The sequence below is a fragment of the Ruditapes philippinarum genome, unplaced genomic scaffold, assembly GCF_026571515.1.
Source record: "Ruditapes philippinarum isolate M1 unplaced genomic scaffold, ASM2657151v2 ctg1946_1_1_1_1, whole genome shotgun sequence".
Lineage (NCBI taxonomy): Eukaryota > Metazoa > Mollusca > Bivalvia > Venerida > Veneridae > Ruditapes > Ruditapes philippinarum.
The window spans coordinates 2,030-139,867 of record NW_026862476.1 but is presented as its reverse complement, the minus strand read 5'-3'; the positions used below and the strand labels follow the sequence as shown (position 1 = coordinate 139,867).

General features: G+C 31.3%; 3 protein-coding genes across 9 annotated transcripts; 2 read left to right on the top strand and 1 right to left on the bottom strand.

The window, feature by feature from the left end:
* Window positions 1–1,385: 1,385 nt before the first annotated feature.
* On the top strand, window positions 1,386–11,521 carry LOC132719250 (transcription factor COE3-like). 3 transcript variants are annotated; one of them, XM_060703012.1, is made up of 8 exons: window positions 1,386–2,488; window positions 3,863–3,993; window positions 6,117–6,243; window positions 6,772–6,860; window positions 7,229–7,412; window positions 8,600–8,737; window positions 9,129–9,265; window positions 10,125–11,521. In XM_060703012.1, exons 1-8 carry the CDS (start codon window positions 2,389–2,391, stop codon window positions 10,128–10,130), a joined length of 912 nt encoding a protein of 303 aa, XP_060558995.1. In that variant the 5' UTR covers window positions 1,386–2,388; the 3' UTR covers window positions 10,131–11,521. The 3 variants fall into 3 exon arrangements, with proteins under 3 accessions (XP_060558995.1, XP_060558996.1, XP_060558997.1); XM_060703013.1 differs by lacking the exon at window positions 9,129–9,265 and having other exon boundaries at window positions 2,287–2,488; XM_060703014.1 differs by lacking the exons at window positions 1,386–2,488; window positions 3,863–3,993 and adding an exon at window positions 5,685–5,868.
* Window positions 11,522–18,644: 7,123 nt separating this feature from the next.
* Window positions 18,645–80,894, top strand: LOC132719247 (alsin-like). The gene is made up of 33 exons (XM_060703006.1): window positions 18,645–18,762; window positions 42,521–42,765; window positions 45,531–47,231; window positions 47,526–47,634; window positions 49,179–49,275; window positions 49,727–49,801; window positions 50,382–50,503; window positions 51,065–51,128; window positions 51,955–52,123; window positions 52,456–52,538; window positions 53,220–53,392; window positions 54,012–54,180; window positions 54,821–54,952; window positions 58,815–58,943; window positions 59,704–59,777; window positions 60,402–60,468; window positions 63,710–63,903; window positions 64,359–64,424; window positions 64,882–64,977; window positions 65,197–65,363; window positions 65,787–65,896; window positions 66,843–66,920; window positions 67,584–67,744; window positions 69,550–69,723; window positions 70,269–70,392; window positions 70,704–70,861; window positions 72,640–72,780; window positions 73,285–73,461; window positions 74,061–74,106; window positions 75,516–75,577; window positions 76,038–76,101; window positions 76,491–76,673; window positions 77,685–80,894. The coding sequence occupies exons 1-33, from the start codon at window positions 18,743–18,745 to the stop codon at window positions 77,727–77,729; spliced, it is 5,475 nt and encodes a 1,824-aa protein (XP_060558989.1). The 5' UTR covers window positions 18,645–18,742; the 3' UTR covers window positions 77,730–80,894.
* LOC132719248 (uncharacterized) lies at window positions 25,296–43,167 on the bottom strand. 5 transcript variants are annotated; one of them, XM_060703011.1, is made up of 2 exons: window positions 43,028–43,167; window positions 25,296–28,931 (listed from the first exon to the last, which is right to left on the bottom strand). In XM_060703011.1, the coding sequence occupies exon 2, from the start codon at window positions 28,858–28,860 to the stop codon at window positions 26,842–26,844; it is 2,019 nt and encodes a 672-aa protein (XP_060558994.1). In that variant the 5' UTR covers window positions 28,861–28,931; window positions 43,028–43,167; the 3' UTR covers window positions 25,296–26,841. The 5 variants fall into 5 exon arrangements, with proteins under 5 accessions (XP_060558994.1, XP_060558990.1, XP_060558992.1 ...); XM_060703007.1 differs by lacking the exon at window positions 43,028–43,167 and adding an exon at window positions 39,643–39,802; XM_060703009.1 differs by lacking the exon at window positions 43,028–43,167 and adding an exon at window positions 37,991–38,329.
* Window positions 80,895–137,838: the final 56,944 nt, after the last annotated feature.

Below are 137,838 nucleotides of genomic sequence, written 5' to 3'. Positions count from 1 at the left end.
AAAAACACAAAATTGCATGAAAGGCATGATATAAAAAACATAGAACAGAAATAATTTCTCTCTCGTATAGTTCTTGGCCATGATAATTTAGCAAGATATCCCCTACACAAACAATTTCGCATTTCGTTTCATTTTCAATTTTTCATCAGAAGAGCGTGTTAAGATTACTAAGTAGCACTTGAAAACAGATTCAGTGACATCGATAATTTTATTATCGGATACTTGACTTAGAGATCGATACTACAAACATTACTCTGCCAACACTCCCTTCATCCAGTCTTTAAGCCCAAACGAGGAATGTTAAAGAAGTTATTGAAGCGTGACATCAGCGTTAAATATCAACCTGTACAGCACATCTGTGCTGGGTGGTTAGACGGATCGATATTTTTTTCTGCTGCCCCTAATATTAACTGAGTCCCATAGTTGAATGGTTTCTGCATATACCATCTGTGAAGTGTTACAGTTATATGCATAATTAAAACGCTCTCTTTAATCTATTTGCATAATTCATTCAAAGATTTTAAATACTTTTTGAAATAGAGTTTTAATCAATCAAATGATAAATATACAGGTCTTTTCCAAACACAATTTGTTTCACAAATTTATAATAAATAACATCTATTTTTCTCAGAAAGATGTTATCTTTTTTTCTCACGTAGAATTAAAATAACTTTATATATATTATCATATGCTTTTATGTAAATATGTTTATTTGTAATACAAAATATCACCAAGTTGTTAAGTTGAAAAAAGCTACAGTAGCGATGGCAATAGCATATTTTGTATGCATTAATCTCTAGCGAAAAAACACTTTCGTCTAAAATGGCTGATTTGATCTTCCCCATTATTCATGCCAGCATTTAAAGACAATAAAACGGTGAAAGGTCACACTAAACTAAATCATGAAGATATAAATCGTGGAGGGCCAGGAAGCGGGTCCTGAATTAGTTACATTTGTCAACTTCACTTAGTTCTACTGTTGCTGGTCGGAGTAATACAGTCCGATTGTAACTAATGAAAAAATAATCTAGAGCTTTAACATAGCAAACAAAACAATATAAGGTAAACTGTTGAATTTACTTTCTGTAAAAACTAATTTTTTGTTTAAAAGTTTAATTTATATATTTGTGAGAAACTAACGATTTTTAAATGATAAGGATAGATCTTTTCGTTTATATAATTTCATGAAAAATCAATTAATGTATAGAAAGCAATATTTAGTTTTGCTTCATATTTTTACAATACTGCTATTAACAAACTTAGATTTAAATTGCAGGATAAAATTCATTTATGAGAAATGATAATTGTCTAAATAATTAAAATATTACATTTTCTACATCAGATAAATATAATATATAATATACTTGAAGTATGAAATATTTACTTTCACTCATCGTTTATTTGTCCATTCAATATAATAAAACTTTCGAAAATAAGGAGAACAGAAAGTGACTGCACGGCCTCTAATAATGAATGGGTGTTAGCCCGACAAAGATCTAATGTCTAAGAGCCTCTGTTAGAAACAATCTGGACATAGTGAGAATTCTCGGCTATCCATCTGGCGTATTAATACACCATCTGGGTAGAAGAGGACTATTTTATTTATACACCATGATGGATAGCCTCGACTGATCATAGAACCGCTATTGTACACAGTGTTTGACGTCGGACAAATATTGAAATAATATCAAGTATCGTTAATGATGAAAAAGTTATTTACATAAAAGGAAAAACGCATGATTTCTGTCAGACAACTGATTCCATTTAAAATTCATGTGATTATTTTGCTATTGTTATAATGTCTGAAAACCAAATCCGGCATAAAAGAACAAAACGCGTTTATTTCAATACTTCTTTAATACTCTGGCTAGATACTTAAATTCTTGTACTTTCCCACTGTTCTTAGGTAAACTAGATAAATTATGGCTTTGTAAAATGAATGGAAACGTTTCTCTGAAATTTGGTGCAGAATTTCAAGCAGTATTGAACAATGTTTATCAATTGTGTGTGACTTTGTCTCAGTGAAGTGGGCCAAATTAAATTTTACAGAGCTCTGAGACACCGTTGTAAATTGTATATCTCCTTTTCCTCCAGACAGTTAAACTTATCAGTTACATGATTTGTATATAAAAACAATGTAAATTTTGAACATTTTACAATTCTTTACATTCCTTTAAAACATTATAACAAAATTGAATTTTTGCTATGTCCGTAGTTGTTTTTAATCTTTAAGGAAGTCTGTGTGAAAGTTTAATAGGCAAAAAGGAGAGAAATTTATATACAAATATACATGTAATGGTAATCTAGAACAACTATTGTCATAAAATATGTATAACCTCTATATTATATTAGCAATTAGGATAAAACAAAAACTTGGGTCCTGGCTTTATGAATTTCTCTAGCGCTTTATATCTCTACTATATAGATTACTTGGCTGACCCATATTTAGGGACCCATGGAAAGTACCTCAGGGGACAGTTTTCATTTTGTAAGTAAATACAAGTAAATACCGCTGTATTTGTTCTGTACTGTAGACTAACTCATGAGCATGTTGAATGGCCAGTAAATCTCCTCTTCTAACAATCCGTCAATAAGGGTTCCCACACAAAGAGAAAACTTATATATAGCATACTTGTGTGAAAAGTCTTAATTCCCATATCTAGTGAAGAAGCCCTGTTGCGAAATATATCTAGGTTTTTTTTCAACAGCATAGAAAATCATGGGATAAGTTAAAATGACGGAAACAATAACTTCGGACCAAATATACACAAAAGTCAGAAAGTCAGGTCTGTTGAGCGGCAGGCAGACTGTACATATCATTGCACAATTGTGATATACAATATACTAGATATATAGATATTATTACTATTAAACATTCGAAATATAGCACATACAACTGAGTCAAATTGAGATTTAAATTATCTAAATTATGTGAGAGACAAGCTCTGATTTGTGGGAACCCTATATATGTTACATGTGTTGTTTTTGGCATGGCCATATATGCTGTAATAGACTTCATTCTTACGACAAAAGCAACAGAATGTGCAACTGATGTATTTTCCATGGGTATAGAAAGTAGATACGAGACTTTATAATCAATAAACACACAAAAAAAATCTGCACTTTTTAAATTTTGTTTCTTTTGTCGCAAATCACTTTCTTACCTAGGTGTTGTATTTGTTTTAGCATGAGTTTGTTTCAGCATGCACAATTTGTTTCATTTTCTTATCTTTCTGGTGTGTTTTGCTCTTTTCAGATTTCATTTTACTACTTAATTTACATGAGATATGACTGCATGTTTTTCAGCTGAATCTGATTATATAGCCTTATATTACCCCATCGTCTTGGTTATTGTCGTGGTCCTTTTGTGGGATTGTTTATATGAAAATATCAATGTCTGTGTTAAATAATTGATGTTGTTCTCTATACCTTATGCGCATTTCTGTCTTTTAAAAATCAAAATGTAGAACTTCATAAAAAGTGAAAATTGCTGAAATTCTTCATAGCTATACATCTAGCCCTGTATCTGTATTTTACGAGAATGAATGTAACAGGAGCGCAAGGTGAATTCCTGCTGCTGTTTTTAAATAAGCTTGCTCTGTTTTGATTGATGCCGATTGCATATTTAATAGTGGAAGTTGTATTTCGGATTCTGTGACACTAAATAGCTCAGCACGCATATGGGGTCTATTTAAAATGTTTACTGTACACAAATAGCCGCATTGTTGTAAAACTTCAAAGACTGTTGTGTTTTAAAACAAAATACTAATTTTGTATCTCATGAGGGTATTAATACCATGTAGTCATAGAACGACAGTAAGGAGTGTGGTATTTATATTTATATAATATATTTGTATTGTAGCCACTCCGTGTATCAAGGCGATATGTCCGAGTGAAGGTTGGACGACGGGAGGTACAACAGTGATTATCATTGGTGATAACTTCTTCGACGGTCTACAGATTGTGTTCGGCACGATGCTTGTCTGGAGTGAGGTCAGTTTATTCTCATTTTCGCCTATTCAGTATTTGAATTTTGAATTTTCTCTTTGTAATTGTTTTCATAAAATTTTGCCTTCGTTCGGGTACTATAGAAAATAAAAACTGTACATTTTCTGCGACTGTAACTTTCCTGATGGCACTTGTCACGAATATGCCGTGTTTGAGATGAATAATGTAACCCAAACAAACTAGTTTCCTCCGGAATTAGATCGCTTACCCGATCAATGTCATTAACGCGCTTTACAGCATTTCTACTACTTAGAGTTGTATGGGAAAATCAAGCACCCGGAAAGCATTGATTGATTGATAAAATAGCTCCGGAAACACTCGGATGCAGTTATTGATAATCCGGAAATCCTATTTATGTAAACATCACGTGATGATATCCTTGTTGGTTTTCTCTAGATCTATTAAAATGCACGGCACTATTTTCAGCCAGATTTGACATACAGTTGCAATAACAATCATTACAAAAGATTTTGTAAGCATACAGTGATCTTATAATTATGTACAAAATTGCTTATTATTTGTTGATGCAATCCGTTTGGGAAAAACATGAAAACATGTTATTTTTCATCATACCAGAATGAAAAGTGAAAAATGGGATTGTTTTCATGATTTATGTGACGTATACAAATTTTATGGCAATCCCATATTTTTATGTTCATTACCACAGCAATAAGAAAATCAAAACAGTAAAAACAAAAACAAAAAAAACAAAACAAAAAGAGAAAAAAAGAAGAAAAAAACACAAACAAACAAACGCTCACGATTTAAAATTGGACATGTCACATATTATTTTCTATTGATTGAAATTATTTCAATTATATGATCTTGAGTGTGATTAAATATCGATATCGATGTCATTTTTCAAATCATTACATCTCTTATCCTGAAGTAATTCCGCGAGGTCGGAGACTGCATGCTGATATACCAATTGACATATTGTTATATATTTTAACCAGTGTAACAATACCACGACAAATGTTTCACGATACTAATCATTTTCCAAACAAAATCATTCACTTATTTTCTACATCATAATGGAGATTACTTTGGCATCAATTTTCAGTTTATCGGATAAAAGAAGTCTAAATACGCGGCGGTATTGAATGTTGAAGTTTTATCCTCTTGCAAGCCGACTTCATTTCACTTGGATTAGGTTGTCTCAAAGTATTCGTACATTCACTATATGCAGTCCCTCGGTCTAATATGGATGTCCGTTCACAGCGAATCCTAAAGATTGTTTTAGAAGGTTGAAGTTCAAATAGATAATAGCATAAAATATCACGCAATTTTTATTATATGTACTGATACGTATTAAATACATATAGCTTTTGTTTGTCAACAAATGCGTCAAGTGATTTTTGATAATCGGATAAAAACATTGACAGATTTTAAGTCCTTTTTTTATAACTGTAAAACTAGTGTTTAAATGTTAATATTGATACTACTATGATAAGTTATCTATTAAGGAAGGCATGTGATTTATTGGCTTTATCAAGCGCTACTGTAGAACAGACTTTGTGAACAAGCTTATGGAATAAGCAGGAAATCGTGTCCTCACAAAGCTAGCTACATTTCATCTATTAATCATTAATGATTCCTTGGTATTCGTGCTCCGTTATTTGAATACCGGAGTAATTAATTTTACGTTAATGGTTTTGAAAGCGATCGGATAGTCTATTGAAAAGCCAACTAAGGAACGTAATGGAATTGCATCTGTTATTTTTTAGAGTTAATCTAGAGAAGTTTACGTTTTCTAGTGAATAGGATGGTTTCCTGACTGTTTCACCGAATGTATGGTGACAATGACGGCTGAAGGGGTCTCCGGAATACATGATTTATAATCACACTGAGAATCGTCACGTGCGTTCATATAAAAATTCATACGCGTTAATTAGTTGATTAACAAGTGGAGAACGATTTTCCTTTTTGTTGACAGAAAAGTTCGACGATTCCGGAACTCCTCCACTTATATATTAATATTGTATTGGCATACAAGTACAAGTAAAGTTCACTAAGTAAATGATACAACGTGCATAACCTCCCTTGAATAGCATCTATCGAAGGATTTTATATTACTTTTATTTATTTTTTTTATTTATTTATTTCAGTTACTGACGTCTCATGCGATAAAGGTACAGACTCCGCCTCGACATATACCGGGGGTTGTTGAAGTCACCCTCTCATATAAATCAAAACAGTTTTGTAAAGGTGCACCTGGAAGATTTGTATATACATGTAAGTATCAGTTCTTTCATGTTTAACTAAAAATATTGGAAAGAAATCTATCAAAATAAGACGCCCAACACGAAGGAAAACAATGAAAATAATACAGGTCCGACGGTTTAATGAACTTGTTCATGTTTTTAGTGAATAATGCAAGCTTTCCTTCGCCCCCTAACACCGGCTTAAGTACAATTTAACAATTACAAATAGACCAATAGCTAACTTCTGCTGGAAGGTTTGTAATCAATAAACAAGTTACATGTACTATTTATATTTGATATGTTCATTATATAGTGAATAATTAATAATGTAAGTTCATAATGAACAAAATGCCCTGTATGCCATATGTCTTACATATGACCCCAGTTATATATACATTTTTAGGGTGCAAAAGGTATCCAATTAAAACGTTAAGAGTGAAAAGGAACATTTTGTGCATATAAGATATATTTTCATACTTTTCATCATTTTCTTTGTTTTATACCAGCCTTGTAAATATATTACAATCAAATATGCATGATTCATGTTTTATTATTTTAGCTCTAACAGAACCAACAATAGATTATGGTTTTCAAAGATTAATGAAACTTATTCCACGTCACCCAGGAGACCCTGAAAGGTTACCAAAGGTATTCTATAAATGCATTCACATTTAAACGCTCTGTTTTATACATCCATTTACAATATATCATCTTCGTGATTAAATATACATATAAGTGCTTTTAGAATTATTGATGCACTGAAAACATTTTTCAAAAATTCTTTTAATTTGAGACCAAACAGAACAATGGTATTTTCATTTTAAGATATTAATATTGACATCATATATCTAACTTGAAATTCATTCAAGTAAAGTACCACAAAGCTATATTTAATATAAGCCTCTGATAGTAATGACAATTTGCAGATGGTTATAAAACGACTCTCTTTGCCCTGTATTACATTTAAGACAAATTCTAAACTCTAAATGAAAGAAAGGAATATTTTTTATCTCAAGGAAATAATATTGAAGAGAGCTGCCGACCTTGCCGAAGCCCTGTACAGCATGAGAAATCCAAATCAGTTATCCCTACCGGCCCCTAGATCACCTCCAATGAACAATACTCCTACAATGTCCGGATTTAACACATATTCTGGTCAGTTAGCTGTCAGTGTACAAGAAAATGGCCAATGGGAAGACGGTATGTATCTTTATAAATTTGCTATGTGAATGTTAAGCCATGAAGAAATATGCAAAGATGAAGGAAAAACTATATATGATACATTGGTATATGTACTGTCATGTTGGAGAAATTGATAGCATGATTAATAATAACATGTTGAAGATTTATCAGCATAGTGCAATGGACCAAGTCAAGTCAAGAAATATCTTTTTTAACAAGGAGCTCTGAAAAACTTTTAAAGCATACATGTAAACTATATTACAGGATAACAACATATAGAACATATGATACGACAATGGAAAATATGTTTTATGATATATATATAATAGAAAAAAAAACTATATAAAAAAGAAAAGCACAACTTTTGGTGCCGTTGATTTAGGATTTCGTGAAGGCTACGTTCTTCATATTATTTGGTGTTACAGGTTTTTGATAAGGCATAACATGTTTAATTATTTACACGAATTGTAATTTAAGCATATCAATCATGAAAGATAAGAAAAACAAAAAAAAACTTTGAAAAAACTTAGCAAATGAATATACTGGATACATACAAGCAACTAAACAAATGATAAGCCGACAAAAAATAGAGAAAAAAGAAATACAAAGACAACAGACGAAGGACAATGACCTGAAATAATTCTTTATCTTGACTCTAATCGAATTTATGACGTTTGTTTGTAATTGACTTTAAAAAAATAGAACAGTTCAAGTAACTCTCTAAATATTAATGTGAATTAAATATATCCGTTGAAGCATTAAGAATTATTTCACCATTATAACATTTATTCTATGTCATAATTGATGCATTGACAATATCATGATTCAATAATTGATTGAAAAAATAATTGTTTTCCAAAGATCAATACATAAGTTACTGACTGAAAACATCAAAGAATACTTGGCATATTACGTAATTCACTGTCATTGTACCGTACTCTAATCGTGCTCATTGCAATTTGTTGCGTTATGTAGACTGTTTTGGATCAAAGTAGATTCATTTTGTCCCCCAAGTCATTCGTTTGATTAGCTTAAGATTTTACTCTTAAACGGCGAAGATCGAGCTTGATTTGAAATAAACACTTATTATAACTATGTAAATACAATTTTCAACAATAAATGTTTTGATGTAGATAATGATCGGTTTGAGGGGAATCTAGTATGTGTGTTTAAAGAAAATTTACAAATGTATCATATGCTGACAGGGTATAACAGAGGTCAAAGTTCGAGTGTCTCGCCAAGAGGGTATGGTTCAACCGGCTCAACTCCTCACAGTAACGGAAGTGCTTACAGCTCCACCATGAATGGCTACCACAGTAGTGCCGGGGGTTTAGGCAACATGGGTACGTGTTTAAGTACTTACTATCCACGATGCCACCAACAATACTCGTGAAAGTATTGTGAAGAAAAATAAAAATGGAACTAGATATATAGTGTTATATAACTAATGCTACTAACACGTAGATAAAAAGCAATGATGCAGAGTATTTTACTTTGTTCCTTAACTAATCAGGACATGTGACAAGTTTACTTAATACATGTTTAAATTGATGTCTAAAATGAAAAAGCGAAGACAGTTGCAGAGTTTGTAATTAGATAATATAAATTATGTTTTCTTCTCACCTCCGTCTTTCTTATGTAAGTAGCAGCTTTCACTTACTGTCGGCTTCCCTCTTTTCTGCAGTCTTGCACATCAGTTTCTTTCATATTCGTATTCTCCCACCTCCATTTTAGCTTCAAATTCAAAACAGAAAAGTGCTTTCGCACCGGTCCGTGCAGCAATGACTGGTGGTGACATGGGGTTTGGACCTTCCACCGGGGGCTTTGGAATGACGGGATTACAAGCTGGTTGGGCCCATACTTTTTACAATGTATGTTCATAGAGACAGTTTGTGTGTTCATTGTACCTCTTTGTGGCATGTTATTTCGTTCTGTGAAATGCATAATTACATTCTTTTATCATATTTATATACTTAGTTTCTAAACGTATCTGCATCATTGCTTTTGTTCAGAAATCTGTTTTATCAAACGCCGTATAAATCGGACATTATTCAAACAAAATATATCCTCACAAATTGTTGTTTATACATACGTATTATTTTAATAGTTTTAGTTTCTGTTTGTTAATGTTGTTGATTAGCCCTTTGTCTGCTGAATATGTGTGCTGGACTTGTCCAACATTGAATCTGAATAACTTGAATTTTGTTTCAAATGAAGTTAAGGGATTTCAATATCAAAATACAAAAAGATAGAGCCTGGTCAGACTGCATAGATTTTCAGGCTAGCCTAGCTCTGTATTTGCGACAAAGGTTTACCACTTTCGACCGTAGCAGTTAAAGAGTTATATAATCAAATAAATCATTTTTAGAGTTATTACCTTTTGAACATACCTAATTCATTATGTATTATTTCAAGTTGTCTAAAAAGCATGTATGGTATAAACTATAAATACAAGATTGTCATCAAATGATGATTGCATGATAAGAAATATGATAAATACAAAAATTAAAAAAAAACAACAGTCAAACCTTTATAACTAAATATATAACTGAGAAGTATTTACATACATGAAACGATAGATGTTGCTGTTAAAAATCTGATCTAACATTACTGGAATTAATTTATTTTCTTTGTAAATTACTTTAACTTGAAAAATAAAAACATTTTTATCATAGACAGACTTATGTACGTCATTAGGTCGTTTAACAAACGTTTTGTATTTTATTTCAGGAATGAGTGGTCTAGTGGGCTCACCATTTTCAGCCATGAATCCATTTGCTCTACAACCATGTAATGCTCCACAACCTTATGGCAGCTCCATAGTTTCTCCAGCAAAATAGAAATGTCTTCGGAGTCGATTGTTAGGATATAGCTTCTGTTGAATTCTTTGATCCGTTAGGAATGTGAAAAGGGCATTAGAAACACTTTGTAACAAGTGACAGTGCTGGTTTATTAGCTCAATTCCATGGCTGGATCACTTCCTTATGTGAAAAGCATTCCGTTGCATTCAAACAGCTTTAAATTGAATGTAACCACGTGGGTTGCTAGGATACAGACTGTTGGATGTGATAATGTGGTACTGTAGATTACTACATAAGAAAATGAGTGTGAAAATAAACTTAATTTTTAAACAACTATGAACGTGAAATCGTTCATGTTAAAAGCTATAGTGCTTGCCAACAAATTTTGTTTTTATTTATTAATACATGTTTGTTAAAGTAGATTAGTGAAACTATCACTGGAAATGAAAAATGACGATTGTCTCGTCATTAAAATAGACAGTGTACCTTGAAAAACGAAACTTGTTTTTATTTTATTTACAATATTTCTAATACATTACAATGATGGATATGAAATTAGGGAACCTCTGGTTTAAATTTACTTCATACAGGGTATATCATTTTATAAATATAGCGACATTGTATGTTTAAGAATGTGTTTTTATTTGATGACTTTAATTTTCATTGATTATGAAAATAAAATCATGAAGTGTTTAAAACTCAAACAAGATTCATGCCAGTACGAAGTTCACGTGTATATATTAATAATTTGAGTGATGATAACAATATGAATGCCTCTTCTCTGTGAAAGAATAGCCTTAATTAATTATCACACGGTATAAAACAAGTATGTTATAACCCATACGATGGTGTAATTTCAGTTCAAAATTGGTCAGTTTTTATCCTGCTACACCCCTGTTCTCAATAAGATTTTATTACGTATTATTGAACTTGTCAATAGAAGGCGTTAGAAGTTAAATATATGTCTTGCAGGGCATAAATACTTTAGAAAATTTACACATTAGTTCATTCATTAAATACTCATTTCTAGTCAGAAAAAAGTGCCAAATATATAAAACGCGAAAAACACCCATCTTTATTTGTTTTCTTTTATATAAAACTTTAATTTATTGTTGATATTATTATATAGATAAATGTAGTATTTTTCTCTTATATTTAACAATATTGTGTAAATTATCAATAAATTTCCGACTATTATTATTGGCTCGATGTTTAAATGTTGTACAGTATATGACCATATGTTACGCTATAGTTTTAAGATCACACTCGGAGACAGGGCCTTTTAGAAATACTAGCTTTACAATGTCCTGATGTAGACCTCTTTAGGCTTTCTCAATCTGTTTCAACCACTTTATATAAATAATAATAATAAATTTTTATTAATGCAAATGGTATGATACAATACCGGGGGTATATTGGATGTAATGGGGAATATGGCCTGTAAGGGGTATATGGGCTGTAATGGGGGTATAAGGGCTGTAATAGGGTATATGGTCTGTAATGGGGTATATTGGCTGTAATTGGGTAAATAGGATGTAATGGGGTATATGGGCTGTAATGGGGGTATAAGGGCTGTAATAGGGTATATGGCCTGTAAAGGGGTATATTGGTTGTAATGGGGTAAATAGGATGTAATGGGGTAAATAGGCTGTAATGGGGTATATGGGATGTAATGGGTATATGAGCTGTAATGGGGTATATTGGTTGTAATGGGGTAAATAGGCTGTAATGGGGTATATGGGATGTAATGGGTATATGAGCTGTAATGGGGTATATGAGCTGAAATGGGGTATATTGGTTGTAATGGGGTAAATAGGCTGTAATGGGGTATATGGGATGTAATGGGTATATGAGCTGTAATGGGGTATATTGGTTGTAATGGGGTAAATAGGCTGTAATGGGGTATATGGGATGTAATGGGTATATGAGCTGTAATGGGGTATATGGGCTGTAATGGGGTATATTGGGTGTAATGGGGTAATAGGCTGTAATGGGTATATGGGCTGTAATGGGTATATGAGCTGTAATGGGGTGTATGGGATGTAATGGGGTATATTGGGTGTAATGGGGTAATAGGCTGTAATGGGTATATGGGCTGTAATGGGTATATGGGCTGTAATGGGGTATATGGGATGTAATGGGGGTATATTGGGTGTAATGGGTTATATTTGCTGAGATAGTAAACAGGATATTTGTGCTATTCAAAATATAACATTATTATCTCTAAAGAAAATTTCAAATTTCCATTTGTAAAAAGTTTAACTATGTTTTAATGCGTGCAATTATATTTTTCGTTATGACATAGTATCCGGTTTCTCAAAGAAAAAAAAACACATTTCGCCTTAGTATGTTCTTTAAAGTAGAATTGTTTAAGTGACAGAAACTGGTAAATAAAGGGCAGCGATTATTCTGTTTGAGAAAACATTTATACTTTAAAGTCGTAAATCATAATTGCTTCTAACTTTTTGATTTGTCTTTTAATGTCTTTTAAATCATAATACTGGACTACAGTTTATTCAGAAGAAACATTTAACGGGTCTCTATGTATTTTATCTGTTTTATTCGAGCGTAGATTTATTCAGTTGTACTTAGAAATATTGCTTTAGTTGTGCTTGTTTAAATAAAAGTAAGCATGTAAACAATTAACTCCCCTTTTCACCTTACTACATTCAAACTACATGTTAAATATTTAAAAATTGCAAACGTTAATTGACCATATATCTTATCTGTTTATATTATTTTATAAATTTGTTCTTGATGAAAATAAAATGAGATTATTGATAAAAAAATATTTCTTTTTCATTGTTTCTTTACCTTTTCTCTATTTGTGGAATAGATTTACCCACCTTTGCAAAGTCCATGATTAACTTACAACAACAAAAAATGTACCAAATGAAAAAATGAAACAATCAAAAGTTGTTCAGATGGCGCGAACGCACAGGGACTAGACATCCCCTTGCCCTTGTAACAGTTGCACTTGTCAACAAAGTTTAAATGATGTTTCACATTTGCCAAAAAGAGAAAAAAAGATAAAGTTATAGTACCCAGTATTTTCGACAATCGATATTCCTGTTCATTGTCATATAGAGACTTATGTGTTATTACCGAATACGTAAACATGGAGCGATATCCAAATCTGACTAATTTGTTATGTGTTTTCAGTTTGCAAAGAGCAAATATAACCAGAATATTGTTCTTATTAATTAGAAAAAATGCCGAAAACGCATGTTATTATGTAACATGTATACACTGATGAGTCCGGTATCAAAGTATCAAATTAACCATACTGGATGTCTTTTTAAAATCAGGAAAATGGATGGTCCCTCGGAAGCAGTGAAAATAGCCATATGATGTGAATGAAAATTGCAAACTCAGTTTGATTGAGTCTGTTCACTGTGCAACATCCCTCGCACGCCAGCAGTATTAAATTTGGTTGAATATAATTTCAGTAAATAAGCGGTATATTATAAAACGTTTCTAATGTTTTGTGCATGATTATGCTGCAACATTCTTACTTGGCTTTATGGTGTATGGTAAAACAAAATACAGATTGCCGTGCATAGACACGCGTCTTTATCTTAATATTAACTTAACATCCAGCCAATATTGGAACTTTTGGTGACGTTTTATTGTTAAATAAATTTCCGAACAAATTCATGTTCATCTTCAACCCGGAGTAAGCGTCTTCTCGTGACTCAAAATGGCCGCACGGTAACTTCCGGTATACCTAGACAGATAAGTCTAAGTCTTATACTTTTAAAGGTCAGGATTCAGAAAGGATCTTTTTGAAAATTGAAAATATTTAGTATTAACTTGTAGATGTTTTTTTTTTGTAGTAACTGCATATTTTATAAACTTTACGGTTGACAAAACATGAGAAGTTTTCTTGCGAAGTGTAGTTTATATCAGGCGTATTAAGGGTAAACAGATCGATTAAGCTTAATTGAAAAGTGATTAGTTAAAACAGATAAACTGATAAGAAACATTAATAGAATTGCTCAGTCACAAACAAAAGTTATCTCACGGTAATTTGGCACTATTTTCTGCGACACGTGACTCCGTCCCCGAAGCATGCGCAGTGAGCAAGAACAGATCATAAAATATTCATGCGCCATCCATACGACATATCCTCATTCAATCATCCTGCCTTTCGGCATATGGTATGCCATATTAAATGCGTATAATGTCGGCGATATTGATAGATCCGAGTACAGGCATGTGAATATTTTATGATGAAAACCGAACTAATTACTTTTTCTGCAGTTATGATGTTTCTGTTACTCTTAATACAATGAAACGATTTCAGTTCAATGGATTGGCTTTTGAGTATAAATTGACATTTATAGTAAAAGCTCTTGTCCATTTGTTATATTAATCGGAGAGATGTTTTACTTGTTTGGAATATTGCTATATTTTACAAAGTAAATCATCAAAACATTGATGTTTAAATTTAAAGTTTAATAAAAGATAAAACGACACTTTTGTTTCAACAAATAAGAGGGTTAATAGATAAATAAATAAACAAACGACATCGCTCCTGTGTTGTACAATGTAATCATACCGCAGCTTCTTTCATTGCCCCCTCCCAAACACCCTCCTCTCAAACGGCTTTTACCCTTTAAAATACTCGCTATAAAGACCTGATTAAAACACTCTTTCATCTTTCCTAATATTGATTGATTGAAACATACATGTAGATTATACTTTTAAAATAAGTTATTTGGTATAAGTTAATATAAATTATAGATGCTACTGACGTTTTACTGTCTTTAATGTCTCAGTACAGCTTAAATCTGCGAGGCGCAATTTAAAATTCAACCCGAATGTTTAAAAATACATTGTACATACATATAGAGAAAGTTTTTAAAAAAATGGCAGATTTCTGGGAGCATTGAAAAGACATGGGAAAATTATAGACCCTTTTTTGATCGAGTCTGTTCATGAGGGGCAAATATAATCTTAACATCATACATTCCTCTAGCACAAATTTGACACCATACAATATAAACATAGATGATAGAGATATCTTGATTTTCATTATCCCTAATGAACAAACAAATCAAGTCAGCTTTTTTCCATATTGGACGTTGTAGTGCGTTTGGCATTTTCCATGTAACGCCAATGATAAAAGCTGTGAACGAATGAATTCTACAAAGAGTGTTGCACCTTCAAACCTTATTAATACTAAGCATTTCTTTAATATGAATTTGATATAAAATACATTTATCATGTACAATATGGGAATATGCACAACTTTAGAAATCATTTAAGACTCTCATTGCGGCTCGTTCGATATGGGTACACGTCCATATATATTCTTGATTGTACGACTGGCCATTTTTAACAATGTCATACAGAATACATAATCAATTCTGAGAGAGAAATATGACGTGTGAACAATATGTTAATGTTATACAATATGTTAAGGTTATACAACTATAATTGTCATATCATTTACGCCAAAATGGGTCAAGATAACATTTTCCGAAGACAAGGGATATTCGACATTTGTCGGTAATGTATGTAACACGTGCAGGAAAACACTCGAGTACAGAAAGTGGGAAACATTTCCGTTATTTATTTTACTTATTTATTCTCTTTTTCTGTTTTCTGAGTCAAAATAACAAATTTCTGATTGTAATTATACATTATCCATTATTTTGTGTGTTATATTTAAATGCTACAGGTTTATGTCGCAAAAATTAAAAATAGGTGAAAAGTGGTCCCGGTAGGCGAAAAATAAAAAATCCTCTCATTTTGTACATTATTGCATGAAAATATCAGAACTTTGTAATACTATTATAATTGCTTGATTGCAAATTAATGATCATGATGGATGTAGGAAAAGACAAATAGAATGCAACAATTATATAAAATACAATGTACGCGTTAATAGCTGCATTTATCAATTTTGGTCCTCGCGGAGTTAGGAGCGAAGCCATAAAAATAAAAATTGTTCAAATTTGAACCTCAATAGTGTTTGTCATATCAAAAAGATTTGACCTAACTGTTACTCAGAATGCTTTTGTTTTAAGCGTACATTCAAGCTGAACGCAATAATTCTGCTAAGTGAAATTCGAATTTTTAGACTTAATCGGCCACATGTTGAGGAAAAGGATATGTGCATACATTATTTATAAACGTAGGTCAGTCGTTCGTCGAATCGGCCTTCCTTCGAAAAGAAATCGTTTCATATAATTAATACAAATGTAGAGAATACTTTGGTATTTATTTCTCAGATTTGGTAGGGAGACTGGCCTTGGCCTGTTGATGAACACACATTTTTGACATCAGACAAAAGTCAAGTACACTGTGATAAGAAATTGTCCGACCAATTGCTGAAAACATTTTGAACAACTGCGTCAAGATTTAGTGGTGAGATTTATCCTGACTTGCCGAAAACCGTGTTGATATCAAGGGTGATGTTACAGTGGTTGTGACATAAAAAGTAGCTTTTCTGGTCAATAACTAGAGTACGCTATGGCCTACTGTACTCGGATTGATGGAGATGTTACAAATGAATTGGTGGTTAATTTAGATGTCGGTACATATGAAGAAGCTGATGCACAGTTTTTATTTTAAGTTGGCTGGTTAGTAACAAAATTATCACTACGAGGTCACTAACTTTGTTCTTTTGTACGTGATTTTGACTTTGTCCTTTCCGTTATGTTCTGCCTAGATAAAGGGAAATAACCGCTAAATGTGCTGCTAAATTCCTGTGCACCGTTATCTCTCTTGAACAGTGTAAATTTGTCACGTAGAATAATGAATTATTTAGATCGTTTATCTATCTGATTTGTTGGAGAATAAAAATTTCATTATTTACAGTGTTCTTTATTTTAAACTCAAAATACTGCTCTACTTTCAACTTGCAGGAAAATGGTCATTTTTCCAAGTTAAACGCCAAATCAATATTGATTTATGGTTGTTATTATTTAAATAAAAGCCATGATTGAATTTATTGTGTAAAGAAAAAATGAGTCATCTGTTTTAATAGTATCAATGATAAACTCATAACCACTCATATGGAAACAAAATAACTAATCTGAACTTAGGATACATTAACATATTTTCATATATTATGTTCATCACGAAACGGAATATACGTTTGTATTACAATAACTTTCAGTCGTATATGGACATCTAATGGACATCTGTCTCTTGTAAGATAGGGAAAAAATCAATCTGACTTTATGTAAAAGCGGAGCGTTATTTAGAGCTGATTTTAATCAGATTGGGGAAAAAATATTAACCATAATAAAACTTATGATAACAACTGTATGGTCAGGCATTAAACTATCTTATGTTTTAAGAGAAATAAGTTAAAGTGCAACAAAACAATTTCACGATTTTTACTATATTTCAGATATAGTATGTTCTTCGTTTTTTTACTACAACGGAGCGTCTTTCTGAAGACATTTCCACTTAATTAAGATTTACCCTTTCATTACATGAACATTTCCAATTAATATGTAATTTATTCAATATTTAATCAGATTAAAAAAGTTATATTGATTTTAGTAGTGTACAATTGATATAATCAATTAAGGTTCAATTAAAACTTTACAGTCAACCCTGCGACTAAGGCCTCGCACAGGATAAATATAACATGTCTTGTATAGACAAGTGTTCCTTATCAAGAGGATTCTCTATTCACTCTGGTGTAGTAACAGCGGCATTTTATTACATGTACATGTATCATATTGCACATACTTACATCTTCTGTCGAGTCTGGTTTAGATTATTTAAATATGTGGTTGATACTACCGTTTAGTAAGTCGCCTATTTAAACATGGCAGTGCTGTAAGAAACTAATTATGCTACATGTATCTAGATATAAAAAAAAATATTCTCCGTTATTTTATAAATATTTCTGTACTGTAAATAATAATATCTGGTTAATAGTTATTGGTGAATTTGCTGCTACATCTACATGATATTGAGCAACAATCGTTTAGAAGGTTCAAGTTTTCGAGTTTTTATTTCAAACTGGGTCAAAATTGGTACCAGTGTTGTTAACAGCAAGTTTCACACACAAACGAGCAGTATCAACAAATGAAAGCTAGTGTATAGACAAAGCTAGAGGACAAACCATTATTAGTCTGATAAAAACACAAATAAGACAAGAAATACTGTTGTATGATTTATAAAGATGAGTGACTAAAAAGTGACAAAGTAACATACTGTTGTGGTTACAGCATGAAATTTCCTGACCAAAATACTACGTATCCAGTATATGCAGCCCCTTAAATAATATATAATGCACAGAGGGGCACCTGAGGCCTTCTTCCGTCAGTAAAGCTATAAAAACTCCATATGACCTATAATGTGTTGTAAAATCCTAATTTTAACAATTTAACGTTATTAATTTGACAGGAAAATGTTAAAAACTTCTCACATACATATAGCTAAAGATGCCACCCAATATAGCGAAAATTCATAATTCTTTCCGTCATATACGAATACTTTCGTTAAATAATTTAAGACAAGCGTCCATTGATTCAGAAAAATGATTGATAGATAATTGGAAAATATTGACGATTGGCAATGGAAAAGAAGGATAAAAAGTAATTCATTCATTTAGCCATTTTCCATTTATCAATCTTACGATTTATATGTACTACTAACAAGTTTAGTTTGGTATTTACCTTTAGGAAATTACAATTTTTATGTTTTCGGATATTCGAATTCGGATACAAATTATTATCATTTCTTATGATTCATTCACGAACGTGTTCACTCTTTTTCATACGCGTATGACTACAAGTTGAGATCACATCACGCACTAATTGTTTTATTACTTATGACACTAATTTACGATTTAGTCATTTGTTAAAATAACATAATGGTGTGGGAAATTAATTTCATTTGTTTTTTTTTATTTCCTGGTCTTTTTAGTCATGATATATCCGATCACTTACAGTCCTCTCCCAGAATAAATGAATAATTTTATACTATGACATAGTGCATTAACTGACAAAGTCACATAGATGATTAGTCAAATTCTTAATGAAATAGTTTATAGGTCAACAACTCTTTTTAAAGTGTTCTGAGTAAACAAATATTCATCAATACACCCATTGAAAGTTTCCAAACTAGCAGATGATAAGCTAGGATAGACTTGTGAACGATAACAGTTAACGATTAATCTAAATACCTATAGTGTCAATATATAGTTGAATCCATGACCTCTGAACTTTGTGTCTGATGCTCAACCACTTCTCTAGATATTCAAATCATAATTGTATTTATCTTATTGCCTTTGAAACACTTAAATTGTCTAACAAATCTTGAACATTGGTAGTTTTGATATGCAGTATGTAGCATTACCTTATGATTATCTACAAAGAATATTCAAATTGACATGGCGTTAGGCTCATTTATTAAGATTTCTGTATTGAAACTTTAACATACCTCTTATCTCTATTAAAAAAACCTTGAGGAAAAGAGTCTGGGCAGAATCGTTCATTATTTTAGGGAAATTAAAACAAAACTATTGACTAAATATCAGACAGTGCAGACCATGATCAGGTGGTAAAATTGCACTAGGGGATCTTGATCTGCACTTGTCTGATGGGTGTAATCAGTTACTGCCACTCAGCCTGCCAGCAGTTTAGGGGTTAACTTGTTTTTAGGTAAGTGATCTAGGATTGTTGTGGTTCTCTTGTTTTAACATTATGATATATATATTTCTTTTTTTCTGTTGCTAAAAATATTATCTGATTAGTGTTCTGTAGTTAACATCAATTATGTATACAGCATGCTTTTGGTATAATACTAGTAGTATAATAAGTCATTTTGATTATTAACACTGTATATGGGCCAATTCTTAACCATGTTTTCAATTTTGAAAATCCTGGTTATGACATGTAGATGGGAGTAAGGCAGGTGAGTGTCAAACAAGATGGTTTTCAGTCAATAACTTAAGTTCAGATTGACATGTCTTAATCAGACTTTGTGTATAGCAAGCTTATGTGAAGACCTCCCCTGAGATTGCTTTTTGGGGCCCCTAGGGTCAATGTTAAGGTCTTTGTTACAAAAAATAGAAAATTGGTTTTCAGTGAGATATTTCAATGAAATTTGGTATATAGCAAGTTTACGGGAAGACCTCACTTGGGATTGATTTTTGGCACCTTAGGTCAATTTCAAGGTCACTTTTCCTAAAAATAACTTGACTGTGATTTACTTAGTTTTCAAATAACAGTTCCCATGGTACAAACTACAAATGCAAGTATTAACTATAGAGAAAATGTTCTGTCACTAGTCAGAAAGTTAAACTAAAACTACATTTTTACATCACAAAGATAAGTGGAAAAATCGCTACACTCTAGGAACTAAAATATACCAAGCATCTGTTAGGGTTTTAAAAAAATTTATTAAAAATTCATATTAATTGTAAATATTTGAGGTAACTCTGATGATATTGTCATGAAAGTTTTATTGAGTTATTCCCCTTTAGTCAGATACTTTTCTTATAAGGTTTAAACATATTTAAACTCAACTGCGAAACAAATTCTTGCAACTTAAAGCTCGACAGTTTTCATTAAGAGTTGTTTTATCATGAATGCTTTAAGGCATGTAAATAGATAGAGAACTGTATTATATATGGACGATGATTGACTAAATTGTGCATGCTGCAATGTATATTTTGATGCTGACATAATAATACTGCTTCTGAAATTTGTAAAAAACTATGATTTATTTACTTATAAAATTTTCAATACTTTACTTAATTGAATTATTCAGTTTGTTATATTAATTGCCTTAATTGATAATTCCATAATTTGTTTGTAAACATTTGGGTTGGCTGCAAAACTGTTGTAAGTCCTTCTTAATTTCATATAAGTTACTGCAGTTTTGAAGTTAATCTTTGATTTGTCTTACAGTGTTGAATGTTTATAGCATTCCCATAATTATAATGTTCATTATTTTTCTGTTCTTTATAAATACTACACAAAACTTTTTATATACAAATATGTGTGTCATGATTAAGAAAGAATTATAATTCATTTGGTCAGATATGGGAAGTGTAAGATATTTTAATGACGACCTGTCACAGTTAATTTAGATCTGAATCAGATTTTCTCAGTTTGATTTCACATTGCTTCAGGGTAGAATGTATTGTGTGGTATGGGAAGGTCCTGTCACAATGATTTTATTATCATATTAAATCTGGTTAACAAGGTCTAATATCGTGATGATATGCCTTCAGTTTACAACACTGACCTCAACATTGATATAATCCTGCTGTATAATGCCTGGAAAGATATAGGAAGGTCAAAGGTTCAAGCTTTACTAGGTCTCCTATATGTCCTGTTGTAAGGTGCTACCCATCTGTGACTTTAATTCCTAGTGCAGGGCAAGTTAGGTAAATAAAGATTTGTAACAGTCACAATAGCCTAATTATATTATATTGTAAGGTATACAAAGCTGTCAATATTTTCTCTGAAAGATTTTAACTTGCATTTATCTATATTTTAATTGCTTTTGTCAAATCATTGCGGACAAGTAGAGAATTGATATATGTATAATGTACTATTGTTACTGGCAGTGACTGTCAGCAATGAAAAATGTGCCATCAAGTTCATGTCACTCAGTATGTGTCAATTAAGCCTTGTTCATCCTTGCCATGAATGTTACGCTAGTCTATTCCGTTGCCTAATATACATTTGAACTTTGATAAGTCCTGTAAAAGTAATGTCAGGGGCAGGTAATCCAGACGAAACTACTGTATCAAGTTGACATGTTCTAGTTTACCGTGTGCATTAATATCATACTTGGTGGAGAAAATATATATATATATTTTTAAATAAATTTCTGTTATCATTGGATGTCATAATGTAAAAAGAAAAAAGAAAACACATACTATGCTATAAGAAAAACATGTTTATTTAACTTTACCCTACCATCACATCTATACAATCTACTATAATATGACTTGTTTCATTTACTACTGAATATCTATATTTATAAATAATATAAATACCGTATATAATATCACAATATATGTTAGGCTAAAAAATGTTTGTTACTAGTCTCCATTCTAAATGATTTAATTGTTCTGTTTTCCATTGCTGTTTTTTTGCTATATATTTTAGAAATAGGTGTTTATAATGTACTTATTAAATGTCTTTTAGTAAAGCAATAATGTACTGTTGGTAGCAAAATTTAAACGTTACTATGCAGACTTGGTTTAATAGATTTGTCTTATGTTGACTTTGGATCTGTCAATGGGAGGGAATTATGACATGTATTATTTAATTTAAGAATAATTTTAGATTTTTAAAGCAGCTAACAGAATATAATCAGCATGGCTGTATATCATTGAAATAGACAAGATATTTATACAGCCACTAAAATATGAAGGTTATCTTTCTATAGATTCTGCATCACACCCTTCAAGTATTTTGTGCAGATTAGTTTGGAAAACCAGCAGCAAACATTTTTTTATGCCATATAAGCTAATGAGTGGTATCACACAGTCAACTGAAATATTGTACACTTAAAAACTAAAAGAAAGCTGCTTGTAGTATACAGTTATTTCATAAGTGATTTGGGAACAGTCAAACTGTTGGCCCGAGGTGGAGGGGGTAGACTTTTGAACTGTTGCCCAAGGCCGTAGGCCGAGGGCAACAGTTCAAAACACTATCCCCGACACCGAGGGACAACTGTTTGACTGTTCCCAAATCACGCATGAAATAACTGTTTTATTACCTGATCAACTACTGTTTTAACAGTATTTGCAGAAGGAAAAAGGAACAAGAAAATAGTTTTGCACATATGTTAATAATTAAACTTAATATTTTAACTATGTCACGTCACGTCTGGTTCATGATCAAGATCGATGGACGCTTCAAGTGGGAATCCTCTATGACGTCAATGACGTCAGAGCACGAGAGGGAAACAGTTGAAACTATTGACCGGTCAACAGTTCGCGAACGTTGACGTTTTTAGAATTTCAGAAAACAGTAAATAATAACAAATTACATTTATATAAGGTATCAGGTAATAAATATTACTAAAATATTTATGTAAGGGAGGTAACTCAGAGCTTTTCTGCTTTTATATCTTGTTATAAAAGGGAGGTAACTGAGAACATCTTTAAAAAGTTTAATTACCAAATTGCCTACCTTTAGATACAATGTGTCTTAGGCTAAAATATGGATTTTTTTGGCAGATTTTGTTTAATAAAGAAAAGAAAATTAGTTCTTATATTACGCTGATGTAATATAATTATAATAGTAATTAAAAACTGGAAGAAGGTATTTGAACTCATATTGTTTTATAAAAAGGATATAAAAATAATTATGGTAACAAGCATGTTATGCAGAAAAAAGTCCTGAGAGGCGTCTGACTGTAGTTATGAACAATTAACTGTTAACTTAAAATGACCAAAAATTAGTTATATATATGAAGTTATTCAAGTTATATATAGATATGATAGGAAGTACAAAAACAATTTTTAGCTCGACTATTCGAAGAATATGAGAGCTATTGTAGTCGTGTCGGCGTCAGCGTCCGCGTCGGCGTCTGCGTTGGTTAAAGTTTTTTGTAAAGTCAAATATCTCAATTATTACTTGAGATATTCAATTGAAACTTACCATACTTATTTATAGTAACAAGGTACATTAGATTGACAAGTTGGATAACTCTGCCTACAATATTGACAGAATTATGCCCCTTTTTAACTTAGAAATTTTGGTTAAAGTTTTTTATAAAGTCAAATATCTCAATTATTGCTTGAGATATTCAATTGAAACTTACAATACTTATTTATAGTAACAAGATACATCAGATTGACAAGTTGGATAACTCTGCCTGCAATATGTGCAGAATTATGCCCCTTTTTAACTTAGAAATTTTGGTTAAAGTTTTTTATAAAGTCAAATATCTCAATTATTGCTTGAGATATTCAATTGAAACTTACCATACTTATTTATAGTAACAATGTACATCAGATTGACAAGTTGGATAACTCTGCCTACAATATTGACAGAATTATGCCCCTTTTTAACTTAGAAATTTTGGTTAAAGTTTTTTGTAAAGTCAAATATCTCAATTATTGCTTGAGATATTCAATTAAACTTACAATACTTATTTATAGTAACAAAGTACATCAGATTGACAAGTTGGATAACTCTGCCTACAATATTGAAAGAATAATGCCCCTTTGGAACTTAGAAATTTTGGTTCAAAGTTTTTTTTGTAAAGTCAAATATCTCAATTATTGCTTGAGATATTCAATTGAAATTTAAAAATACTTTTTTATAGTAACAATGTACATCAGTTTGCAAAATTGCATAACTCTGCCTGCAATATTTGCAGAATTATTTGCCCCTTTGAAACTTAGAAATTTTGGTTAAAGGTTACAGGTCTTCAAAAATATTTACTTGAAACTTTACACATGCACTTAGGGTCATAATTGGAGGGTCATAATTGTATGTCACTGACCAAGTTCCATAACTCTATCTTGCATTAAGTCCGATCATATCCCCTTTTCTACTTAGTCTCTTGGTTAATGTTTACATGCAAGTTTTACATATCTCAATAACTATTAAAGATATTTATTTAAAATTTCACATATGCATTTAGGGTCATAATTGTAGGTCACTGACAAAGATCCATTATGCTATCTTGCATTTAGGCTGATTTTTCTCCCCTTTTTCAACTTAGAAATTCATGGTAAAGTTTTGCTTGTAAGCTGTTATCTCAATAACTACTGAAGGGTTTGTGCCTTTTTTGGGACAATTTAATGCATTTATAATAATAAAGCAGTGATTTACTTGATAAAACATCTTAATAACAAGCCTTTGTACCTTTTCTGTAAAATTTATGTATTCATAGGTAATTAGTATTATTATACTCAATAAAACACCCTTGTGACATTACCTTCCGAATAGTCAAGCCAATACTGTATAATTAGACTCTCTCTAAGGCCTATTGCATGAATTTATAAAAAAATTAGCCCTTTTGTGAACTTAAAAAATTTAACATTATCAAGGCTCTTTTACTATCAAGCACTTAGAATAGTCGAGCGTGCTGTCCTACTGACAGCTCTTGTTATAAGCATAATTAAGATTTTTTTATTATATTTAAAAGCATTTAAAAGTAATGTTTGTAGATCTATGCAGTATAAATTTACATAGATATACACCTGTAATATTCATAGATTGTGTGTCTGTAAGACATGGTTGAGAAAATATTCAAGAAAATATTAACCATTACCAGGCTAAATATCTTAAATAGACTTGCCCATCATTTCAATCTGGACAAAACCATTATCTGCTAAAGGGACAATTTTGTAATATAGCATGATCAGAAGTTAGGGGTGTGCTCTCTGATCTTGGTCTGCACTGGATATATTCTGTTGTCACAAGCAGGCTAAGAGTTAATAAAGATAATATAAATTACACATAAATTACAACTTCTGTAAGAAATTATAAAACTCTGTCAAAGTACTTCAAACAGTAAAATTACATCAATTCAAAACTGAAAATTTAGTTTAAATACAGTATTCATCAAAATCATGTACCACCTGAGCTGTTACATTATTGATACATGTATTAGGATTACAAAAATACAAAAATACCTTAGTGTCAGTTTTTTGGCAGGTTATGTTTGCCAAACCTTGTAAAATATTTGCTTTCCTGTTTTAAAAAAGGCTTAAATTATTATGCTAGACCGAATCAATATGTATATTGCAGGTTAATTCAGTATGTTGAATAATGTATTGTATTATACTACTTGAGGAAACTAGTTCATGCAAACAGTCATATAAGGTCAGACGGAACTATGCATATTTGAAGCTTACAAAATTTATATTTAGCATACCTGAGGCACCTAAAATCTGTTCTTCAAATTGTAGCAAGAGTAGAATATGGACTGGAGAATATGACATTAATAATAAATTTTGGGCATTTCAATCTTAGAACTTAATTGTAGGTTAAATTTTATGCCATTTGGTATTGATTCAGAAAACACCATTCTTTGTCTTAATTAGTATGCTGTTTTATTTCATCACAATTATGGTAAAATAAAGAAATTGAACACCAGACCATGATATATATAAATGTAGCTGGTTGTCCAGGGTGTGAAGTTTTTAGCAACTAATTGTTTTAAAGACAAGTCAAGACTATGATAAAGTAGTTACAGGATTCCAGCAAAGCAAACATATATATTAATATTGTTATATATAGTGACAAAAACATTACTGGTACACAACGATCTGACTGTATATATGCATACTAGAAGCATAATTATAATAATTCATAATAATTGATCAAATAAGTATTCACTATTTGTAGAAAACAAGTTGGAACTTATATCAGGGCTGAACTGGCTGAAAATAATTTCTTTTAGCCAAATAAGTATGATTCTCAAATTTCTATACGAAATTTTATCAAAATAGCATTACACTGGCAAGAAATATTGTAGCCAAATTAAAACTTGTGTTGTCAAATTAAATTTGTTTTAGAAAATGGTGAAAATAGCTAATAGGAAAGTTAGCTCTGAATATTCAGACCACACATTCGTATTGAAAAAATTTCTCTTGGTTTCTATATATTTGGGATTTGTGCTATAAAGCTGAACATTGTCTTATACATAAACTATGAGGTTATTATATAATTGATACACTAGGTGCCACTCTATAGATCACTGTCATCTGTACAACAGCATAGAAGCTGACTGCTTTTGGATTTGAAGACAGATTTCACCTGCTTCCCATTACCAACAGTGTGTGCTGTCCCATTTTGAGTTTTGGGAGCCATCATCACTTGATTATCTCTGGAAAAATGTGGAAACCTCATTGGTCTGTTGAAAACTGGAACAACATTTAACTTGTTTAAGTTCTTCGGATCCGTACATGGTCCTATTCCAATGGGACATTCCAGGAACAACTTTCCAGAGCAGGTTTTGAACTTAATGGTCATCATAATCACGTATGATAGTTTGACCATTTTTACACCAGACAAGAACGATGGGATGAAATTTGTTTGAGTTGGAACAATAAACTCAAATAGTACCAGATTTTGCGATTTTTCCTTGAACAGAATGCCCTGTGGTTTATCATCATAAATTTGCACAACTGTGAATGTCTGCCGTGGTTTCACAGATGACATTACACGTAATTGAAGGTCACAGGTCAGAGATTTTATTTTATGAGATGTACTACTTGATGTTATGAGTTTGATGCGGATTTCATCTCCTGCTATAAATACAGAACGATCTAGTGCTAGTGTGACTGCCGCAGAATCCATAAAGACAGGGATGCAGTTAACATTAATAAGTTCTGAATGGTTAACAGGTTGCAAGGCCTTTGGTATCATGTTTATATCAAATGAACTTCTCACCATGAAAGGAAATCGTCGTGTGAGAAGAACTTTCACAAAGTCATTTGTGGAGTGTGTACTTCGTAGTGACGAAGAACCCATCTCATCACAGATCCTCGCTTTCACAAGATATCCAATTTCAAAACTAAATCCATTTTCTTTGTTTTCATATTTGATTGTAGAAGGTAAGTTTTCTGGAAGTTTGAATTTGAAACGTGAGACATATTTCCCCGCAGTGATTACAGAATTCCACCTACCATCTGGTGTCCCCATTACATATGAACGTTTACTGACTATGATTTCTTGGGAAGTTTTCTCCCCTTGTGAATCATGCTTTGCAAAGTGAACACTAGCCAGTCCAATAATCAACAGTTCAACAAAACGTATTTCTATGTTAGAAAGAGCTTCTAGAATTATACGTCCAGATAACGTGTCACCTGGGGAATAAGATTCATGGTCTGGTCGATCAAGTTCTATAGCAAACTCACTTATAAAGTACTCCTTTCTATCCACAGCATATGTATTTCTTTTGAAAGTTCCGTCTGGTTTATCCCAAGAGGACACAGCATGTTTTAAGTTTTTGATTACATGTCCAGTATTATGTGCTCGCACTGTTGCGTTATGTCCAAAATGATATCCTTTAACTGTATGAATAGCTCCGTCTCTTGGAATTGCTTTGATGGTTGCCATATGACCTTTTACCCCTTTTACGGTATGATGTTTTCTGTTGATGCGCACTGTAGCGATATGAGATTGTTTGGCTGAAGCTCGGGCAACAGTTTTATTAAAATGCCCTCGATGTGTTCCAGTAACACGTGCCACAGGCTTAACGTGGTTGACGGGATTTGGTGCTAGAGGGAAGTCTGGGTCATCCATCATTTGTGTAAAGCTTCGCACACTGCCATGTACACTTCTCTTTTTGGCTGAACTCTCCCTTGTTGCAATAGCTCTTTCCTTTGTACCAGTTGCATTTTTTGGCTCAGGCACTGTTATATATTTAGCACGAACAAGATCTTGGTAAGAGTTGCTGTTTACCATATACTGCTGTGCACGATTAGGATAATTATCTCTAGCTGTTGACGTGGTAGGTCCCTGCTCACTGCTAACCCATCCAGAATAACCGTCATCATGTTCAAAGTCTTTAGGCCAAAGAGGTTCAATTCCTGCATTTATTTGACCTTCACCAAAGCTTTCAACGTGAACTTCTGGCGACATTCTCCCATCAGGATTGCTTCTAGGGCTTTCAAATCCATAGTCGTCGGAAGACCTTGGCGAGAGTCTTCGCACAGGACGATCTCTTTGTTTCACATACAATCCTTTTGGTTTGCTATACATTATCTCAGTCTCGTCTTATCTTTTCATGAACATGGACGATTCATCAGTGAATAGCAGTAGTTTTATATATCCTGAAATTAAACAAAGAGATGATCTTAATTTATAATTTTGAATGATGGTTGTACAATAGATACTGTGATATCACACTTGTTACAACATTGAATGTCAAATTACTGTATTATAAATGGTTTTGAATCAATGTTGTGAAGGTATTGATTGACAATTTCATGTTGTATGATAATATTGATTGATTCAAAGCTGTGAGAATGTATTTATTTACCAACAGGAAAACAGCTCATGGATGTAAAATCATATAAATCAAATTTTATGCCAACAAAATTATGCCAGACACCTATGATGTACCTAAACATTTTTTTTTCCAAATCAATATGTGATGAATAATTTTTATAATGTAGTTTATAAAAATTATGTAAAAAAGTATTTAGGATGTATTAACGTATCTTGGTTAGTTCAGTTAAAAGTTTTTGAAAGAATGGAAATATGAAAGAGTTTGATTTAAGTTTTATTAAATGCAATGATATATCATTTCTTTCAAACTTTGGAAATATTTGATTTTTTTTTCAGTGAGAATGTTATGAATTTGTTCCTGAAGTAAAAGAAAAGTTTTGTCACCTTGGTAATACTACATGTGTCTATTTCTTAGATAACATGTATGATCAATTCAAGTGTGGCAATTTGAGCCGCGTCATGACAAAACCAACATAATGTGTTTGCGACCAGCATGGATCCAGACCAGCCTGCGCATCCCCGCAGTCTGATCAGGATCCATGCTGTTCGCTTACAAACCCTATAACAAATAGAGAAACTGATAGCGAACAGCATGGATCCTGATCAGACTGGGCGGATGCGCAGGCTTGTCTGGATCCATGCTGGTCGCAAACCCATTATGTTGGTTTTGTCATGACGCGGCTCATTTGTGTTTATAATTAAAATTTTGTTATTTCTATATTGCATTGTATCTGAATATATGTTGAACAATAATACAGCAGATGCCATCAATAAGAAGTGCCGGTACAATACTGTACAAATTTAGCATTCATATGACACAACATTTTTACTTCATGTATGTTGCTTTGTTTAATTACAGCTTAGCCTGTGGAGCATGTGAAATAGAAAGGTGTTGGTAAATGGTGAATGACTTAAAGCCTCTTAATTATTAGATTATTTTTTCCTTTTGTCTACTTAAATTAACTTAAACTTACTTTATATAAATTCAGTAAATTGAAACACATGTATTTTTGTTTTCTTTTGCATGTTTAATTATTTGTAAGATATTTTAATACTTGTTGTTCAGTAATGCTATGACCAAAATTAAATAATGTAGAAAGGCAGTGATCAAGTAGTTTGTTGCATGTAAAATATTAGACATACCTTAATCAATCTGGTACATTAAGTCTTTTGTTGTGCAGATTTAATCACACACATAATAGATATTGATATAAAATGTCAAACATAGGTATTTTAAGTCCAGATTGATAATTTAAATCTCACAGTTTATGATACATTAAAATGCCTTGTAAAAACATCAATTGACAGACAGAAGACAACATCCACTGATCAAGTTAAAACAAAGATCATTAGATTGACACAGCTAAAATAAATATATTGATAAAGGTACCGGCACTGTTATACTATCCTGAAAGTGAAAACAGACTATTATATTGAAGTTGAAACCAATTGCTCAAGCGTGATGCAATAACATTAGAAATTGATACCTGTACAGGATAAGTTTGGGGGTATCAACTTGCATCTGCTAACATTTTCCACCTTAACATTTGTATGTTCTTCTTTATCCAAGCATTTCATTAAATCATATGGGTCAAAGACAATGTTTAAATGCATAGGTTTCTTGTGTAAACAAAAAGTGTATTGGTAAACACCCCAGCTAGTTCTTTTGTGAATATAGGATATGATATTTGACAATAAGATGAATATCAAGTAGAAGCTAATATGTCTGATTTCATTCATTAGGGAAAGATAATAAAAATGAGCTAAAGTGTTTGTAACGGTAGCTCACATTATTTGTTATATACCCCATTCTGTGACATATTCAAATGGAAAAAAAAGACTGTCTGCACAGCCGCCCTGTTAAATGCCTGCGTATTTTAACTTGGACATTTTCAGCCTGCTAAATTTGCTCATACATAACCCTCACAATGAGTGATTCACTCTGGTCAGTGCAATATCGCTACAAAGAGACTAAAACTAATTGAACATTTAAATTTTTGTATGTATTTTGAAAGCTCGGTAAAGTTAGTGTTAAAGTGACTATTAAAATGATTTTTTGTCATATTAGAATTTAAATGTTTATAATATTTTTGTGCGTATTCATCATCAGATCAGCATTTTCATCTAAAATAGCATATATGTACTTTCTTTTAACATTTATTTACAAAGCTGTGTTCATAAAAGCATGGATTTTAATTTTGTAAAGAATGTGTCTAAAAGCTTTCATATTACAAATCAATGTGCTTTACATGATTTTAAAGTACATTCTTCAATTATTGACTAAATTTTATTGATCCTGTTCAAGGACTAAAATATTGATGCTTTTACAGTTAACTGTCATGACATGCTATTGTTGTACTTTATACCAGTATGATCATTCAACAGAACCATTTCATCTTATTTTAGTGGCGATGTTGTTCTTCTTAATGTCCTGAGTAACATTACCGGTACCCAAGTTCAATGCTGATGAGTGAAAATTTAGACTCTACATGTAGTATACTGTGTAAATTTAGAAAATTTCAACTTTGTTCAGAGATTTGTGTGCTTAAAGCACAAACAAAACTTCGAGCATTTCTTTACATTTTTTTTGCAAAGCACTGTTGATAAAGATGTTTTGAGAACAAAATACCTGCTTAAGAATTTGAGGAATAAAAACCCTAAGAGTGATATTTCACAGGGTACTTTACCAAAAAAAACAGCTCTCTTATAGTCAGGCATTTAAATGGCCCTTTGAGCAGTTTCTTTTGTTGCATGTATTTTGTTCTTTTTTGGTAATTATCAGAGGGCTATGGTCACATCTTCTTTTGTTACAGAATGACAGAAAAAAGTTTATTGTTCATCTTTGTTCTTTTTATTATAAAGTCACCCCCTGTTATAAACTTAAATCACTGAATTTATTATCATGTTATATAACATCATTGTTTTGATACAGAATGGGACAGATTTTCAAGATGGAAATCATGCACCAACTCATAGACAGGTGATAATAGTAACTAAAAATCAACAACCATGCATTAGGTCAAGGTCATATCACAAGTGTGAGCCTCTCTTTACAATATTTCATCAAAATTTCATTCTGTGGTGGAGGTATCATGATAATTAACATCTTTATTTATAGAAAGCCATAACTTTTTAAATGATTGTATTAAAAATATGTTTTCAAACTATCATAATATTTTCTGCATGATATATAATTGGTAATGATGGACAAATCCTTTTATTAGATCCATTGGCTTTTAAGTGTTAATGTGGTCGTCTCTATAAACTAGCTGATTTGCAAAGATACCATTAAATATTTTAATATCCCAATTTAAGATATCCCTTACATCCCTTGTATTTATAATGCACAGGTCAATATGTCATAGTTTGGCATCTGAAAAACTATTTTATTGCAACTTGAATTGAAAGTAAACATCAAAGTTAATTTTATTTTCTTTACTATTGGGAAATGTTTCTATTGAAGTGAATTGAATTTTGTTTTCTCTTTTCATGAATGTTGTTTATATAAAACATTTTGACTCTTATTATAGAAAAGATCAAACAGAATTTGAAATAAATGTAATGTTTAAAGAGCTTTGAATGAACAAATGTGTTGAGTAATTGAAAAAAAAAAGAATTTGTTGGGAGTAAAAATTAATATAAACATGTTTTTACAGACACCTTGAATATTAATGTTTTTCTCTCCAATAAAAATGTTTTCCATTGCCTCGAAATGTTTGTATATTTTTCCAATTTCTTAACAGGTTTGCCTTTTATATGAATAGCGGATATTCAGTATGAACATACTTGGCTAAAATACATGTATAGTATGTGGCATTATGTGCAATTGTAGCCAGAAAATTACAAGCCCAACTATTTGACTGATTGTGGCCGAGTCTAACACAATAAGGTTTAATTCGAATATTGTAGTATATTATTAGTAATCTTATTTAAATATTAATAAAAATGTCGTCTTAAAGGTCAGTCCATTAAGCTCCAAAAATGCTAATATTTATTTTAATTTTTATTTTTATAATTCTTGTTGTCCTGTAACATATGTGGAAAATTGTTTTAGCAGATTAAACTGAACCCATCTATTTGATGTGTTATTGTGCCTAAATATGGTGTCAGAATTGATATTGTATACAGTATTAGTGATTGCTTTTTATGGAAAACAAAAAGCATAATTATTGTTATGCACTTTCTGCTACCTTTAAGACTCCATTACTCAATAAAGACTAATATTTTATTCTTAAAAACTTCTTTTACATGATCTGTTATCAGAATAATATCTTGATAGTCTCCTTAATTAACATTACTAAGAACACAATCATTTTTTTGCCATTCTGAAGTAAGGAAAAATATTTAATTACATGCATTATTTGCCTTAGATAAATTTAAATAAAATCTATTTTAAATTTAGTAAACCAGTCATCTCTTATGTACTGATATAGAAACCCTTAGTTGGCTACAAAAATTTCTGTTCTGAATACCAGTATATGTAACTCTTTATTACTGTTGCAATATAATAAAATATGGTTAAATATTTATGAATAATGTCTACATAGTCTAATGATTTAATGTCCTGATTATGTGAGTGAATATTATGTAGCTACTGAGTGAATACTGTTATTTGTAGCTACAAAGTAGTTTGACAATTTTATGATTCTGATGCTATAACTGAGATCTAAAAAGTTAAGCAAATCATGAATTATTTATTAACAGATTATTTTATGATTTTCAGACAGTGTAAATCTTATTTAATAAAGCAGTCCAAAGTTGAAACATCTGGTTAATCAGTCAGATTGTTCACTGTAATGATCAGCTGAAAGACAATAATTCACATTAAAGCTCACTTTGAATCATCAGCTAAGATACATAATTCACCATAATAAAGCACACATGGAAAAATCAACAAAGACACATGATTCACCATAAAACTCACCGGAAATGATCAGCAAAGATCCAGCACAATATTTCACCATAAAGGCATATAATTCAGGATGTTACCAAACATTGGCCATCATATATTGCTAAAATTTTAAGTACTGATTGAGTCATTAGCCACATTCTAAAAGTAGATCAGAACTTAATTATATTTGATGAAGAAGTTATTTTAGTTTGCTTTTTGTCTTTAAAGCTAACATAGCAAGTCTCTCTTTCTACCAAAGATCCTTTCTTCTACCATTCATGACATTGTATGAAGATTTGAAATGTTAAACATTATAAAGCTCTGAGTAATTTATACATCAAACAATGTCTTGTCTTTTGAAAATGTCAAAAAATGTATCTATTGATCAGTATTTACCTGTTCAGGTGTAATTCCCAATAGTAATTAAAGCCTTATAGTGTCTTAGTCCTATGTCTTAAATGGCAATATGTTTCTAAATTTGGCATAGCTCTATTAATACACACATGAATGTTTAATGTACATCAGCGTTCTTTACCCGTATTTGTGTCTGACGTTATCCAATGAATTGCTCGCATGTGAAACTGTGAATTCCTAGTGTAAAAAGATCTTGCTGTGATTCCCACAGGCTTAAGAAGCTTAATTATTAGTTAAATATGGAGTTATTTTGATATAATACGAACAAAACCCGCGATAAACCATTGTACACTTCACAATATTGTTGTGCTATAGCCCACTGTGGCTGGGGAATGTTCTGCATGAAGTATTTTTACGTATTACAATTTTATTGTAAATTGATGGGTCTTTTTAAAGGACATTTATATAACAAAACAATGTTATATATTTCATTACATTTTTGGTTCATTTTAACATACATGACAAAATAGTTTTGTCAGCATAGACTGAATATATTGAATGATAATGCATTATGAAAGACTGACTATTTTATCAGTCTGGTTTTTGTTCTAAAAATGTATCAGTTAAGTCTTTGTGGCGTTTAAGATTATCTGTTATACTTCTTGTTTTAATAGACCTAAAATCTCTGAATTTCATATTGTCTATGTTTTGTAAAGCTTTAGGTAAAAGAATGTATAAGCCAGTGTGGAAAAAAACATATAAAAGTTCAAAGTCCTCAATATTCTCTGAGGTTAGATTAAGCAGCTTATCTTTTTTCATGGTGAATCAAGCACATTGATTTCTGTATACAATGCATGTAAAAATTGATTTATTTATATCTGCTGAGTGTCCAGCTGTAGTTATAATCAGATGAAAGTATTTGTCTATGAGTATGATCAACTTTTTCTCCAAAATTATAGCAGCAAATATCTAATCTATTGTATTTTTATTTTGACAATTTTAGGGAAATGGTACTGTAATTCAAGAAAAATTGTTAATTGACAATAAAAATGATAATATTTATCATTTAAGAGAGATACATGTAGAAATTTTATTCTTGTCAGTGTAACACATCTGTTGTTGTTCTGTTTAAATGTCATGCACCATTTTTAGCTCGACTTTTCTATGAAAAGGGGAGCTATCCTACTCGCCCCGGCGTCGGCGTCGGCGTCGGCGTCGGCGTTGGCGTCACACCTTGGTTAAGTTTTTCGTACCACCCCACTTTATTTCAGAAGTATTACAAGTATGGCTTTGAAACTTACCATACTTGTTCACCATCATAACCTCCATCTACAGACAAGAGTACATAACTCTGTCAAGGTTTTTGACAGAATTATGGCCCTTTTTTGACTTAGAAAGTGTATTGAGCTTGGTTAAGTTTTTTGTACCACCTCACTTTATTTCAAAACCATTGGAGGTATTGCTTTGAAACTGACCATACTTGTTTACCATCACGACCTTCATCAACAGACAAGAGGACATAACTCTGTCAAGGTTTTTGACAGAATTATGCCCCTTTTTGACTTAGAAAATACATTGAATATGGTAAAATCCACTTATTGCCTTAACCCTTTGAGATATTGCTTTAAACTTTTAATGCTATTTCACATCATTACCCCCATCTGTACGCAAGAGAAGGTAACTCTGTCAAGGATTTGTTTTAAAAATTAAGGCCTTTTATCGACTTAGAATCTTGGTTAAGTTTTTAGTACCAGTCCACTTTTTGACTGAACTGTTTGAGATATTAATTTGAAAGTTGGAATACTTGTTTACAATCATGATTCCCAAACATGTCCAGGAGAAGGTAATTCTGTCAAAGATTTTATTTGAATTATGGCCCTTAACTGTCAATGTTTTGTATTATAGGCAAGCACTAAAAAACTTAAAAAATCTAAAAAATTCATTCCTATCCACTTGTTTCACTTTACCATAAATTATGTCATATAAAACATTGCTGTAATATTCAAGGGTATCAAACAACTAGTTCACTTTAAAAATACAGAGATTCTTGTATTGCCTTTTACTGCAAAAACTTTTTTTATTGGCAAGCAATAAAAAAGTCGAGCGCGCTGTCTTACGGACAGCTCTTGTACTATATCCCTTTCACTGCTAAATTGATAGAATGGAGTTGCCATTCGAAATGCTGGTGTTGTTATTTTAAGGTGGTTGAAAATAAAGAAAGCTTAAGTTTTAAAAGTTTGATTAAACTGTACTATAGTGCAGGCTTAGGCTCAGTAAATGATTGCATTATGTTAGGAAAGGGTAAAGTTCCAAGTGCCCATCTCATGCAGAACCATATCTGAGTTTTGTTTTGACTTTTGTTGTGAATTAAAAAGAAAATGCAATAAAACAAAAAACAAGCAACAACAATGAAAAGAACAGTTTTACCTTTCTTTCTCTTACATACTTAAGTGAGGATGGTAACCCTTTAATGCTTTTGGAAGATTTTACTCTGATAAATGAGATTTTTTAAATTGTAATGGCCTCTGTTCATGCAAAAATAGTATTTTATATGAGTGTCTTGTGTAACTCCAAAAGCTAGAGTCATGAAAATTATCTAAGAATATTTGTCTTCTTGTGAAGTTATGCTGTTTGGTAACTTGTAAATTAGCAGAATTATGGCCCCTGATTTATCAAAAATTAACATAATTGGATGTTTGTGAGTTTAACTCCAAATATTAGTATAACTGCTATGTTTCTATGCACAAGTTATATTGTACAGGAGTAATATTGTTAATTTCACATTTTCTAGTTTAATCTCAAAAATGATCCTACATTAGTCGGAAGCCATGATAGATTTGCATACTGGCAGATCTGAAAAACTTACGGTACTAAAAAAAAACCAACATGATCTTTTCTTTTATAATCTCAAATTTATTGTATAGAAATTTGTATGTGAAATTTTTGATATTAGGTTTCATAATAAATTTCAAGTAAGTCACAGTTTAGGTATTACATGAAGATTTTGTTGAGTAATATGGATTAGGATATGTAGTGGGCTTATGTAATGCAAAAGTAAAAGTATTATGACAATATCCCTCTTGTTATTTAAACTCTAAAAATTAATATTGGCTCTTACATAAAACTTAAGTACATGCATAAAAATTTGTATAAAAAGGACCGACTTGTCAAAATAAGAGTTTAATTAAGTAAATCTCGTATGAAGTGTTTTTCGAAATATCGTTTGATGTAGACAAATATTTTATGCATTATATGAAAACACTGTTGGTAATGAACTATTATAGGCTTAAGTTTAATTTTATAGAAGATTTTGATATTCCTGCATAAATTGATATTGAAAAAAATCGTAAAATAATATGATTTAAATTTACTGGATTATATCATTGCGTTTAAAAGATATAATGTTACCATGTACATGTATAAGTTAAAAATAGAATTTATTATATTTTATCTGCATGCTTGATCGAGTCACTTTGAATAATACAAGTCTAATTAAAGATCACATCTCTCATTGTACTGTACATAATATTCACAATTATTCTATACAATGTCATAGATTGTTTAAATAATAAAAATTCAAAACAAAAAAAAGAAAAAAAAAGAAAAAAATAAGAAAAAAATCACAAGTTTACTTACCATTACAATTTTAAAGAAAACTGTCCACCCTTCAACATTTTCCTTTGTTATGTCTGAACATGCATATTTAAATGTCACTGCATGTATAACTAAACTTTGAGTATTTAAGCTTTAAGGATAAAGTCTGTCAGTGAAATATAGAATATTTTTCTGCTGATCTTTTAATCAGATCTGGATAAAGCCCATACATTGTTTGTAGTATACCCCCACATAGCTGAAAGTCTGTTTGTTAAATATATCATTTGATCTTGAATCTCCTCATTTTACTTTCCTTTAATTATCCAAACAATGGCTGACAGTTTACAATAGGTTCTTTAGTTCTCTTGTATTGAACATTGCATTGTTTTGAACAAGAGAAAATCACATATATTGTAATTTCAGATCTATTGGAATTTTGTTTCATGCTGTCTGTTTTAACCTGTAGTATATTTTGGCGGCATTTTGGTTTAGTAGAAAATTAAAATACAGACACACCTGTCTGAGAAGGTATCAATGTTTAGAAAGAAATGTGATATTATAAATATTTTACAGGACAGGTAAACTGTTGCGGCTTTACTCTGACATGTCAAATTTTGTGAAAGTTATAGTTTATCAAACAGGCTTTTAATCATGTAATTATGACAATTAATTGATAATTAGAAAGTTAAGAGATGGTCATTAATTTAATTAAATTGTAATATCTTCTATCATAATTAATTTTACACTTGTCATGAATAATACTTATATGCATGCATTGACAACATCATATGATTATGTTTACTTCCGGTATTATAGGTTTAGTGTCTGTATGTCTGTCTCTGGGCAGACAATTTTTAACCTGATGAGTTTCCAATTCACTTCTTTAGATCACTTTAAATAAAGCTTATGAGATAGTCAGTTTATAGAGTAAAACATAAAATATGATGACTTTTAAATGACCTTGACCTTTAAGGTCAAGTATGTTACACCAATGGATGCATAAAACAATATGTTTTTTTTTGATGTTTGAATTTTTTTGTTAATATTTGTCTCAGATTAATGAACTCCAATAGAACTATAGGCCTCAAATACATTCCTGGATGATTTGAACAGAAGAAATCTGCTAAAAACTTTATGATGAACACAAAAGATTAAAACCAAATTCACCCTCAATTGCTGAATTTGTATTATGGATTTGTTCAGCTTTGAAATTGGAACAGTTTAATTAAAAAATTAAGTGATTTCAGTTAGTAAAATACAAAAATCTGAGCAGTTGTGCAGACTGGCCTGGCATTATACTGGTGGCAAAGGTTTTTCCCACATTTGATTCCTTCAGGATATATATAAGGGTTACAAATCCTTAAAGTTTGCTTTCGTATTCTATCCCATCACATCAATCTTTGAAGCATTGTGTTTTAACCTGTCTGTCAAGTGATATGACGATGTTGCATGTAAGCAATCCTTTAAATTAGATGTGATACTTTATTATCATAAGATTTTTTAAACCATATCATAATATTTATGTGTCCTGCTATAATGTGCTGCCTCTATTCTCAGTCAGGCATTAATTTATTTGTATGTAATACTCTAAACTTAGTTTTTTTTTAAACTATGTGTACATAAATGTTAAATACATTGAAATTTTATTTGTAAATTTTACTAAGTATAAATTAAATATACAACTTGGAACTTACTTCTTTTGAAATAATACTGCTTTTTTCTGATATATGTCAGTAAATTCCATTCAGTTGCAAAATCCCTGTATAAAGCCTTCTATAAACCATAAAGGCTTACAGCCTGGTTTTAATTTAAACACCCAGTATTGCTTTCATCTTTAAAACCAGATTTCTTACATTAGCAATATAGGTATATTGAAAATGGAAAGTTTTGTTCCACTCCACTGATTTTCTTTAATAAAGTCTTTATTTATGTGGTAAACATTACAAATCTAATTTCTTTATGAAACGTTGATAAAAATCTTTTTAGACATTTTTGGGTGACATTTTCCCCAATTTGTTGCTAGTTTTAATGATATATTGTTTCACACCTCATTTTACATTTTAAAAAGCTATACCAGGTTTTTTATTGCTGAAGGGGAATTGTTCAAAAGTTATAGCCAAAAATCTCTTTCATCAAGTTTTATTGCATTAAAAAGAATTTTATCAGTAATCTGAAAAAAAGAATTAATTTGCTCTACCAATTAAATCTGGTAAAGTAGTGAGATTCAGTAATAAGTTTATATATATTTAAATAAAAACATTATTTATAGCTTATTAGCTTATGATTGTTTAGTTCAAAACTGCTTAACATTTAAAAAGGGTGGACAGACAGGTGGGGTCGGGAGCGTTGGGGGAGTGGGGATCTTGCCGATCATTGACTCCATGATATAAAACAAACCCAGCAGGTTTATGGCCTGTAGGTGGTATATACATATGTTTTTTAGCTTATTATCCCCCGCCGAAAAAATTCGGCGGAGGATATAGTAATAGTCTCCGTCCGTCCGTCCGTCCGTCCGTCCGACCTTCCGTCCTTCCGTCCGTCCGTCCTTCCGTCCGAAATTTTTGTCCGGAGCATATCTCTAAAAGTATTTGAGTTATCAACTTGAAACTTCATAGGTGGATAGACCTCATTGAGGAGGAGTGCAGTGCACAAGAATGATAACTCTACCTTGCATGATTTTTGAGTTATTGCCCTTTGTTATTTTTCAAAATTGATTTTTGTCCAGAGCATAACTCCAAAAGCCTATGAGATATTAACATGAAACTTCATAGGTGCATAGATCTCACTCAGGAGGTGTGCAGTGCACAAGAATGATAACTCTTCCTTTCATAACTTTTAAGTTATTGCCCTTTGTTATTTTTCATACCTAATTTTTCACCTGAGTGGAGCATAACTCAAAAAGTGTTTGAGATATCAACATGAAATGTCATAGAAGGATAGATCTTATTGAGGAGAAATGTTGTGTGCAAGAATGATAACTCTTCCCTATACAATTTTTTGAGTTATTGCCCTTTGTTGTTTTTTTCATGCTATTTTGTCCAGAGCTTATCTGAAAAAGTATTTGAGGTATCATCTTGAAACTTCATAGGTGGATGGATCTCATTGAGGAGGAGTGCAGTGCTAAAGAATGATAACTCTGCCCTGCATTATTTTTGAGTTATTGCCCTTTGTTATTTTTCAAAATTAATTTTTGTCCAGGGCATAACTCAAAAAGCCTTTGAGATATCAAAATGAAACTTTACAGGTGCATAGATCTCACTCAGGAGGTGTGCACTGCACAAGAATGATAACTGTACTTTTTATAATTTTTGAGTTATTGCCCTTTGTTATTTTTCATACTTAATTTTTCAATTCAATTTTTTTCTCAAAAAGTATTTGAGGTATCAACTTGAAACTTCATAGGTGGATAGATTTTACTGACAAGGGATGCAGCACACAAGGATGATAACCTACCCTGCATTATTTTTCAGTTATTGCCCTTTGTTATTTTCAGCCATTAGTATTCACATAGGTTTCAAATCTGAAATCACTATAGCCATCAGTTTTCATTACCAAAATGCCTCTTAAAATGGAATTATTCTGCTCTACTACATATACATTCTTCCAATGAGCAAACACATTCGGCGGGGGATGGCCATGTTGACATGGCTCTTGTTATGTTTGATGCTTTTACCTGAAAATTACCATAATTGAATTTTAATGTGAGCATAAACACATTTTAAAATGATTGATATGTGAAATTTACTGCTGTTTGTAAAGGTGATGATTTAAAAAAATGCATTTTTTCTTACTTTTCTTACTGTGCTTATATAATGTTGTCCTTTTAAAATAAACAACACCAAAAAAGCAGACACAGTTCATAATCAATGACTGAATTTCTTACTAGAATGAATAATTTGTATATTGCACTTTATGAAATTTTTAACATTTAATGAATAAATGTAGAATTGGCTTCTATTTTTAGAGTATACATGTATATTTATATCAGTGTCAGATTAGGAAATAGATAAGCATTTATTGAATATGAGCTGGCTATTATAAGGCTTTAAGATATATATAGTTGATTGTCATCATAAGTCTCTTATGCATCTGTCAATTAAAACAAAGTCCTCTCTAATCCCCAATAATAGCAGAGATTATATGACTTGTATTTTCAAACTCCAGGCAAGATGCCAGCCTGCACGGACAGTCATATTGTGAAAGCCCCACAAACTCTGACTCTGCACTGCAGCTTGAACAAAATTCCACTATTGGTTTGATGCCAAAACAAAACCACAGCCCAGCAGTGCCTGGACTAACTGAAGATAAAAATTCAGTTAATTTCCCCCTCTTTCTGGGGGTGGGTAGGGGTGGTTAGTTGTTACAGTGGATAAGTGCATTACTAAACTTTTAAGATTCATTTGTATGAGATGTGTATCATTATACATGTATATGGTATCTTCGGAGATTAACTCCTATTAAATTTCAATTGGCACATATGATGATAATTGTTACAGGCCATTGTATATATATACCGTATATATAAGGCATATATATTTTTTATTGTTAAGAAATTGTTTTGTGTATTTACAGGGAAGAGGAGAATGATGGTCAATTGTTTGTGTGGCAAGGTTATACTGGCAAGGTTGAACTCATTTCCTTCAGGACATTTCTGGCCAAGCCTGTGAGGAGAGTATCTTTAGGGGGAGAGCACTCTCTCATACTGACATATGATGATTGTCTGTTTGCTTGTGGCAGTAACCAACATGGTCAACTTGGTTGTCCAAACCTGGCACGGGAATACTCATTTGATCCTTGCTTGGTGGATGCAGTATGTGGTAGGTTTTTACACCATCTCTCACACTATAATGAACAGAAATACTTGATTAACCCATAACCTGGTGGAACAGATAAGATTTTGTCACCATTATAATAGCCAAGTCAGCTAGCACATTGGTGCATATGCTTTTCTGCACATCAGAGATAATTTAATTCGTTCTTTAGACAGAAATACATGTAAGAGATCCAACTTTGACTAGTCTGTTAGATATCCGTTGCCGCCTAATTATTATAAGAAAGCTGACATCAAATCTGACTTACCGACTGGTTTGAATCCTGTCACGGACTTAAGATTCCATTATGTGATGAAGCTATCCACCTATAGCTTATGGAATGTAGGAGGTTCTTTTCAGGTGCCTGCTGTTGCCTGAAATTATACAGGAAGAGTAAGCACCTGAGATCTGTATAAGCACAATTTTCAAAGTCAAGGACAGATGCTTCAAAATGAGGCTCAGTGATCCCCTATTTTAGTTTTTCCAGTAAAAATATTTTTGTTATATTCTAAGATTCTATATGTAACTGAAGTATACACCTTGAAGTATGTGTCATCTATGTATCATGAATATATTGTTATTGATTAATACACCCACTTTCACTTTAAGTTTTTTTGAATGATGTGCATCAATAATTTAATAAGTTGAGAAGCACATTTACAGACAGCAAACACATAATATTTATGCAAATATTGTGCAGTCATTATAAAAGGAAAAAAATAATGCATTTAAATATTACTCATTTCACACTTGTATGCCTTGATGGCTGTAGATTGTAATTCTAATCAATGTAGTATTTACAGTTTTGAATCACCCTTCTTACTAAGCTCTACAGGTATACATGTTGTATTGTGTTTGTTAATACATGACTGTCAAAGTGAAAAACAATATGTTGAACCCACTCATTCAGTTCAGATATGTGGAGAAGTTGCCAGATACTAGCTATTAGAAACATGTTAGCACAAGATTTATGTTACAGTATTCATTGATGTGATTAAGGCTAATTAATCACTAAACATTGTAATTCTAATTTTTTCTAACATAAGTTTATACAAATTTTTATTTTAGTTTGATTGTGTTGGAAGCTATAAGCTTATTGAACCACTCTCGAATCTGTTCCTGGAACCAACCAGTACTAAGCAATGAATGTAAAGTTTCTTGCTCAAGGAAACAACGGCTTGCCTCTTGACAGGGTTTGAACCCACGTGGTCAGCAATCCTTAGGTTACTAGTCCGACACGTTTAAACCACTCGACCACACCGCCACTCGTTTTCTAACATTGATAAATTTACAAGTTATCTTTCCAGCATAATATGGGTTCAGTAAGACCTCAGAAGACCTTCATACATTATTTCTGGTATTGATGGACATCTATGTAGAATTACACACCTTTTTGTGATAAATTTCATTTCCATAAAATCAACTGAATATTTTCTTTCCATGAAAAAATGTAATCTGTAATTCAAACCTGTTGCTAGAATGTGTGGTAATTGCTGCCCCATGAATCTTAGTTATCTAAGCAGATCTGTCTTGTCATGCAATGTTAAAGCAACTTTTATAAACATGAATGTTGTACCTAATGGGTTATAATCAGTCACCAGTTTTATCTCTCAGATTTTAAAATGATATTTTCATTTTAAGGAGTATTAATCTATTTTTGCTGATGCACTTTTAATTTTACATAAATTTGAATAAAGTCTGTGGCTCATTTAGTCAGTGTAAAACAGTCTTATCTTCCCTTGTATGATAGTAAATCTACAGTTGTTTTGCAGTAAGACCTTTGTAATATTAAGTAAGAAGATTTTGTTAATTTTAGAGCAGACACTATATGACTACTTCAAACATACCTGAATACAAATTCAAGTAGAAATGCAAACATATGTCACACTGTAGACTATATTTCTGTAGTCCAGTGGAATGTATACAAGTACTTCATCAAAATAATTTCCATTTTTTCTTCACAAAATTAATAAAAATTTAAGTGTTGAAACATCATGTAGATAGAATGTATAATATAAATCTTTAGTAAAACATACATTATATTGTTAGTTTAACTTGTCTTATATCCCAGATGATCACAATCATTTTAGTTATAATTTCTTTGTCTTTTATTTTAAAAGATAAAAGATGTTGTTAAATGCTATGAGATATGGGGGCACCTTTATTTACTGGTAAACTGTCATTTAAGGACTAGATAAAAATTTATTGCTTGTACAGAGTCTAATATTACATTGTACAGAAATATGGTTTTTGATAATATGATAATTCTATTGCAATGTTTACCATTGATTGCTTGCTTTTGATTAAATTACTTTGACAATGACTATCTGATGAGGCATCAGCAAATATTTCTGAAATAAGTAAACAAAAATGTAATTTATGCAGACTAATGTATCCCCTTAAAGAAAATGTTTCTTGGAGTGAGTACTAAAAGTATCAATCTTTTAGTATTTAAAGTATTTAACCAATAATCTTGTAGAATACAAATGTTGCATTTTGTTAGTAATTGAAGAACTTTGATAAGAATATTTTAGATATTACTTTATATAAAAGCCTAATTTGAAATTACCAGTATTACTTTCCATGCCAACACATATTCTGTAAAATTAAGTCTACGCTAAGAGTTGTTGTGCATGCACACTTATAGAAATTTCATTTTCTATACATTATACTTTTAACCTTCCAAAATATGTACAATTACTACATTACAACAGCTCAACATGTGCCAATGTTTTGCATTTTAAGTTTATATGAAACTAATATATTTTCAGGCAAAGGTCTTCAGCAAATAAACTGCGGAACCAACCACTCTGCTTGTATAGACAAAGATGGGTCCCTGTATATATGGGGAGATAATCAACATGGACAGTGTGCTAAAGATCCATCAAAGCAAGGGGAAGTACTCTCACCTTCTTGTGTGGAGTTATCTTCCTCTTCAACATGTGAACATGGAGTTAGCTCCCCTGATATGAAAGAAGCAGCTTATAAAGTAGGTTGTGGTGCATCACACGGTTTAGCTCTTGGAGTAGATGGAAATGTTTGGGTGTGGGGACAAGGCCCGCAGTTAGGATTAGGTGATATACAGCATTCATGGAAACCAACAATATTAAAAACATTCAAAGGAAAGAAAGTTATAGACATATGTAGCGGGGAATTTCATAATTCTGTCCTGGTTGCTGATGGAAAACATTCTGAAAGTAAGTCAAAAGAAGTTCAAGATGGGCTAGAAGCAAAAGCAAAAGATTCTATAAGCAATAGTATTACAAGCACATCATGTGTGCAATGTATGAGTCCCCTTAGACTTGATGGTTTAGAAAAGCATAGTAAAAAACTGGATATTGTTTCTGAGAATGGCACTGTTAAGCATAATAAAGAAGATGTGGCAGGTGTAACTGCGGATAAGTCTGAGACAGTGATACAAAGTATGGGACAGTCTAATGAAGGTAAACCAGTGGCTGGGATTAATGTTGATGATGTCTTTGTAAAGTTAGAAGATGACAAGGTACAGACTGATAAAGAGTCTAATGTATTAACTGATAAATTAAAAAGTGAACATAAAGACAGTGAACAAACTGTAATAGAAGGTAAAAAGGTTGTTAGTGGAGAAAAATCACTGGTAGATGCTGAACAAAGTATTTATGATGTTTATGGATCAAATAGTAAAACAGATACAAATGAAAGTAAATCCTCGAGTGATACTGGTAGTGTAGACATAGAAGGTGTAGAGTTAAGGAAAAAATCTAGTATAGAAGAACCAAAAAGTCTAGAGGATATACTTACTGCTAGTATTAAAAGTGATTCATCACATATTTCTAGTTTGTCTAGTAAATCAACCAGGTCAAGAAGTTTCTTAGACGACACTGGAGCAAGGGAATATTTAGCAAGACAATTTCAAGATGAAGATGTTGTAGAAAATTCTAGCATGAAATTGGACAAGAAGAAGTCAGATGATGTTGTCCATTTAACTGCTATGTCAAGTGCTGTACCATCCTCCCCATCATCCCCTGGAGGCTACATGATGCAGACTGTGTCAACATTAACCAGTCATGTAAGCTCTATGACAACTAAAGCTTTAAGTAACATTGCATCAGTACCAGGAAAGTTTCGTTTTTCTGGAGCATCAGCTGGGGCAGAGGATGAGACAAAATCCAGCACAGAAACCCTAGAAGTATCTGAAATTTCTGATCTAGAAACTGGCAGTACTGAAAATATTTCTAGTAATTTAGATAAATCTATTCTAGACTTCAGTAATCTTACAGTTAGTGATACATCTCTAAATGCCAGTCAGCTTTCACTGCCAGAATCAGAAAAGAGTAATGATAGTGCTGGATCACAGGAATCTAGTCCTGTAAAGAAGAAGAAAAACCAGTCTAATAGACTGTCTGTTAGTAAGGAGTCACAGTCTATCAGAACAATTGAAGCCAAACAAGAAAATCTGAGGAAAAGGTCCCTCAGTCTCCTTACACAAGAAGGTATGTACTGCAATTGAAGTGCTGTGAATGATATAATTTTAAAATTAAAGCGGTAAATGATTGTATTAAACCAGTGTTACACAGTTGGGAATCTTTTTACATATCTGGTACCAAACTGTGAGTATGAAGAAGACAACTGTTTTTCCAAAAAGTATAAGAATAAGTCTATGTTAGATAATTGTTTCTGAATAAAAGGAATTGTATGATTTATTTTAGCTATAATATCAGACACCTGTTACTGTACATGATTTATAATTTGCTTCATTGTTCTAACATAATTTTGCCTTTTTCTAGAAAAGCTTAAAGAACATATAACAACAGATGTTTACATGTTGGATACAGAAATATGGACATGGGGTCGTGGAAGCAAAGGTCAACTTGGTCTTGGTGATATGCTGGACAGGTAACTGAAGTTGAATTTTAATTATTTTTCTCAATTTATGTTATTTACTAATAGTATTACATTATTTAGAACTTGCCAATATACATTTTATGAAGAAAGGTGTGAATGAACATACTGCAAAATCATTATTATTTGTAGGGCACTTAATTTCATGGTTTTTCTGGATAAGTCAATTTGTGAGGTCCATCAAAATCTCATTTTACATGGTAATAGAAATTTTTTAGCCTTGTAGATTGATCGCTCTTTGTATATATACACAATATGATATATAATTTTGCTCTCAAATAGGTAAAAATTTTGCCGAAAACGAGCATTATATCAATTAAGCTTTATTTAGAAATGAGACTGAGCTTCAGCACATTTTTAATGTTTAATGTTTATTTACTAATAACTGCTGTTAGTTTTACAAATTCAGACTACTATTGTTACTACACCACCTGTTATGATGAATGTGTCTTTTAAATAAGTACATAAAAAAAAATTTGTTGAAGTCATCAATATCTTTTTAACAATGGTGGTTTCTAGTGTAAAAAGGTATCCCTTTTATGTCCAGACATTAAGTTGAATAATTCAGAAATAAAGGAACTGTTAAAAACTGCGGCAGGACAATAAATTTGTCAACATTGAATTGTTGATTGGAGATAAAAAGTTGTGAACGTCTGAATAATTGATTACAACTTCTCATCCATTTTAATCAATTATCCTACACATATACCTGTATACAATATACAACATGTACACAGCTGTCTCTGTTATAATTAACTCATTCATTATTACATTTACACATAACAAGGTAAATAATTGCTAAAGTTGTATTTGTTTTACATAGAATCTTACATAAATAGAACTCAGTTAAGCATAACCAATAAGTAGATTAAGTACATGACTGAATTTGAATGTATTCATGTACAGTAAAAAAAAATATATGGAAAAACAAAATCCCTACAGGGTGCCTAAAATGGCAAAATAGAAACTATTACAAGCTCGGTTTGATTGAGGCCTGTTCATGAAAGTTAGTGGTAATTGTAAGGTGCTATTGAAGTGGCTAGTAAACTGATACAGTCAGTCTTTCTAGACAAGTGGTCTCTTTAAACAGGTTGATAATTATGTACTATAAGTCAAAACTCAGAATTTCTGAAGTACGTCTTCTAGAGATAAATTTTCTTATGTGATCTCTTGCAACAAGTTTGAGTGTAGTTACAAATGTACATATATGCCATTATTTCATAGAGAAAATAATAATGAAATGTTTTCTTTTATGAATTATATAGATAATACATTTGGAAGTTTTATTGTGACTTAAATTTGAAAATTTCTGTCTAGCATAAACTGTCTTCAGTAGCATTTATTTAACTGTCTATTTAAATGTTGTGTCTATATGGGAAAACAAAGAAAGGCATATGAAAAGTACTATTGTTGCTCCATTTGAGCTTTGTAAATTGTTTTTCATAAATAAACACTTGTTATCTTGGTTTTAAAAGGAACCATAACTGTTTTATTTTTTAAAGATAAATTGTTTAAACATCATTTTTGTATGTATACAGGTGTGAGCCATATTGTATACAGATTTTGAACGGTAGAAGAATTGTCAAACTTGCCTGTGGATCATATCATACTGTAGCATTGTCATCAACAGGGGAGGTAATGTGTGTAATGTTGTGTCAATAAGGGGAAGTAATCACTGACAACCATGTTTATGTAGATTGTTTAATAATTACATGTTCAAATCATAGATTTTTTTCATTAATATGGATGAGATGGAAGACTGATCAGTCTTCGTAGGGTAAACTATTAACTAAATCTTAAAAAAGGAACAGTGAAAGGGAGGTAATCCTGATTGACATTTTATAATTATAAAATTACAAGATAGTATGAAAGTTATGATAATTATTTATTGTTGTGAAATTTTATCTTTCAATGTGAGCTTGTTTTGCACTCTAGACCTACATCAAATGGAACATTATTCTTGAAAAATTACTATGTCAAAATTCCTTAAGTCCCCTTAATATCATAATAAAGAAGAAAATATAATAGAAACACTATCTCACAATTGAAATAAAGAAATGAATGTGTTTTATATGTATTTCTGTAGGTGTATTCCTGGGGACAGAATGACTTTGGTCAGCTTGGACATGCTGAAATAGTTTGTTCCCCTGCAAGGATAGAGGTTAGTTTATATCAAATGAACTGAAGCAGTACTCTGATAAATGTTTGGGGACTACTGACATGCTATTTCTTATTTTTACCAAACTTTATTAGAATACATTGAAAACGTTCTACTGGGAAAGAAAATATATTGCTTAAAAACTTACTCTAAGATAAAATACACTGAAAACTCTCAGCAGTCATCTTTTATAATGCAGTTTATCTTCTTCACAGTTACAAGCCACTTAACTTTGTGGTCCAATAAAGTTAAAAGTTCCAGCTCAGGTGGTCACTATACTTTTTAAACGCCCAAAAAAATTTCTTTGGTGTATATTGTTATGCACCTGATTGTCTGTCTGTACATCCACACTACTGAATAAAAATAAATGGGCATCAAACTGTAAACAGAACAAAAGAGAACTGAGTTCATTCTGTAACAATAGAGAAAGGGCTGACGTCATCAAGGATATATTATTAAGAGGGCAGCTGACATTTATCCAAGAAGGAATAGATTTATGTTATGTATAATAAAATTGTTTAAAATTTTTGTTTACATAGTTACAGTTTTATAATACATGACTGTAAATTATTTGTTGGTACAGTTACCATCAGATTGTTGTGTATGGTCAGTTGATGCTGGCAGTAATCATACAGTATTCCTCGTGGACAACGCCAACACCCAGTCTACCAGACCAGATGTCTTCTATACTGGCAAACACCCATGGTAGTTTTATAGTTATTATCTGTTGTATGTAATGATTATTATTTTATATAGATTTATACAAGTTGACATAGACTGAAAATGGGATTTGTAGTTTATCTTAGGGTATTATATTTGCAGATAGGTATAAACATACAACTTTGTCTTAAAAGATCTCTAAATATGTACATGTATGTTTCTAGATATACAACTTATACATTTAAATGTCCAATGAAAGGATTTTATTTGAAGAAAATTTGTAAGAGATTCCCTTTTGTTTTGTCTTAATGGAAGACTTTAGTAGTTAAAGTGAACATTTACACCAACATTTTTTAAAGAGATTCTTATAAAGTTTTACATACAATTTATTCAAAGAAGTAACAGAAAAGTGCATGATGTTACAATCTGAACTTTATTTGGTTATGATTTATAATTATGAAATAATTTAAAACAATGACAAATTGAATTAATTTTATTAACACTGGTAAGACACAGTGTATTCAAACAGTGAATGTTGAAGTAAAATTGAACACCTCTTATTCCATGAAACACAGAATTTATGATATTATTTATTTACAATTTCAGCAAAGACCTGTATGTTCCTATATACAAGACTGCAAAGTTAACTCCCTTGAAATTTCTGAAAAAGGTAAGGGTGGAAGAGTAGTCTCCCTTCTATTTTTAAAATATTTTTCCAAGTGAAACAATTAAAAAAGTATGTTACAGCTTTGGAAGTAATTTCTGATATAATGCTAGGATAAATACTTACAGCGAGGGTTGATTGGAAAAAAACACCTACCTGGTAATATGTATAATTTAATATAATAAGAAATATTTCTTTACAAATAAAAAGTTAAGATAGTTTATAGGGCTGCTCATAATATTTTGATGCTCACATTTAAACTTGAAAATTGAGTATATATATTTGTTCCACTTTGGAGATCACTGAAGTATACTTCTAAGGTAAGTGTTCATTTAGGAAGTGTATCTTGACTTACTTTGTGTATGTAAAACAAACATGTCTGAACTATTGTGAAAAGCTTAATGTGGACTGTTTTGAATCTCTTTCTAATAAAGTTAAACCAGACTGATATGGGAGTGCCAAGATTTTTTCTCAAAAATTTATTTTTTTATTTTTGGTGTACTTTTATAGTTTCCAAAAAGTTACTCATTGACCAATTACCTAAACCATCTTTTTCCTCTGTCACATTTTAGCAATTAGTACAGTTATAATGATTTAGTATTTTGCATGGAAGTAAAAATACTAATTTGTTTACATTTTGCTATTTTTGTGAAAAATTCATTCACATTTAGTGCTACTTTTTCAAGTAACAAACATCTAATATACTCTTTAACTATTATTGAAATGTTATAAATTTAATTTTTACCATTTTTAAACAAGAGAAATTTTATTCATTTCTGAGGCATGATGTGTCTTTAAATATGATCTTGCTAATTTAATTATCTATATATAGGCTGGCTGGATATGTTGTGTAACTACAGGGGGAGATAACTGTGCCTGTATATCTAGACAAGAGACAGACATGACACTGGCATTGTTTGAAGTTACACGATTTGTGAGAGATTTACACAGACATCTTCAACAAATTACACAAGATGTCGTCAAGAGAATCCAAATATCTGGTATAGTTCATCTGTATAGTAAATGTTTAAATTGACCAGAACAAGAATTCTAGAAGTTCAATTGTATATTCCATTTAATTAAGTTATAAGAAATTAATGTTTCAGAAAACCATAGAATATTTAATTCAAGGGAGACTATCTATTTGTCTCACCGTAAATTATTCATTCTTTTTGTAGTTAATAGAAGGGAAACAAATCTAACAAAGTGCTGTTTCAACTGAAAAAATAAACTTTTAGAAAAAAGGGTAATAAAAATGCAATTTTGAGAAAATCTTGTGTTTTAATATGTTTGAAATGATATTGAATTACATGTTGTATTTTTCTTCTTCCAGGATTTTTCACAACACTAGAAGTACAGCCATACAAAAATATGATAGAGGAGTTATTATTGTCTTTCACTGAACTATCAGCTAAGGTACACTCTTATTGTCGCAATAGTTCTTGTGATATATATATATATATATTTTACAGCATTATAAGTAACTTTTTTTACCTACATGATGTAAAACAATAGGGATACAAATGTAGATGTGCATATGTTTTCTTTTTTCATACATTTAGTGAATATTTGCTCCTTAAATACCATAATTGACTTAATTCAAAGTAAAATATAATAGTTTTGTTACTTGTTTCAGAAGTAAAATACAATGGTTTTGTGACTTATTTCAGAAGTAAAGTACAATAGTTCTGTGACTTACTTCATAAGTAAAATACAATAATTTTGTGTCCTATTTCAGAAGTAAAATGCGATAGATTTGAGACTTATTTCAGAAGAAAAATGCAATAGTTTTGCGACTTATCTCAGAAGAAATATGCAATAGTTTTGCGACTTATCTCAGAAGAAATATGCAATAGTTTTGCGACTTATTTCAGAAATAAAATACAACAGTTTTGTGACTTATTATTATGAAATACTATTCTGTATATTTAATACAGACATAGAATAGGTAAACTTTTAAAAAGATAAAAATGTAAGCATCATGACAAAAATTAGTACATGCAGATAACACAAATTGATAACATGGTGCATTCAATCTTTACATAATGTTTATATATATATAATATAGTAAAGATGACATTTATCTGTGGTTTTCAGCTAGGAAGTTATGGAGCTGAACTTACAGACAAGTTATGTATTGGAGACAGTATTCTGAATGCCTCCATGTTTGTATTATATGATGAATTTGTGTCAGAACTGAAGAAATATTCTACTGCTTTTGAAGATATGGTAGCTGCTGGTGGGTTTGAATACTGTGTCAAAAATGCCAGGTACATTAGATTATTAACCTTTAGTCTGCTGGTGGCAAACAGAATCTATCCATGTCAGCAGTACAGACCAAGATCAACCGGCATGACTGTGCCATCTGATCTTAGTGAGCACTGTTAGCAATTTACTCAGTAAATGTTTCGAATTATAACTTTTCTTTGTAAAATTGAAGATTTGTTTTTAACAGATTGAAAGATGGACATGTACATTTAAGATATTTAGTCTGGTATCGGTTCAGTTTGTTCTTTCATTCCTTTAGATTTATAATTTATATTTGTAGGAACAATATGAATAATGTTTAATGCAGATGTTGGATGTTAAAAATGTATTGTAATCATGTAGTTTAATAGTTGATTACCTCATCAATGTTTCAACAAAGTATACAAATTCAAATTTACACATTAGTAAAAACATCCCCACTCTATACAGAGTTTTTAAAGATCAAAGACATTGTGTTCATATTTTAATGCAATTCAAAAGAACAATATTTATATGATGAATGTTAGATTACCCCTTCTGACCTTCAAAGTCATAAAAAAATTTAAAATAATAATAAAACAAAGAATTCATTAGGTGGTTGTATAGTTCTAATCATACTTCTATTATTATTTGTATTTACAGTTCATTGTTTGAAGTATTACAAGAGTTTTACAAAGATTTACTGAAGTCCAACCAGATAGAGTCCAAGCCAAATCATGCCAACAAATTTAGAGAGATCATGTCTATACCTCTAAAACAGATCAAAGAAATGTCAGGGATCATCTTAAAATTCTCTGACCTGTTCAAAAAGGTGAAATGTTTATTTTTTTTTTTAAGAGATGTATTGAAAAAAAAAACACATTGTAACTTGTAGTGAAGTCTTATATTTTTAATTAAGTTAAGTATGGCACAATCCTTTAAGCATTTATGCAAGGATCTTTGGAAAATTGTTCCTAAATTTTAACTTCACTGTAAATGGCAATGTTATAGCATTTAGTAATCTATTATCTCGGTTTATTTACTTCATCATTCTTTTATTAAAACTATGCTCCTTGAATGACTTTTATTTATGAAGTAAAATTCAATAATTGGCTTATTACTCAATAATTTCCTAGAAATACTGACACAATTGACCAGTGAATCAATTATATTTTATTTTGCATAACCTGAAAAATATCTTTTGGCCTTTTCTGTTATTTTGTTAAATTTTTAGTGTAAGGGAGACAACTCATTTTTTGTAGAAACTGGACTTTTTACATATAGTACTGGCAGTTACATTTCCCTACTGTTTTATATTATTTCTAAATTTTTTTTTTTGGTTATCTACATATAATTTACATTTCATATTAGAAATATTTCCCTTAATACGAGTATATAATGACAATTCATATTTAAGTAACATATCAAACTATTAACATCACTCACCATGAAATATGTATTTATTTTTTCAGCAAAGTAAAGAATGTAACTTATTGTCTAGTGTACATTTAAATCTGGAACATTTTGTAAGGATGTCCCAGACTGCTATATCAGATGCTGATAATACTCGCATGTTCTGGGAGAGTTCTGCTACCAAAATATCTGTAAGTGTGAAAACTTATTTCATGGAATTTTGACAAACATAAAAATTCCAACAACAACACATATTTTGTCTTCAACATTTATTTTGCTTTTCTTTACAGTTAAAACTATAACAGAATACAATGTATGTGACGTCAAATAAATGACATAATACCATATTGCAACAAAATGAAACATAATATTTATATTTAAAAAATTGTAAAAATGTTTTAAAACATGTCATGCTTAAGGTTATTTGATATAAAAGTTCCCTATACTTGAAAAATATAAATTTTTGGTTAAATTTTTTGTTATTGTAGTATTGAGTAAGACGTTTACTATTTACAAATGTGTAATGTCAAAATTAGATACTTATTTTGCCATGTTAGATTAGTGGTACAGTATAATGGATTGAATGGGTTGTAGACAGGACTGATTTTGAGAATTTGGCCCTCTATAAGATGCAAGAGGCATTTTGTAGTACAAGTGGTATCTTGGTGTATTCTACCTATCTAAGGTATGCTGAATCCAATAAAGGTGGATACCAAATTGAAAAACTTGATCTTGACCATTGCAATGGCCATTTAAAATGACCACTAAAATGGCCGCCAAATTTCTTTATCATTAATGGATGATAGATCAAATAAAACTTTTACGGAAAGGAACAGCCTGAAATTTGTCACAAAGCAAGTTTAGGTAAAAACAAATTAGACACCAAAACAGAATTAAAAAAAAAAAACAATCCAATATGGCCGAAAAATCCAAGATGGCATACATTTTTCTATAGGATAAGATAATAGTAATAGAAGTAATATTAAAGATAGTATTGAAATTTTTAAGGCATTTAAACATATTTAGGGGTTTACGAAGCGAACACTACACTCTTTCCTGTCCTATCTGCTAGATTTTATCTGGCACTCTATGCAAGCATATAGAGTGGCTACTCAGATGCCTACTTATATTATATTTACAGCGTAAATATGTGTGAGGGTGTTAAAACGTGTGCATGCAAAATATACATTAATTAAAGGCACCTTTTTCTGAATACTCTTGGGTTTTGGTGTTCGTTTTTCTGTAATCGGTCATCGTCTTCCGGTCGTCGTCTTCGTTCTTTTGTTATTGGTTCTCGTCGCATTTCTCTGCTGTCAGATCTTCTGTTATTTGTCGTCACTTTCGTTCTTCTGTAATCGGTCCTCGTCTCAGTTATTTTGTTGTTAGATGTTCTGTTATCGGTCGTCGTCTTCGTTCTTCTGTTATCGGTCCTCGTCTCAGTTCTTTTGTTGTTAGATGTTCTGTTATCGGTCGTCGTCTTCGTTCTTCTGTTATCGGTCCTCGTCTCAGTTCTTTTGTTGTTAGATGTTCTGTTATCGGTGCTCGTCTTCGTTCTTCTCCGTTCTTTAATATTCTCTATTCTTCTGTAATCAGGCCTGGTCTCCGTTTTCTTGTTGTCATCGGTTTCCGTCCCTGTTATTGATCCCCGTCTTCATTCTTCTGTCATCTGTCTATGTTATTGTGTTATCAATCTGCGTCTCGTTGTCTTGTTGTCAGTTCTTCTGTTATCGGTTCTCGTCTTTGTTCTTCTCCGTTCTTCTGTCATCGGTTCTCGTCCCTTTTCTTCTTTAGTCAGTCCTGGTCTCCGTTTTTCATGTTGTCATCAAGTTCTATGTTATTTTGTTATCGGTCCTCGTCCTATTTTTCTGTTATCAATCTTCGTCTGCTCCCGTCTCTGTTCTCGACCCCCCTTTCTCTGTTCTTCTGTTAGCGGTCCTCGTCTCCGTTCGCTTGTTGTCAGTTCTTGTCTCCGTTCTTCTTTTTGTTAACGGTCTTATCAGGTAATGCTGTAATGTCGGTCGTCGTCTTCGGTCTTGTACTTTCGGTACTTGTTTCCTGCTCCGTTAAGGTCTTCTCTTATTTCTATCGTTGCCGTCATTATGTGTCTATGTCCTGGTTTTTGCAGTCTTGTAGTCATTTATTCGTTTAGTGGAGTAGCGGGGGATCGAACTCACGACCCCTTGATTTGTAGGCAGACAGTGTTACCACTGCACCATTGCGCCCGCTCTGAATAATAACCATTTTTGAAAATCCTTTATACATAAAATACTATTTCAATGGCTAACAAAAGGTGTATTACAATTATATTTTAACACCTCTACTATGTAGCCAACCCACGTGACTTTTATATATGGTCTCCATTTTTTACAAGTAATATTTGTATAGATAACTTTGCTATTACTTTAAGATATCCTAGAAATTTATTGGAGGGTACCCGGAATGATGTCATAATCTTTTTGTAGAATTTTCTCCAAACCGTGACTGAATTCCAAAATTTTCGAGAGCTGCCACACGTAACAATCTCCCGGTTTCAGACATTTTATGACTCGATGAATATATGGTGTTGTTATTGTTGTTGTTGTTATAACTTTAAATTTCAAATTAAATAGTCACTTATTTTTAAACAAGATGGTAAACTTAAATATGCCCAAATGTCACCAACAGCAGTTTTGCATGTGGAAGGAATGTATTTCTCAGACTGTAAAAATGAAACAAACAAAAAATTAAGAGACGATATTTTGTGATTGGTAATTTAGATGAATAGAAGTAAGTTTTCTTCTTTTTATTACTTTTGACATTTAAGTTATTTATCAATTTCAACTTTGCTTTTCTCGAAACAGCCTGACATTGTCAGAATTGTCAGCAAAAATAAAATTGAGGTACCACATGGGGAAAATCTTAAGAAAGTAATTTCGTCATTGAAAAGTGTGAAATTATATTTTAATAATTTTCACTGTGAATTTATCAAATATAATTTTCACGGATAAATCAGTAATCCACTGAAAAGCATAAAATAAAAAAAAACCTGCTCATACCTGCTAAAAATGTAAACATTGTTACTTCCGCAGTAGCACAGCCGGTTAAGTGATTGACTGATGTGTGAGAGGTCTATGGTTCGATTCCTACTGTTGCCATTTTTAAAGACCTGGTTTTTTTTTGTTATTTTTTAGTGGTGGGGGCGCAATATATATTTTAAAACACTTGTCTCGGTTTGTGTTGTGTTTATGGCATTGAAATGACACTTTTTTGACATTTCAAAATAATTTTTAAATACTCATTTTAAACCATAAATACCATAATAACTGCAAAATATATGAAAACAAAATGAACAACTTAAAAAAAATCATAGCTACAAATAATGTTGAAAATTACGGAACACCTGAAGTGACATTTTCCAAACTTTCTCCCGGAATTGAATTCGTTTTTACGAGATAATAACTCCCAATTAGAAATATTATTTCGTTTTAACGAAATATAAAATCTTAATTACGAAAATATTGATTCGTTATTTCGAAATATTATTTCGTTATTACAAAATATTAATTTGTTATTGCGAAATATTTAAAACAGTAAATATAGTATAAAACAGTACTGTACATGTAATATACTGTTAATTGAGCCATTAGGCTTACATTCGCTATATTTGGTGGCCAATCTCATTAAAATCTGATCATATTGAATAATCATTTGATTTTGACAATAATAATTAATTGCATCATATTGTATCATAGTTTTAATGACCTATTTTAGTATTTTTAAGCGACCATTTTGAATTGACCTTTTGGAGGTCAAGGTCAATTTTATTTTCTTGGTATCCACCCTCATCGTCTTCAGCATACCCATATTAGGTTAAAACACTCAAGATATTACTTGTACTATAAAATGCCTCTAGCATTCATATTTTCTTAAAATCAGTCCTGTCTATTGTCAACTTTCCTTCTTTCAGATTTTAATTTATATTAGAATAAAAAATTAGTCAAGAAACAGAGCAAGCTGAATTATATATAACTATTGATGTTATTTATAAATTTATGTTTTATTTACAAATATCAGGAAAGTTTGAAGAGTCCAGCCAGAAGGTTAATTAAGGAGAGCAGATCTTGTCCTCTATCACTGATTAATGCTGGCAGATTTTCTACACATGTATTCTATCTCTTCAATGATTTATTCATTCATGCACAGGTAAGTTAATATATTTGTTGTGTAGGGCATATAATGTGGATACTTTTATTCAGCTGTTACTACTTAAGGGTAGGTTTTCCCTCGTCAGTCCATCCTGCTGTTTCATGTCCGTCAGTAGACTGACAATATGGTGAAATGTGGGGCCATCCCTGTCCTGACACAACGATTTAAAACAGTTAAATCTTAAAGATGATTTTACAAATATACAGGGAGTCTTTGTGACCAAGTTGTTAGTGTTGTTAACTTTAAATCATTTGCCCTCTCCACTGTGGACTCAAATATCCTGCAATGGACTTGAGATTTTTTCATGTCAGGAAGCTTTTTAACTGACATAAGGTCAGTGATTCTACTCAAATGCTGGCTTGTTTAATATTAATGCATGGAGGGGCACTGATGTCTTTCTTCACCAATTAAGTTTGAAAGTTGCCATTTGACCTCTACTCAGTGTTTTGTCCCACAACAACCCCCAAAAAGTGGGAAAGAAGTTAATGAAAGTTTAATACATGTATTATTAATATGCTTGAGTTTGAGTTTGATTTGAGTTTCTACTTGGCTGTAGTCTTAGAGTTGTTTCATTTTCATACTAATAGGTTAGTAGGTCTATTTGTCAAGAAAACATATTAATAATGGTCAGGAACATAAATTTATTGAGATATATTTGTGTTTTTCTTCACATAAGATTATGTTACAATGTTTACCATATATCATAAATAGACTCACTATATATGAATCAGATATAGTTATGAATTTAATGTTACAGTACTCAGCCTACCAGTCATATCCTCTAGAGACAGTTTGGATTGATTTACCTTCCTCTGACTCCTCCAGCCAGCAGTAAGTAACTATACTTGTCTATATCTACATCATACATTGTTCTCAATATGGACTGATTTGATTAAAATTGAAAAAGTTACTAGGTTACTTTTTAGCCCTCAGTGACTCAAAGATTAAGAGCAATTACTTCAAAATAAAAGCTGTCAATAGCAGAAGTTGTGTGTACCGTTAGGTATATTGGATATTTTTTTAAGTAGATGGTATCCATCGACCTTGTTTAAATTCAAGGATTTCACCTAGGGTTCACTGTTGTGCCTGAAATAATGTAGGCTAGATATTTGGGGTCCTCCTACTCCAGTATTAGATTTGAAGTATCAGTATTGATGAACAAATAGAAATAATAAAAAAGGAACATTATATATACTTTATTGGTATATGATTCTCTTCTATGTATCATATGGGATACAATATACGAGTAAGTATATCACATTTACTTTGAAATGAGAGACATTTTTATGATTTATGATTAGTTTTGGTTTGAAATATTGTTATTTGTGTCATCAATATTATTACGAAAAAGATAATTTAGGAAAATAATTACTTTTCAAAAGAATAGCAAAAATTACATTTTTGTTAAGAGCTTAATAATTACGATAATGTTCCAGCCTGTATTGTATATTGCAGGAATGTTATAACTGTCACGACACCTGAAGATGTACTCACTTTGACCACACCCACTTCACAGATTAAGGTAAATGTTTATTTTACTGACATTCTTGGTTAAGAGAATGGGGTGAAAAATTTGCAAAATTCAGTTTTGTCATCTTTTATAATTAAAAAATATACATTGGAGAAAATGCCTTTGAAACACTGCAAAATTTTATGGAGGGCGTTCGTTGCCAAAATTCCAGACATGTAAAGTGTTCCTTTTTAAATTGACTTTTGAAAATGCGAACTTGTATGCCTACCATTTTTTATTGTACCCGTGCATTGCACATAATATGCCTCTTAATTCAATCTTTTAATTGAAGATTCCCGCCTTTATATAACAAGTTTACATATATATCGTAACAACTGACCTAACATCTAAAACGACAACAAATTTACAAGTTTTTATCTTCCATTGCATGCAATACATATGCATGTTTGCACACTTATATATCTGAAATATACAAATGAAATGTAAATCTTAAATACAGAAAATAGAGTTTAAGAAAACGTGTTACCAGTTGTAGAACTACAAGAGTACGTTAACACAGTAACATGTTTAAGATGACAAAAGTAGATTCACAGAGTTAAACGATTTTAAGTCAAGCATAACGCTCCGCCCCTCTCGGAGTATTTACGAACTTCTATTGCGGACAGGTATAAAACGGCGCCCCTCCCATATTTCTAAATAAAACTGAAGGACAACATACGGCATTTTTCATAACATATATTTGTTTATTTATTACAAAAGTTTTGTCACTAGCAACATCACTTGAAAATTGCTGATTTTACCATTTATGATGAAAATAACTTATGCATTAACTTATTATTTAACATCGTGTTACAAATTATTTATCATTTTAGTGATTAGCCTGTCCGTGCTCTGCCTAGTGCCCTGTCCTATGTTTTGTTTGGGGTCCGCCTGGGTTCCTTGCCACTTGTTCTTGTTGCTTGGTCATATGGGGTTGCGTTCATTGAGCGCCGCCTTTCCTTGTTTATCTTATTTATCATATATTCCTGAGAAACATCGGCGATTTGGAAATTTTTAAGGGAAACAATGACCAACTTCAAGGGAGTAATTTTATTGATAATCTAAAAACCATCCAATACTTTTATTGGTATCATTGAAAAATGTGTTGGCACAAATTTCATTTTCAACAAAAACTATGCAAGTATTTGCAAAAATAGGATTTTAAAGCGGCCACCGAGATTTCCTTTCCGAAATCAAGAAAATACTTATCCGTAGCACATATGTACAATCTTTAATAAGGTATTTTCAGTATGAATTAAAACTTTTTGTACTTGTTCATTATCCCTCATGTACAGACTCAAGCAGACCGAGTCTGCAATTCTTATGTAATTTTGTTGTGATTAATGCTTCAGAGGGATCACTTTTTTCCAGATTTTTATACTTCACAACAGCAGGTGTCAATTGCCTTGTGGCAGCTATAAAAAGTTGCCCCGTACTTCACTTCATTGTTGTTATATTTTTCTGGTCCTTCGGGATCATTGATGCCAGCGCTATTAAGTTTTGAGAATTGAGTACCGTTCAAGCCGGTGCTAGGAGGCGTGAGGGATGTTGCACTTGTTCATTATCCCTCATGTACAGACTCAATCAAACCGAGTCTGCAATTCTTATGTAATTTTGTTGTGATTAAAGCTTCCGAGGGATCACTTTGTTTCCAGATTTTAATATACTTGGACAAAGCTTATGGTCTTAACTTTCAGTCACTATTCATTTTCATTTTTGAATAAAGTATCTAAAGGAAGCGACGTGATTTTTTCCCGAATATATAAGTGTGGTTTTAAGAGAGAAAAAATAAACAACGATAAGTTTGAAACAAAATTTTTAATACTTCTACGTAATTAATTTTCATTTTTAAGGCATCACTAGAAAGTTCATAAAGGATTCTTTTACTTGAGTCTAAAATTATCAAAAGTGACCAAGAAATAAAAAAAATAAGTAGGGGGTGCCATTTTTCTCTTAACTGAATTTCAGACTGTGTTTTGTTTTTTTACTTGGGGAACATGCTGTTTTTCATGGTATGGCACTTACGTGTCACATTGAAGGTTCCATGATAATCGCCATATTAACACATCTGTGGATGTTTTGTACCAGTTCATGTTGAATATTGCTTTAGCCGGTGCTAGGGGGCGTGGACGGTAACTTGCTCTTTCCATTACCGTCCATGAACAGGCTCAATCAAACCGAGCCTGCAACATTCTCAATTTTGTCGTGTTGAGCGTTCTTTAGGGATTCTTATTTTCTCTATTTTACAGAAAGTAACATGATAAACTTTTAAACGAAAAGTTAATTCATTTTGATTTAATTCATTTTTATTTTTAGGCTTTATATAATTATATACATGTATCATAAATTGTATGAAGCACACTTTAATTTCAATAAAAATTATCAAAATTGATTACGAAATAAAAGAAAGGTTTGGAGGGAACGCCGTGTTTTTCTTACCAATTCGAGAGTAAAATAAACAAAAATTCCAATACATCTATTTAATTCGTTTTTATTTCCGAGGCACTCATAGAAAGCTTATGGAGTAATCTTTCATTTGATACCAAAAATATTTGACTTTTTATAGAAATAAAAAAAGTTAGAATGGACGCCGCGTTTTCCTTCACTTTATTGAGAAATAGGAGAGAGGCGACGGGTATTATACCTGTCCGTACATTTCTGTAATAGAAGATCGTAAATACTCCGAGAGGGGCGGGGCGTCATGCATGACTTAAAATCGTTTAACTTTGTGAATGTACTTTTATCATTTTAAACATGTTACTGTGTAAACGTACTGTTGTAGTTCTACGACTGGAAACACGTTTTATTAAAATATATTTTCTGTATTCGAGTTTTACATTTCATTTGTATTTTTCAGGTACAGATATATATCTACAAGTGTGTTAACATGCTTATGTATTATATGCAATGGAAGATACGAACTTGTAAATTTGTTGTTGTTCTCCATGTTAGGTCAGTTGTTAAGATTTAGATGTAAACTTGTGATTTAAAAGCGGGTGTCTTCAATTAAGATTGGATTAAGAGGCATATCATTTGCTGTGCACGAATACAATCTAAAATGCTAGACATACATGTTCGCATTTTCAAAAGTAGTTTTCCAAAGGAACACATTACATGTCTGGAATTTTGACAACGATCGCCCTCCATAAAATTTAGGTAAAATAAAACAATTTATGTAAGATGAAAACAGCATGGTTTTACAACAATGGTATGGGAAAAAAAAACAACACAATGTGAAATGTTCCTGTTTCAGACAGAATGGGTTGTAGCATTTAACACTGCTATAAACAAAGTTCTAGCGAGCCAGAAGTCTGTGAACAGACAGAATAGTGGTGAGCGTGTACATACACCAGTTATCAGGCTAGCTCGTCACACCTTTACTAAACATGCTCTATACAGGGATGGAAACTATAGAGGGTACTGGTTAAATGGGAAAGTTCATGGATCGTAAGTCAAATATTTTTTTAGCGTAGGTACCTAGTACAGTATATGATTATCATTATTATGAGTGTAATTTCAATACCTTCACATGTATATTTAGATTTTTGTACAGAAAATTGCAAATTTCAGTTTGGGTTCTATTTTTCAACAGTATATGTATTTAAGTAAAATGATAATTTGTCTGTACCTTATTAGAATTTTCTGAGTGACTTTGACATTTTATTTTCAATCAAACCATGGAAGTACTTGTATCCTTCATCAGACTACATATATCTAATACAATGACAGTACCACTAACAAGCGGGCTAGAAATTGTTACATATTATGTTGCCCCACTAACAAAGAATTTTCTTGTTAATTTAAAGACCAAATAAAATGTGTATTTTAGTACTTTAAACTAGGAAGTGGGAATCGGGTATACTATTCAAACTGTCATTATCATATTTATTTATTTGCTTCAGTGGATTAATGAAATGGCCAGATGGGAGAAAATACAGAGGTAAATTCAAGCATGGAAGCATTACTGGGTATGTTTGTTTTTCAATAAACAACTGTTGTTCTTACATATTCTGTGTTACTATGTTCCATTAATGGTATTCTTTATGTTCTACAATTAGGTTTGCTGAAATCTTTGAAAAAGCTGTAAAACAGAAAATGGTTAAAAGAAGTGATATCCTTGATCTATTTAGTGGCACTTTTATGAAAGACACACTTTTTTACCTGAACAATTTGAAACATTTCTTCTCTCACTTTAATATTAAGTGGTAATTCTTTTGTCTTGAAACTGTCGTGGCTAGATAGGTTTTAGCTCATAAAACACTTAACAGTATTGTCAAGGTCTGAATTGTAAATATTACAGTCTAATATTTGATACAATTTAGAAGGGAGTTCCTATAATAAAATAGGTACTTATTTATTTATTTTCCTTTAAATTGAAATATTTTTTTTTTTTATTGATGAGTTATTTATCATTGTTGTTTATAGGACAGGTAAGATGGTTGTACCGAGGGACAATGATACAGAGGAAGTCCAGGAAGGTGTGTGGAAAGATGGAAAACTTCATGGACATGGAAAAATCAAGTATGATTGATATTTAGGATTATTATATTGCAAAATATATAAATATTACTTTATATTGGATCTGCTTTTAAGATGTTTTACCTGATAAAAAACTAAATTTTGTTTATTATATCAGTTATTTCATTAATTAGATAAATTAATTTGAATAATTAATGTCTGGTGAAGGGTACATATTTTGTGAAAACATATTAATAAATACAATAAAAATGTAAATTTCAGATACAGTAGTGGGGACTTGTACGACGGTTATTTTAAAGATGCTATGAGACACGGACATGGGGTGTTTAGGAAGGGCAAATATTTAAACAGTGCCTCGTTTGTGTATGTGGGAGAGTGGCTGTTTGATAAAAAACATGGTTATGGTGTCATGGATGATATACTGAAAGGTAATTATTTGTTACTCTAGATGTTGCTATTTTATATGCTTGATGACCATCATTGTTTGTTTACCAGCAATTGTAGAGAGCATATGGTGACTTTCCAGCTGTACTGGTGGAGGAATACCACAGATGCCCCTTGATGTATGATTGGAACTAACAGCTTTCTGCAAGCTTGCTGGATAGCTTCCTGTCATGAAAGAGTCAAATGTTTCCTACTGGATTTGAAGTCACAGCTATTATGAGCTAGTGATTTTAAGTCAGGGACCTTGACCACTTGATTCTGGAGGCCCCTTGATGACTTTCATAACTGTTTTGAAAAGCTACATGTATATATTGTATTTGCTTTACTATAAACATTTGTATGGAGTGAGCATCCGAAATAAATATGCACAAGCATCAATATAATAAATGTATTAATTGTTATTACAGGAGAGAAGTATATGGGTATGTGGCAGGAAGACAGTCGTCATGGAGATGGCGTGGTTGTTACACTAGATGGCATGTACTTTGAGGGAAACTTTCAACATGATAAATTAACTGTAAGCATACTTTGTTTCATATAGACAAAATAGTGCCAAAATGTTTTTATTTAATTTGTATAATAATGTAAAGTTTGACGTTTGTTTCTGCGTTTGTCTGGAAGAAACGTTGTTTTTTTTTATATTACATCTCAACTTCAGTTCGAACACATCTATGGATGTTTCAATATTCCAAATTTTACTATTTCATGTTGAATGTTTAATACTGCTTAAGTCGTTGCTAGGAGGTGTGAACAGTAACTAGCACTTTCCATTACCATTCATGAACAGACTCAATCAAAGCGAGCCTGCAATATTTTCAATTTTGTAGTTTTGTGCGTTTTTTTAGGGATTTTATTTCTGTCTATTTCATTCCTTATCATTAAGAAATTGCAAAATGACTTATTTGTGTGAAAGGTTATTGGAAGTAGCCCATTTAAACTAAAAAACATTTTATATATGAATATGTTTCAAGGACATTTTTTTGGACAAATATGTCTTGTTGTTTTGTTTGTACAGTAACTTGTATATATTTTCATTGGTTGTTTGTTAAAATGACAGGAATTTACTGATATATAAACATGTTAATATATGTGTATATAACAGGGTAATGGACTGATGTTAACAGATGATAACATGTTGATATATATATAACAGGGTAATGGACTGATGTTAACAGATGATAACATGTTGATATGTATATAACAGGGTAATGGACTGATGTTAACAGATGATAACATGTTGATATATATATGACAGGGTAATGGACTGATGTTAACAGATGATAACATGTTGATATATATATGACAGGGTAATGGACTGATGTTAACAGATGATAACATGTTGATATATATATGACAGGGTAATGGACTGATGTTAACAGATGATAACATGTTAATGTGTATATAACAGGGTAATGGACTGATGTTAACAGATGATAACATGTTAATATATATGTATATGACAGGGTAATGGACTGATGTTAACAGATGATAACAGTTGTTATGAAGGAGAGTTTGCAGGCATTACCATGCTACAGGGAAAGGTTAGTTATAAATCATAAATCAGCAGTAAACATATTATGTACATATTTGTTTAAAGACAACTTAGTCTAGTATCAACTTTGTTAGACTGCAAAATTAAATCTTCACTCAGAAAGTTATCGTAAGTTATAAATTGATTGTAGAGGAAAGGTTTATATTTTGTTAGTTTGGATGACAAAATTTAGTAAATGATATGACTTGTTATCAAAAGCATTTTGATATGCAGATACGTTTTTAACAGAATATGACATGCATTGTGAAAATTATACAGTAAAATAGATATTTTGCGTGATAATTTTTTCCTTATCTAAAGTAAAAGAGGGAAACTGAAAAACAAATTGCGACCATCATCTGTATTTTAAAATAACACTTTGTGATACACATGTGTTAAAATCTGATCTTCCATATTAAATACTATTATTTAATGATTTCAACTATGTGTGCTTGAACTTTAGTTTGAGACTCTCCCTTACTTAGAAGAAAACAATATGAAAATTAAGTTTATAAAGTTGCTAATTTATCTTGCAAAATTTGCAAGATACAGAAAAAAACCTTATATGGTAAGTCTTTTTATCTTAAAGGCTGAATGTATGACAAGTACTTGTTAAATATACATTGTGTTTTATGGAGAACTTTTGTTATTTATAAGATCTATATATTTCCAGGGATGTCTAACATTTCCCAGTGGAGATAAAATAGAGGGTACTTTTAGTGGAACGTGGAATCAAGGTCTTAAAATATCTGGAACATTCCATAAAACACCTCTTACAGCATCAATGTCAATGAAACATTCCTGGCATAGAGTTACTCTAGAGTCTGTTTCCAGGTAGGTATTAGGCTAAATAAGATTTTCTGACATGACTTGAAATATTTTATCAAGATTTGTGTACCATTTGATGGATGTATGCACCAAAACCTTGGGTACAAAATTTCAAAACTTTTGCTCCCTCTCTTTTTAGCTCACCTGTCACATAGTGACAGGGTGAGCTTTTGTGATCGCTTTTCGTCAGGCGTCCGTCCGTCGTCCGTCCGTCGTCCGTCGTCTGTAAACTTTTACTTTAAATGACATCTCCTCATAAACCACTAAGCCAATTTCATCCAAACTTCACAGGAATGTTCCTTTGGTTATCACCTTTGAAAATTGTTCAAAGAATTTAATTCCATGCAGAACTCTGGTTGCCATGGCAACCAAAAGAAAAAACTTTAAATATCTTTTTCTAAAAAACCCAAAGAGCTAGAGCTTAGATATTTTGCATGAAACATCTTCTAGTGAGTGTCTACCAAGTTTGTTCAAATAAAAGCCCTGGGGTCAAAATTGGCCCCGCCCCAGGGGGTCATTGATTTTCCCTATATGCATATAGTAAAAACTTAAAAAACTTCTTTTAAAGAACCCAAAGAGCTAGAGCTAAGATATTTAGCATGAAACATGTTCTAATGGATGTCTACTTAGTTTGTTCAAATAAAAGCCCTGGGGTCAAAATTGGCCCCACCCCGGGGGTCATTGATTTTCCTTTTATGTGTATAGCAAAAAGTTAAAAAATCTTTTTTGAAAAAAACAAAAACAAATAGCTAAGGTTTAGATACTAAGCATGAAACATCTTCTAGTGAATGTATACCAAGTTTGTTCAAATAAAAGCCCTGGGGTCAAAATTGGCCCGCCCCGGGGGTCATTCATTTTCCTTATATGTGTATAACAAAAACTTAAAAAAATCTTCTTAACACTTAAATAGCTAGAGTTTAGATATTAAGCAAGAAGCATTTTCTAGTGAGTGTCTACAACGTTTGTTCAAATAAAAGCCCTGGGGTCAAAATTGGCCCCGCCCCGGGGGACATTGATTTTCCTTATATGTGTATAGCAAAAACTTAAAAATCTTCTTTGAAAAAACCCGAATAGCTAGAGTTTAGATATTAAGCATGAAACATTTGCTAGTAAGTGTCTACAATGATTGTTCAAATAAAAGCCCTGGGGTCAAAACTGGCCCTGCCCCAGGTGTGTCATTGTTTTAAACTATATGTGTAAAGAAAAAACTTAAAAAAATCTTCTTTAAAAAAACCCAACGAGCTAAACCTTAGATGTTTAGCATGAAACATTTTCTAATGGGTGTCTACCAAGTTTGTTCAAATAAAAGCCCTGGAGTTTAAACTGGCCCCGCTCCGGGGGCCTATATACAGGTGAGCGACTTCAGGGCCTTGTTCCAATATAGTAATTTGAATTGTGTAAAATGACCAAAAATGAAAAGTTTTTAACATGTTAACTTAAACTTAAAGATGAAACAAAAAGTTGATTTGCAGTTTTCAATAAAATTCTAAGTGTATTTATCTATTTTCCATTTTAAGTTCACCAGTTGATCTATGTCAGAAATTCAAATTTCATATTTTTAAGCTTCTTTGGCATGAGAATAATAAGTGAATTTTTAACTCTAAACCAAATTTCCTTTGATATGTTAAAGTAGCAAACCAAGGTCATGCTTCAACTCTCAACATTATATTAGATCATTTAACATAATGATGTACCCTCTACTGCTTTTTGCTACTTTATTATGGGTAAACTTATTTTGAATTTTTTTAAATCAGTTGAATTTAGGTTTTAAATCTTTTGAACTTAGTGCTAAAATTAAATTTAAATCGCAGCTTGTATGGAAAGTTATGTGTGAAACCAGACAGGAAATGGGAGGAGATTTTCTACCAGTGTTACACTAGTCTACATTATAGTGGAGAAGGGGAACCAAATACACATAAAGCTTGGGACCAGGTTGTCACATGCATTGTTAATGGGAAACAACGATTGAAAGAAAGAGATAAAAGGTATCCAAAATATAAGGTCAATATTAGGAAGATTTAGTCAGATGGTTAGAGGTAAACTTTTTGCGGGCTTAAAAAATCAAGATGTTTGAAGAAATATCTGAAAATGTAATATGAATTTTAAAAAATATTTGTTTTGGTTTGGTTTTGTGTCACCAACATGGTATAGGTCATATGGCAACTTTCCAGCTTTACTGGTAGAGGAAGACTGAGGTGTTCTTCCATGCATTATTTCAGTTGTGAGTGGGCACCTGATTAGAACCACCAATTCTATGTAAGCTGGTTAGATTTTCCTCACATGAAATAATACAAAGTCCCTGTCAGGATTTGAACCCTTAGCAGTGACCTGAGAATGGTTTGAAGTCAACGATAGATGCTCCAAGTAATATGAAATAGTCCTGGAAAGGGAAAAGTTCATGTTAATTGGTATTCTTAAAAAGCAACAAAGCATACTTGGGAATGTTTTTACTGTATTTTACTAGTTGATGTTATCATTTTTTAAATTTTCATTCTGTTACAAAAAAGGATCTTAATGTGATATTTTACAGTATTATGTCATCCAGACAGAAATTGGAATTGAAGAATTTAGAACAGCTTGAGAAGGTCCCAGCACACAATGTACCCATTCTTACAATAGAACATTACAAACAAACTGTACAATACTTAGTCAAGGTAATTTTTTTTGTTCCAAGGTGGATTTTCAGGCTCAATAGTATTGTCAATTATAGGTAAGGTTACTTGTAAAGGTTAATAGTTAAATTTTTTATTACATTATTTCTTTTGTGTTACTTTTATGTTTTATTTATTTTTAAGATATTGAGCCAATCGGATTAGTTTTTTAAAAATTATTGATAGTCAATGTACAGGTGTACAGTTAAGCATAAAGATGTCATACTTTCTATAAGTAATAATTTATTCACTTTATCGTTCTTGATACATTAATTTGTAAACAAAATACTGACATAATTTTTTCATTGTGGTAGAGTTTTGAGACTATAGCTCATCCACTAGGAAAGCTGATGGAAGAGTTGGTTGACGTATTTAGGGCGGCATACATCGGGATAGGAGCTCATCCACGACTACTTTTCCATGCTATACAGGAATTACAGTCATATACAAAGAAAATCTATAGAGTTGTTAGGTATGAAGACATTTTGTTTTAGCGTCATGATTATTTATAATAAAAAGATTATTTGAACCTTTTAGGAGTGGTGTCATGAAACTATTCTTTAGGTTGGGTTATAGAACTAATCTATACTTGTGACAGGCATGTTGAAATAAAGATATGACCCTAGTTAATCTCAAACTCTCTATAATCTCTAAGCTAAGATAAAGATATTACAATGTATCTCCTGTTGGGATTTCCCTCCTTGTTTTAAAAATGTGGTTGAATTAAGTATGTATCAACTGGTAAACATACATTTTATATACAAGTTTTATGCAGTTAATCATGACTTATTTATATACAAGAGTTACCTAGTAAATGATTAATTATTATCATTATGTACATAGTCTATTGGATGGACATCTGAAGTTCTATTCAACTGTAATCCTTTATTATGTTCTGTAAGTATAATGTACGAGGGTTGTCCCAAAATGTCGTAGACTACATTATTTTCTCTTCAACCTGACGTCATAACTTAATAAAATTTACCAGATATCTTCCTTGGTCATTTGTTAATTTACCTTCTTAAAGTAAATAGCCAATATATAAGGTAACGCTTTTTATCAGGGTTTTATATTAAACAGTACAACATACCCGGAGCACGATAAAATATTAGTTAGTGTTGCGAGCATGCTTCTTAAAAACATGCCTTTAACTTCCAGCATAATAATAATTATGGGAAATACATTCCTGTGGAACGACGTCATTCATTTTTACGTCATATCACCAACAGACGTTTATGTAACGCTACTTTGAAAAAATCTGTAGCATAATATGTAACAGCAATGCTATTTTGAAAATTCCCAAAATGGTGACGTCAGATGAAAATGCGGCGCAGCGCGATGTCATTGAATACTGTGTTCAGTTCAAGAAGCGTCCAGCATTAACTGACAACATGAAGAACATTATATTTTATCAAGATAATGCACTTTGCCATAGATCTCAGGAGCCACAGCTTGAAAATGATGTGATATGTTTTTAGAGACTTCCATACGCCCTTAGACTTTGCAGTGTTTTCTTATGTGAAATCACAATTACGAGGTCACCCTGAGGTTCGAAAATTTCAGGGTACTAAGCAAGGAAACTCGACGAGTGTTGAGAACATTAAAGTAGGACTATTTTGAAAATGGTTATGATAAATGGGTCGCCCGACACCTACGGTGGATCGAGAAACACGGAGAACACTTTGAAAACATTTTTTTAAATCTTGTAACGTCATGACGTTTATGACGGCGTGCGCCGGGTATGTATAGGTAGCATTCTTTAAATTTTAATAACTTGGTCATTTTTTGAGGTATTTTGATTTTATTTCGCATAGACACACATAAAAGGTGTATTGACTTTTCCATAGCTTGACGACTCTATTGTTTTATAATTGATTGAGTAACAGACTTTGTCTACGATATTTTGGGACAACCCTCGTACATGAGACAAGTGCTGTGATGAATAACATATAGATAAATGTTTTAAATGTGGAAAGGCAGCCATCACTAACTAGTCTATTATTGGTTTTAAATACAAACTGACAAAATATTTATCATGTTGCTAAAAGACATTAGGCTTTTAAAATATTGAAATTATACCTTAAAGCTAAGAAACGTAAATGAAAGCACAAACTGTCAATAGCACTGCATTCTCACAGTTGTTTTGCTGGAAGAAACCATATTTATGATTACAGATATTGACTCTTATAAAGTATATTTCTAGTTATACTGGAATGCCATTTCATTTACCTAGATATGTTTGTGTTACAGAATATTGTTTCCAGAGTTACCAGAGAAGGGAGATCCTACCCATATATACCTAGAGAAACAGAGGCGAGCTAGTACCCCTATCAGAGAGAATATGGGCTTTATACAGAGACAAATATCAGAGGTGGATGAGGAAACAACCAAGTGAGTCAAACGATCACTTCATTCGCAAAAAGATGTGATGTTTTACTTTAAGTACAAATTTGAGTCACCTTGATGTGGCATAAGAGAAGATTGTCCCTATTTCTACAGCCGTTTGTGTGTCCATCTGTTTGTCTATCTACCACACTCGTTAAGATTCATAGGTCAAGTGAAGTCAAATTATTTATTTCACTTATTCCATATATAAACTTGACACAACTTGTTGACAAACATGAATAAAAGTGCTTTGAGGCTCAAATAGCAGTTAAGTTATACAAGAAAATGTTATACATGTACTATAAATGTAACTGAAAAGTACATGTATTAAAGTATTTAACATTAAACATGATGTTTGTATATTTTTAAGTATCAAGTATGCTCTGAGAATTGAAAATGTTTTTATCAAAAGTGGTTATTATTATGAATATGTGAAATTATTTTTGTATAGTAAAAAGGTTGTCAAAATCTGTAAAAACAGAATAATCTCATTGAATTTATTTATTTCAGGGAAGTGGTTTCAGCTTCAGGATTGTTACAGCCTATCTTGCTACCAAAGATTTACCCAGCATTATTTGACCTATATGCACTTCACAATGATAAAGAAGATGATAAATACTGGGAGAGGGTGATGAAACTTAATAAACAGGGGGATATGTCATTGATGGCATATCTTGGTATTGACCAGTATGTAATCTTTTATGGTTTTAGTACATAAAAGTTTTGTCTTGGATCTGAAGAAAATCATTATGTTTTCTATATATAGTTTTCTTTGTTGATCATTAGAGCTGTAATATCTTGGCACCTTGTAGCTTTACACATGACTGATGTTTATTTACTGATTACATTTTGCTAACGGTTAGCTCAAAGTAAAAGTTCAAAACATTTTAAATATGACAAACTCTTAACAATACATTTATATTGTCAGATTTTAATTTTTAATAAGATCTTTTAAATATATCTTTACTTTAAAATAAAAGTTGCATAATAATTATTATGGAATTATTTGGATTTATTTTTGATTCAACTTCATGATTACTGTACTTTACAAAGCAATTTTCTTTTGTACATGTATAATAATATGCAGTTTGCCTACACATAATATTATATGTTTAAAATATACATTTCTAACGAAGATTTACATTTTAACAAAAAGTGTATTAAGCTATAAATCTGATTTATGTAGTTTACAAAAATATTGTTTAGATATAAAGTGTAAGCAGAGACATAGATGTTATCTATGTCTCTGGTGTAAGTCTGTATTCCATAATGATTTTCTTTTACAGAAGTTTCTGGTGTCTAGATGGATCCATGTTTAAAGACAAGAAAGTGGTAAGCTCTCCCTTTTGGTGTCAATATTTATGAAACTTTCTTAAAAGGTTAATTTGAAGTGAATATATATATATAATACATGTAAATATTGGTTTAAACATATTTATTAAGCAACTTATATTAATCACTTTCGAGTCAGCTTCCTGGAACCAACCAGTACTGGTGTCATATGAAGAAACATTGTCGTGACCCAAGTAGGGCTCGAACCCATGATCTCTGGGTTGAGCGGAAGACACCATAACCACTAGGCCACAGCTCCAGCTCCCCATGTAAATATTATTAACTGCTGTATGAAATTAGAGATATTCATCTCCTAATTAGTATAAAAGCATCCATACATTTGTGTACTTTTATGGGCTTCACAATCATGGGCTTCACAAGAACAGACATTTGGAGATACACAGGTGGAGATGTTGGGGCTTATTTGTTGAAAACAATTTTTACATGACATTTTCAATATTTGTAGCCTTACAACTGAATTTTGTAAGGTTATGAATACATTTTTAGCTCGACTTTTCTATGAAAAGGGGAGCTATCCTACTCGCCCCGGCGTCGGCGTTGGCGTCACACCTTGGTTAAGTTTTTCGTACCACCCCACTTTATTTCAGAAGTATTACAAGTATGGCTTTGAAACTTACCATACTTGTTCACCATCATAACCTCCATCTACAGACAAGAGTACATAACTCTGTCAAGGTTTTTGACAGAATTATGGCCCTTTTTTGACTTAGAAAGTGTATTGAGCTTGGTTAAGTTTTTTGTACCACCTCACTTTATTTCAAAACCATTGGAGGTATTGCTTTGAAACTGACAATACTTGTTTACCATCACGACCTTCATCAACAGACAAGAGGACATAACTCTGTCAAGGTTTTTGACAGAATTATGCCCCTTTTTGACTTAGAAAATACATTGAATATGGGTAAAATCCACTTATTGCCTTAACCCTTTGAGATATTGCTTTGAAACTTTTAATGCTATTTCACATCATTACCCCCATCTGTACGCAAGAGAAGGTAACTCTGTCAAGGATTTGTTTTAAAAATTAAGGCCTTTTATCGACTTAGAATCTTGGTTAAGTTTTTAGTACCAGTCCACTTTTTGACTGAACTGTTTGAGATATTAATTTGAAAGTTGGAATACTTGTTTACAATCATGATTCCCAAACATGTCCAGGAGAAGGTAATTCTGTCAAAGATTTCTGTCACACAATTCAGTAAAATAATTCTTCACTAAATATCTTAATGCTCATGGCCATTGTTCACTTTAAAAATACAGAGATTCTTGTATTGCCTTTTACTGCAAAAACTTTTTTTATTGGCAAGCAATAAAAAAGTCGAGCGCGCTGTCTTACGGACAGCTCTTGTTTTGTGTAATTGTAAACATGCTTCAATTTGCCTATTTTTCAGAGAATATCATCCATTAGGGACCATAGTTACGCAAAAGCAGTAGATGTTTTACAACAAATAAGGTACTTATTTTGAATATCAAAATTCGTAAGCGTCCAATTCATATTACGCACTTTCCTTAGGTGAGTCAAATGATGTGTTAACGCTTTGTACTTTCACCCTATTCTCAGTGACTCAAATATGTCTGAATGCTTTGTGCATGTAACTTCTTTTGATGACATGATGTACAATTTAAGAGTCTAGCCACATGTCACATAAATTAAGTGTTAACCAAGTAGAAGTTCATTTAAACCCTTTACTGCAATTTACTTGTATGTTCAATATTATACATATTTGCCAATGAGACTGTTTTGGGAATTCAGGTTTAATTTTTTTTTCATGTATATACAAATAGTTTGACAATGTGTGCACATAAATTCATGAAACTGTGAAGATAACATGTTATAAGCAAAAGAAATGATTGCACAATATATCATGTAAGACTATAACTATGACCTTTGTTATATCTTTATTTTATTTTAGCACAGCATTTTGTCCTATAGACAAGCTGGAGGTGATACAACAAGCATTTCAGGCAATTTCTCAGGTAAATGAACATTGCTATGCTTGTTGCTCTTTACACAAATTATGCAGCTGTCTGCTACACAAATTGTGAGAAATATGACAATGAAATCTACATATGACATTTAAATTGTAAACGAATAAATTTTGAGGCAAAAATATGCACAAAAATTATACTGATGCTCTAAGTACATCTCAAAAATTTGTCAAAATGTAATCTTGTTATCATTTAGCTTGACTGTACATGTATGTTTTTGTTTGAAGTCTTTCTGCAAAATACAAGGAACATAAAACATAACATTTTACATTGTGTAAAAGTGTTGTTAATTTGCATTTCCTTTACAACTTACACATTTCTATAAGTTAGATATATATGATTATAATAAGGAGATATTATTTATTCATGAATTATAGACAGTACAGGAGTATAATGGTGAGGAACAGATATGGTGTATGGATGACCTGTTCCCAATATTCCAGTTTGTTGTAATTAGGGCTCGCATTCATCACCTTGGTGCAGAGATACATTTTATAGAGGAGTTAATGGAAAGTCACCTTGAGTTTGGTGAGCTAGGGCTCATGTTTACTACATTAAAGGTTTGTGTTGTAAAGAAATACATTATGTATTTTGTTACACTTAAATGCTTACCTTCCTTCATAACTATAAATACAACCTCTGACAACTGCATCAGGGAATTGTTTCGTTGGCTCAGCAGTCTAGAGCATAAAATGTTACTTTGGCTTGTAAGCAGGAGTTCAAATCCCAGCTATGGCAGGATCTCTTTCGATCCAATTGCATCACTTACAAACAAGTATTTCTAAGACAGGGGGCTTGTAAGGGATGCCTGGCTGCTGGACTTTGTTTGGAACCAAAATGGTTTCTGTTTCATAACCAAAATTGTTTCTGACTTGAAAATAAGTTATTCTGTCTTTATAAATAATGACTTTCTGAAGAGGGGTGTATTACAGTTGAATGCACACTTACCTGCATAATTAAAAGTACAACCTCTGAAAACTACGTTGGGGAATTGTTTCTTTGTCTCAGTTGTCTAGAGCCTTGTCCCTTAGTTTGTAGGTCACAAGTTTGAATCCTAGCCATGGCAGAATCTATTCTGATGCATTTGCATCTTTCTATTAGGAACTTTTATGTCTGTTAGATAATTTTATAACTTTTGATATGTCTTTACATAATTAATAGAATTTTGTTTTCTCCTGTCTCTTCTTGGGTGTGTTTTTTATATTTGTTTGAAGTTGTTCCTTAAATACATGTATGCTTTTTATTTAATCTACTTGAAAAACACTCTAAACTTGTCAATAAATGTATATGTTGTCATTTGCTATATGTGTGAAGTACAGTAAACTCTGCTTATACATGTAATGATATTGAGGGGAATATCATTTTATCCGGATTTCGTTATATCAGATAGGCAACAAATTTGAAAACAAGGGTCAGGACTGCAGCAACAGCATAATTATAAGCTGCATTTCATAATTAGCAATATCATAAGTGGGGTTTACTCTACATAAATTTGTTTACAGGATTGAAAATATGTTAAAAAACGTACTTATCTTAACTTTGGTGTCATGAACTGTTTATATATATTTCAGGCATGTTACTATCAGATACAGAATGAGAAGATGCCCATACATTGAGATTATCATAGATTATAAATTACCATACAATACTGACACCAAAATTTAATAAACCTTACCACGCTTTGTCACCAGTATAGAACCAGTCCAGCCTGCAGATCAGTACAAGGTGTTACCTAGCTATAAACTGTTTCTTGACCATTTTCAAATTTTCATCTTGGTATCTCAAAATTTAATAAAAGACAGTGATAAAAATCACAGTTGGAATAGTAAATTTAAGAAAGCCAGCAGATAAGGGTTACTGGCTGATTTAAAGTTTACAGACAGGAACAGTTTTATACTGAAAATTGATGTATCAAAGAAAAGGATGAAATCAGCTGAATTGATTTATTAGACAACATAGTGTATGAGCTTTTGAATGTAAAATTATGAAAGGAAGATATTCTTGATGCAGAAATGAACAGTGTTGTCAGAAATGATTGTGATGTATGTACATGTATAATTACAATATGTTGTGGCTGGGTATGGTCAGCCTTAAATTGTTTAGTCTATTTTGATTAACCTATTCTTACCACAACTTTCCATTGAATACTTGCCAAAGTCTTGTTCCTCTTTAATTTATTTATAAAGTGTGAATAAAACCATTCCATACAAATATTTGTATAAGCTTTGAGCTAGAGAATTATTTTCATACTTTTATATTTGTTTGACAGTAATGTTTGTAGAAAAATCGCTGTATTTAATTAGTGCTGAGGGTATAAAAATACCTCAAATAGAGGTTATGACAATAATCTGTGAGACAGAGAAAATAAAGCTTTCATACTGTCAAAATGGGTAGGGTGTATAAGTTTATAGATAATAAATGTTACTGATGATTTTATAACCGATTACATGACCTAACAGAATAGAACCAGTGCTGATTTACTGTAATCAATCTGTAATCTTGTTTGACAAGGTTGATGTTATACAGGTCATATACTATGCTGCCACTGACATTTTTGTTTATTACCCCTCACTTTTTTCGTAATGTTAATTTCCCATAGGCCTCTGGGAGTTATTCTTACTGTTAATGCAAGTGTACCACGTGACTAAGAATAATAACATCTGTCATATGTTGCAGTTCGGATCGGAATATCCGTCCCGAGGGGGACCCGCCCATTGGGCAGTAACGAGGCTTGCGGGTAACAGTATTTTCCTCGGGATGATATTTTTACTGTTACCCACAAACCCATGTGTTATTTATATACTGTTATATATAAACAGCATTTGTTGTTTTATACTGTTTGAAAACAGGTTTTATAAATTACCAGGTCAAATTAAAACGCATTTTCTGTAATTGAAATATATGTATACTGATTACTAGAGAATACTCTACAACATGTTGATTGATTTATTTATTATGTTTGTTATCAAGAGTGAACTATGTTCTGGTAATATATTTAGATTGTATATCTAACATTTTATATGTATATTTATGCTTAATGTAACCTGCCTAATTATTATTAAGGTTAGTGAATTATACATGTATCTTACGTAATGTTTGTTGAAATTTATATTTTGGTTGAAAACCATTATTTTAAACTGCTGAAATGTAAGGTTTAGTTTGGGATTGTTTTTTGTGTGACAATGAGATATTAAGCTACATTGTATATGATCATAGATGAAGAAAGTTTTTTTTATTAATTATGCGTCAGTTAATTTATCTCCATTCTCTGGTAGATTAAAATTTACCAGTCCTGTAATATGAGATTTATTGATTTACTCAAAACTTAAAGTACCTGTTACTTAAATAATAAAAATCTCAACTTAACAAAAAATAAAACCAAATAAAGGTTAAATGTGGGTGATAAATTTACCATGTTTTTGCTTTTGTATGTGCTTTTACTTATAAAGGTAAAAACATAGGAAATATATGTATATCGTCAGGTGCCCTTAATTCACCCCTGTCCTAGAATCAACTCTGTTACTGTGTATGTCACAAAGTCAAATAAGTTCATGAGAAAGAAAACTGTTGGATATTTTTAACATCAAAGTAAATTTAATGTATCTGCCAAATTTCTTCAACACAGAAGCTTAGAGCATCAGAAAATATCGTGTATCAAACTAGCTCTGTAAAAGCATAGGGTAATGAATTATAGCCACTCATGGATAAATGCCGGAAATATAACTTTATGAGGCATTATATTGTTATGAATAGTATGAATGGAAAAGTTAATACATTCATTGTACACTTTTGTCATAGTTGATTCTTAAATTTTGTTTGCAGAACGCAAGACAATGTTAAAGTTACTTTGCCAAAAATAGTGTAAAGTTTACACTTTTCAGACTTTCCTTTGTATTGTTAAAACCAGCTTTTCTCAGTAGAGTGTTTTGAGATTTTTGTCACAATATTATTTTAGTCAGTTATATCGTAAAGATATGTGTATTTATTTTTAATATTTACAGGGTGCATTATATAATTTATTGTTACTTTATTAGAAATTATAAATAATAAACAGTTTAATTCTTTAAGCAGGTATACACATCACTTTTTAAGAATATTGTGTTATCGTTATTCTTTGTTAAACATTTTATTGTTAATTGTTATGTTATTGACTTTTATTATCAGCATTGCCATTTCAAGAATACAAGTTGAGTTTTTAACTATTGAAAGTTTAACAGATAACACAGTTTATGTCCCATTATATCTTAGAAAACTCATTCCTTATGCAACATACAGGTTGAAATGATCCAGATTGTAAAATTCCTCATTTGAAACAGTTAAAAGTATCTTGCATGTATCAAAACTTAAGAGACTAATGTTATAATTCAGGTGTTACTAGAATTTTGATTTGTGTTTAGATCCAGGTGTAACTAGGAATATTATTAGTGTTACAGTTCATGTGTATCTAGAGGTGTGACTTATGTAACAGTCTTGATGTATTGATGTAACTAAGATTATGATATAGATTATGTGTTATAGATCGCTGTAACTAGGCATATAATAAGGGTTGTTAATCAGGTGTAACTGAGAAGGAGAGCTATCAACACACTTAAAACATAACAAAATTGAAACAAAATACAGAAACAAATATTGTAATTTTTATAATGGTACATGTACCTCAAAGTCAAGTCTAAATGCATATTATAATAATTATTATTATTATTGTTATTGTTATTATTACTATATAATTGTACTATTACTGAATTATTTCCAATATTCTGTCAATAGTGTAACTGCCACTTGTTTAATGCGGTAATGAAAATATTAACCTTAGGACGTTTCAGGAGTTTTTCATATAGACATATAGGCAAAATTAAAACTGTTCTATAGAATTTCTTTAAACTTGGCATGTTGTTAGAATATGATAACAGAAACATTTTAAGCGAAAAAAATTTTTTGGGTCACCGTTCTCGTTATCTGCCCCTGAACCGGAATTTTCTACTTATTTGAGGTCATTTAAAGGGCAGATAACTTATACATATGTAAATGAATGTTTGTTTTTTACTTCTGGATAATGTTTTTAGCTCACCTGTCACAAAGTGACAGGGTGAGCTTTTGTGATTGCTTTTCGTCCGGCGTCCGTCCGTCCGTAAACTTTTACTTTAAAAGTGACATCTCCTCAAAAAACCACTAAGCCTATTTTATCCAAACTTCACAGGAATGTTCCTTTGGTGGTCACCTTTAAAAATTGTTCAAAGAATTTAATTCCATGCAGAACTCTGGTTGCCATGGCAACCAAAAAAGAAAAAACTTTAAATATCTTCTTTTAAAAAACCCAAAGAGCTAGAGCTTAGATATTTGGCATGAAACATCTTCTAGTGAGTGTCTACCAAGTTTTGTTCAAATAAAAGCCCTGGGGTCAAAATTGGCCCCGCCCCAGGGGGTCATTGATTTTCCCTATATGCATATAGTAAAAACTTAAAAAAATCTCTCTTAAAGAACCCAAACAGCTAGAGCTAAGAATATTTAGCATGAAACATCTTCTAATGAGTGTCTACCAAGTTTGTTCAAATAAAAGCCCCTGGGGTCAAAATTGGCCCCGCCCCAGGGGTCATTGATTTTCCCTATATGCATATAGTAAAAACTTAAAAAAATCTTCTTTTAAAGAACTCTAAGAGCTAGAGCTAAGATATTTAGCATGAAACATGTTCTTATGGGTGTCTACCAAGTTTGTTCAAATAAAAGCCTTGGGGTAAAATTGGCCCCGCCCCAGGGGGTCATTGATTTTTCTTATATGTGTATAGCAAAAACTTAAAAAATCTTTTAAAAAAAAAACCCCAAATAGCTAGAGTTTTAGATATTAAGCATGAAACATCTTCTAGTAAGTGTCTAAAGTTTGTTCAGATAAAAGCCCTGGGGTCAAAATTGGCCCCGCCCGGGGGTCATTGATTTTTTCTTAATATGTGTATAGCAAAACTTAAAAATCTTCTTTGAAGAAACCCAATGAGCCTAGAGCTCGATGTTTAGCATGAAACATCTTCTTATGGGTGTCTACCAATTTGTTCAAATAAAAGCCCTTTGGTTAAAATTGCGCCCTGCCGGGGGGGGGGGTGGAGTATATCATTGTTTTTCATTATATGTGTGTAGTAAAAACTTAACATCATGAAACATCTTCTAATGGGTGCCTTCCAAGTTTGTTCAAATAAAAGCCCTGGGGTTTTTAAATTGGCCCCGCTCCGGGGGGGGGGGGGGGCCATATATACAGGTGAGCGACCTCAGGGCCATCATGGCCCTCTTGTTCATACAATACATTATTACATGCAATTCCTTATATCGTTTCTGTTAATTTTTCAATGGAAATAAGGTACTTTAAATTCTTAAAAATTGGCCAATGTTATAGAAAAAATGCACAGGGTAAGAGAAGAAGTGGAGAAAAAAAAAAAAACTATCCACTTTAAATTTTTCTTGAAATTTTGCATATTGACTAAGACGAAGGTAAGCTTCATGAAAATAAGAAGAAAAAAATGTATTGTTTCGCTTCATTGTAAATTATCTGCCCTTAATTTAACGAAAAGGTCCAATTCAAGGGCAGATAACTCGAAAATGAGAACCGTGACGCCAATTTTTTTTTTTTTTCCCCGTTTAAAATGTTTGCTGTTATCTACATGGTAATAACAATTGGTTGCGCAAGCCAAGGTTTAAAAGAAATTCTATTGAGACAGTTTTAATTTGCCTATAATGTCTATATGAAAACTGAAAAACGGGTCGTTTAATGGTGCAACCTCGGAATTAATACTATGCCTGTATTACAAAAAAATCTGAATGTTTTTTTAACCTCCTATGTATGTCACCATGTTTTATCTATTAAATTACATTGTTTCTAACTAACAATCGCAGATAAAACAACAATAATTATTTGAAAAAACTCTAATACAAAAATACAGGCGTAATTGTAATTTTATAAATAAAATGAGTGTAAAACATAACACTAGGACAACATTTTGTTGAGGTCAATGACTTAATCATCTTACCAAGTGAGAAACAATTCAAAAGTGGTTTCCAAAAGGAAAACCATATTCCTTCAGGGCACAAGTTCTTTGTGGTCATTAAAATGAAAACAACTGCATAATTAATAGAGACATCATTCGAAGCTTAAGCGATCAATAAAATGTATTAGCTTAGCTGTTTTTTTGGTGACATTGCCAGTATTTATTTCTGTAAATAGACGTTGGATAATTAAAAGAAGCTAAGCTATTAAAAATATTGCCACATATATGCATGTACATGCATTTAACATTGTATTTTAGTATACATTTAATTAAATAAACTATCTTTTTAAGTCTTTGCCAGTATTTATTGAATATACACACATTTGCGCAAACTTTATAAAAATTTGGATATGAACTTTAATATGATCATGTTCGATGTACATGGAAAAAGGAAATTATGTACAAAAAAATAAGTGAAACATATCTTGTTGGTATTGACGTGTTTTAATAAATCTTATTTATGTTGCATTTTACGAGATTGGTTATCGTCGGATACCCATGGTTGATTAACAAGTAATCAAAAAATGGTTCGGTCATGGGTTTCCGACGATGGAGATTACTATACATTTTTAGTACATGTACAAGATTTAATTCTGTTGGACAAGTACACAGTTGTCAATGCGCTACTCGAGTTTGTCTCGGTTCGAGTCCAACAGAATTCAGTATTGTATTCTTGTATTTTAACAACATCATTATAACTTTAATTACGATAAGGATATTTGATACTCTGGAAATAAAAACGAGGCTAAATTAATTTCTGTTGGAATATCACGTGATTTAAACGCTGAAGGTTAGTTTAGTTATAAGGTGTGAAATAAAAAAGCCATATATTCATTGTGCAATAAATTACTTTCCATTTTAGATAGCAGTGCATAATTTTTGCATTTTTTTCTGTTTGATTTAATTCTAATATATTGTGAAATAAACAGAGTTTTTTTTTGTATTTGAACTGTTTGTTTTCAGCTTAACAAGTCTATTTTATTTATAGAAAGGGGAAACAATTCTACTCAATTGCGCGTCACAATGACATTATGGGTAAAGATTTTAGTTCCACACTAATGCTTTAGTATTCCCTTTGAAACTTGTATCACTTTCTTTATGACTTACGACCATCACCCCAACTTTCAGACAAGAGGAAAACACCTTGATGTATATTGATCAAATTATGTCCCTTTTTGCCTTAAAATCAATTATCTATTCGTTTATGAGATATTGTGTTGAAACTCGGAATACTTAATTAAAGACCATCAATCACTTCTACACATGAGTAGACAACAATTATGGAATTTTACTAAACTGTCCGTTTTAAAGCCCGTTTACAAAAACGATCGAATTTTTGAAATGCTTTTGTTTTGACCGGAGCGTATCTCAAAGATTGATTTGAACAAATGATCACCATCATTAGACTTTCTATTGCTCTCATGTACGGTCACAGAGGTTAGATGAAAACTATTCCGAAGCCAAACTTTTACATGCGTTGAGTATTTTAATGTACATGTAACTTGGCACAGAATTACACCATTGCGAGGCGGAACGTCGTGCACAGTTTAACATGTCAGCTATGTAGACGGATATTCTGAGAGTATGTAGGGATTAACGTATATAACATATAAAATTTACAGTTGATGTGAAATCTATTTTTGAGATCTTTGCATTATTTGGGAGAAATTTGCCAATATACATTCGAAAGTTGTTTATCAGAAAATACAAAATCTGAAAATACTGTCTTGTGCAGTCGACTCCTCTAATTTAATTAGGTACAGAAAAGTCTAGAAATCTCCAAGTTACCCACTAATTAAGAAATGGCAATTATGGTTAGAAGTTTATAAATTTATGAAGCGGAAAGGGCCTTGAACGGTCTGTTAAAATTTCTCGAACCATGTAAGTGCTACAACCTTTCCTCCAAAAAAAAAAAAAAAAAATAATAAAAATAAATAAAATGGCCGACTGTTGGGCTGTTCCAAGGTTTATTACTTGCCATAAATTTGTAACTTGAAAACAGTGGCAAAAATAATTACTTAAATAATATAGCAAAAACACGGAACCCTACATATATATCGTACTCTCGGTAAGATTTGGTCGACACTTTCTAGTTATGGGCGTAAGCAGTCCTACAGAATCCATGATCAAATTCAAATAACAATTGAATGTTGGCAAGAACCAATTAAAGTAAAAAGTATAATTTTACCGCGTACACATTTAAACTTTGTTATTACATATTTTTTAAGCAATTGAATTTGTGTACATGCAACTTCCGAATGCATAAAATGATAACTCTCGAAAGAAATGCTAACTAACGAAAATCTTTGAAATTAGTATTTGTTCAAAAGAATTGCAATATTTCAGATGAACTCAACCAATTGAATTTTCTAAATACTTATTAAATGAACGCTACCCTTCTTATAATGAAAGTATTTTGAACACTTGTAATATTTGTATTTATATGTAAGTTTCTAAATGCTCTGAGGGTCCTTGCTCGGGTAAGGTCAAAGTGTCTGATCTGATTGTCAGAGTAAATAAAATAAAATGAATTAATCCATGTTATATAACTCATGTCCAATGCTACAAAGAGTTTGCGACGATTTTCTTCGAAACTGGTTGAAATAATGTGGCGTTTAATAAAGCACTCCATGACATAGTGTTTGTAAAACAAAAGAAAACATCCTAACAATTTAAAAAGATGATTCATGGTTTTACCACTAGTTAACAATCTTTTTTCTATAGCAAATTCTCTATAATCGCACATTTAACAATGGTAATAAAATACATTTTTGCATCAATTCCGCTAAAAGAAATGCGACACGTCCTTCTAGATTTCTAAAACATGAAACGACATTCATTTTTGATTGCAATAAAACTATTCTTTTATTCAAAATTTTGAAATGAAATGAATATCTTAGAAAACAGTCAAAGGGATTCATTTAGCATCATGATAAACGGTGTTTTATTTAATAAAGTATTTGAGTTATGTATGGAATGGTACAAGGGGTATTTAAATTGAATCAGCAAGTTATTTATCTCAACACCATGATAATTGAATGTTGTTTTTTATATTTTAAATGACAGAAAATTCGCGAGTTTGAACAATTTAAGAAACGAATGAAATTAGTGTATTGTTTTCAAAATAAAATGTATAGGTAAAAGGCCCATTATGCCCCAGAAATGCTGTCAATTTTATTTCCCGTAAACATTTTGGTATATTGTTCCAGTCTAGAAAAATACTCATTTGACACATATGGCTAATATTCACACCAACCGATGACGTCACCAAGATCCGACTTGAAACGTTCATCCTTAGCTATGTACGTCAACAGTGCGTCTAACCCAATCATATACAGTGTAACGTCGACAAAGTTTAAATTGGCTTTTAACAAAGTATTGCGATGGAATGTTCATTCTCGATTTGTCGGCACGGTGTCAACAAGATGTAACGGTAACGAAAATATAAGACCTGGTAAATATCGATTACCATTTTCAATTATTATTTCAATCTAAATGCATCATGATAAAGTTAGATTTACTTGACATTTAATTTTGATCTAATAAGATATAAACTTGAAATAAACAAATTAAATGCCGTTGATGATTTAAGAAAGATTTTTTTTGTCAACGATGAGTAGGTTGACCTCATTTTGAAATGTGATAGGGTTTTGAAATGCTTACATTCATCTCTAGTTAAAATGCACACTTAATCTAATTGGAACAATATTACTAAAATACACATGTTCAAATATCTTCAATAACATGCTGATTTTGTTTTGAAGAATGCAATGTCCTGATATCAAAATAGTATTATACCTGCCTTAACCCATTACCCGATATACACGCCTTTTAACGTCTTTTTCACCTCCCCCGATTTGTTGTCCCAAATGGTGAAAAAATGCCTTATTTATGCCCCCAACACTTGTTTTTGTTTGAGAAATGTTGCTTTAAAAAGTGACCACTTTTTCGGCGCCGCCCCTGCCCCCATCCAAATTATACATCAGGGGGTTGCGAGAAGGGGGATGTGCCACATTCAGTTTGGAGGGGTTTGAAGGGGGGCGGTAGTCCCCCTCATCACCAAGAAACTTTTCACTTGTGAAAGGCTAAATATGACCCCCAGGTCGATCATAAGGTAACGTGTTACCAACGCTGAAAAGCCATTGACTCTATCTTAATCGATTGAGAAGTTGCAGCACTTTGAAATCAATTTTGATGGAAAAAATCAACACAAAATAGTATTTTTTTGGCAATTTTGAGATGTCCCTCGTTGCCATGATAACAGGAAATTTAAAACTGAGCATGTCTTCACAAAGGCAATAGTCCAGTTAACATTTGTACCAAGTTTGATTAGTATTGAAGCAGTTTTTATAGTGTTATAGCAATTTGCACTTGTAACGGGAGACTTTTCAATGAAAACAGCCATTTTTCACAAAATGCTCATGCAGTAATGGGTTAAACAAAAAATAAAGTTGATATAGGACAGATTAAACAGTTGTGTAATATTTGATTAAAATTTAATATGTAAAACATACTTTAATCATTCTTGTAACTTTCTTTTTGATATATAGTTTTTGCTGAAAAACTAACTGAGTTTATTTGGATTTGTTTTCTCTCCTTCTTCCAAACATTATTTACTTCAAATCACTTGTGGGTTTTTATTTGTTTGGATCGCCAGACCAAACAAATAATGGTAGCGAAATTTCAGACTCTGGTGCAGTTAATTGCAAATGCCGAAAGTAGTCCGCTTTTTTGAAGCGGTTACTTTCCTTTATATGTACATTAACGCCGAAAAATTCAGGGGAGATCACTGTGTAAAGATTGTCAAATGACAGGCGCATTAATTTTCAAGCAAAATAGTTCCCGAATGGTCGAAGATTTCTAATATTGTTTTATTCTTTATAGATACACATGCTTATAGTAAGCTCAATGATTATTTACATCTGTGTTAAACAACAGGTTTAGCGTCGAAATAATAAGAGTTACAAACCCTCATTTAGTATAATATGGTTTTCTTCAGGCCGTTTACATATAACTTCACCGTGGCCGAGGGGTTTGCACGCTCGCTTAGGAGTTCAAATCCCAGTTATGGTCAACTCATTTTTTAAAAATTGTTTAAGTCAAATAAACAGTGAATTGAATATCAGTGTTGCAATTAGTCTTATAGCCAACTTACTACAGTTAAAGCACTGGAAAGCATTGGTGGCACTATACAAAAACAAATTGGTTTATAATCACACAGCCTTCACCTTTCTGACATTCTGAGACCCAAACAAATTCAGCACCTTCTGTGCTTTGATTGATGAATGTCTTTGGGTTTTTTACATGTGAGGAATTATCCAGCTAGCTTACGGACGGTTAATGGATCCAGTTAGGTGTCCACTCTTGCATGAAGAGTTAAATGTTGTTGTATGCTGTACTGTTTTAAGGAAATTTATAAAAAGAAATGATAGCTTACTAAACACATTACATTATGTTTGTGAAATTGTGTGTAAATAGAGAAAATCGGAATCTCTAAAGAACTTTCAAATGACAAAATCGACATTGCAGGCTCGGTATGATTGAGAACATCTTCTTGGACGGTAGTGGTAAATGCAATACATCTTCCACACACCCCACCCGCACTCCACATCGGCTCAAACGTAATACATTCACCATTTAAACATGAAAATTGTGAAATTAATTAAACATGTGCAGAATTGATATTAACAATTTATTATTATGCAATGCTTTGATTTAAAATATTACCGGTTGTAAATAGAGAATAACATGCTACTGTCTTTTGATATCAATTTTATCAGGCGAGGCTGATATGGGCTAGAAAGGGCGAGGCTTGCCGAAAATTGATATCAAAAGACAGTAGCATGTTTTTCTATTTATCATGTAACACATAAAAACTGTCAAAATAACAAAATAATCTACTTTTAAACAGCGAATTTCGTAAAAAAGGGGATTTTTGTTCAAAGAAATAATTCTAGACAACAAATTCCTCCGCCCCTGAAACTTAGAATTTGTAAATGGCGGCCATTTTTTCTTACGATTCGGATAAAAGATACAACTGAATGTAGGCTTAACACGATAAAATTCTTACCTTTAATTTAAACATCGATCCAAAAAATCCCTTAGAATCACATAAACTTAATTAACTGCACTTTTTGTCTTGAATTGTCAAATTCAAAAGTTCACGATATTTTCAATCAAACAAAAGTCAAATCGGCAATCAAACACAAGATACACAAACATCATGCGTCTTACTTTTTAAACGAAACAATTTATTCACTTATTAAATAATAATCCGGCAAAATAAAGTAAACATTTACAAGTTCTCAAAGAAAATCGTCAAGCCTGTTTGTTATGTTTACATGTATAGTATGACGTAAACATTGATGATGTCATTGGCAATATAAATTATGACGTCACTCATTTAGTTGGTGTTAAAACTATTCGCTGTCTAATTTATTCGTAATTGAAATCGAAATCATAAATAAATAAATATCGCATCTTGATTCAAGACTTGTAAGGGTATGAGCTTACATTGTAGAATTCACATGCTGATGAAAATGAGAATATAAGCAATTGAAAAAAGTCCGGTAAAAATGGGCGTGGTTTATTTTTGATATCAGGTTACTGACCTGATACCAAAAATAATTATCAGGCAAGTGTTATCGGACAGTTACCATAGCAGTTGCATGATAAAAGGAATAATTGTGTATCGAAATTGCTAAACTAGTTTGTTGAAATTGATTTTCCACGTGTGTAATTAGATGAAATTTGTATCGAGTGTGCAATAGGCGTTGCATTCCTTGTGTTCATTTTTAGTATAGAGGGGTACATTTGCCATTGTTTTTTTTTAATTATATGCTTATATTTTTCAATTATTGATAGAATGTCAATCTCCTGTGGTATCACAATAGTTTAGTCAAAACTTCAGTAAGTGAAACGCTTGGTAATGTTAGTTGTGAAAAATTACCAGGACCCATGACCCATGATTTCCGGGTTGATTCAGCCTGTTAATATAAAAATCTGGAAACAAAGTGATCCCTCGGAAGCATTAATCACAACAAAATTACAAGAGAAATGCAGACTCGGTTTGATTGAGTCTGTACATAAACCACACCTCCAGATTAAAAAGGATTGCTAATACCATAAATGTTTCTCTTTTGATTTGTTATAAAGATATACATTATTAAATCTTAATGACGAGGGAATTTCATTTATGATAATGACAGACGCAAGGACCATATAGGTAAAGAACAGATTTCGTTAATATAAATTGTCTACCCGTCCTGGAAAATATTTTAAACAAAATGATTAGTACTATAAGACATAAAGAATTCTCGCCAAAAGCGAAACAAATCTCTGAAATCGCACATTGCAAAAGAGGGGAATAAAATACATCAAATTCTCTTTATTCATCCCAAAATGAATCATTTGATACTAAATTTCGATAACATGAAACAACATTTATTTTCATGTATTTTCTATTGTATTGATCAAAGATTTAAAAATGTTTAACACTAGCTAGGGGATTGTACAAGTGGAATATAGATTGAATCAGCGAAAGTTATGTCTCTTTATACCATGATAGTGAAATGCTTTTTTGTTTTGTCATTTAGAGAAAGATACTGGGGTTAGTATCTCGAAGCTATCGTTAGCATAACGACTATCGTATACCTCTCGTTAAGGTTTTCACCGCTATCTCGACTCTCTCGTAATTAACGAATAATCGTTAACATCCCCAATTATTAACGAATACCTTGAGGGTGTCGTAAGGCTCTCGTTACTATCATTTTGACACAAAAGCAAGAAAGGTGCGATTTTAAAGTACATAAAAATGAGAATTATATCATTTTATTGATAAAAAATGATGAACCGACATAAATATAGTAGATCTAGACTATTGTATTTCTTTTTCTCAGGAATTTTCACAGGCCCGTAATAGATTTTATTGTGTAAATTCACTCAAAGAACTCTTTAATACAATTCCATAAAAAAAATATCATTGATTATTTGAAAGAGATAAACTTGTATTCTTGGATCTAATTGGCTCATTTTTATTGTCATTTACAAAGTTTTACATAACATTTTAAGCCTATTATATAGCATTCGACACGATATGGCCAGTTATGTGTTGACGATCCTTAAAAATCCAAACAAACAAAATTTTTCTCACATATCAAACATATGTAAAGGTTCTTAACATTTTAATTTAAGACTTATATTTGAATGCGGATGAAAAAAAACATGTCACATTAACTTAAACAGCGAAAGGAATAATCTCCGTAATGTGTAATTTTGCACAAGAAAACATAAATGAATATATGCATACATCTTGCTGAAAATTCAACAAAATTCAAACTAGTTACAAAATTATATTTCGAAAAGTAAACTGTGACGTATTAATTACATCATGAAGAAAAGTGCATTACGTCAGCTGCAAAAATCGTCACCACAAAAAGGGATGTAATATACTGAGTATAGAAATGTTGTTTGTTTATCATTTTACATTATACAAATATGGACTTTTTAGCTGTTGAATATGATGTGATATGTACTGAAAAAATTAATATTGACCGAGGCGATAGCCGAGGTCAATATTAATTTTTCAGTACATATCACATCATATTTAACAGCTAAAAAGTACATATCTGTTTTATTATATAATCTATAAATAGCTATTATATGGCTTATCACATCTGCCATTGCATACGACGGAAATAATTATTTTTCAACTTGTCTACTGTTTCCATAATTTGGCCCTTTCCATTGGCATGCTAATCCCTATTTTTCTTAAAAATGAAAAACGGTAACTAAAATAGACTAATTTGACTCTCATGACTACACTAAACTGAACGTTTCTTCAGAATAATAGCAACAATCTTGACGTGACGTAATGTCAAAGTCTCGCGCGTCTTTTAGGGATTTCCAGAAAATCTATTTTTAGAAGAAAAACCGGTGAATATACTCTGAAAATCTATTTTTAGGAAAAAAAAACAGTGAATATACTCTGATATTGACCTGTTATTTTTTACAAAAAGTTGCTTGTTAGCCAATCAGGGAAAGGCATTTCAAAGCTATTTATAGATTATATAATAATAACATATATTTCACTCGCGAACACCAGTTGTTATAATTTAACTCGTTATATTTGAATTTATAATACAGCAAGTTTACATCCTTTCTTTAAAACAAAATGAAAATTTATCCATATATATTAACAGCAGCCAAGTATATATTTAGTAATACAGATTTTTGACAGGTTATATGTATATATTTAGTAAACCCGAGCCGCCAAGTGAGAGTTATATTGCAAACAAAATTATATCGGCCATATATCCTGTTAAAAATCTTTATAACGAATTTACAATACTGCAGAAAAAACAGAGATATCTTGATAAATTGACAGCAGAGCTCTGTGTATATAAACTATATAAACGCCAATTAGAATTGACGTACCAAACTTGCAGTAACAAACGTGCAGTATTATAAAAGATTTTATAATACTGCACGTTTGTCACGTCACTTTTCATTGGAGAATCGTGACATTTTTTATAGTTTTATATACACTGTTTCTGGCAATTTTCTAAGAAATCTCACTTTTTTTCTCAAAAAAAAAAGGGAAGTTCGCGGTTTTATAAATTCGTTATAAATATTCCTGACATGTTAAATGGTTGTAGGCATTATAACCATCGCCTAGCGGCTCGGGTTATATTTCCAAACAGTCGTTTATGTAGGGCAATATTACCTGTCAAAAATCTTTATAACTAATAATATAAACGTCATGATTATCCAATGAAAATCGACTTTACATATTTAATATATATTTATGCTTATGAAGTAATTGTTTTGCTCATGGTGCCATTGTTAGGCGCATGACGTCTTTGCAGCAAGTGGGATTTTAGAAAGAATTGCTGTACATATGTTTGTCTAAAGGGTAAAATTTCATTATGTTTCGTGAAAATATAGTCCACATTTCACTCAAACGGAAAGCAACAATGAAAGCAACATTTTCAAATTTGAATATTGACAGTATACTTACACCCTAAAACAACATAGTGCTATAGCCTGAAGAATGAGGGATGGTTATCTGTTCTGATTTTTTGACTGGTATTGAGAAGAAGCTCCGCCAGAATATTGGCTTTAACTATGTAAAGAGTTTAAAATATCTGACTACACTGGCAGCCTCTGCTGCTAAATCTTCAGTCTCTGCGGTTCTATATACAGTCGTTTTTTTGCAGTTTCTATGTTAAGTTCCCGCCCCGCCCCTCAATTAGAAATCACGCCTGTTTCATTGGAACTTTCAACAGGGGCAGTTCCAATGACTGTTCTCTTTTTTTAAAGGAACCGTTTTCGTAGGTTTACCACTTTCACAATTGATATTATCAAGGCAATCGGGATTTTCATCGCAAAACAAGTCTATATTGCTAGACGACAGACCGGCGGATCCTGCACGTGTCGTGTGATTGTGTTCCGGTTTAGCATGATCGTAACCTTATATTCACCTTCGTCTACGCAAAATAATGATTCGGTGAATATAAACAAGAGCTGTACACAATTTTCGGGTACATGTATTCAAATGATAACACAACGCAATCGTTAATAACTAACGAGTAAGCAACGAACGATTGCTTAACTACTGCTTTCGAGATACCCGCGCTAGTCTCTCGTTAACCAACCCTCCGTCAATCGTTAGCACGTTCGTAAACGCAAATATAACGATAGCTTCGAGATACTAACCCGGTGTATTGACAAAAATAGATTCCCGTCTATATCTGGAACACGGACAGCTAGTTTTTATAGGCCTATGCCCTTAGTACAGATTATCTCAACACAAGATTATGTCTTGTGTTATTTAATTGAATACCTAGTGACAGGCTTTTGGAAACAATTGTGTTTTTGTTGGAGATCAAAACTAGAAAAGGCCACTAGGTCTAATCCAGGCATATACTATAATTATACCACAGGAACAAATTAAACGTAATGCAAACTTAAGACCACGGGACGATTCTAGATTATCACATACTTTCATCGATCTCATGTGTATTAGACGTATATGAAATATGTCATGGTCAGTGTATAATTGTAATTATAGAATATAATGATTTGGATATGTTACTTGCTTTTAAATGTGTCTTTATACAGTCATCTGTGGTATGCAAGCTTCAAAAATCTTATCTCATTTCAAATATTCTTTTATTAAGTTCCGCCAATTGCTTTCCTGTTTAGAGCGCACTTTACCTAATGGACCATATACTGCTTTTTCATGGAATGACACGAACGTGCCACATGACAGATTTCCATGACCACCGCCGTATAAACACATCTGCAGGTGTTATCTAAATAGGTTTAAATGCTGTTTAAGGATGTGCTAGGGGTGTTAATGGTAGCTTGCCAATGAAACTGACTCAATCGAACCGACACTTCATCATTTTTCACTTGCCGTTTTGGGCCTTCTTTAGAAATTCCGTTTCTTCTGTACTGAGATATCAATCTCATTGGATTGTTATAATTGTCGTCTTAATTATATGGGATTCTGAGAGATAACCCTATACAAGAATTATTGAATCTTATTCCATTTCAGTTTTAAACCACAATCATACCTTGAAACATTGAATTTAGTAGTAAGATCATACTTCTAAGGTCATAAAATAATCAATGACATAATATTTAAAATGTGAAACAAACACAATGCCTGTGTTTTCATGATTGTTTTGGAATCTAAAGCATCATATTTATTTCATTATGGGTATATGTAATCATAATTGATCATCGAAAGAATTTTGATTATCCTCAATTGATTTGAAAAACAGCGAACACAGACATGTTATTTTTACCTTATTTGCATATCCAAGTCCATGACCATTTTCCGTCATGTAAGCCAGCACATCCTCTTCAAACAGAACATCTGTACTGAATTTGTACAAAAAGTTTCAAATGTTGTACATAAAAAATGATAGTATTTTCGTTTCATTTTCTTATTGAACTTAAGTTGTATAAAAGTAAAATATTCAAAAAGCAAAATATTATTTTGATATACTAGTAGTAAGTAATTTAAATGTCCAACATCAGAGTAATGTTGCTACTTTAAATTATATAATAACGGATCCAACGTATAATTTTCTGAAATGTTTGTTTATACAATTTAAGCAGCATGCCTCCCTATTTATTCTAGTTTCCATGAAAATTTTGAGAAAAGTAATTAAAATGATTGTTATTAAATATTCTCATGTGAGATCATTGTTTTGAGCTTTATTCTTCGTTTTATATTTCATTTAAAACAATTGAATTATTATTGTACAAAAATTGACTTATTCCCACAGTAGGAGTAATAAAGCACAAGATTTCCGATAATAGAGTAAGCATCTACAGTCTTATTGTAAAATAGTTAGGCAACGAATAAATACAAACAGAAGTGTCAAATAAGAAATTGGGTTATACGAGAGGTTATCGGAGAAGTACATGTAATTTGTGAATAATTCAATTGAAAATAAAATGCGGATAAATAAAAGTGTCATAAAAAGTACGAAAACATTATTTCAACCTTATACTCGGCCAACTAGATGGGCCAAACACAACGAATTCTTCGAATAAAAATATTCAAGAAATTTTTATGCAATTATACTGAGTTAAGTGAATGATGTGATAGTTTATATGGGTAAAGTTTCGAAACTCACTTTAATTTTCACAAGCTCGGTAATAAAACGAAATATACTTATATCCATAATCTTAAGCAGAATTCAACATTTAACATGAAGAAATAAAATTTCAAGTTTAAAAGCATCCGCAGATGTGGTCATACTGTGGCTTTTATTGTTCTTACTTGCCGGTTTGCTCAAATCTGAAAAATAGAACGATTAAATTAAATTAAACTTGAAGATGTTACTATACCAAAAAACAAAGAGAGTACACTCTTGTTTTATCACTCGTACACACTCTTGTTTTATCACTCGTACACACTCTTGTTTTATCACTCGTACACACTCTTGTTTTATCACTCGTACACACTCTTGTTTTATCACTCGTACACACTCTTGTTTTATCACTCGTACACACTCTTGTTTTATCACTCGTACCAGTAATAAGAAATTCATTCATTCTGAATCTATGATTCTGTATGCCATGGTGTAATTTTGATTATTTTTTATTTCGTGGTATTGAAAGTAAGCCTCGGCATTGACAAGAATTAATTGTTATTAGCAGCATTATTAAAAGAAGTATCTTTTAAAAAGATACTCGGTTAAATTTAAAAATGGTTTACTTGCATATGCTTTTTCTAAGTTTTCCATACATATAAAATACTTGCATAACAATGACATAATAACATAATAATATTATTTTCTTGTAGGGTCATTAACCTTGAAAATGGAACACACTGTAAGATGTATTGCTCCTAAAGTAAACTGTCGTGTTTCGGTAAGTGAACACCAACATCAACGTAAGCGTTAGGCAATTATAGATATGAATACTTGATTAATATGCAAAAATATATGAAATTTATAAACATTATATCAATTGAACACATCAATGATCATGTAACATATTAGACACTTATTGAACAATATAAACTGAGGGTGCCTGATAATTTCGGATTTTTGGTTTGTTTTACGACCTTTTTTCATCTGCACAAGTAAAATTACAGGTAATAGGTCACGTTAATTTGGACAAAATTCATAACTCAGTAAGTTCTTGTGTAAGATAAACTCAAAAAGTTCTTATGTAAAAAAAATGTTCGCTAGAAAATGTCATGAGATCTAAATGTTTTAAGAGGACGTATGGTTAACAGAACTTAAATATCTGAGCAACTTAACTAGAAATTTAAAGAACTATCAGTACATTATATTTTAGAACTAGATCTATCTTTTACATTTTATTTTATAATGGCAAGAACTATCATTTACATTTTATTTTAAAACTATCCTTAAAATATTATGTTATCATGACAAGAACTATCTTTGCATGGCCAATGAGCTTCCCTGATTTCAGTTTGTGATTTTTAAATGACCAATGAAAATTCTTCTTTCATTCAGTTCTTCCCTGTAAATATTACAGGAAGACAAACTGATTTTCGACGGCCCTCAGCTGGAAATGGTTTTCAATAAAGCATTGCGTGGGAAAATGCCATTGGTATAAATATTGTCTTTATGAATAAAATGTCTGGAAATAACAGAATAAAGCCATCTTTTCACTCATCAGTCGTTCAACATCCATTATCTATTTCTTACACTCGTATTCTAGAGAGACAATTGATGTTGGAGTTCTCTCCTTATTCTTTATATTTTCTTTTTTTCATTGCTTCTGAAGTATTTCCCTTTTTCCAGATTTTAAAAGGAAAGAAAATCCATAATTTTATTGGGACTATTTTGATATCATCTGTGTGACCCAACTTTTTTTAATGTTTACGCCGATAATTGTTTGTCTCTACCTTTCGGCCTTTTGTTACATCTTACCAAGTGGGAAACTCTATTATGGAGAGTTGATGAATGCTATTAGGATTGAAATGTTTTGATTCTCGCCCTGGACTGATTTTGATAAAACATGCAAAAATACTAGTAATGTAATACAGTATAAAAACAATTAACTACATTTCTTCTGTAAATGACTACCATTCTTTCGTTTAATTATCGAGCTTGTAAAAATTAAAGTGAGATTTAAGTGTCTGACATGGATTTTTAAATTGTTAAACCATTTTGCTTTAAAATATACCTAAAATTATTCATTTCTACACACACAAAATAAGTGATAATATACATCAGTAGGTATTCACACAATTAATTTTTCAAACACAATGTAAAGCCTTAAATGAGATTTATTTCATTTATGTACATAATGGACGATATATTTAATGTCGACCTTATTGTAGATAAATATTTAAATCATCGAAAATATATCATTCTTAGTTACGGAAATATGCTATGAATTTTCATTTTATTTTACATTTAGACTTTCTGTGTACTTATGAAAATGTATATCCATTGTAGTGATGTAAACATGTCATTTTGTTCATGTCCTTGGGGAACATGGATTTCATTACGTTTAGTGTTGAGAATTAAATTTTGCTTATAAATGCCAATACATGAAGGTACTAAACTTTGTCTCCCATTACATAGAGTCTGCGTGTTCCAACGTTTTCATTTTGATTGATTCCAATCCTTTTTTCTAGAATCTGTCAAATTTGAATTTTCTTATCATCTAAGTTTTTAAAAATAAAATAAAGGAAATAACTAATGTTTGGATGAAAGAGAGAACAGATTGTGATAAACATTGTCAGTCTGTAAGTAGCAAACACAAAATATCAAATGGTAAATTTCAAGAATCAAAAGAATCAAAATTCTTTATTTAAATATGTCATCAAATATTACACGCTTATTATGAAATATTTTAATAGCAACATAGATTTTAAAGGTTATAATTGTTAGATGTACATTTTCAAAGACATTATACAACTGTTTAATGAAGTCAAACAAAATATTTCAATTTGTCAATTTGATATTATTGATTAAGGACACAAATGAAGCAACGGAAAACGAGAAATATCTAGCATTTTCATTAAACATAGCTTATTAACGCATCTGACATTGTAAAAATAGCAGAAATAACATGCTTTTCGGATTTAATTACAAAGATTCTTATGTCAAATAATGCAAACTCTGTGGTAATGATACCAATGTTCAAGATTAGTTAACCTGTGTATGAATATTATAGAAGTAATTGGAAATGTCTGTAGGGAAAAAACGCAATTTGAATAATACTGATAACTTAAATGATGAATAACTGCTTCTCGCCGGATTATTAGCCTGACTTCATTTGATATTGCGTGAATTAAGACTGGATTTAAAAACGGTTCATTAACCAGGAAACAAGCATATTTTCGATACGATTCAAGTACAGTTAAAAGCCAATAAAAATACCCTGTGGAACTTTAAGAAATGTTCGTTTTATGCTTTATGATTTAAGGACTACAACATAAGAACCTAATACCATTTTGCTATTCTTAATGCGCTAGACTTTTGATTTTGTTTGATCACATTGTGTCCTATATATAAGCTTTAATCTTTGTTTTAGTCGTGTTGATTATTATTTTGATACGTGGACATTGCATTCTTTAAAACAAAATCTTTATGGTATTTGTAGACTTGTTTACATGGGTATCTTTGATAATATTGCCCCAATTCGAGCATGTGTGTATCTTAAAAGGGCGTTTAACGGTCTTTTAGAATCTCTCAAACCCAGCAAATGTTACAACTTCCTCCCCCCCCCCCACAAAAAAATAAAATAAATAAATAAAAACTTGGCTGTCTGTTGGGCTGCTCCTACGTTTATTACTTGCCATAGATTTGATAACTTGAATAGTGGCTAAGATAATTACTAAAATAATATAGCAAAAACACGAAACCCTACATAGGCATCGTACTCTCGGTAAGATTTGGTCACGGAAAGTAACACGAACAATTTTCTAGTTATGGGCGTTTGCAGTCTTGCAGAATTTCATGATCAAAATTCTAAAAACAATTGAATGTTGGAAATAATAATTAAAGTAAAAAGTGTATTTTACCAAGTTAGTCACTAAAATTTACACATTTAAACTATTCTCTTATATATATTTTTTGAAGCAATTAATTTGGTACTACGAATTCTGTATGCAACTTCTGAATGATAAGTTTTACAACATAAAACGATATCTCTCGAAAGACATGCTAACTAAAACGAAAATGTTTGATATTATTATTTGTTCAAAAGAATTGCAGAATTTCAGATGAATTAAACCTTTTAAATAATATAAATGATTAGTAACGAACATTATCTTATAATGAAAGTATTTTGAACAATTTTCACTGTTGTAATAATTCATTTTTTTTTTATTTATTGACGTCAAATCTGATATTTGTCGCGCATCATTGTTAAAACTCATGCCGTGCCATGATTGCAATGATTTTCTTCAAACTGGAATGAAACAATGTTGTGGCGTTTAATAAAGCACTCCATGCAATTATCTTGTTAAACAAAGAAAACATCAAACAGTTTAAAAGGAGGATTCATGGTATTACCACTAGTTAACAACCTGAATTTTTTCGTCTAAAATAAATTCTTCAATTTGGTACAACGATTTTGAGCAAAACCTTTATATCGCACATTAAACAAAGGGAATAAAATACATTTTCTGCATCAATTTCGCTTAAAGAAACGGACACGTGATCCAGGATTTCTAAGACACAAAAACAACATTTTCTATTGCAATAAAACTATTATTTTATTTCAAAAGTTGGTAAAATGAATATCTTAGGAAACAGGCAAAGGGATTCATTTTAACATCATGATAAACGGCGTTTTACACACATTTGATCTAAATTTTGAACAATATTACCAAAATAAATATGTTTAAAATATCTTAGACTACTATAACAAGCTGTTTTGAAGAATGCCCGCGTATTAAAATAGTAAATTCTACTTGCCTTAAACAAAAGATTAAGCTGATATAGGACAGAATCTGAACAGTCACATCTGGAACTTGAGGATAGTAAAATGGTATAAGTATCTAATGCTGTAGTCATTTAACATTTGAACTGATGTCATAAAGCAGTTCTTTATAGAGTGAATATATCTTAAAGCTATACTGGGAATTCACATAAACATTTAACTGTACTGGAATCATACTGAAATAGTCTTGTTTCCTGGTTTACAATAATGTTAATAGACCATATTTTAAATTCAATCGAATATATACACGCAAACATCAAATGAGGTCAGGCTAATAAGCCGACGAGAAGCAATTTTTTCATCATTAAAGTTATCAGCATCATCTAAATTACGTATTTTTTATTCATAGAGATGTATCCAATTATGTATAAGCTACTCATACAAAGATTATCTAATCTTGCGCATGCTGGTATCATTGTGATAGATTTTGCAATATTTAACATAAGAATATCTTTATTTAAAAGATATCAGTGCAAGTTATAACTGCTAATTTTTACATTGACAGATGCGTACAGTATACCAAATAACCTTTTCCCCCATGAGCATAATGCGAAAAATGGCCGTTTTCATTGAAGAGCCTGATGTTACAAGTTCCAACTGCTATAAAACTATGAAAAATGCCTCAATGCTGATGAAACATGGCACATATGTTGACTGAACCATAACCTCTATAACAACATGCTCACTCTTAAATTTCCTGTTACCATGGTAACGAGTGACGTCTCAAAATTGCAAAAAATCACTATTTTGCATTGTTTTCTTTTCATCAAAACTGATTTCAAAGTGCTGCAACTTCTCAATGCAATGAGATAGAGTAAAAGGCTTTTCATCGTTGGTTACACGTCACATTAAGATCAACATGAGGCTATTTTTAGTCTGTCACATGTCCACGATTTTCTCGGCGAGGAGGGGGACTACCGCCCCCCTTCAAACCCCCCAAACAGAAGGGGGCACTTCCCCCTTCTGGCAACCCCCTGATGTATCATGTGGATGGGGGGGGGGGCGCCGAAAAAGTGGTTTTTTTTACAACATTTCTCAAGCGGAAAACAGTGTTGGGGGCCTAAATAGTGCATTTTTTCACTGTTTGAGGCCTCAAAGGGGGGGACAAAAAGCCTTCAAAACACGTCTATATGAGGGAAAAGGTTAAACTATAACGATAAAGCCAGATACTTCTAGCTTAAAAAGGCACAGTTTTCTATTTCCTTTAGCATTTACAGATTATCAACTCGACAAATTTCCTTTGACATGATTGAACAGTTATGTAATATTTGATAAAATTTAATATGTAAAACTTACTTTAATCATTCTTGTTACTTTTTATTTAATATGAAGGTTTTTGTTAAAAACAAACTGAGTTCATTAGGATTTGTTTTCTCTTTCTACTTAACATTACTAACTTCAAATCACTTGCCCCTAACCGAAGTGGGTTCGAATCTCATCAATGACTTTGGATTATTTTAAATGTTAGGAAATTATCCAGCTGGCTCGGTGGATCCAGTTAGACGCCCATTCTTGCATGAAGTAATGGTCTTCCTCCACCAATTAAGCTTGAATGTTGCTGTATCCTGTACTGTGTCCAATGAAATTTATACAATCAAAGGGCTTCAAGCTCTGTGGTGAGCTTTGTAATCTAAATCGTACTGTACATCTGTATGTATTTCCCTGTAAAAGTTATTCTTATATATTATAATTCATCTTACAGGGCACCGAGATGCAGCGACTGCGTTTAAATTCTTTACTATAACAGTTTAAGTTTGATACATACGGAATTTTGCATGACTAGAGTTGCATCAAAAAATCATTTATGTTCATGTTTTTATGACAACCACACTTTATCCTTGCATATCGTTATTTCATTGTCTTAAGAGAAGAGTGTTCCGGTTAAATTGTAAAGTTGTTTTGAAGAAACTTGCCAGATATTGGTGCTTCAGATGTATTTTCAAAGATTTCTTATGGAACTAATATAACATACTCTACTTTTTCTTATACATACTTTTTGCGATCCTATGAATTTAAAATCGATGGACTAAGACGCTTTTTAAATATGGACAATGTTGAATATTGTTAACAACATGGCCATGTTACAACATTCAACAAACTTTGCTTTATGGTTAACATATAAATAACCATCATGTGTGTTTAATTTGCATTTAACAGTAATGTATACTTATCATTTTAATTTGTCAAAATTTTGTTTTCCGGGGAGCTACATAAACAAACTACAAGAAAATAATGATAATTTTATTTTTCAAGTACTTTTTTATTTATAATAAAAACGAAAAACAAAATACACTTATTAATTATAACACCACATAAAAATATGTTTCATCCCAATAATGAGACCTTTAAGAAATATTTTCTTGAATACACCATTATTTAAAATAAAAGTTATGAGACGCCTATAAAAAAAACGTATCTATAAAAAAATTTGCAAAGTTTCGGGGAAAGCAATTAATATAAAAGCAGAATTATAATTAAAAGCTCTGTTATGAATAATATAATTGTTATGATATTTATATTAATGTAAATATTGCAATAATGTAAATGTTGCAATATAAAGTGATATACACGAAATAAGAATGGTAACTTAAAATGTTTCATATCATACCATAGAAGATGTACACTATCACGATGTCTTAGAACTGTTTTCTTTAGTTGTCAAACCTCTAAAAGCCTGACAAAAGTAGTCATAACTTTCATTGGATGATTCTGGCAAATACGAAAACAGATTTGCTCATTGGTTTTATTTGCGTTAATTTTAACTAAAAAGGAATAAAAAATGAACATCCTAAAAGTTAATTTTCTAGTATATTTGTTGAGAAAACAAAGCAGACAAGATAATTATAACAATTATCAAAAAAGAAAAGAATTTTAAACAGATCAAAAATGATATTGTAACATTAAAATGATCATTTTGTCGAAACTAGAATTAATCACTTCATGTTTGCACTTTTTTGCCAATGAAATATTGAAATATAGATACAAATTGTTTATGAATTTGAAAATTATTTGGAATTTATCGTTGAACCGAAATTTAGGGTAGCATGATTATCCAAATTTCGTTTATCTTCTCGTGATTTTGCTATTGAACGTGGACGGCATAGAAATATACCAAGATATGAAAGATTGTGTAGAAATTGTAATGTCGGTCTTATAGAAAATGAATATCATTTTGTATTAATATGTTCTAAATTTCAGGACTTAAGATCAAAATATATAAAGAGATATTATTATACTTGTCCAACTAAACAGAAATTTGTTAACCTCTTATGTGCAAAATAAAAATCAATAATTTAAAATTCAGCAATATATATTATGCATACTTGCGAAATAACAAGTCATCTTTAGTGCAAATACATATATTATGCATGCATTTGTCCTCTTCTGTAAACTGTCTTTGCATTGAAAATTGTAATTATTGGTATGGAACATGTTGTTTTAATGCAATAAAATATTTGTTGTTGTTTACAGTTGCCAGGTTTGTCTTTCTTTAAGCTTTCAGAAGCCGAGTTAAACTCGCCCATATAAACCAATACATTTATGAAGTCCTCTTCATCTTCCATTGTAATTTCAATATTTTCGCACAGGTGTGTTGGTTCTGTTACTTGTCTGTGAAGTCAAACTTGGAGTACGATGGAAGTATATGCCGTTCTTCCTTAGAAATGTTTCTGTCAGATTGATCATCCACTGTACTAGAATAAAATTGGTTCTATAAGCAATTATCTTTGCAACATAAAATATCAATTGTACATTAAACTTAACAAAATGTACTATATAACATCTAATAAGGAATAACACATTTATACGCCACAACTAACAGCCAGTGAAAACTGAACCAAAATGATCTCGTAAATGAACACACAAATTTTTAAAAATGACAAACAAGAATGTTTAGCCTTAAATACGCCATTGATTTCACCAGTATATTACAGATATTCTTCTAGAAATGTAATACATTGTCAAATGAAAGTTTAATAAACTATGAAAATATTAACAAAAATCAGGAGGTGTTGACATAACGGTCCAGATGTCCGCCTCTCAACAAGGTATAATAGTGGGCTCAAGTTCTTCAATATTAAATGTTAAACACATATTCTTTGTGAATAATTTATTAATCAGTTGATTACCATAAAATGAGCCCTATATTTGACAATTTATCAATCACCTGTGCAATGAGGCACATGGAATTTCATAGCATAATCTAAGCAGTGTGCAAGGGTGGGACATACACAAGTCATTGCAATGAATTGGAAATTACGAATCATTAGGCTTTATTATAAAATAAAATAATGTTTAACGCGTGTTCCGTTATGACGTCGCTTCCGGTAATTTTATTATGTTTTGCACTGATGAAGGCATATAGCCGAAACGTATGCAATAACATTTAATTACTGAATGTTCGTGTTTGTGTGGCTTGTCTGATTATTTTAGGCTTTATTATAAAATAATCCATTTTAATTTACTTACCATTGTTTTCCGTAAAATTTACCTCAGATGTTTTCAACAAAATGGCGGGTGAACCTGTGTGAACATTCGGAATACTTCGTAATTGATCCAAACATATACTTAGACTGTCAATTAGCAGTAAGCAGTAGGCAGTTAGCAGCAGGCTGCCCAGTTAGCAGTAGGCAGTAAGAAGTAGGATGTCGTTTATGGAATTCCGTAATTGACATTTCTATAAGCCAACGCTACTTTTAAACTTTGAATGCGTTGTAATTTGTTGGATACTTGTAACAAAATAAAAATATTTCTTTTACATCGCTAGTATTAAGCTGTTTTGAGAACTACTTGTTGTTAGGTTTGTCGTGAAAATTGTGTGTCAGAGATTGAATGATAGCATTGAATTTCCTGATCTGCGATCAGAAAATTCAAAAAATGATAGCTTATCAAATATCTTACACTATGTTTGTGAAATTGATTGTGTGTAGAATAGTGAAAAACGCAATCCCCGAATAATGCCTAAAACTGTAAAATCGAAAATGTTGTGTCATAGGGTAGTAACCATTACGTAATAAAATATGAATACTGGTTGTTGTTTTCAATCGCAATTTGGGTCTCGTATTAAGTCAAACATATTTCTTTTCTCTACGTCAGTCATTAAATAACTTATAGTCCCGTTATTCTATTATTATACTTTTATAATAATAACATGTACTAACCGTCCACAAGTGTTTACACAAAGTGATATTTAACGGGTACGGTAATGCATTATAGCATTCCGTCGATGTTATGAATCCCTTTTCAACATCAAAGAGGATTGCTAATACTACAAACCTTTCTATATTCATTTGTTATAAAAATAGAAAAAAAATCTGAATTACGATGGAAAATTCATTTAAGATAATAGTAGCCTCGCGAAGAACTATGGATAAAAAACAGATTTCGTTAATATAAATTGCAAACATGTCTACCCGCCCTGGAATATATACTGTTAGAAAAATATACTTTGTATGAGGTAACATGCGGTACAATTCTATTTAGTATAGTTAACTATACTGAAAACCACATCTCAATAGATATTTTAATGTTTATAGTACTGTCACTGATAGATGTTTATAATTCTAAATCATTGTTTGAAAAGTTTTGATCAACTTGCATTTGCTAGTATAAATACTTCATTGTATTTATCAAAATAAGGACAAGTTATATGAAGAAAAGCATCCAAGTAGAAAAATTTAATATTCTAAACGCTATGTAATGAACCTTTCCCAATACATAATGAAAGTATTATGAACAATCTTTATTGATCATTTATTTATTTTTTTATTTATTGAAGTCAACTGTCACACATAAATTGTATTCTAACTTAATCTCATAATATATCGTTGGATACTGTTGTTTCTAATTAAGGGACATATCAAACAGATTAAAAGAATGATTCATGTCACAATCTGACTTTTTCATCTTAACTGGTGCAATTCTGTGCAAATCTCTGAAATCGCACATTGAAAAAGAGGGAAATGAATTACTTTTTATATCAAATTCCCTTTATTCATCCCAAAATAAAGCATTTTGATACTGAATTATCTAAAACATGAAACAACATTTATTTTCTATTGCATTAAGAAGTATTCTTTATTTCAGTTTGGAAAGTAAATTTGATATTATAGAAAACAGCTAAAGGGATTTCTTTTTATCATCATGATTAACGGCGAATTCTTTAGAATCAAAGATTTGAGAAATGTCTAACAACTTTAGGGAGGATTGGTACAAGTAGAATTTAGATTAAATTAGCAAATATTATTTCTCTTGACATCATGATAGCGAAATGTGAATTTCGTTAAGCATTTAGGGAAATTGATTAAAACTTGTTAATCGGCAAAAAGTAGATTCCTTCTATAATCCGGAAAACGGGCAGCAAGTTTTTAGGCCCCGTTTCCAATAATTGTGTTTTATGTTATTGAATCGAATACCTTAGTGACAGGCTCTTAAAAATAATTGTTTATTTTTGTTGAAGATCAAAATAATCTATTGTGACAATCTTCTGTAAATGACTCAGGGTCTAATCCAGGATTATATCATAATTATACTATAGATAAGAAGACGGGGTCACTTTCACTTTCAGCCGTTTCCTTTGTGTTAGACGTATATCAAAAACTAGAGCGTCGTGGTCGGTGTAATATTGTAATTATAGATTATAATGATTTGGATATGTTACCTGCTTTATAATGTGATTTTACAGTCATCTGATGTAAGTAAGCTTAACAAAACTCTGATTTCATTTCAAATTTTCTTTTATTTAGTTTCGTCAATTCTTTTCTTGTTTAGAATGCACTTTATTTAGGGAACCATATGCCGATTCACACGGAAGACACGAACGTGCCACATTGAAGATTCCATTACCACCGCTGTATAAACACATCTTAAATTCAAATGTTTATCATAGTCTTTGTATAAAGGTTGAATAGAATACTGTTTAAGCCTGTGCTAGGGGGCGTGAATGGTGGAATATGCATGAACATACTTAATGATACCGAGCCTTCAATACTACTACTTGTCATTTCGGGCCTTATTAAGAAATCGAAGAGGTCAAACAATCTTTAATTTAACAGAAACTGCGAATACAGCCATGTCATATCCAAGTCCATGACCAATATTAGCCACGATGGTAAGCACGTCTTCTATTCAAACAGTAATTATATTTATATCGTCACTTAATGTCTTAATGGTTTAGTTTCTATTGAAAGATGGACTAATCGATCTGAAATTTTTAGCGTGGTTAGGATTAACTTTGTTAACGTTATGAACACAATACCGAATTTATATAAAAATTTCAAATGATAACATTACTGATCATTTTATTTTAATTTTCATTTGAACTCAAATCGTATAATAGTGAAATGTTCAAAAACATGTATCTCTGATATAAGTAATTTCAATGTCCAACATTTGAGTTGCTACTTTAGATCATATAATTCGTGGATACCAATGTATAAATGAACGGTAGACGTTGATTTGTACATGTAAATTGGCTCGAGTATAGATGTTGACTTTAATATAATATTATATTCTGGCCATAAAATCATATCAAAATTAAGGTCACTAGTTGGGCTATTAACGTATATCAAAGTCAACATCTTTACTTGTACCATTGTATTATTTCAAAGTCAACATTTTTAGTCAGACCATTATTTCGTACCAAAGTCAAGTTTTATATATATCATTGTATCATATCAGAGTTATCATCTGACTGACCATTATATCAATTGAACATCTATACTTGGACCATTATGTTATTATAAAGTCATCATTTATATTTTGACAATTCAAACCATGTTCAAGTTAACATCTGACCTTTATATCAAATCAAAGTGAACATTATAATTTGGACAATTTTACGAAATTCACTTAGAGGTTAATCCAATGTTATCATATCATAAATGTCAATATAAAGAAAATCCAAAACTTGGCTAATCATATTTAAATCTGATTTTATATTACTTTTTCCACTTTTTTCCGATTTTATGATGGAAGTCCAACACAAGTTTGTAGAACAATCAGCGCTATATTTACATCGTTTTCTTCATATTGCCATTTTTATTTCTAGTCGAAATACATACAAAAATAATAAAAGAACTTATTTTGAACACATTAAAGTGTTTAATTCAGCGTTAAATAATTAACGTGCAAGGAAACAAGAGGTTAAAATGCTTAATAATAATAAATAATTAATTTATTTTCATATGACATTGTTTCCAATGCGATTATTACTTTATGGCTTATAAGCGATGGCGTCAGCAATATTGGACTAGAAACGTTCCTTAATTTTATATCATGGATCAGAATCCTTATGTACGTCAACAGTGCGTGTAACCAATCATATACAGTGTAACAACGACAAAGTTTAAATTGGCTTTTAACATAGTATTTCGATGGAATGTTCATTCACGATTTGTCGGCGCGACGTCAACAAGATGTAACGGTAACGATCGAAAATATACTCAGACCTGGTAAATATCAAATGACATTTCCAATTATTATTTTAGTCTAAATCTAGATTGGTGGAAATTGGTCTCACGCGAATGACATTACTGGTTTAGATATACAATGCTCTAATTGGGACAAGATTACAAAAAATACACATGGAAACATACGTACCATATCATAATGGTTTTGTTTGAAGAATGCAATGTCCGCAATTTTAGATAGTTATCGACATGACTGAAACAAAGAATAAACCTTAAAAAAATAAGACACAATGTGGTCAAACACAAGTCTAGCGCCTCAGAATAGCAAAATGTTATACGAGTCTTATGCTGAAGTTCTTAAATCCTTGTACTGGTGTCATAAAAACTTAAAGAACATTTTTTTAAAGCTCCACAAAGTATTCTTATTGGCTCTTAGCTGTACTTGAAACGTGTCCAAAATAGCAGTTTTCTGGTTTGTATAATTGTTAATGAACCGTTTTTAAATCCAATCGTACATATTCAAGCAACATCAAAGTCAGGCTTATAATCCACGAGAATCAATTTTTCATCAATACAGTTATCAGCATTCAGCATCATACACATAATGTAGTTTTTGTTTATTCCTAGAGACGCTGCCAATTACGTCTTCATACACAGGTTATCTAATCTTGGTATCATTGTCATATATTTTGCATTATTTGACATCAGAATCTCTGTAATTAAATCTGAAAAGCATGTTATTAGTTTTACAATATCAGATGCGTTGAGTATGTTAATTAAACATAATAAATATGCTAGATATTTCGTGTTTTCCTTTTGCTTTATTTATATGCTTTATTAATAAAATTTTATCAAGATATATTTCGCTTGACATGATTAAACATCTGTAAAATGTCTTTGAAAATATGTAACTGTTATAATTTTTAAAATCTATGTTGCGCTTAAAAGATTTCATAACAAGTATGTAATATTTAATGGCATATTTAAGAAATGCTTATTGATATAATTTTTTAAATTGACCATTTGATATATTGTGTTTGCTAATTACAAACTGACAATGATTCTCAGAATTTATTCTCTCTTTCTTACATATATTTATAAGTTATTTACTTCATTTTTTTAAAAAATAAATTTAGATGATGAGAAATTTAAATTTGACAGATTCTGGATAAAAGCACTGGAAACGAAATAAAAACGTTGAAACACACGGACTTGTTTTCTTTAAGTTAGTCAATGTAATGAGAGATAAAGTTTAATAGCGTCTTTCAAACCTTTTAGTATCGGCATTTGTAAGTGTTATTTAACCCTCAACACTAAAAGTAAAGAAATCCATGTTCCACAAGGACATGAAAAAGACTAGATGTAAATAAACTGAAAATGCATAAGCATTTTAATACACGTGTAAGATCGTATTCCGTAATATGTTTATTTAATAGATTGATCAGTAAAATTGCACAAAGCATGATATGATTTATCCGAGTTGTATGCTTTTCAATTTTACCTACAGTAAGACCTACATTAAGTATATCGGTCATTTATGAAATTTGTACAAAAAGACGCGTTGCTTTGTGTATGTGAAACTATGTGAATGCCTACTGATGTTTGTTATCACATATTTTGTGTTTGTAGACAATGAATAGTTTTAGGTACCGTTCTAAGCAAAATGGTTAAACAATTTACAAATCCATTTCAAACACTAAAATCTTACTTTAATTCTACAAGTTTGATGATAAAACGAAAAAATGAAAGTCATTTAGAAATGTTGTTAATTGCTTTTATACTGTATTACATTTGCAAGTTTCATCCAAATCAGTCCAAGACGAGAATCAAAATATTTCAATCCCAATAGCATAAATCAACTGTCCATAACAGACTTTTCCACTTGGTAAGATGTATTCAAAAAAGCAGAAAGATAGAGACACATTTATAGGTCTGTGTATGAATAAAAAAAAGTTGAGTCACATTCGACGGTATCAAAATAGCCTATTACAATTTATAGATTTTGTTCCTTTTAAAATCTGGTAAATACTTCGGACGCAATGAAAAACAAACAAACACAAATAGTAAAGAAAATAAAAAGAATCAGGACAAACTCTTACATAAATTGTCTCTCTAGAATACGACTGTAAGAAATAGATAATGGATGTTGAATGACTGATGAGTGAAAAGATGGCTTTATTCTGTTATTTCCAGACATTTTATTCATAAAGACAATATTTATACCAATGGCATTTTCCCACGCAATGCTTTATTGAAAACCATTTCCAGCTGAGGGCCGTCGAAAATCAGTTTGTCTTCCCTGTAATATTTACAGGGAAGAATTGGGTATAAGAAGATGCCATTGGTCAAAATCAGTGTAGCTCATTGACCATTCTAAAAGTTAATGTAAAAGGATAGTTCTTGCCATTATAAAAGAAAATTTTAAGGATAATTTTCAGATAATATGTAATGGATAGTTCTTGCCATTCTAAAATAAAATGTAATGGATGTTTCTCAATAAAATGTATAGGAGAGCTATTTAACTTTCTAGTTAAGTTGCTCAGATATTTAATTTCTGTTTAACCACACTTCTTCCCACAACACATTTTACACTGCATTTAGATCTCAATATTACATTTACTAGCGAACAGTTTCTTTTACAGAAGAACCTACTGAGTTTATTTTACACAAGAACTTAGCAAGTTATAATTTCTTTCTAAAATAACGAGACCAACAATAACGTTCTCAATCCCGTAAGTTTACTCATGCACATGGAAATATCGAAAAATACGAACTTATCATGTACCCCAGTGTATGATGTTCAATAAGTGTTTAAAATATTATATGATCATTGATGTGTTCAATTGATTCAATGTTTATAATTTTCATATATTTTTGCATGATATATATATTTGCCTTCCGCTGCGTAGATGTTGGTGTTAGAAATTCAGTTAGAGTTCACTCACCGAAACATGTAAGGCTTATTTAGGAACCCATACACCTTACAGTGTTCCATTTTCAAGATTAATACGGGAACCTTCATGTAAAATGAGTCGATGTTAGAGGTCGTACACGGTAGATTTTACTTATCAGTACCGGTAACAATCAAACCCTGCCTGCAACATTTTCAATTTTGCTGTTTTTGACGTTAATTAGGAACTCGTTTTATATATTTTTCTGTTTAGGTGACTTTTATCTGTTATCCTGGAACCTATAGCGTAGAAGACTCTTCTAAACTCAAACTATCAGAGATAAAAACAACTAAATCTTAAAACCTTAGATTATGTATGATCTATATTTTTTTCTAATTCTTGTTTAATCCATTAATCTGATTTCAAAGGCAAACTAGTGGCAATAATTTATGGATAGCCTAAGGATGGAAACAGCTTTTCTCAATTTTTTATTTGATTTAAATTCAGTATATTTATCATCAGATATCAGATTAACTTTGAAATATCAAGAAAAGTGTCAGGCATGACAATGGGATAGCGCAACGGACAAGGGCACATCAAATGACCACATCCCATTGATTTTGCAGTTATTTGATGTAAAACTAGTATTTGTTCATTTAGAATATGATTTAGATTAAAAACTATTCCCTATGTGTAGCATACATCCTATTTTCAGTGTTTTACAGTTTTAAAATGCAACAATCTGACTAAAGTTCAGATTTACTTATTTCTTTTATGTAGATCTAATGACGACCGTATGGGTTTCGACTTCTTTATAAATACGGATTTCCCGAGAAATATATTTTTAACCATGCAATCAAACCGCTTTTTACAAAGGCAAAAATACCGTTATCCGTGGAAGTTTAAGAAATTGTTGACTTTTGTAAGAAAATAATCCTTAAACACAAATTTGGTCTCGTATTTAGTCAAACATATTTCTCTTCTCTACGTCAGTCAATCAATAACTTAAGGTCCCGTTATCCCATTATTATATTCCTATAGTAACCGTTTAAAGTGTTTATACAAAGTGATATTTACGAGTACGGTAATGCATCATTGCATTCCGTCACATTCACTCACTTTGTGTTGACGCATTTCTATATTATAATAAATTATCTATGATAATATTATATTGTTTTCAGGTTAGTGATGTTATATCTTTCTAGTTTGTCATATGGTTAAATTGTAATTGTTTTGTATAATGTTGTTATTAATAAAATGGTAATTTATCTTTGGAAATAAGTAGAATACAATACCCTAAATATTGTTAGACCTGTACTGTATACATGTATGTCTTTTGTTGTTATTTGTTTACATGTTTTATGTTTAGGACGGCAATGCATCATTGCATTCCGTCACATTCACTCACTTTGTGTAGACGCATTTCTATATCATAATAAATTATCTATGATAACATTATATTGTTTTCAGTTTTTCTTCACCAATTTGAACCCAACGATCTACCAAATAATTTGTACGAAGGGCCTGAGCTAGTTAATGACCGGCAAAGCAGCACTACGTCATTAATATAGTAATTTTTTCATCGCCAAGATCGTTTTGCCAGTTTACCTGTCGGCTATATGGACAACGCCATATTTGTCCTCGAAATCGTGAAAATATCAATACTCAGTATTTGTTTTCTCAGGGTGAAAATGAGAAACCACATCGCTTTCAAAATTATGAATGTTTGCTGATAATTTGCTATGTGAAAGGTCACCAGAAATTACTTCGCATTTGGTCACGGTTAGATCTAAAAGCGGACCGTTATTTAGAGCTGATTTTAATCAGATTGTGAAATGCAGTTAATAAATTTGAAATCTCACTACTAACAGCAGTAGAATAAAATATCTATTTACTTTCTAATGCATTACAAGTTAATGATAAATATGTATGCATATACATAATTAATTTTCCAATTATGCTGAAGATATGGTTCGAGTGTGCATACAAATATTACTGTACTTATGAATGCAATTTGGGTCGCATAATTGCATGGTGTAAGTTGAAAATTAAACACAAACTAAATTTAAATTTTATTACCTAAATTAAATTAACCAATACATTGCTTCTATAAACTAGTTTGTCTTTGAAATCTTTTTTGTTATAGTATTTCATCGTTGGGAACATGGGTTCCATTAATAGTAACATGCTTATTACATAGGTTTGAATAAATACAAGTGTCCAAGAATCTTTTACAGAAGGCTTAATATTATGTATTTTGTCTCCTCACCCGTAAGTGGGCGGGGTGAGCTTATGCCCGGTCAAGGAGGTGGTTTTGTTTCTGATATTACTAGGAGGCAGAGGGTTTGCACTTGACATAATCCGTAAAATGATGATACTTGAACTTGACATTTTATCAGTTTTCTATTTTAAATGTATTTGTTTACATTGTTTACATCATTATAACATATCAAGATAAACATAATATCTACAGTCTACCCGACTTATAACGACATCGGGATTAACAAGGAAACGCTTATAACGTACATCCTACTGTGTCCCGGCCATTTCCCTTCTAATTTCCTTACATTTTCGGCGTTTATAGCGAGATTGGTGACATCGTAAATATATACAATATATATATATATTCGACGTTACATGCGTATTTTCCCAAATTTTAACGAGTGAGCCCAATGGCACTTCGTCTGCATCAGTTTGACTCCTTGAGAAACCGATAGTCAAATTACTAATTATTTATCTTTTCGTTTAACGACGGAGCTGTCTGAACTGAGATATAAGATGTAAAGCGCCTCGTTAAATTGGACCATGCACTACGTCTTCACTCTGTTCTCATGTCCTCTAAAAGAGCTTTGTCTTAAAGCTGCACGCCTCCAGATGAGCCAAGATATTTAAAGAAAACCAATATGAAGAACAGTGCATTAAACTTTTAAGAAAGGTTAAAACATTCAAGATCCAAGCTATATTTTACATGTTATGTAGGTTTAAGACTGATTTTGCAGTATTTTATCACCATATTTCTACTGCGTTAGTAACGCAGTAAGGGCTGTTTTTGCATGTGCTGAACACTTTTTGGTAATTTTCGTTGATTGTAAGTGCCGATTGCAAATGGACATTACTTTATTTGTTTACCTCACGTTATTTTACTTTTAAATACATTTCCAAAATATTTTATGAAAATTAACATGAATCTGGAGGCGTGCTGCTTTAATGTACCACGGGTTAAGCCGAATTTACCTCATTATTGCTGAGAGGTTAATACTTGTTGCTGCTTGCCATTATACGATAATGGCCCGAAGATGTGCATAATGGCCGAAGGCCGCAGGCCCGAAGGACATGGATTTGAGGGCCATTTTGGCGAGGAGCAACCAAGCATCAATGTCTTTAATACCTATACCGGATGTACGGTGTTTAGAAATTGGCGCTCATCTTGGTTGTCGCCCTATCTAAAAAAACGGACAGTTGTCAATGTAAAAAATATCTGTCAGTTTAACCCTGCGAATAACTTAGAAAACATTAAAACACAAAATAAGGATGAAAATATGTTGTTTTATAGTCGTTTTTTTTATATTGATATGTACTCTTTTATGAACTTGTGTGCTTTCATGAACGGTTCTGATAACAAGCTAAATGCCCCCAATATTTTTTCTACTGTCAATCTAAAGACAATTTCTTAATTTCTGAGGATAAAGTTTTGTCTTTGGTTCAGTTTTTGAATTTTTGATGCTATAAATTTTCAATGTTAAACTTTGTTCATTGCGTTTGATTATGCCGTCTAGAAACTTAAAAAATTGTTTGCAAGTGACTACAGTGTAGCCAATTGAAAGTCACTGAGATTTGATTACGTCATTTTGCACAAGCGTTCATTCATTCGACCATTATGGAAAGATAATGCCGAGTTCCAAAATTGTATAATGACCTGAATCTTGCCATAATGGCCTTGAAATACGCTAGATTTTGTATCTACATATAGTAACATAGCTATTAATGCTAGATAATAAAACATTTAATATGTTTGTATCACGATATTGTAATTAAAACCAATTGTTTAACTACTCAAGGTCCTTTATCCGCATTCTTTAAAATAAAATGTTGCTGTTAAATGCAAATTTGTTCTGCATAACCGAATTTTGTTTTAAAGGGACTCCACTGAGGTTTAAAAGCCTAAAAACATAACATTTGAATTTTTTACTTAAATGAGCTTGGGCACTTTAAAGAGAAATATATACAAAGATAGTTAAGAAATATTCTTTGAAATAAATTGAAAATCGTATTTTTATGCTTTCCTTAGTCCGATTTGAGAGAAAAGCAATTAAACGCTTTTCATTTTGGGTCATTTTTTTACAATTTGAATAATTATTCTGGAAAAACGAAGTGCGCGAATGATCTGAAATTTTGCACAAAAATTAGTGGTTTAAACCTACATCAAATGGTATATTTATCTGGAAAAAAATTCAGTCTCATCATGTCAAAAAACCTCAGTGGAGTCCCTTTAATTTGAATGCTTATAATATTCATCTAAGATAAAAAGTTATGAGCATTTTTTTTCTCAATAAAGTAAAACGTGTACTGTTTTTCCAGAATATTATTTTTGTTGTTTAATGTGTTCCCCATTTATTTGTAATTGGTAAAAAATACAAACGATATATTATTTCTTTATAATCCTTTTGTATGTGAGAGAAGAAAATTCAGTGACTGTTGATGGTATAACTAAAATGTGAAAATCAATGCAATGTATCTAACTGAAAATCTAGATTGCTAGGATTATCTCTTGATATCGTGATAAAGCAATCTATTTCTAGCTAATTTACGAGTGAATGTCTTCACATTTATGACACGTCTACACAAATTAAGGTGAATTTTCTCAATATTATAAAAAGTGCCATTACCTGACATTTAAGTTAAAGATTGAGCCTACAAAAGCGTCAAAGAGTTGACATTGAATTGAAAGCGCAATAGTAGTTTTCTTTAAATTAATTAACAGTACATTTAAAACTTATATGCCTTTACCAATCAGTGTGTCTTGGTTTACTTTAAAGGAAACGTTGTAAGAAAACATTGTGCCAAGGTAATTAAAATTATCGATAACTTCAAGTAAGTAACTTCGAGGAGTTCGCGTAATGACAGTGCTTGTCGCTTATATTACCTTGTTACGGAAAACCACAACCTTCGTTTTGTCTGTATTGACAATAAGATCCCAGCGATCACAATATAATTTTAACATGTCAAACTTCCAATAAAGATCAAAGAGAGTATTTTATCAAATCAAACAATGTAATAAGCAAATAACATGAGGGTTAGCAGAATTTCATCAATATTTAAACCACACGATGGGTCATCATTCAAATAGAGTTCTAGACTTTCTTAAAATAGGGAAAAAAACAATCTTCATGCCAACCATGCATTTTAAAAAATCAGAGAAAAGTTACATCCCTTGATACTTGTTTTTACAGAGGCATGCATATTGTTGATTATCCTAAGTAATTTGCCACAATTTCCTAGTTTAAATAGTTTACACCACACATTAAAACGATTTACACTGTCAAAAGCTTTTTTTTAGTCGATTAAAACACAATATAAAATATTCTTTTTATCATCAAAACTTTGTTTACAACAACATTTAATATAACAAAATCAGTTTTCTTTTCAAAACATAAATTTGAACTGATATCACCGATTATTAGCATGATGTTATCATTTATCCATACGCTAATACTTTTGTTAACTATTGATTCCTCTGTAATTGCTTGTGTCAGGAGAATTGTTTTCCTTAAACTATGGTTGTCCACTGTGCAGGGAATGACCAGCATTCAATATTGCATTAAAAATATCAACCAGATAAGACTCCAGACTATCAATAATTTGTATAAAATACTGATTTATAAGGTTATCACCGCAGTTTTCAACCATCGAATCGTAAACTAAAACTCAGCAACCGATAAAGGACAATCTAGTTCAGTGAAGTTACATGAAGTATCGTTAAAGGCGATATCGTTATAAAACGCATCAGATGCTAAATCATTCTCAGAAACATGGTCATCCTACAACGACGAAAAAAATCCAAACATAGTAGGTCACCTGTTAATCAGTTAATATATGTTACCCTAGGAACATGATTTTCTTAAATCAAATAACTACGTAAATATAATATCTTGTGATTTGTAGACGTCTACATGAAATAACAATCAAAATACCTAAGCTCTAATCATTTTAGTTAATAATGAAAATTTGTTGGTAATTTTCTATAACATTTCTTTTTCTGTACAATATTCTTTAACAAGCCCAAATAAACAAGGTGGTTACTAGATCGGATGGTGATGCTGCATGAATAAAATCTTACTTACTTCATTTTTCAGCCCTTGTTACCGACTTGTTCATCTTTTATTTTTTTCAGAGGGTTATTTAAAATTATTCCTGTGCTTTTTTTAAAAGATAAAGATATTGAATAACACCGAATGAATCGGACAAAGTTTTGATCAGGTGAGTTGCAAATAAAGAGCGCGAAATTAAAAATGGATGTGTGCTGATTAAACACTATCATATGTTAAAAACAGAGAAATATTATGTAAACATAGAAATATTAGGAGGTCTTTTTTTTTGGTCCCAGTCAGTTTAGAATATTATGGGGTTTGTAAATGGTAACGTATGTAATACGAGTTTTCTTACTATAAAAGCTGAAGATGCTTGAGCCGATATTAACAGGTTATGAGAATCATTGCTCTTTCCACGTCATCTGCCATTTTCTCTAAAACAGACACCCGAATAGAGTCCTAAAATTCAACTGCCGTTTTACTTTGGTTTTATTCTCCAAGAGATTTTCCTTTTCCCAAAGTTTTATTGCAATTTGTAAATTTATCAGTGAAAAATAAATCTTGAAAACACATGTGCTTTAAGAATGAATTTTTGATACCAATATGCGTGAATTAAAGCCCAAAGCCGGGTTTGAATGTCATAATTGAGGTTATATTAAACCTGAAAAAACAGGCTACTCAAAAGCTTCGTTTAATTATGATGCTCTTAGATCGTCGAAAAAATCTTTTCCTTTTTCATTTTTTCCTTCTTGTTCTAAGTAAAAACATTGTAAAAATTGGAGCAATTGTAGGTAAAACGTATCAACTGCTGAACATTGATTTCACCAAGTTTCAAAATAAAATTAATAGCCCTTAATAAAAACGTTGTAATTTATTGGTAATGCTCTTGATGAAAATGTGTGGTCAATATTTTATAAGGCGGTTTAAATTATTTTATCCCTAATCAATAAACGCAAAATCATATTATATAAAAATTACTTTTATGAAATGTTCTGATTAAACTTTAACTTTGAAAAAAAAACAAAAAATGATGCCATAGTATCACTTTAAATACGCAGACTAAATTTCTTTTTATGTCCATAAATCTTCTCAATCATATTGAATCTGCTATGTCTTTTTTAGAGGGCTTTTAAATAGTTCCCCCCCCAAAACTAAATTAACTAACGGGTATAATTTAAAAAATTTGGGATCAGAAAATTTAAAAAATGGGGTTAACCCTAGTTTTACATTGCTTATTAACGTATTACCCTAGAATAGATCTTTTTATAACCCCGGCTTTCAATAGCAATTACTGTTTTTTTAAAAGGGAGTCTTCTCATGAAACCTTTTGGGGGCCTTTAAAATCAAGCAAATCCTAGGTATTTAAAGAGAATGTCAATGCATTGAATGATCTCCATATAATGTTTATCATCAAATGTGATGTATATTTAGTACACATGATAAGACAGATCAGAATTAAGAATTGAGAATAAAGTATGTAGGGCTTAATTCTAATCACCGGGTAATTATATGGGGAAAAGTTCTAATTCATATCAAAGAGACATATTAAGCTTCAGTATCAATTCAGTTCATCATTTACCTATTTATTGAAAATAGATCTCAAGGAATATAATATATATTTTTTAATTCGTGTTTTTCTAACACGTTTTTTTTCTACAGTTTGTCTAAATGGACTGACTATGGCACTACAAAAAGTGGTGCTATGGGAAACCTTTATAGTAAAGTTTCAAGAAAGAAAAGCGAGATTTTAATTAACGCCACTTATTAAGATGAGATTTGTCAGGCAATTAAATGTATTGTAACATAATATCACCATGTACTTCTTTGTAATACATATTTCACAAAAGTTGAAATTTCAAAAATTAAAAAATGGTAAAAATTTTTTTTAAACGTAAACAATTTTCATTTAAATACATGAAATTAAAGAGTACGAACTAAACTGTATAAACTGAATATTTAAACTAAAAAATTAGATAAATTTACATTTAAGAAAATTTTTTTTCAAAAAAAATTTTTATATTTTTGTTCGAAAATTTTGGTTTTTTGCAAAAGTGTGAAAAAACCCTTTTCCCCTTTAATCTAAAGTTATTTTATTGTTTGTCTGTCCTAAATTTTATATACAAAATAATTTTTTTTTTCCGGTTAAGCTCCAAAAAAGACGAATTTCTTCATCATTTCCATAAACTTTTATTTTAAAAACTTCATTAGAATTTTTCCTATATTGATTGGGGGTTTTACTAATGATAAATTTTAAACCTTTTATTTTTTCTTTATTTATATAAACATTTCATTATACAAAAATTTATTTTAAAAATTACTTTCGTTTTAGCCAAAGCCCTAGGTAAAAAAAATTATTTTGGGTTTCTAATATTTAAGCCGGGTTTTTAAACAAAGGTGTACTGAAAAAATTCAATAATTTGAAATGGGGGAAACTTTGTTTCCCGAGTAAACAAATTTTCCTGCTACCTTTGTTATTTTCCTTTCCCTGGGGTCTGACAAATAAGTTAAACCGCGTAGGGCCAATTTTAATCCCACATTTCATTTTCAAAAAAAAGATTATTTATTCAGATTGTTTTTCTTTTAAAAATATATTTATTAATTTTTCTGTTTTAAATTTTTAACATGTTTTTCCTTAACCATTAAAATTAATTGGGTTTTTTCAAAATTCCATGTATTTTATTATGAATTTTTAAATGAAAAGAATTAAAAAAGAAAAATTTTAAAATCTTTGCGTTTGGATAAACCCCGGAAATTTTTTTTTCTGCGGTTTTAAAAACCCAGTACTTTATCTTCAATTTCCATATTTTAAATTCCCTTTATCACTATCACCTTTGTTTTTTAAATTAAACTTGCATTTTTCCCAATTGTTTTTCGGGCACGGTTTTCCCAAAAGAAACGGGGGCCTTATCAAACGGGGAGGAAAAATACTTCTAAAAATTGGTGCCCATTAAATTGAAGAACTAAATAATAGATCTCAATATAACATTTACACACAAACTTATGGGACTTCGGCTAATCATGTGTTGATTATCATTTTTTATCTACCTGTTACTATTACCGATCAGTAGAAAACGAGAATAATACCACCAAAGATATATGCATGCTATTTTTGTTGTTTTTCTTGGTTATTGGTAAAATTTGGTTTTAATATTAAATGTCAATAAAACAAAAACAATTTGTGAAATGCATTTTAAATTTAAAAATAAGAGGACCCCCCCTGAAATGTTTCGTCAAAAGATAAGTTCCCCACGCAGACTTATTAAAGTTAATGAATTAATTTGGCACATTGTCAAGTCTCTAATGAACAGGGAAATCATCAAACCTTTGCAATTTTAAGCTAAATTGCTATTTCCGTCAAAAATTTTTCTGCTTGTAGACAGTAGAATTAAAATTATTTATAAGTCCAAGTGACAAAGCGCCTTTTTTATTTTCTGTTTTTAAACAGGAATCCCAAAGTATCTGCATAGTCTTTTCCCCTTTTTTTTTAACAAAAAATAACATATTGAGGGGCAAAATTGGCAAATTCCCCAGACATTTTAGCCATACATTTTTAATTAATTTTATGCCCACTAAAAAAATTTTTCATTTCCCCCTAACTAAATTACACAAAATTTTTAGGGGTTTCGGGTTTTTAGCCTTAGGTCATTTTGCAAGTCCGTTTTAAAGCCAATCGTTTCCCCAAGACTTAATCATTTTGTTTTTAATTTAAACCCCAATGAACTTTAATCTATCACAAAGAAAAAATTTTGGCAGGAACTGATTCTAGCCTTTCTTTTATAAAATTTATCATTTTTTGAAAGTCAAAAGCTTTTTTTTAAAAATTTAACTAATTACGAAATTACTATGAACAGTTATCTTTTAATCTGCTGGGAGCCGAATTTTTTAGGGACGGGGTTTTGGTTTCCCCCGTTTCATATCAAATTTCGTGACGAAAAATGGCAATTCATTTCACGGAAACACGGAGGATATCGTTAACGGCGAATACAATTTATTAAATCAAATGAACAATTTCTAAACATTCGTTATTAAATTTTCACCTCATTTGAACTCGGGAATTAGACAGAAACGATTGTAATCACGATATGGATTTAATTTTCACAGACAATAATTTTTGTGAAATGCAACTTTTTTGGGAGTTTGAAAAGTTTGGGGAGACATCATCAGTCCGGGGGAAACAGTTTGTGCCGCCTTTGACACTGTTGAACTAATGACATTTACAAATCAGAATTTTATCCACCAAACGTTGCTCGTCATATTACAGATTTGTAGATACCATACTATTTACGAGTCCTGAAGTTCCATTGGGTTCAACAGTTCAAAGTTTTGTAGCAGATGCCAAATCAAACATAAACGGATCATCACTTGTGGGAATAAATGGTTTCATCGGTTGACATGTCTAAATCAACATTTACTGTTTACAACCAGATGGATGCCACCGGTTTACTCTGATCAGCTACGTCTCCTCCAATGAGATAGAACAGCAGCTTGGTCCCGCCCGAAGCATTTCATTTTGTCGACAATTTTTCAAAAAGATAAGCTATTTGTCTTACTATGTCTTTAAGTTTAATTGTAGCTAAAGGTCATATTTTTAAATGCTTTGCTTGCCTGCCTGTTATACAAACTTGAACAGATGAAGTCTAGGGTTTGTGCTTTGGTCTTAACAAATTAATATAATAAGCTTTTTTATGACTCGAAGTAGAATCTATCACTTACATGAATTTATCAGTGAGTAAATTTCTTTATTTTATAAATATATAAGTTATTCATTGGCCGGTTGTTGTTGGTCATCAATTTCTCCTAATGATAATGTACAAGAATGCAGTATTAAAATCAGACATAATTTTTTCCTGGACACATAATTGAAATTCTATATTAGTCATGTTAGTTATCACTTTTTTCCAATTCATTTACAGTCACACAAAACTTTAAATTAGAGTAGATAATAGTACATGTTTGATTTTCTGCTAGTCTACTAATAATTTGTAAACACATCACATATCGCAGTATTATTTAGCACATGTTAAAGTAACAGTCCAGATTGGAGCGATTTAGCCTATTATCTTTTTAATTTTACATTTTTTTTTTTGGTTGACTCCAACTAAAGTAAGTGTTGATTTAGTTTATAATTTCCATACATTCATGTTTCACTGTTTTGTTTTTTTTTTTTTCAGTCATTGAATTTAAGATTCAAAAATTACTGTTTCTGAATTCTAATTTTTGAAATTTATTCTACTATACACTTAATCAAATTTTTTCTTTAATTTACACTGACCTGAACTAATTTTTCAAACTGGCCTAGGAACCAGTGTTTAAATTCTATGACTTGGGTTTTACAACAGTTTAAACACGATTACAACACAAGGTTAGGTTTTACAGTCCGTGTTAGTTGCCCTTTTATACATATTCTAGTATATACATGGCTTAATATATAGTTTTATGTCTGCGGGGACTTAGTTTAACATTAGTACACACTTTTCAACACAATATTAAGTTTTGGACGATCCATGTGAGTGGTGATTTTGTTTATAATTTATACGCATCGATTCGTATGATAAATGACTTGGTTTACTATAATCCATGTCTGCTTGCTAAAGTTTACAGTTCACACATAGTTTTATGAATACATGTACATGTAAGTGTGATTTTGTTACAATTCGCAGCAACATCCCATGATACAGTGGCTCCGGTTATAGACCATGTCTTAGTGATTTAGTTTACCGGGATGATACACAATGGTTTAGTTTCACACGCATATTTTTTTCTACACATGGTTTAGTTTTACACTCCCTGGTGAGTGTGATTTGAGTTTAGAGTTCTCCGCATATCCAATTATATATTGCTTAAGTTTATAGACAATGTCTGCGTGATTTAAAGTTTACAAGTTCACGCCTAATTTCTACACATGGTTAGTTACAGTCCATGTGAGTGTGATTTAGTTTACAGTTCACACTTATCATATTATACATGGCATTAGTTTAAAAAGTCCATGTCTGCGTGATTTAGGTTTACACGTTCACGCTATTTACACATGGTTTAGTTACAGTCCATGGTGAGTGTTGCTTTAGTTTACAGTTCACACAATATCCTATTTGTACATGGGGTTTAGTTTAAAGCCCATGTCTGCGTGATTTAATTTACAGTTCACACTTATTTAAATTCACACATGGTTTTAAGTTTTTACAGTCAGTGCGAGTGTGATTTAAGTTTTATAGTTCCCAGCTCATAATTATCCTTATCAGAATTAATTTTTTAATAATCAATTACATTTTTCATATACATTTAGTCTGACCTTAATGCACAAAATAATTCATATTTTTCAGATGAAACGGCCACAAATTCCTCCTTACACCTGTTATTCAGGCCCACAACCCAAAGGAAAAGCCAAATACCAAGAATGTCCCAGTAAAAATCCTGCAAAAACCAAAACTAGTCGAGGGAGCAATCAATTATCGTTGAATTAATAGTGCAACAGCGGACCTGGGACCTAAGACAATGCTTTCATCATCCCATTAGCACCCTTTTCTTTACATGTTAAATAGTTTTAAAGGGTTAAAAGTCAAATAATAAAATAAAATTTGATTTGGGAAATCATTTTTAAAACAGCTTAAAGGGAAAAATTCATTTTTAGGGCCCAAGACATTTTGAAATAACATAAGAAGTAGGGTTTTCCCAATTGCGGAGCTAATAAAATACACCTTTTAAATAAACCAGAAAAAATTTCCCTGTACTTTTCTTTCATTTTGGTTAGTTACACGCCTTGCTATTCTTTCAACACCCCATTATTGTACATGCATTGCTTATTTACATGTTTTGCCTTTTGTTTGCCCTTATTTTGTAAACTTGGCTTATTTACACCCCTTTGCTTTATTTCCCAGATATAAATTGCTGTTTTGGGCTTTGTTAGTTGAAAACCTTTGCCTTTTGTTTGTTTTACGGCCCTTTGGGCTTTTTTAAACACGCCTTGCTTTTTTCAGATCCCTTTGGGCCTGATTGGGCTTCCCTTATTTACCCTTTCCCAAATTGGGTTTGTCTTTTTACTTTTTCAGCTTGGTTTGGGTTTACCGCCTTCTCTTTTTCAGCATATAAATTTGCGTATTAGGCATTGTTTAGTTGACAGGGCTTTCCCATTTTTTTCGTATGCCCCAGCTTGGCTTATTTTAACACCCCTTCCCTATTTTTCACCCATTACCTTTGCGTATTCCATTTCTTATTGACACGCTTTCCTTTTGTTTGTCTGAAACTGGCCCCTTTTTTGGCCTTATTTTCCCACGCCTTGCTATTATTTTCAGCATCCCTTTGCGTTTTAGGCATTTTTTGTTGACACCCCCTTTCCCTTTTTTTTGGTTTTAAAGGGGTTCCAGTTTTGCCTTAGTTTACACGCTTATATTTTTTCAGCAAAACCTTTGCGTATTAGGCATTGTTTAATTTACCCAAATTTGCCTTCATTCAAAAATTTTAATAGTTTTGCATTGTTTAGTTTAAATGTTTTTGCAATTTGTTTTTCCAAGTCCCCAAAAATTATGTACTGTCTTTTTCAGTTTTGGCTTATTTTTTATTTTATCCATTCTACAGGGCCCGATGGCTTTAATTTAATAAAATTGGTTTTAATTGTACATGGGAAACATTGTTACTTTCAGCCAGAAGTTCTTTTCAAATTAATCATGTAGGGAAAACCCCTACTACCCGGAAAAATGCCCCAAAAACCTAGCCAGGAACCCCAGCCTTTTTAAAAGGCTCCGGAGGTTTTCCCACACCCATTTCTTAAAAATTTAAGTTTTTAATTAATCTGGGTTTCCCAGTTTTACATTTTAAATTTTTCAAATTTTAAAAATCTGTCGGAAAAGGGCCACAGACCCTTTTATAAAAAAAAGCGGGAAATTTTTAAAAGCAAATGATCCCCTTTTAAAATTTTTTTAAATTACTGACAGTTAAAGGCTCCAGTAGTTATACATACTTTTGGGTTACATTTTTTCCCACTTTTTTTTGGGAATTTAATATCTGTGGGTTAAAAGGGCAACAGTTTTTTAAAAATTAAAAAAAAAGACATGAAATTACTGCAAACTGATTTGTCATTAAAATTTTTCCCAAAAAAAAACCTACATTTAAAAGGCTCCCCGGTTTTCCCTTGCTGACTTTCAAGGCAAAGTTTATTTTTTTTTCTCATAATAAGGGTGTATGACGGTTTTCCTTTTCATGTTAATCTTGGGGCAGTATGCAAATTTGGGCTTAATAAATTTTTTAAAATCTGACGTAAAAAGGTTTGCATTTTCAAAATTAATATAATAAAATTTCAGATGTTTCATGTATTTTTCCCATGATATTAATATCATATTTAAGGGATTTTGAAAAATTTATAAGTCTTTTTTACTAAAAGGTTTTTTATTTTTAAATTGAAAGAAATTTTTACTTTACATCTTGTTAAAAGGGTCTTTTTCCTTTATTTTTTTTTGGAAGAGCCCTAGTTTTGTATAGAAACTTTTTCTTTTTACCCTTTTACTTAATAAAAATTTAAAATTTTTCATGCAAAAACATTAAAAATTAAAAATTAGACACGCAAATTTTCACATTATTTAGGTCAAATGCATAAATAAGGTTTAATTAGATTTTTCCCAATTTTTGGGATTTAAATTCACATTAGTTTAAATTTGGATAATTGAAAAGTTAGCAAAAATTTTGACTTTACAATCTATTTTGGTTTAAAATGCTTTTTAAAAGGTTTAACGAAAAAATGATTCGAAAAAAATTTGGATATCCGCTGGGTCTTACGAAAATTTAAAGATACAAACTAAAATTTAAATATGTAAATCCCTTAAGGAAATGGGGTATTTTTAAAAATGTTCAAATTGCCACACATTTTTGCTTTACTCCAGTCAGCCAAATTTTAAAATTTTTTAATTTAAAAAATTATTTCCCCCAAAATTCAGTTTTGAAATTCAACATTATATTTAACAAAATTTTTTGTATATTTTTCACTAAACTAGTTTAAACACCCTGGGGCCTGTGCAAAGTTTGATGCTGCAATTTGGGAAGCCAGGGCCATGCAATTTTTGGTGTTCCCCCATTTAAAAATATTGGGGTTTCGATACAATAATAATCCATTCCCATTTTTAATTTAAAAAAAAATTTTTTCTAGTTTCATTGTCATTTTGACTATAAAATCTTGTAAAATTTTTCCCTTCACATATTTTTTAAAACTAAAATTTATTCAACTCTATTTTTACAATCAGTTTAGCGTTGAAAAAGTCCCATAATGCATACCCGTCAGGGTTTAATAAACATATTAATTATTTTATAAGTATTTTTTACAGCTAAAATTATTTGGTTTTTATTAAAATCAGTTGCTGGTTTTCAATACTTAAACCCTTTAAAGTCCCGACTTTAGGGTGCAGTCCAAAATATTTTTTAAAGAACAAGTAGGATCCCTTTAAAGTTAGAATTAAACTAACCTTTTTAAAATTTCATTGATAATTTTTGGGGAAAATTTTTTCCAACATGACTTGATTTAAATTTAATGGGTAACTTCGGCAAATTTAGCCCCTCTTTTCAATCCCTTATTACAGGTCAAGCTCATCCCTAGTCAAGTCTCCCTGGGTGGCGGAAGGTTTCCTTTGTGGGCGGTTTTTACCTCCCAGTTTTGGTTTATTTCGATACAAATATGTACATGCCATGTTTGTTATTATGTAACATTGTCATGTTTGTTATTATGTAACATTTGTCATTTATGGCATTTAATAAAATGCCCTATTTCCTTCAACCTAAGTGTTGTGTTTTATCTCATACCAAACAAGTTTCGTCTTGCCAGTTATATTTGCTTGACCTGGACAATACATAAAATAGATTTTATGCCCACATAAAAAACATTTAATGTCATTGTTCTGTCCCTATACTCATTACTGTACAGAATATTAGGGTCAGGTTTTTAGCCGTTACGGGTCAGGTTTTAGCCAAGTACGTCTTAGCCAATCGATATCAAGACTTAAATCAATGTGATGTTAATTAACCAATGATTTACAATTAGATCTATCACAAAGAAATAATTTTGGCGAGGAATGATTCTAGCCTTTCTGTTTAAACTAAAATCCACCTCCTCCAACTCCATCCTCCTCTTTCAATTTTTTGATGTTGATATAAATACCAATTTCATTTATTCTTAATGAATCAGTTGTTTCACTTATTGTTTTATCTCATTATTTGTGCAACTATTCATCGAGCTACACTATATATATATATATAATATTAATGTATATTGTTCATGCAAAGATTTATAAAACTAGTCGATGTTATATTATCTCTTTCAAATATTTTTCTATTTGTTGTCATAAATACTTATGATCTAGTCATATGTTATACACTTTTTAATGTATAGAAATGTTTAAACTATTTTTCCAAGGATGGAGCCCTACATCAAGTGGTACTAGACACAAGATAAAAGGGCAGCAGGTTTCCAAACTATGGTTTTTCCTGGGAGTCGACCCCGATTTGGAAAAAAATTTATTTTTTTTGTCAATTTTTTTTTCGCAAAACCTTTTTATATTTTGTAGATGGTTTTTTATTAAAATTTTGTCATTTCTAACTTTGTTAAAAATTGTAAAACTATTTGAATTAACAACAAATTTTCAAAAAATCTGGCGGTTTTTTTCCCCCCAAATTTTGGTTTTTTCGATCAATTGTACCCTGCCCCTGTTTTTTATTATGAAATTTGGGGCATGTTTATTTGTTTTGGGTTTTTTCCCCCCAGTTTGGTTTTTTCATCAAAAATGTACTGCCCTTTTGTTATTTTGTTTAAAATTTGTCTGTTTTAAAATTAAATTTTTCCCTTTTTTCATTTAAAAAATGCCCCCATTTTTTCAAAACCCAGTGTTGTGTTTTATCTCATACCAAAAAATTTGTCTTGGCCCGTTATATTTCTTTAGGCCCAAAAAATAAAAAAAAGGTTAAAAAAATTTTTTAAATTATTTCCCTTTTATGATCTCAAAACCCCCATTGTTACTTTTTTTTCCCCTCTGAGTCGAATAATAACAAAAAAAAAAAAAAAGTTAAACTTTTTTTTGGATGAAGGGTTTTTAAAAATTAAACCCAATTGGGGGAAATAACTTATTGAGAAGCTTATGATATAACATCGAACTTGGGCCCGTAAAGCTAAAGAAAGCCATTTATTGGGAGATTCCTTTTTTTAAATTTCCGGCTTTTTTATCGTTTAAAAATTTAAAATAAAATTGGGTTTAACCTTTTCCCAAAAAACCCCAAAAAACCCAACAAGGGAAACTCGGGGTTTATTTCTGTTACCTTTTTTGTTTGAAAAAATTTTGTTTGTAAACAGCTCTAAAGTTCATTTTTGTCGGGTTTCGGGTACATTTGAATGTCCCGAATGGGACGTATTTTGGTTAAAAATTTCCTGTTGTTAATGAAGCAGAATTTCTTGAAGCGTTATAACCTTATATTTGATAAGATAACTCTCCTTGTATTCCACATATAAAACTAAATGTTTAAAAGTTTTTGATTTATCAAAGGTTTTGTCCAGTATGGACTGGGGATCTAATTTCATTACTTTATTGAAATTCTATAGATGTCTCATCAGATCAAAATTATATTTACGGTTCGGCTAGGAAATCGTATTTATAAGTGTTCGATACTATACATCATCAAGGCCGGCGCATTTCGAACAAGGCATGTAGAATGTCTTTATGCTGAAGCAAGAGGAACCTCTCTTTATCTACGTCGAAGAAAGCCTTCTCTTCAATATGCAGCTAGACTATCATCAAATGGTAAAACTCCCCTTGAAAAGTAATTTTCAAACCAATTATAGCGACAAATTATTTAAACGAGCCAAAGAAAATAAACCCGTAGGCTTTCGAGTAAAACATAGTTAAGAAAACCTTAAAATAGAGTCAAAATATATTCTTCAAAACTTTGAAGAAGATATTCACACATTGACTTATGAATCCCTAGCAGATTTTCAATTTTTAAATAGTCATTCAAAGTCTCTCCAGAAGTTTAAAAAAATATCCATTCATTGAAGAACATGAAGATTAAGCATGTTATGGTGAAATATTGAATTGAGAAATATCCGCAAATGTACTCATACAAATATACTCATATGACAGCTACATCATGGATTCTTCCATGTGACATGTTAGTGCCGTTCCATGAAAAGCGGAGTATGGTCCCCAATTTAAAGAATATGGTCCACAATGAAAAGAAAGTTAGAAACGAGAAAACAAACTAAATGCACGTGTAATGAGACCTGAGGTTATGATGCTTGTATATCACAGACAAAAATCTAAAAAGACAAATTTAAAAAGCAAGCAACATATTCAAGAAGGAATACTTGAATACTTGAACCACACATGTTGAAAAAGGCCAACTAAAGGAAGGAACTAAAAATACCATATAACATGTACGAGTATACAAGACAAAATATCGTGCTGAACGATCTTCAAGGAAATTTGCCTTGATAAATCACCATCTCCACCCAAAATTCCTCATTTCGTGTCTTTGCACTGTACAGTTCTGTAACTTATACAGAACTGCTTCCCTTATGGATATACAAACTCCCATAGAAGTTAAATTTTCTCGAATTTTTTTCTTTCAATTTCAATGTGTTTATACAATTAAGCATAAGTTCTGATCATGAATTCGTACTTGAAATCTACTTTCACTTTACAGCTGGCTATCTTGATGACCTAAAATGTCGGTTATAATTTTGAGTTTTCGCCCCCAAGGTCTAAAATTTCGGTTACGTGACACAATCAGTTGAATTGTTAGCAATTTTGTTTCTATAAAAGTTACACATGTATTAATGATTCTTAAAATTTATTTATATGTATATATTGTAAGGTTACAATGGTAACAGTATGCGGCAAGCACATAAAAGCATAAACGGGCATTCTGAAACCTCTATATTTCAGCGGCCCTCTCTTTGTTTTGACACTATCTTGGGATGGTAGACTTGATTAAATTAAGTGTTTACAAAAAGTATTACAATATAGATGAAAGAAAAATCAAAATAAAACTGCATCTTGATTTATCTTAGAATAAAAAAAACATATATATAAAGTTACGTCTTAAATTGTTGCTGTTGGTATGTATAGAGTTTTGGTTTATTTATAGATTTCTACAAGTATATCTACAAATTTACATTTTATTTAAGAAATATCAATTTTAAGTGCGATATTGTAGAATAATGCGTGATCGGAGTTTCATACGGTCTGATATATTGATAACAAAACAGCTGTTTGCAAACCATGCTTTTTAATACGTCTTCAGCGCACAAAATTAAAAGCGGAAAAAAGCGGTGACGTCACAATGCTTTAAACTCTTTAATACTCGCAAGCAAACCACTAAGGGGAGAAAAAGAAAAATTCATTGCCATTAATGTCTACTGCAGATACGATATCTAAAATTAAACATTTGATTACGATTGTAGTTACTTTGATCTATTGTTTTTAACTGTCACAGATAAACCAATATGGTTTCTGTTAGAATAAAATAAATTCATTTCAATTACATTTGAGTGCAATCTAAGTGACAAGAACAGTGTCTCTGTTCTGTTTTCCTTTGAAGTAGAATTTTATAGAGATTAAAGGCGATCCAATTTTAATCTTGCATCTAATGCCGCGAGCAGATAAAACTAATCACTGTCATAGATTGCTATGCTTGTTTTAATTGTCAAAGCTGAAACAAATTTTACATTCTATTACACGGAAAAGTGTTTAAGGATTGCTTTCAATTTTGTTGTTGCAGGAAAAGCCAACTAAGCGGAAACATTTCCTTTTTTGTACAAGTAATGCAGCTTGTAATCAAAGTCGAACATAGTTCATCTGGACATTTGCGTTAGGTAATAGTTACCATACGAGGTTTGTAAATACTATGCAGACATATTCAGAGTGCGATAACTATCTAATCTACATGTTCTTTTGTTTTTCTATCCAAACACCAGTTTTTAACACAGTATTTAATAATATTACTCACAAGAGACCTATTTTTTTATATACTTTATCATGTTTAAGAAAGCACTTCAAAACCATTTAAAGATACCAACTTCTATGCTCTTGTAATTCATTAGTGTACAAATCAATGTTATTTGAATATTATCGTGTTTTTCGTGGGATTTCATTATGTAACAATGTCAGGTAAATGTACTTGTTGAGTAGAGTCAAGAAAATGAAAACAGAACTTGCCGAGATTCTGTTTCAAGTCATAGATATAAAGATGCCAAAGATAAGATCATTATTGTGTTATATGTATACATAATAAAATAATACTATATAAAGATATTGAGGCTGGCCTGTGTTGATAAATGCTTACTAAAAAACATTAGAAAGTTTTCTAAAATTAAATACTAAAAATGGAATGCACTATCTTTTTATAGTAAATTTCATGGTAAATAGATAATCAGGCTATTTTTAATATAAAAAATACGATTATTTTCAAAGGAATGTACATTTAAGAAACATGCTTTTATGAATAAGTACTAGAAGTACATGTAGATAAACTGCCTTTTGTTGTTGTTGTTGTTTTAAATTGGCGTTTTATAGATAGCTATTTTTAAATATGCTTAGAATTTCATTTATGTTAGCGAAGAAATTTCTTCTGGCGAATACTTAGTTAGAGTAATCCCTTCTTTATATGTTTGATAAGACCGCATGTAAGCACGCGGTCTAGAACGGATCCTAGGGTGATGAGCGCAAGTCGTGTGAACAGGAGAGTACTGGTATACATAATCCAAATTGTTATGTAAGAAAGTGGACCAATTTTGAGAAAACACAAACGGCCCTATACTCAAAACAAACTATACTGACTATTGAAAGTAATATTTTGGGAAAGAAAGTTCACTTTGATTCGATATGCTCCAATAATATAATCGTCGTTTATATCTTATAATGCAGAACATGACACAGGATTGTGCAAAGAAATAAAAAGAGAATAATAAAAAAATAAAAAGAAAAAGAAAAAAAAACCAAAACACACAACAGAATTGTGTATATTAATTCCGCAAACTTGTATTATATGAAGCTATATAGTTTAGAATTATGTTAGGTATACCGAAAAACAAACTTTAAGAATGCTCAAATAGCGTTTTTTTTATGGTACTCATTAATACCGACTAAACACAAACTTTTCCTCAATAACGGTAGCAAAATAATCTCAAACGCAAAAACTATGAGAGCTAGGTCCTTTTTCTAATTCGAAGTGGACATATTTTCTCTTGTATATAGTAAATAGAACAATAATAGGTCGGTATATATTTGCAGACCTGTTAAGCGGTTGGTAAGTGATTTACAAGACCTCTTTTAACAAGAGAGCCGGTAGGTAATATTATATGTTATTTTGGTTTTGGAGTGATATATGTGGATATATTACCTGTTAAGATTTTATATCACCCGAGCCGTTAGGCGAGGGTGATATTTTATCTTGGCAGGTAATATATCCACATATATCACTCCAAAACCAAAATAATAATTTTATTACCCTTCCCCTGCCGAGTTTAGACGATTTAAAAAAAATCATTGCTGTTTCAAATGAAACGTCGAAATAAGATTCCCTTTAGGATACCTCTTCGTCACAACATGACGTCACATAAATACATGACGTATTTTTCCCGTACCTTACGAAAGTAAACAAGAGAAAAGGAGTAGTCTGTTGAACGCACTTTTTTGTAATTAATATCAAGCTTTCACAAGGTCATATTTGTTTTCGATACTGATGGTTATATGTATCATTACTCTACTTTGGTAAATATTTATCATTTGACAGTTAAAAAGTGCTTTTAAATCGGAATTTACACCGCGTAAAATCGAACCGTACGCGCATCACCTCAGCGCATATTGTTTACAACGTTGGGTACCAAACGGGGAAATTTAGTGTGTATATTACCCGTCTGGCTCGGTTATATCAATTTCTTTCGGGTGATCAATATCCAATCAAAAAGGCGGAACAAATCTGGAAGGGTAATAAATGGTTATTTTAGTAGATTCCAGACATGCTCGTACATCTTTTCTACAGAAACTTTCAGAACAGATCTCACCACGATAAGCTGTATGTTTCACATCAAAGTAATCAATTTGTAATAAAAATGTATCCACTGATTACAAAGTCCCCTACAATAATTATAATACTTTAGATTGCATTTATTAACACTCTGAAATGAATTTCATTTAATCAATTACATAGAGTCAATTAGATTACCTAATGCCTGGTGTACTGCGGAAATAATTATTCGTTGCCAATATATAGTCAATGCGTGCTCACAGGTCAAATCACGCATCAAAGAAAGTGAAAATGAGAAACTTATATCACATTAGAAATAAAAATGTTAGGCACATGTATAAAATACCAAAACATCTGAGTTAAAAATTACCAATCTTTTTTTAAACTAGACCGATTCTAACCTGATATGGAAAGAAATAAAAGACTATACATTTTCCAGTTTAATTACGATAAAACAAAAAATATAAAGTAAGTGTCTAGACAAATAATTATTATGTAACAAAACCAGTTCTGTATAAATTAAGTTTCTAATAATTTTGATTTGAAGTAACATAATTCAAGAAGTATGGATTGAATGGTCTTTTTCAAAATTATATCTAGAATTCCTTAATCAAAATGAAACAATGTTATTTTTTATTGCATAAGGGCAGTTTCATTCTCGGAATAACAAAACTGTTTTTGTAAGGTCAAATTGCAGGCTCGTTTTGGAGAAGCTTGCACGTTACCGTTCACTAGAACCGGCTTAAGCAGAATTCAACATAAATGACAACAAGTTTAAAAAATGACTTTAGAAACAGCTTTTAATACGGCAACATTTCCTCAGTTGAATTTTATCTTTATCAATGAAATGATATTATCTTACCTTTATCTTTATAGCATGATGGAGCAGTAGTTTATATGCATTATTATCTTGTTTTGGTTACATGTGTTTAAAGTGCAACAGATGCATGCGATTTCTGACACGTCAAATATTTTCTAAAACTTTTACCCTAGTACAAATTTAAAAGCAAAAACATTCTTATATACCAAAATCATGTTTCAAACGACAGTAGTTCATTGATATTAAAAGTTTCAATCGTATAAAGGGCAAAGTTACTCTTTAAATGCTCTCCTTTAAATTCGAGAATATAATCTATATAATTTGTAGTATGAAGTAAGCTAAAAACAAATTATGTTGCGATTATAAATCATGCATTACCAAAGAATGTATACAAAATATGCCATGCTTCAATCATTTGTCATATAATTGCCGCCGTTGTGTTTGTCCTTGAAGTTAGTTTGAAATTGTATTAATTTCAAATATTTAGAAATATCACAAGCCTTTTACCAAAAATGTATACAAATAAAGGAATATCGTATGAAAACAATAACAACAAACAAAAACAAAAATGAATCCCTTCAATCTAATGCGCTCATTTAATTTCCAAAACCATTACCTTAAACGATTTTGTAACGCACCATTGCGTTATCTGAAATAGCAAAGAAATAAGCAAAGCAAGCTCGAGATTGTCATCAATTCACTCTATGTAATGAATCCGTAATACCAAAATAGCTTAGTTACTACAACAATATTCTAAAATGGGTAAATACGTATAAGTTATTAAATGTCCAAATATATAGAATGACTGATACATGATAATAAGTCTCTATTTGTAAGCATAAGAACAATGTTACTTATGTGATTGATATTTTTGTTGTCTTGTGGTGCCTTTTGGAGATGTGGTGTACAGTGGTAAGAATGTATTTCTTATATTTGTTGATAAATGTCTGGAAATATGTCCTCACAATATATTGTCAGTATATATCAACAAATTGGAGGATGAATGAGATTCAAATATGACAGAATATCAATGAAAATGCCGTCGCACATTTGTTTGTAACAATCGTGAAATTGTACTTGATTCTTTTGAGACATCATTTAATTACTTTGACAGAAATGTATTTGTCGCTACGTGATATATCACAAGAAGAGAAAGTATAAAACGATGCACTTTTGAACTTTGAGTTTAATTTATTTCCATGAAAAAAATATATTGCCTACTTGAATAAAAATAGGGATCTGTAGTGCTTATGACACAAAAGTCTCCAAGATTGTTCTATTTATCTAAATATTAGGTCCTCTTTGAAGGATAGATATATAAAGCGAAAACAAAATTACAAGGACAATCCTCGAAAACTATTTGTTTTCTCAGATATATAAGTATGTTACGTATTAAGTAACATCACACGAACTATTTACAAAGATTTAATTCGCAAAAAAAGCTATTTAATTCTACGAATTATTTTTTTTGTGGTTGGGTTTCACGTTGCACTAGCACAATAAAGGTCATTTGGCGACTTTCCAGCGTTACTGGTAGAGGACGACCTCAGCTGCCCTTTCAGTGCATTATTTTAGGCACGAACCACCAAGCTTAAAAAATGTTTAACGGGCAACGAAGGTGTATTTCCGCCATTTATCCTGGACTTACCTTATATATCATAAAAATTGATTAATACCAAACTCACAAAAATGAAACAAAAAATGGTTTAATCATTCAATTTACAAGAAAAACTCTGCAAATAGTTTCTGACAAATTGTGATATTTTTTAAGTTATAAGAATGTTAACATCACTTTCTGTTACTTCTCATTTGTATGTATTGGCCCGACTCATTCTCTCTTCTATCCAATCTGTCTACCCGTAAACAATCCATTTCGCATAATTACTTGGTTAATAAAACAGTTTTTATTCACGTATGTAACATTTATATACACGTCAATGTCTGTTATTTTTCTCATAATCTTATAATTTAGCAATGGCAAAATGTATGGTTTTTGCAGGAATGGATAAATACATTTATGATAATAGACATACTGGCTATACATTGTATATTTTTTTAAAACTATGCAAATGTCAATTATGGTAACAGATTTTAGCAACCTTCATAGGCAATATGTTCGAATTTCCGCTCTATATTAATATTCTTGAAAGATTGATTTCACTCATATTAAGTATGAAAGTATAACGAATCAAAACACAAATCAATCTCGATTTTGATCTCCATCAATCGAATTAACACATGCTAATGTGCCTTTTATTAGCAAAATGTATATGAAATAACATTGATAGTCCCGATAAATAAATATTGATTGAGCAATTATTTTGCTTATTTCAATAAGCTTGATTAATTTGCCATTTCTGACAAACAGATCGAAAATAGAACAAAACTCATCATGTAATTTTTCCATAAAAATATCATTTTAAAATTGTTTTAACACATGGATAACTATAAGCTTCACCATCAGTACTAAGACACTGCACATTAAAAGCATTTCTGTAGTCAGCAAATGACCGGGACATATTGCTTTTATATCTATTACACAAAGTTTATATAATTATTATGGCGCTCAAAACGAATAATGTCATACCTTTTGGATAAAGCATATGGACCATATGAGTTGAATTACCGTTGGTGCGCCATAGGCACTCCCTTCATAAACACACAAAATATCGTAAAATAACTTACAGACAATAATAACCAGTTTATGTTTTTACCAATACCATGTCCCGGACATTTTTGCATTTAATAGATCTTATTCGCTTTTGAAATGTCTTTGTTAACAGGGCAGTTTATAGAGATGCTTGTAGAATTCGTATTTATAATTTT

Coding starts and splice junctions, on each gene's coding strand:
- LOC132719250 (XM_060703012.1), top strand. CDS start 2,389: ATGAATTTCTCTAGCGCTTTATATCTCTACTATATAGATTACTTGGCT. Junction 3,994..6,116: donor CGATGCTTGTCTGGAGTGAG/GTCAGTTTATTC, acceptor TATTTATTTCAG/TTACTGACGTCTCATGCGAT. Junction 8,738..9,128: donor CGGGGGTTTAGGCAACATGG/GTACGTGTTTAA, acceptor CCTCCATTTTAG/CTTCAAATTCAAAACAGAAA.
- LOC132719247 (XM_060703006.1), top strand. CDS start 18,743: ATGGAAAAGAAGGATAAAAA. Junction 49,276..49,726: donor CATTGTCATCAACAGGGGAG/GTAATGTGTGTA, acceptor GTATTTCTGTAG/GTGTATTCCTGGGGACAGAA. Junction 65,897..66,842: donor TTCAACATGATAAATTAACT/GTAAGCATACTT, acceptor TGTATATGACAG/GGTAATGGACTGATGTTAAC.
- LOC132719248 (XM_060703011.1), bottom strand. CDS start 28,860: ATGTATAGCAAACCAAAAGGATTGTATGTGAAACAAAGAGATCGTCCT.